The sequence below is a fragment of the Bidens hawaiensis genome, unplaced genomic scaffold (assembly GCF_021521415.1).
Source record: "Bidens hawaiensis isolate Kalapana, Puna unplaced genomic scaffold, B.hawaiensis_p1.1 tig00004357_1, whole genome shotgun sequence".
Lineage (NCBI taxonomy): Eukaryota > Viridiplantae > Streptophyta > Magnoliopsida > Asterales > Asteraceae > Bidens > Bidens hawaiensis.
The window spans coordinates 1-107500 of record NW_027491262.1 but is presented as its reverse complement, the minus strand read 5'-3'; the positions used below and the strand labels follow the sequence as shown (position 1 = coordinate 107500).

General features: G+C 40.5%; 4 protein-coding genes and 3 pseudogenes across 5 annotated transcripts; 1 reads left to right on the top strand and 6 right to left on the bottom strand.

The window, feature by feature from the left end:
- Window positions 1-3620: 3620 nt before the first annotated feature.
- LOC143626274 (cation/H(+) antiporter 2-like) lies at window positions 3621-7334 on the bottom strand. The gene is made up of 4 exons (XM_077096416.1): window positions 7179-7334; window positions 6017-7015; window positions 4022-4944; window positions 3621-3954 (listed from the first exon to the last, which is right to left on the bottom strand). Exons 1-4 carry the CDS (start codon window positions 7332-7334, stop codon window positions 3699-3701), a joined length of 2334 nt encoding a protein of 777 aa, XP_076952531.1. The 3' UTR covers window positions 3621-3698.
- A 774-nt stretch (window positions 7335-8108) lies between these two features.
- On the bottom strand, window positions 8109-15581 carry LOC143626349 (uncharacterized; annotated as a pseudogene). Its single transcript, XR_013152414.1, has 4 exons — window positions 15046-15581; window positions 9195-9287; window positions 8950-9121; window positions 8109-8868 (listed from the first exon to the last, which is right to left on the bottom strand). The product of XR_013152414.1 is annotated as an uncharacterized LOC143626349 (transcript).
- A 20999-nt stretch (window positions 15582-36580) lies between these two features.
- LOC143626273 (uncharacterized) lies at window positions 36581-37687 on the bottom strand. Its single transcript, XM_077096415.1, has one exon. The coding sequence runs from the start codon at window positions 37544-37546 to the stop codon at window positions 36599-36601; it is 948 nt and encodes a 315-aa protein (XP_076952530.1). The 5' UTR covers window positions 37547-37687; the 3' UTR covers window positions 36581-36598.
- Window positions 37688-46442: 8755 nt separating this feature from the next.
- LOC143626348 (protein STRICTOSIDINE SYNTHASE-LIKE 5-like) lies at window positions 46443-82921 on the top strand (annotated as a pseudogene).
- A 2606-nt stretch (window positions 82922-85527) lies between these two features.
- On the bottom strand, window positions 85528-86682 carry LOC143626347 (uncharacterized). The gene has a single exon (XM_077096474.1). It carries the CDS (start codon window positions 86680-86682, stop codon window positions 85528-85530), a length of 1155 nt encoding a protein of 384 aa, XP_076952589.1.
- Window positions 86683-90142: 3460 nt separating this feature from the next.
- Window positions 90143-91612, bottom strand: LOC143626346 (isocitrate dehydrogenase [NAD] regulatory subunit 3, mitochondrial-like). The gene is made up of 4 exons (XM_077096472.1): window positions 91073-91612; window positions 90640-90879; window positions 90488-90566; window positions 90143-90417 (listed from the first exon to the last, which is right to left on the bottom strand). Exons 1-4 carry the CDS (start codon window positions 91610-91612, stop codon window positions 90143-90145), a joined length of 1134 nt encoding a protein of 377 aa, XP_076952587.1.
- A 3370-nt stretch (window positions 91613-94982) lies between these two features.
- On the bottom strand, window positions 94983-100745 carry LOC143626345 (mitochondrial phosphate carrier protein 1, mitochondrial-like; annotated as a pseudogene).
- Window positions 100746-107500: the final 6755 nt, after the last annotated feature.

Here is a 107500-nt window from a genome sequence, read left to right as displayed (position 1 = left end):
ATTACCTGTTATCGCTGATCAGCCTAACCAAACCAAGAACAAGTTGAATCAGGATTCTATTTTTCTTTGAAGAATCGTTGTCAAGTCAGAAGAAGCATTAAAGAAACGGAGAACCAGTGCCAACCGCGTTTGTCAGGTTTATCGTTTCAGTTTAAAGTTTCGGTTTCTGATTTTCAGTTCGATATTCCGCTGCGTATAAATAGGTTGATTTTTTTAACAGAGTTCAGTAGAACAGTCGTTAAGTTCAGGCTCGTGCCATTGTTGTGTCTGTCTCTGTTTTTATCCAGTTTTTCGTTTTAGTCATTGTTATGGCAGAAGACGGAAAGGTTTCGATACAGAAGTTTAACGGACAGAAGTTCGGTTGGTGGAAGATGCAGATTGAGGCACTACTTTGCCAGAAAGACTTGGATGTAGTGTTTGAGGATGAAAAACCAGAAAAGATATCAGAAGCAGATTGGAAGAAGTTAGACAAGAAAGCTAGGGCTTGTATTACATTGTCGTTGTCGGAAGATGTGGCGTTTAACATCATGAAAGAAACCACAGCCCGTGGTATGATGGAGGCACTATCCAACATGTATGAGAAGCCTTCGGCAGCGAATAAAGTCTATCTTATCCGAGAGCTAGTGACAACAAGAATGAAAGAGGGTGGGTCAGTTACAACTCATATCAATAATCTTAATTCGATCTTGTCCCGCTTAGTGTCAGTTGACATTAAGTTTGATGATGAAGTTCAAGGCCTCTTGTTATTATCCTCTTTGCCCGACAGTTGGTCGCAAACAGTGACTGCAGTTTGTAGTTCGTCTACAAATATTACTTTCGATGGGATTCGAGATCTGATTCTGGGAGAAGATTCAAGACGCAGAAGTTCAGGTGAATCATCAGGCAATATGCTAGTCACATAAGGTAGAGGTAGGGGAAAACAGCGAGGCAGTGGGAGCAGGAAGAGGAGTCAGTCTAAGACTCGTAAGGATATTGAATGTTGGGGTTGTAAAGAGAAAGGACACTTCAGGAATCAGTGTCCGAATGGTAAGAAAGAGGTGAACGTTACAGAAGACGACACAGATGACGGGGTCAGTAGTGATGAGGCTTTGGTTTGTAGTGTTGAGAGTAGCGTTGATGCTTGGGTGATGGATTCTGGTGCATCGTTTCATGCCACTCACTGTAGTGAAACGATGAAGAATCTTAAATTTGGGGATTTTGGAAAGGTTCGACTAGCGAATGATGATATTTTAGAGGTTACGGGTATGGGAGACGTTGATTTGATAACTTCAGCCGGTACTTCTTGGACTTTGAAAGACGTGAGGGTTATTCCAAGTTTGAAGAAACGTTTGATTTCAGTTGGGCAGTTGGATGACCAGGGGCACGATGTTAAGTTCGGGAATGGGCAGTGGAAAGTAGTCAAAGGGAATCTCGTGGTTGCTCGTGGCAAGAAAATGGGTTCGTTGTATATGGTCGATATGTCATCGAAAGGAGTGGATCCAGTTTTGGTGAAAGACAAAGTCCGGTTCACAGAATCTCGTGGGCAGAAGAAGGTTCGTTTTGCAAGTAACAAACCCAGAGCCAAAGTGAAGATTCAGGATGAACGAGCTAGGAAGGTTAAATCAGTTGGGGGACATCGTGACAGTGGGAGCACAGGTCGTGTTTCAGTTACAGTTCCAGGTCGACAGTGGATTAAGAAAACCAGTATTCCAGCTGTAAAAGTCTCTCCAATGAATTACTTGCTGAATATGGAGAGTGTTTGTTCTCAGGTTATCTCAGGATCCGGTAGTTCGTTACAGTGGGAGCCGGTAGGGACAGAGAACGGGTCAGGGGCAGTTTCAGCCATGACTGACGTGTTGGAGCTCCGGGGAGCTTCAACGGGCCTTCAGGTTAATTGATGAGAAGGCGGTGGCAACTAGAAGAAGTTTAATGTTCAGATTACAGAAGTACAATCAGGAGTGCAGACGAGAGTACTCAAGGCCTCCGAGTGGGAGATTGTTGGGTTCGTAGGCCTTGTTGGCCCGGTTTATTATATGAAGTCAAAAGAGGAGACGGGTGTGGGCGGTCGGGCCCAAGCCCGGCCCGGTTTAGATTTCTTGCATAATAATTTACTAACCCTAGTTCAGTCTCTATATAAACAACATTATGTACTTGTAATATTTGTCACTCAATAAAGAAATACCTAGTTGCCACCCGTGGACGTAGGTCAGTTTAGACCGAACCACGTTAAATCCTCGTGTTCGTTTACTGCTTTCGTGTGTGTGTTCAGTTTCGTGTGTGCGTTTAATCCTAACAAAGTTTGCCTGTAAATACCCTACAAATTGCTATGCTATGATCGAGTGAGATTTTATTGTATACGCTTGTTTGTTTGTTATTTAGTTGTACTAGGTTGACCCGTTGGAGAAAAATTATTATGAAACAACTCGCTCCAGAGTTGAAATTGCATCCTCAACCTACCGATAGTGTCAGCAGTATTGAGCCCGTTGCTAAACCTCCCGGTTGCTTGGTGCCCGGGATAATCTATCCCGTAGTATGGGTGATCGGCCCTTGCGCTGCAGTTATCGACGAGGTTGTTTGTGCCGACATCCATTGTTGAGTCACCAAATATGAATATCGGGTAGTTGGTTCGACCCTTTGCGGATGCTGCAAACACACTGAAAATGGCTGCATAGATGATTAGGAGGAGCATGGGTTTTGGAGGTCTGAATTCCATTGTCATGTGTGTGGTGTGGTAAGTTTGAAGAGAGCAGTTACATATAGAAAGCTGGAGCCTGTTGGAATCAAGATAATACAAGAAGAAAAGTCTGAGAGTGTTTGCCTAGTTTACAATGATCATCCTAGTTTATGACCAACATGTCTGTCAAAACTTGTTTTTACATTATTAGAGTTTTTAGTTTCTTTTTTTTGTTTTTCCCTTAATTTTTGTGATACCTATTATTTTATGCAAGTGATTCAAACGCATATCCTCACAGAAACACCAAAATTGAGTATTTTGTTGTCATAATATTTTTGATATCAATAATAATAAACAGTTAAATAAAAGCAAACAAAATTTTTCATCCTGTTATCATTTCCTTTTTCTCTGTGTTTGTGGGTAGGACTGAAGGCCTATGGGTAAACAGTTTTTATAATTAAGTAATTAAAACATTACTTTGTTGAAAGTTTCATTAATTCTATGGTAGGGATCAACTTGGTACCGACTAGTACCAGTACCGGCAATGAAAATGCTCGGTTTGGTACCGGTACTCTAGGCAAAAATTTGGTAAATGCCGGTACCATTACCATACCAACCCTGAAAATCCAAATCCCGATTTTACCAAAAACTTGGTACTGGTATCCGGTACCATTTGCTCATGGTAAGGCATGTAACAAACTGATTTTAATCACTTTGACGCATACACCATATTTTCATTTCAAGAAAAAAGAGTCATGTCATGTCTACAACAAATGTTTAACAGCAAGCAATACAGGACTGCTCTGTCATTTCTCTATTTGAAACATTCAATTTTAAAGGCCTGCATCTATACATCACATACATATATACAAGTTTATATAACACAAAACCTATACATATAAACTGTCACATTCTGCCTGAAAACATTCTCCTTCCTAAACTGTACAATCTTTCAAAGGGCCTTGTGCTGGATACAATGCTATCATTAAAACTGTCTGTCTTAATAAAAACTGTATGTAGTGTCAGCTATTTGTACTGATTAAATTCATCTATGTTGTTGAACAACTAAAACCGAACCACTATCATCAAATTCACTAGAAGCCAAAAAATCACCCACTACACCAAGCTCCGGGCACTCTTCCCAGTCACTAATTCCAGTTGTTAAAAGCGAGTCGCTCCTGCCACCTTTCCCGACTACAAACATCGAGTATGTTTCCGCCATGTCTCTCAATATCGATCCTGTTTGGACCCCATCGTCCACATATTTTTCAACAAACCTCACCTTCCCTGATGTCACATACCTGCAAATACAACTAGTCAGTAGTTTTAAGCCATCAAGACCAAATTTAATTTATATCACAGTAGTACCTGTGATAAAAATTAGCCAATGCAGACCTATCAGCCTCTTCAACTTCGGTTTCCTGATCTTGTATTGTCACTAAAACATCCTCCTCCTTCTGCGCAACATCAACCCCACCATTAGGGCCCTTCGCAGACGTCGGTAAAAACCTAAACACCGTAACACTCGAATGATGATGCGTACTAAGCCGTTTGCTAAACCCCAACGCCTCCCGGTCATCCGGCCCACCAAAAAACAATGTAGCAATCTGCTGCAAAGATTCTGACCCTGCAGCTTGCGTCCCCGTGGTTGTATGACCACGGTCAACTAGAATCGCCACCGAACACTGAGAGTTTCTCAACACTTTTTGATTCGTTGTTCTAATACTTTCTTTACCGGTCTCAAACTTGCCATCAATTCTTTGATGTTTATGAAACGGAAGAACGATAAACGAAGTTCGTTTATCACCAGCAAAGTCACAGACATCTTGATCCATTGTTGAAAATGGTGATACTATTTTACCTTGTTGAATCATCATCTTTGTTTCTTCAATGAACATATCGACGGTTTCGTTTATTTGCACCGCGTCGTTGCTAACGTCGTTATCATCGTCGCTAGTGTCACCTTCTTCTTGTTCATAAATAGATGAGTTGCTCTTTTTGGTTTGTTCTGGAAGCTCGACTATGTGCACTAAATATGGGGAGATTGGGACGTTGTCGGACCCGCGAAGTGATACGATGAGGCGTACCATTGAGTTGACGGGATGGCTGCTGTGCACACACGCGACTAGTTTGAGTTCTTTATCGGGACTGTGATATTCCATTGGTATGTGTTTGATTCCGATTGTGTCTTTTTCTCTTCTTACCAAGAAACCGATTAGTGCAGCTGAGATTAGGGAGCTTAGTACTACAGCTGAAACCATTAAGTTGTAGAATACTGAACTGTTAATCACCTGCATTAACACAAACATCAAAACATGTCAAACGGGTTGGCGGATAATGATCAAGTTTTTGGGTTGCATAATTATGGGTTAAATGGGTTAGTGGCTGACATTTTAACTAAATGGGTCATATATTTATCTGTGCCAAAAACATCAACTGTTACCCGCCCTTAAAATCATGTAATCTGAACACGTTCTGTTTGTCCCCTTTATCTAAATGTGTCAAAGGGGTTGGCAGGTAATGATCAAGTTGTAAACGTGCTAATTGGGTAGTAAAAAACTAGGTTAATAAACGGGTTAGTGAAGTGACATGTTTAACTAAACAAGTTGGCGGGTTGACTTGTTTAACTAATCATGTTAACCCAAACACATCCCATTCAATTAAACAATTTGACCCAAGCACAGCCTGTTTTTTAAACAGGTTAGATATGCTAACCCAAAACCTGATTTTTTCATGTCAAAAGCATCAAGCCTAATCTGCACACACTTAAAAGTCATGTAACCCGAACACGACCAGTTTAACTCATTTATCTAAGCGTGTCAAAAGGGTTGGCGGGTTATAATCAAGTTCTAAACGTGTTAATCAGGTTTGTGGGTTGTAAAATGTGGGTTAAATGGGTCATAAACGGGTTAGTAGGTATGTTTAACTAAACACGTTAGCAGGTAGAACTATTAAACTAAACAGGTTAAACATGTCAACCCATTTAATTAAAAAGGAGTTGACTTGTACACGACCCCTTTAACCCATTTATCTAAACATGTCAAACTAGTTAGTCGGATAATAAAAATTGTAAACATGTTAATGGGCTTGTTGGGTTGTAAAAAAAGGGTCATAAACAGGTTGGCATGTTGACATTTTTAACTAGACAGCTTTGCGGGCCAACCTGTTTAATTAAACATGTAAAGCATGCCAACGACCCGTGCTTTAAACGTGTTAGATACACGAACCCAAAACCTAAATTTTTCATGTCATGTCAACCTCTAAATTAGTGTCACGCTAAGCTAAGAATGCAAAAAAGAAAAGAAAACCATAAAGAGAAGAAACCAGTCAACCCTTGAAACAAGACAAGAAAACACATAATACCTTATTCTGCATAGCTGTGGTCAAAGTCAAAATATCAACATGTCCCTTCATATTCATCAAAAAAGCAAGAAGAACACCTTCATTTAAAGGTGTCTTCAAATAATAACAAGCAGCAACTGTCCCAAATATCTTCCCACCAATACTCAATACAATCACCATCAAAACTATCCCAATCCTTTTCAACTCATTCAAATAACTCGTATCCGCTTTAAACCCCGTGTACCCAAAATAAATCGGGAAAATAAAATTATGGACCGTATATGTCAAAATCGCTAATAATGTCCGAGCCGATTTCCCACCTCGTGGGAACATAGACCCCATTAAGAAACAAGCTATAATACTGCTAAACCCCATAGTTTCCAAAGTCATTGCAGCAACAAGAATAACCGAACACAATAACATCACTTCAACCGCCTGAAGATTCTTTTTGTTTCGGTTTCTATGGTTAAGCCAGTTAACTAAATATGAGGTGAAAATAATAATCCCAACTAAAAGTAGAAGTGAAAAGAATGCCATAAGCGCCCACCCGCTAAACGTTCGTTTATTTTTCTCACCCGATATGATAACCAAAATAAAAACCGCGTACATATCCCCAATTAACGAGGAAGATATAGCCAATCTTCCAATATCAGAAGTTGCAAATTTCAAATCAGTAGCTAACCGAAACACAATGGGAGACGCTGTGTTGGCTAAGATTACTGTGATGACTAGTGCTAAGGTGAACCTGGACCCACGGGACCCGGTCTCTTCGTATACAAAGAAGGAAATGGTGGAAGCGAAGATTGTGCACATTAAACAACCGGCGCATGCGATGATGCTTGCGGGGCGTAGGTTTCGCATTAAGTAAGGGATGTCCATTTCAAGGCCTATGAGGAACATGATGCTTATTCTGCAGTATAATGCCATGCTTTCGTAGAAGTCGACTGCAAAGTTTTGGAAGAAGAAGACGTGTATGGATGGTGATCTTGATAAACCTGACGGGCCTAGCACAAATCCTGCCTGTGGTGTGGTGAAAGAAATGAGAATGCAATGGTTATATATGCTACGACGAGGATACTTAAGCAATTGTTAATGTAATAGAACATAACATAAAATATGAAAGACATGCAATTAAATGTAATGTAGCGTATTAGATAGAAGAGAAGATATGAGACATACTTACGAGCATCTGAGCGAGGGGCGCAGGTTGGCCCAAGGGCTTGAGGAAAATCTGGAAAACATGGGACAGAACCAGAATGGCGGAGACCTGCGTCGTCATGGTCAATGCCGGGTTCATCATGTCGTTGTCAGGGCATGATAACTCCGCCGTGTCATCCATTCTTCTCTTCTGCAATTAATGACGACGAGAAATGGGGTTGGAGGAGGAGAAAGGGGATTTTGTTTGGAGTTGGAATTGCATGCAAGGAGAACCAACATCCTACAAATTTCCCCTTTTTTTCGTTAATGGTCTCTTATCTATTTTTTTTTTTTTTATTTACACACAAAAATATTAATGGTTTTGCCGAAAATATAATTATTTCTTTGTGTGCTAAAATCTATTTGACCATCGTCTCTTAAAACTTTAACTAAAACCAACAAGTTGTACTTCTCCCACACACCAGTCTATTGAGCCAGATGATTTTGTGATCCGGCCTTAGCAAGGAGAACCATCATATATATTTTTCAGTGACCTATTTATTACTAATACCTTAGCAAGGACGTACAAGGGTATATAAAATGAAAACTTAACTATTTCAATTTCAATATAAAGTTTTCCATTACTATGAAACAATAATGGTCTTCTAAACTGAAAGGTGTGATAGCGTAGAAATGCATTTAAGAGCGTCTAATGGGGCATAAACAGGTGATGCGTAGTGTATGCCATGTGATTTCTTTCAACATACTCATAGGCTTAAAAACTTAAAATGGCTACTATAAAATAAAAAAAATGCAAGTGACATAAACATAGCAGCGAAATAATAAGAATTTGAAATTTTGAAATATAACAAATCTTTTTATACAAATATGTAACAAACATATACCGGCTATTGACCTATTACGAATAAACGGATTATCAAACTCAAAAGAAGCAACCAAAATAAGTTCCACCCTTTTGGCCTAGGATTTGTGATGCTTGAGAGCTTCAAAACGAGCAGCAAGTGTATCATAATCTGGCAGTTTAGGATGAACCCGCTGACCAGGTTTCACATCACCTGAAGTAGGTGCAGAACGGTTCGGTGGACCACGATTCCCATCAGGGGCATGGTCCGTCTCAATTTCTTCATCACAGTCAGACTCTGACTCATCAAACTTAACAGATGAAACTACAGGTGCATTGTAGGTGTGTCTTCTAGACATCTTATTATTATAATCTATTTCAACTTGTTCATCAGAATCTGAATCATCAAATTTCACACCAGATGCATTGTAACTGTGTCTCCTTTGACCGGATGAAACATAGGACCTCTCAGAATTCGGCCTTGATGTTTTGTTGAACTGAACAGGTGAGCTGTTAGAAAACGAGTCAAGATTGTTGGCATTTATAGAACCAGTTGACTGGCTTGACTCTTTGCTTGCTAAGTATGCAGCAGCTTCTGCAGCAGCAATTGCCAGTTTAGCTGACTCAGCAGCAGCTTCAGCAGCTGATTTTGTGTTGTCAAAATGCATCATGTTTTTTTGAACGGTTTCTGAGTACCCATTTGATGGTTGGTTTGGCTTATCGATAGGCATGGTTGAAGCACTCACAAAGGTTTGAGAAGTTCTGTTTCAGAGTCTGTCGTGTCCCAATCAATCTGGTATTCTTTAGCTATTTCTTTCAAGACTTTCAATTTCAATTCACCAGCAGGGGTTCTAACAGAGAGTTTATCAATAAGCTATAAACACATTACAAAACCATCAATAAATCAACCAACAAAAGAGGCATAATTCAATTATTATCAAAGCAACCTACTCACCATTCGATTGACACCACAATCAGGCCTTAGATCAGTAGCTGCCCCAACAAAATCTTGACCATATTTCTTCTCAAAAATATCTCTAAGTGCAGCTAATTCTGGAATTTCAGAACATCTTGGAGCTGCAAATATTAAACTTGATATCCCTTCTTTTAGATCTGCTGGACACGCCCTGTTGAAACAAATAACACTGAGTGGTTTATTCATTTTGTATACAAGCGAAGCTTAATATTCATAATATATACCTCTGTTTTGCAATAATGGTTAGTCGTTGCACAATAAGTTCACAGAAGAGCTCGATGAAGTCGTTTGCAGCCAGAATGTTTTGTTCTCTCAACCTTAACATAAAAGTGACATATTAGATTTTAGCTTATGTGCAAAAGAAAGACCTAATTCACAAAGTATAAGTCAATATGATGGGAAATTCAATCATGGTAATTTGAATTAAATGGTTTAAGTAGTTGAGGTCAAGACAATCATAATCATAAAAGTAAAGTTAAGTTAGAAGAATGAAAAATTTGATGTCCTGTAAGTATGAGAGGAATCAAATCTGTTGAAAGCCAAGCATCAAGAAGTAAGAAAGAAAACCCTAATTCTGGCAGTGGCATCTTGACCAGATTGAAGGAGCATTGCAATGTCACGCCTCATCTGCCTGACAACCACCTGTCTCTTGTTCCTCAGAAGCTTTATCCGCCGTCTTGCTGTAATGTACCGTTGTTATTGAATTGAAGTAACATCAATTAGGGCTGAAAAAGAAAGAAAGAAAGACGTACCATTTGGAGGTGTTGAAGGAGGTGAAGAAGAGTGACCGAGTGAGTCTGGCGACCTGAGATTTGCTCATGGTGGAAGGCGGGTTTGGGTTCAACGGGTACAACAACGGAAGGTGCAACGGGAGGAGGTTGGGTAGCTTGAAGTTGGGCTAGTAGTTCGGGAATCACAGCGGCCATTTGCTTGACGACGAAAGATGCCATATGCCGGTTGGAGTTCTTGCGTGGTTGACGTCGTAGTGGAGGCATTCTAAAACAAAAATTTCTAAAGAAAATAGAATGAGTTTGAAGTAATTGGAAATAAATATGAGAGTGTATAAAGATAAAATAAAATTTCGATTTTTGATTGTGAATTCCTAGAGTTAGTGAGGATGAGATGTTAGTAAGAAATTTATTTATTTATTTATTTATTTATTTTTTTAAGTTTGTACATAAACCAAATGATAAAATGTGTATAAGTATATGTTTCAAAGTTTTGGAGTTTAAAAATTGGGAGGTTTTGAAGTAAAGAAATTTATATATAGTCAGAGAAGTCGTACATGAACCACCATGATTTGATATCCCGACAATAAAATTTGTATATAAATGTAATATATATATGGAGTCGAACATATGCACGTATCACCGCGTCTTTTATGTCGTTGACTCAAATTGCGATAATAACATATAATAAAACGGAGATACAACGAGATGTCAAAAACACTAGTCCACGTATCACCGTGGCTTTCATGTTTTCAACACCAAAATATGGAGGCAACCGGAACGCTTGCATTCGACTACTTAAAGTTGTCGTCTCATATAACGTAAGTCGTTTGGCCTAGAGAAGAACACTTAAACTCGACCTTCCCAGGTAAGTATATCACCTTCGATTCTTGGAATCTTTTTGTCAAAAGGCCGTTTCCAAGTGTTCAGTCCCTACGGTCATCGCAACGAATATTATAGAGCCGATCTTTAAGGAGATTTTAAACAACGGAATCCAAGTTAAGCTTGTGATCCATAAAACATAATAAAAAAAAACTAATGTTTTGCGTTTTAAGGTAAGGATACCTTAGAATACTATGAAAGTGTGTGTATGTGTACATTTATGATTTAAAAATGAATTTTAATCAAGTTTATAAATAAATAAGTGCAATAAACAATCAAGTAGGGTAAACACGTATAAGCATCACGTATAAGGACCCTAAAGCCTAAACTATACTAGGTCGGTACGTCTAACCACCTATCTTATAGTCGATGGGCTTTGATACCAATCTGTCACACCCTGACCATGACGGAAACGTCGGGGCGCAACCGATTGTTCATCGCACACGACACTATTAAGTGACAATTTTAATCAACTCATTTAAATTCATAAAAACACAAAGAGTCACATAACTTGTTTATACAATAACCGAATTCAAATCATAGTAAATAATATAATGTTCGTTTTGCTAATATCCTAATAGCCTCGATAACGTTTTTTCTTCAAGTCCTCGAGTTAACCTAAAGTCAAACCTGTAACATTGCATAAATAGATTTTGTCAACACAAAGGTTGGTGAGCAATTTCATAGTTTTTGAACAATAGATATATAATATGAAATTCCACAACTTGTATACAAAACAATAAATAATAGCAATAATTTAGATAAATGAAATCGTTAATAAGAATACATTAACGACACCTTTCTATAAGGGGATGCCAAATATACTCGGATTTTGTATGAAATCGTTAATAAGAATACATTAACGACACCTTTCTATAAGAGGATGCCAGATATACTCGGATTTATGAATCAACCATCCAAAAGCGGTAAACACATTAGCACTCAAGCATATAAGCATATAATCACCAAATCGAGCATTTATTTAAGTAAAGTATACAATAAAGTTTGTGGTTTAAGACTCAAGTATAAATCATTTGGATTTGAATAAGTTTGCAATGTCACCCCCAAAATATAAAAGAGTGAAAACAGGGGATGAAAGTACTCACATTCAAGTAATAAACTTGAAAGATTTGATGATTTGGAGATTAACCGGAACGATGAGTTTAACGAACGAAGCCTAAAGTAGAAGAAGTCTTGTATTAGAAAAGTTGTCTTGGAAGTCTTTAAACAAAAATAAATGATAAGAAATGTAAACATTTAAAGTTTAAGGTTTAAAATGTAAATATTTAAGAAATTATAATAATAGTCCTTTAAAAATGTAAGTTTGCTCGAAACCGGGTTAAAGTATCTAGCCCTTAATTTTACTCAACCTATGTTAAGTAATAAGGTGGGTAAAAATGTAAGAAAGTAAGTCCCTTTATAATATAGATACTAAAACGGGTTTTAACGAGTGTTCGGGTGGTCGGTTCGAGTCTTGGTGACTTGACCAAACCCAAAGTCAACTTTCCCAAAATAATAAATGTACGAGATAACTCAATAAATCTTAAAGAGACTTAACCAAGTATGTAGTTCTATTGTTTTAGAACTAACAACGTCCGTTAAGCGAGTGTTCGGTTTAATCGGTCCAAACTTTGTTATAAGATCAAGTTGGATTCAACATTCCGAGTACTTTGTGAAAATAATTAAAATTAGTTTATAAAGTATTTTTAAAGAAATATATAAGCTTTAATGGTTAAAAACACACTTGTGTGTCTTAAGCGAGTAAACTTGGTTTAGTTCGGTTTGGTTCGGTTTTTATCTTGGAATAAGGCCAAGAATGGTTACTACATGTCCAAACATCATAGAACTTGTAAAATAATTTATAAATAATAATAACAAAGTTTTACATACAAAAAGTCAACAACAAAGTCTTTAAACGAAAGTTCGGTTTCCGGTTCGAATCTTGTTTCGGGATAAGACCGAGGTTAGATTCTACAAACCCATAACCATGGAACTAATTAAAATGATTTTAGAAACTCAAATCTTACATAAAACATGTTTATACAACTATTTAAACAAACGAGTAAACAAGAGTTCGACTTCCGGTTTGGAGCTATTTACGGAATAACCGAGGCTAGTCTCTACAAACCCATAACCATGGAGCTCAAAATGTAAAATAGAACAAAGATGAGCAGAAGTTAAACAAGTATAACAAGTTTGATAGTTAGATGCGGAAAATATATATATAATCAAGGACTACTACGAGTCCTCCATGTAGCTTTGTCTTATGGGCCGGATACTTAACCGACCGAGACCGGAGAAATGCCCACCGAAGGTACAAAGGGTGCTATTATATATATGTTGTATAACAATCTTCAAGTATAAATAAGTGTTAACAAGTTGATTATAATGTAAGACTATGGTCAGTTTGACTTTGGAAAGTCAAACTGCCAAAAAAATATGAAGAACACCTTTGAATGCTTGAGAATTGAAAGAAAAAAAGATGAATGAGTAAGGATTAATGAAGGGGATATGGGTGTATATATAGGGTCGGTTGAAAGAGTCAAGCATGGGGTGTGATATTAAGGTTTTCATGCAAGAGGGGTCAAGACAAGTCACAAAACAACAAAAAAAACAAAAATGGGGCTGCTGCTGGTCAGCACGTCGGTTCGCGTCCGGAAGTTCGTTTTTGATATATCTTGAGCGTTTTAAGTCCGTTTTCGAATCCGTAAAAGGGGTTTTTCAAATTAGACAAGCGGGAATGTTTTAGTAACATAAAATCCAATATTTTATATATTTGAAATGTTCGGAATATAAATCGGGTCAGTTTACAACATAAAAACAAATACAAAATAAATACAATTTGACTCGAAATCGAGAGATGTCACAGTTGGGCTTTGAAATCGGCAAGCAAAGATTTAAAAACAAAGTTAGCATCACTGCTGCAAGTCGGTGGTTATCTGAATCATCCAGCACAAGTGATCATGGTATCAACGTGTTTTAACTCTACAATCAATAGCTTAGCATCTTTGAATTGTGCCACCATTTCCCTTGTGCTGCCACAGATATCCAAGATTTTCAAGGATTGGTCGAGTAATTCCTCTAGAATCTCTTGTTTTGATTGCAAACAGGTTTAGAACATCATCATCACCCATGCGCTTGTGAGCTTAGATAAACAACTGCAGATGGTCACCCATGCACTGTTGTTGGATTGGAAGAGTGGTTAGATGTGATATGTAAAAACTTGTATTTGGAAGGGGAAATATATAAAAATCCCTAATAATATCGATCTGCCGGTCAATTTCTTTATTTACACCCCCTATAGGTTGCTTATGTGGGACCGGTCCACAAAATCATGATGCTCCCACTCTCATATTTTACATATGATTCTCAAGTGAGCTCCTTACACACAAAACGTTGTTGTTGTTGTTGATTAGCTTGTTAGGGACAATATATAATAAACGAAAAAAATTTCTGACTAAAAATGTTAGAACACGACAAAGGCGATGGATATTTGAAACTCATTTGAGCTGTGAATGAATTTCATTTTAACAATATTTTTTTAGATGTTTCTTTGTATATGTATCGTAAGTAAGTTACATTTACAAAAATACAAAAAAATAATACATGTATCCACTTCGAATATAGGTTTAATGAATATGTAAACGTTGTTACACTTACGCAAATTACACTATATATAAATATACTTAAACGTTTGTTACACCTATTTTAATAGTCTATCCATATTTTCTTTACAGATGTAACTTACTTATCATACATATGAAATTTTTTTTTATATAAAATTTTGCATAACTAATGGAGTTCTTTCGAATTCTCGCAATTCATTCACACACACATGTGTATGCGCGCGTGTTTTACAATGAATTGTTGCAATCCTTTGTTAAAGGCATGGCATGTTATAGTTATAACCGATAATCTGATTGCCCAGTTGCAACTACTCCAAGTTACCACTTTCTGGTGAGTTGATATTAATAATACTCGTGTTAGCTGCTATTGTTACGTACCCACCAAAGTTTAAGGGCCTGCCACAGCTTATTTGCTTCTTAAGCTCATTTGGTACTACTAAAATAAGTTGCTATCGAGCTTTAATTAATTTGCTACCGACCAGCAAAAACCAAATAACTACCATGTAAGCGCAACCTCAATCAGGAGTGTTGCCGGCCGTAGATGTTCCTTAGTACCGAAGCCATAATAAAGTTGAACAAGAGTACGCTCCACACGTCCTAAATCGCATCAACAATTAGTATGATCTCTCTGTTAGTTTACAAGTTAATCATGATTAACAAACTAGTCCGATGACACAGAAATTACCAATATAGATTTTCATGGCAATGCATAGCTACAAATCATGGAGAATGTACATGTCGTAATTTCTATTAAATAGACTAATTAATAAGTAAACAGATGTTTTGATTTTTACTAGGAGATGATGTTAAGAAGTGAAACTCTGGTCTGAACCAAGCACCTAAAAATGAACTCTAATCCACCCTCCACGCTTTCAATCTGAGCCCCTAGCCTCTCCAAACTGCATTGTGCGATCTGCACATTTCTTGTTTCCCTCGAAAATCCATATTTACGTAATACTCTCAATGCAGCATCAGTTCGTTCAAACTCATTCCCGATCCCATTTTCTTGCTTATATTCGCATGCCACAGTCCCTTTGTGCATCAACTTTGACGCCACAAGTGACCACCTATTTGGCTTAGAAACTGGTACACAAAAGAACATCAACAAAGACTCAAAAACCAAAATGGTCATTTCGGATACTCCTATTACCGCCCTGGCAAGCTGGTGGTGGTTATGTGAAACAACCACCATTGAGCCACCATTGATCATGTTATTAACTTGCTTCAAACTTCCAATCAACCTTTTAATATCTTTTTTCATTTTCCTTGTAAAGCAATTGTATTTCTCCATGCTGATTTCAAATGTCAGCTCCCCCTTTCTCCTCCTTAAAGCACACAGAAGCTCTCTATTATGTCCTTTGACTTCTGACAGCATATCACTTATTCGACCCAATTCTTGTTTTGTTCGCAAGACATCAAAGCTTTCGTAATTGATGAAGTTGGGAGTTCATCCATGCATTTGTACAATCTTGAAAGCTGAGATAAACCACTACAAATTGCGTCCGCAGATGCTGCTGTTGTTTTGATCTTGTTAAGCAGTTTTTCAATCTCGAAAGCGATTGGATGCGATCTGCAAGGTAAGCTAATGGATTTAGTTTGGAATCTGATGCTAAATTTTGAAGCACCAGCCACGAGTGTATATAGAAAAAGCTTTATTTGTTTTATTATTATGGTAAGCTTATCATCTATTGTTCACTATATATATGTTTATACTTGAGTACGACATAATTGTTTTCAATGGAATCACTGAGATTGGTTTTTATTTCTTGTATTGGGTTTTTTTACAATGAAAAGAGATTACATATAAATAGATGGATGTTTACATTTGTAACAATGGAATACAAACTAATAAAGGAAAGAAGGATCCCTTTGATTTGGCTCCAACGGTTCACACCTCCTAGCTGTCCTTTGCTGTTGATTTCTCACAAATGGGGAAAGAATGTCAAGTAACTTTTCTTATTATCTTTTATTGTTTTTCTAACACTCCCCCTTAAGTTGAGCAGTAGGGTTTACAACGCTCAACTTGTCAAGACATTGGCTAAATATTCTCCCATTAGCGGCCTTTGTTAATATATCTGCTAATTGGTCTTCTGATCGAACAAAAGGAAGCTCTATAATCTTGGCTTCAAGTTTTTCTTTGATGATGTTCCTATCAACTTCCACATGTTTTGTACGATCGTGTTGAACTGGATTTTCTGAAATTTGTATTGCAGCTTTGTTGTCACACATGATTTTACTAGCTTTGGTTTGGGGAAACCCGAGTTCTGTCAAAAGTTTACATATCCATAAAACCTCACCCACGCCCCGTGCAATTCCTCGGAATTCGGCTTCAGCACTAGACAATGCTACAACCTTCTGTTTTTTGCTTTTCCATGTAACCAGGTTTCCACCGACCAAAGTGAAGTATCCTGATGTTGATCTTCCATCATCTTTATCTCCTGCCCAGTCTGCGTCAGTATATAACTGGACCTTTAGGTGTTTATTTGGTTGAAAGATAACTCCATGGCCTACTGTTCCTTTGAGATATCTGATAATCCGTATTACTGCCTCCATGTGGGAAACTTGAGGTTGATGCATGAATTTGCTGACTACTCCAACCGCATAAGCAATATCTGGACGAGTATATGAGAGGTATATCAATTTACCAACCAAGGCTGGTATCTTTCTTTGTTTGTCAATTCTGTTTTCTCTTCCATGTGTAGCTTATGGTTAACTCTCATTGGGGTGTCGACTGGCTTGCAATCGATCATTCCAATCTCGGCTAAAAGGTCAAGAATGTATTTCTTCTGACATATGAAGACCCCTTGTTTAGACCTTAATATCTCAATTCCAAGAAAGTACTTAAGTCTTCCTAAGTCCTTCATTTCAAATTCGTTGAACAAGTTTATCTTTAACTTTCTCATTTCTTCTTTATCGTTTCCTGTAATGATCATATCATCAACATATATAATTAAACAAGTCACAAGTTTACCTCTTCGTTTAATAAATAATGTATGATCCGAGTTGCTTTGTTGGTATCCACATTCTTCATTGCTAGAGTGAATCTGCCAAACCAAGCTCGAGGAAATTGTTTGAGCCCGTAGAGAGATTTTTTTAATCGACATACTTCTTTTGGCTTAAAATTGCTTGTGAATCCAGGTGGAGCTTCTATATAAACTTCTTCTTCTAACTCTCCGTGTAGGAAGACATTCTTAACATCAAATTGATGAAGAGGCAATCCTTCATTTGTAGCAATCGAGAAAATAACTCTAATTGTGTTAAACTTTGCTACTGGGGAGAACATTTCTGAGTAGTCAACCCCGTATGTCTAGGTGTAGCCTTTGGCAACTAACCAGGCTTTATATCTTTCAATAGTTCCATCTGATTTGTGCTTGATTGTAAAGACCCAGCGATATCCCACTGGTTTTTTTCCCGGAGGAAGATCACATTTTTCCCATGTGTTGCTTTTCGTTAAAGCTTTCATTTCTGTATCCATTGCATCCTTCCACTTCTTTGATTTTAGGGCTTGTTCCATAGAATTTGGAATTTGTTCAGTGTAAAGGGAACATGTAAAGGACTTAGCTTCTTTGGATAGGTTCCATGCGGCTATGTTTGCAATTGGGTACCTAGAAGATTTGGATTGCTTATCTGGAGAGTACCGTTTTGCTGGAATTCCTCTATTAACTCTTGGTGGAAGAACATATCTCTCGGTCACTTCTTCTTGTCTTGCTTCCTTTTGTATTAGTTCTTCATGTTCTTCCTGCACTATTTATTCTACTTCTGTGTCATTGTTGTCAAATATATCAATATTTTCATGAGACCCTTTATCTTTTATATTTTTAGATTTTTGAGAATTACTTATATCGGATGTCAAGTTGGGATGATTTTGGTCTGGAACACTGATTGTTGGTCCACCAGGTTGTTGTGAAGTTGGTGACTCATTTTGGGTACTGTTATTGACTTCTTCGAATGATGGTAATGTTGGCGACTCATTTTGGGTACTGCGACTGACTTCTTCGGATGATGGTGAAGTTGGTGACTCATATTGGGTACCATGATTAACTTCTTCGGATGATGGGCCCATTTTGGAACCCATTTAACCCAACTCAGGGTGTCATACTCTTTCTCCCCCTCACCGCTGTGTTGGGAGGTATAAAAGAATTCGGTTTCAAGAAAGTCACAATTCATGGTGGTATGTACATGATGACTTCTTGGAATAGCAACGGTACCCTTTTTGGTTGACACCGTAGCCGACAAAAACACATTTTTCAGCACAAGGGTCGAGTTTAGTTCTATTGATTTTGGGTATGTGGACAAAGACGGAGCACCCAAATATTCGTGGTTGTAAAGTAAGGGCGGGTGGTAGTTTGGTAAATTCTGAAAAGGTTTGAAGAGGGGTTTTTAGGTCAACAGCTTTTGTTGGTAGCCTATTGATAAGATATGCGGCAGTAGCGAGAGCTTCGGGCCAGAAGGACTTCGGCACTTGGGATTCAATCAAGAGGGCTCGAGTTATTTCTAAGAGGATGCGATTTTTCCGTTCAACCGTGCCGTTTTGTTCAGAAGTGTGGGAACACGATGTTTGATGAATTATCCCTTTAGCTTGACAAAATTGTTTCATGGAATCGTTTATGAATTCCCCACCATTATCGGATCGAAGAATTTGGATGCTGGTTTTAAATTGTTTTTGTATCATGGCATGAAATTTAGAAAAGTTATCAAAAACTTCAGATTTATGTTTTAGAAAATAAATCCATGACATACGAGTGCAATCATCAACAAAAAGTACAAAAAAACGAAAGTTTTGTCCTCCAACAACTTTGCCGGTCCCCATACGTCCGAATGGATGAGGGAAAACGGTGAATTAACCCTTGTGTTATTTGGTTTAAAGGTATGTCTATGGCTTTTAGCCAAGACACAAGTTTCACAATTTAATGTTTTATTGGAAGGGAATAACTTCGGAAATAAAGTATGTAAATAACCGATAGAGTGGTGTCCTAATCTCCTATGCCACAACCATGCTTCACTATTTGAAGTTCCATGAGCCAGCATCACAGTGCCATGTCGAGTCACCTCGTCCACATAGCACAACCCTTGACGTTCAGTGCCACACCCAATGATCATTCCTGTCATAATATCTTGTAAGATACAGAAGGTTGGGTGCATTAAAATCGTGCAATTTAGTTCTCTTGTCACATGACTAATAGATAATAGTTTATGTGACAATGAAGGGACGCAGAGACAGTTTGAAAGTTTTAAAGTGGGTGATATTTCAATAGTTCCTCCTCCCTTAACAGGAACTCTTTCCCCATTAGCGGTTTTTATGTGGTTAATTTTGGGCGTAGTTGTTGAAATTATGTCGGATTTTTCGAAGGTCATGGTATCGGTAGCACCACAATCAAATATCCAATATTTATTTGAAAAATCTCGGCCATATTAATTTCTCCCATAATTTCATTTGGGCCTTTTTTGTAATTAAAACAATCTTGTAAACTTTTCTTTTTTGTTTTTTGCTCAGTGTCAAAAATAGCACTATCGTTTTTAACGAAGTCTTCAAGAACATTATTATTACAACAAGTAGGTTTTTCATGGGCTTTATATATAACACATTCTTCAAGATTTTTGTTGTAAGAATTAGAAGGGGTGCATTTAAAACCTTTTGAACTAAAGGGTGAATAAACACAGGATTGCAAATATTAGGTTGAAACGAATATGTGTTGTAAACATCAGGGTTTGAGATTAATCTCTCAACACTGTTACCTCTGTCATCAGATGACGCCTTGGGTGTTTCTGTGCCACCAAATCCGCGGTTGTCCTTTCCGAAGAGATTCTGTTTCTGGGTTTGATTTTGGGTGTTAAGGCTATTTTTGAGGAGGTTTGTGATTTGTGGATTGCTACTGTTCGTATCATCCATTGTCGGTGGACAAAAAAAAACTGGTTGAAACGAGGTAAGTGATGAGCGGGTATTTCGTATTTCGAGCATATTGATCCTAAGATCGTGAACAGTGCTCTGATACCATGTTTTCAATGAAATCACTGAGACTGGTTTTTATTTCTTGTATTGGGGTTTTTTTACAATGAAAAGAGATTACATATAAATAGATGGATGTTTACATTTGTAACAATGGAATACAAACTAATAAAGGAAAGAAGGATCCCTTTGATTTGGCTCTCACACCTCCTAGCTGTCCTTTGCTGTTGATTTCTCACAAATAGGGAAAGAATGTCAAGTAACTTTTCTTATTATCTTCTATTGTTTTTCTAACAATAATTATTGTATATTAGAAATAAAATATAACAAAGTTTTCTGGAAATGTGTTTGTGTTTGGCCAACACATCAATGATATATCCCACTTTCTTTTTGAATTGTTAAAAGGTTTGTGAGATGCATGTTACCGGTTACCACTTTTGTAATTTCCCTTACATGTGGCATATGAACATTGCATCTTTTGTAAATTGATATCTTTGCACTTTATTCAGGTATATATTGTGTTGAAGTTTTTGTCAGAGTAACAATGCTCTTTTTCTATAAAGGTGTAGTTGGTCCACGTATGATGCAGTGGTGGATTGAACTACATCAATGCTAGCTTCATGCGTACGTATTGAAGTGAAGACCTAATTGATCCACGTATGTGCTAGCTAGCTTTTGACCCACGTTGGCGTGCCCATGTTTATTGATCATACCTTTTTATGTTGGTTTGGATATATATATATAAAAATAATGCCCAAAAGTGGCGACGTTCACCCACCTATTAATTATCTTGGAACCTAACGGTTAGTTCTATTCTAGTTACTTGAATTTGGTCTATTTGATTTCTTGGATAGAATTTGATGGGATTTTAACAAAATATTTTTGGATTAGATATTGAGATAATAACTTTACATAAGAAGTTGGCGACAATGAATTATATTTTAGGCACTTCAAAATGTTATAGTTGTATGCACAATTTCTTTACAATGTTCAAAAGTTATGTTAATATTGTCATAGGGTGTAAATGAGAAGCATTAACTAATTAATAACCAAACGAACCATGTGTTAGCCACTAAATCATATTCCAATTAATGGTTGAAGTTTTTACGATCACGCCATCCACGATTAAGGTCTGACAACTGGGTCAAAGTACCGTCTGTGGCTGTTTGCCACAAAGTGCGGCTTATCGAGACCTTTCGATTGATTGTAATAGGCTCTGTAATTTCAATTGTAGTCTAAGCTATGCTTTTTTTTAAAAAAAAAAAATTGAGCTAAAAAGGCCATATGATATAAGAGTATGCTATCTCTTATATTAACTGCAATTACCTATACCTACTCTTTGGTGTGACAATCTTGGTGCCACATATTTATCAATAAATCCAGTGTTTCATCGGCACATGAAACACACATTGAAAGAGATACACTTTATTTGAGATATGGCTTCAGCATAGTCTTTCATTATCATATATGCCTCACACGTCCTTAGCTTGCTGTTCTGACCAAAGAGTTATCATTCACTCGTTTTGACATTCTTAGGTCCATGCTTCGCGTTGTTGCACTTGTTTCAAGTGAGTGTGCATGTTGATGGATTTTATATATATGTGCACGGGTATTATACCTAATTCTTTCTCATTCATGGTCTCCATTATATGTGGCTTCATTGCATTGTTTGTTAATCAAGTTATTGAATACAAGGTTTGACATACCGCTCCAACTTTCACTTGCCCTTTAGTTGCTTCCATGTTTCAACACTTATTAATTAGTTCAACTTAAACTTTAACTATTACCGAAAATATATAATAAATTATTTTGAGAAATTAAACGTGAAATTAAGGACCAATCAAGACAAATGTATATGTTTATATACTTTTATAACTACAAGTTCTGTTGAATGTACATGATCTATACTCGAAAGCATAAGCATATCAGCTGAAAGGTACGATACCTATGAGGGTTCATTAGAAGCTTTCAAAAGCTAGCTGGTGCATTTTTCTTTAGCAAAGATCATGTATTTGAATATTAATTGTTTCCTATCAAAATCTTTTCAAGGCTAACGCCTAGTAATGATGTAGTCCCGTGACTTACTTATGACATGATATATTGAGTTTTTACTGGGAAACGATATTAAGAAGTGAAACCCGGGTCCGAACCAAAAACCTAAATATGCACTCCATTCTTTCAATATGATCACCCACACTCTCCAACCTACATTGTGCAATATGCGCATTTCCATTATCACAAATACACCCATATTTACATAATATTCTCAATGCAGCATCAATGCTTTCAAAATCATTCACACTCCCATTTACTTTTTGATCTTCACAGCTGGCCACCATCTCTTTGTGCATTAACTTTGACACCACAGTGGACCATCTGTTCAGCTTTGAACCCGACGCAGAGAAGAACGCGAAAAGAGACTCAAAAACCAAAATGGTCATTGAAGAGGTAGGTCCCAGCAGAGCCCAGTTGGACCCGCAAGACTCACCTTGAAGAGAGACGTCTGCGCAGAAACCAACTGGATCCGCAGGACCCACCATGCTCAGAGACGTGACGTCCTTACGCGCAGTACGCAAGCTGTTCCCGCAGGAAATGCCTCCCAATGGTGAAGTACTCTGCCTGTTCCCGCAGTTGCGGATACAAGCCATCAGGGAAGGCCACCCGCGCAGCAAGGCTACACGCACAAGGCACTTAGCTCTCAATAATTCAGTTGTCACCTAAAGGAATGAGCAAAGCCGGGAACAATTCCGCACAAAGGCGGGAGGGGGAATACTCCCGCCCAAATAAGCCAGTCCGTACGATACGGGAAGATCTTTTGTACTGTACCTGACGAGGTATGGGCAAAAGATCTGACCAAAGGTACGACAGCTCATTGACAACAGTATGGCGAGCAGCATGCTCTTGTACTGTATGTCACTATTAGCCGCTGCCTACTCACCAACTCCTGTCATACCACGTGCGTAGCCGGCAGTTGGTGGAAAAGGAATAGTACACAGCAGGCCTGGTCACTGTCAGCCGCTGCCTACCCACCAACTACCAGCATGGCACGTGCGTAGGCCGCAGTTGGTAGAACAGGAATACTATTCAGCCGGCTACACCTTCTTGGAAACCTACCTTCGGCTATAAATACCCCAAATGGTATGATCATCTTATCATCATATACTATCTCATATTACATATTATACCTGATATCCGCTCTAGCAATCTCTTAATATACATTTATATTCAAGAGCAATCTAGTCTGATTCTCACGCCGGAGGGTGGTCACAAGGAGGAACCCCCCCCCCCTTCTCAGTGACGAGCTCACGGTGTCTGTTTTGCAGGTTATCAGAAGAACCATCTTTGCCGGGTCTAACCCCTCGTGGGAAACATCTATCTAACCCCCAGGTTATCCGTAATCTGCCCGGGGTCCGATTAGTGTTTCTTCATTGGCGCCATCCGTGCATAAAAGCTAGAACTTCATTTCTTTTCAGTTTTTTCAAACTTCTGGAAAGATGGTTAAAGAAACTCCTGTAACCACAACCCACCTACTGGGAGGGATACCGGCGACTACACAGTTTTTACGAACACTACCCCGGTTACCCAAGCCGGGGCAAGTGCAGTAAATTTTACGAACACTACCCCAGTTACCCAAGCTGGGGCAAGTGCAGTAAACAACCATCCCCTGGGATTCAATAATACCCAGGCGGAAAGACAACAGACGAGACTCCCCCGCCAAACACTTGAACAAGTTAAAGCATGGGCGGAGGCACGTCAGAAGGAATTCCAAGCTGAGTTGGACGAATGCTTGCGTTCCGTCCAACAGGCTGACGAATTCGGAGAGTACTGGGACAATGATTCGGAGGAATCCGATAGTGACGCAAACCCTCGTCATAGGGCGAAAGGGAAGCGTAAGGAAACGGACTCCCAACCGAGAAGGCATTTTGAAGAAACCTTCAAACCAAAAAACACAGGTGGGAATCCACGTGACTTCTCGAAAACATTTACACCAACTGCTGCAAAGGCGGGAACGTCCAAATTTGCAAAGGATATTGCGGAAGCAATCGTCCCGAAAAGTGCCAAACAGATGTCCAACATCGGCACTTACGATGGTATATCTGATCCAGACGATCATTTGAACAGGTTCATAGCGGGGGCAACCGTCAGTAGTTGGACGGAACCTACGTGGTGTTACATGTTCCAAATGACGCTTGTTGGGGCAGCTAGAGCGTGGTTCGATCGTCTACCGGTCCACCACATCTACGATTGGGAAGACTTCCAGCAGAAGTTTAGCCAACACTTCAGCCAACAAAGAAAGTATACCGAAGAGCAATGGACAATCCTCAAATGCATTCGAGAGGAAGATGAATCTTTGCCAGACTTCATCACTCGCTTCAACTCAAAGAAGCTAAGTTTGGGTAATATTAGCGAAGATCTTGTTCGCGCTGCTTTCATCCAGGGCGCGAACGACCCAGAGCTCATCCGCACCTTAACGGGTAAAGATGGCATGCCATCCACATGGGATGCCATCATGACAGCAGCTAAACGCTTTGCGGAAACGGAGAAGCAACTGGGTAGAGATCTCCCCCAGAGCACAAACCTCTACACCCAGAAAACAAGAGAAGACAACGTCCTTACCGCCCGACTAAACAAAAAGCGGAAGCTAGGCATTTGGCAGTCAAGGGTAAACTTTGACACCTCATCCGGCTTGCAACATCGGTTAGGCGGAAGGGATAACGTACAGTCGAAACAGAACTCCAGATGGACGCCACTCACCAAAAGCGTCACCGAGATATTCGCCACTGAGGAGCTCTCATGGCCAAAGGCTCCAATAATCCGACATCGTCCCAATGCTGATCGGAGCAAATACTGTGACTTTCACAGGACAAAAGGCCACAACACTGAAGAATGCACAGACGTTAAGGACATGGTCGAAGCATTTGTCAGAGATGGGACGCTCGCGCACCTCGTGGCGCAATGAACGCTGAGCAGGCTGATGCGTGTAGAACTCCAGTTGGGGAAAACACGAATAAAATTACAGCTTCAATGTTGGAGACTACATACTGCGTAAACAACGAGATCCCGAACCAGGTGCATATCGGCTCGATGGCACTCCCATCCCAACAACATGGAAGGGAGCTCAATTACACAGTTTGCATATAGATCAATTCCAAATTTGTAAAGAAAAGGCCCAGAGCCACTTCTAATGGAAATGATTCTCCTTAGAATATCGACGCTGATGATTTTACATTTATACTTTTATGAACTTCCAACACTGATGCCGGTTTTCACCGCATACATGTGTGAAAGTCGTTGCGTGGGGAAGGCGGCAAAACCCGCATAAACCCAAAAAATGGCAAACCTTCACGCAGGTCAGTTAAAGGTAAAGTTCAGTCATCCCACTAAATGAAAGTGCCGGTCTATCCGCATGAATCATGATAGAGGAAACTGAACACTAACCTATTAACAACCGCGCGTCGAATGGTTTAATTTATTCAACACTGATGCCGGTTTTCACCGCATACATAAGTGTGAAAGTCGTTGCGTGGGGAAGGCGGCAAAACCCGCATAAACCCAAAAAACGGCAAACCTTCACGCAGGTCAGTCATAGGTAAACTTTGGTCATCCAACTAAATGAAAGTGCCGGTCCTAACCGCACAAATCATGAGAGGAAACCGAACCTATTGACAACCGCGCGTCGAACGGTTAACTTATTCAAAATACTTATAAAAAATTTCTAACAGGATGTGGAAAACCTCCACGCAGGTCAGATGTAGGTAAAGTTTAGCCATCCTACTAAGTGCAAGTGACGGTCCTACCCGCACAATCACGAAAGAGGAAGCAAAACTTCAACCTATTATCTACCACGTTCAAAGGTTAACTTATCCTAAACACTTAGAAATTTCTAAAAAGATGAGGAAAACCTCCACGCAGGTCAGATGTAGGTAAAGTTTAGCCATCCTACTAAGTGCAAGTGACGGTCCTACCCGCACAATCACGAAAGAGGAAGCAAAACTTCAACCTATTATCTACCACGTTCAAAGGTTAACTTATTCTAAACACTTGGAAAATTGCTAATTTAAACTAAAGTATGCAAGTCATATAACGTTTATAAAGCAAGGAATCCAGTGAAAGTAGCGGTCTTACCCGCACAAAGATTTATATTTCATAATATTCAATACAAGAATGGCCGGGTAACTACCCGCCTACAAGAATATAAATCTATACAAGCTAAATCTATCCTAGCAGTGGGAAGGGAACTTCAGGATCAAGCTTCAGGGCCACTTCCACTTGGACCAGCACCATCAGTAGAGCGTGGCGGTTCAAGGAAAGCTTTAAGGATAGCTAACCCATCATCAGCAGCAGCAACTTCGTTCACCTTCTCCACCACCGGATGCGGGAAGGCGGCATACTGATTCACTGCTTGGTCGTATACAGCTTCAGTATCCACATCAAATAAAGGGAAGTTGGAAGGCGGGATGCCTTTCTCAACGAACCCTAGACCAAGCAGGAAGCCGGCCTTTTCCCCATCCTCATGAGAAGCGTTGAGGGCTGCGCTCATAGCATCGTCATAAGACGTATCCGCGAAGACCCGATGCACAACCTACAAGAGAATACAAGTATCAAAACCTTTTCTATTTACAAAGAAAAGCGTGAAGACATGAAGCTAAACATACCTGAGACAACGCTTCTCGAAGAAGCCATTCCTTGGCAACCAGAGCCTCCTGGAGGGCAGCTTGAGCTTCGTTACGGGCGCGTTCGGCTTCACTTTTGTTGAGGTTGGCAAGCAACACTTCTTTAGCCGCAGCCTCTTCGACGCCCTTTAGCTTCCGCTCAGTGTGGTCAAGCACCCCCCTCTGGTCCAAGATCTCTTGGAGCTTTTTGGCGTCTTCCATCGCCAAGGCATCATGAGCCTGATGGAGAGCCTCTAATTTGGCTTTAAGCTCCTCATTCTCCACGCGTAGAGGCTCAGCAACAGCTTCAGCCTTGGTGGCCCTTTCAGTTGCGTTCCTAGCAGTTTCCTTAGCCAGCCGAAGCTGTTCATTAACAGCTTGGGCAGCCTTGGAACGGGCCTCGAGACGGGCCTGAACCTCAACTTCAAGGGCCTTGAACGCCTTCTCCTTCTCCGCGGCCGCGGCGGAGAGCCTCCTATTCTCCTCCCGGACAGCCCGCGCCTGAGCTACTTCTTGAATGCGAGCTGCTTTTAACTTATCGTTTTCACGACAAAGCAGCTCGACGCGCGGCTGCATCCGGGCCAGGAGAACCCGAAGCTCATTGGTTAGCCTACCCTCCTGGTAGCTAGCCATGGCTTCCCCCAACGCACCACTGGGAGCTGCGTGGCGAGCCCACTCCACGCACTCCACAGGTGTGCGAAGGGTTGTTCCTCGGCGGATGTTCCATCGTGGAACATACACTTCATTGGAATCCGACACTGCAAAAAACAAAAAGCAGTTAGGAAAAGATGATATAAAAAAAAAAAAATTGGCCAAAAGAACCCTACGCACCTGTAGGGTCAATAACAGGCCGATAGCCGCCAAACCCATCACCTGAACCCTAGGGAAATCCGTCCAAGAGGTCAGGTAGATGGGAAGGAGGCAGAGGTTGGCGAGAAGCCCCATGCATACCTGAAGGATCGGCCGTCGTTGCCGATGACGGAGGAGGCATGGTGAAGGCCGCCGCGGCCGCCGCTGCGGAATCCGCAGCAAAAGTAACCGCCGGCTCAGTGAAAGATGCGGTAAATATGGCACTGACGGCCGGCGGTGATGTCATCACAGCTGGAACAGTTGGCTCAATGGAGTGAGCAACTGAACCAGCGGAAGCAGGCGCAGCCGCCTGGGTCGTCGCCTCAGGTAGGCTGACCAAGCCTACCGTCATGGGCGGGGGGGTACTCCTCCGCGCTCCACCCTGGAATGCGTCAACATCCACGCCTGCACAAAGAAGATAAGTGTTAATGATGGAAAGCTATGAAGTTAAAAATAAAGTTTGTACTTACGGGTTTTCTTGAGCCTAAAAGTGCGGACAGGCGGGGATGAACCCGATGGAGCCGGCCTCTTCACGCCGCTCACCGTTGTCATCCTGGGCTCTCCGGAGGTGACAGTCGTCGCAGCCTCCGGAGCGGTGGTCTTATCACCACCGGGGTTCCCCGCCACCTCCTCGCTCTCGGCCTCTGAGTCAGACCGAGGCACCGGATCGGCAGTGGAGGCCACCTTCTCCTTTCCCTTCCCGCCGGCAGCTTTCTTCTTCCGCACCAACGGAGGACCATCTGCGGATTCCTCATCAGAACATAAGATTAGAGGAATTCCAGCAGAGGTTTCAGCATTGAGGGGTCGAGGGTTGAATAACGCCTTACCTGGCCGCCTGGCGCTCAGGATCTCGTGGCCTAGCGGGTAGACCTCCACGAACCGATCCGCCGTTTGTTCTAGGATGGGCAACTCGTTCTCATCTAGAGCACGAGTACCCATCCGAGCGGGACTGTCAGCCTCCCGCGGATACAGGAGCGACTGCAAGTCGTTCCCCTCTGAAATAAAACAAAAGTAGTTAGAAGACAAACCTATATAAACAAAGTAAACAGAGCATACCGTAAGGAACAGAGTTCAAACCGTATTCGAGGACGATCGGGATCTTTTGCGCATCCGCATCCTTCCACACCCGGCTCATCCCGAGCATCACCATCCCGGACTCCGCAAACCGGTAAACCGGAGATTGGACTCGGGAAATCTTTGAAAACCATTCCGCCTCCTGGTAGTTGGAGGCGTGAAGGCTGGGGAGAGCTTGCCCATTCTTAAATTTCATGGCAAGGGGGATGGCGCGAGCGGAGATGTAGAAAAACTCCCGCTTCCACGAACGAAGACTGCGCTCGGTTGCGCAAATCTTCAAACCCTTGATCTGGGTTATCAGCGTATACCACCCCTGGATGCACCTCCAAGAGTAGAAGGTCATCAGGCGGTCGACAAAGGGCTCAATGCCCAAAATCCGGCACACCCACTCGAAGTGGCGAATCTTCGCGATCGCCATCGGGTGCACCTCGGTCAGGTGTACACCGTGCCTCTCTAGGACACGGTACACAAACTTTGTCAATGGGAACCTAAGATTCCCATAGACAAAGAATGCAGCATATACCCCGATCTTGCCTCTGAGGGCATCATACACCGTCTGATGGGGTTCAGGAAACTCAGGCTCGAGAGACTCGAGCATGAACTTCCTGACGATGTACTGATATAGATCGACAGGCAGAGCACACTGGCACTCGCCAGCAGTACTCTTGTCATCGACGTACACCCCAGCCTCCTGGGCTGTAGCCTCAAGATCGTGAGACGACATCTTGCAGATATGAAAGAAGAAAACGATTTCAAGAGAATGCTCGACTGAAAAGATGAGTATTCGCCGGAAATCGTTTTGAAGATGAAGAGAGAAGTGAAAGTGTGGATTACAAAGAACCCTCTCCCCCTTTATATACTAATCGCAATTAATGCGATGAATTTAATGCGGAAGAGAGAGAAATCGAAGGTGCAATGAAACTATGACACGTGGCAAAAAGCAAGCTGGCTACAGCTGTTGAAAGGACGCGTGCCATTAATTTCGCGGCCACGCGCCCGAAAAATCGCGCCCACGCGCCTGAAAAAGCGTCTGGAATGACCAGGTACTGTCACGTCACCATAACTTCCTGCACGTCCTGACACAGTCAGAAGAAACCGTCGCACGACGTTTCAGCAGTTTGGACTGTTCTTATCCTTTCACCAACTCTTCGAATTTCAAAAAATTCAAAAAGATTCAAAAGTAAGCGGGAAAATACCCCTTACCTCGGCAACCAAGTAACTGTAAGACGGGTGCGGGTACAGTGTTAAGGCAAAACCCTTCACATACTTAGCACCCGCAGGGAATTGACGCCAGGAATACCTTGGCGACCAAGTAACTATAAGACGGGTGCGGGTACAGTGTCAAGGCAAAACCCTTCACATACTTAGCACCCGCAGGAAATTGACGCCAGGAATACCTTGGAAGTAAAGTAACCGTAAGACGAGCGCGGGTACAGTGTTAAGGCAAAACCCTTCACATACCTAGCGCTCCGCAGGGAATTGAAACCAAGAAGGATCTTCTGGGCAATGCTTGCGGAAACGGGAATAACATCCCCGCATAGCGGGAACGTCGAGAACTACATTGTTTGAAGCTCCAGGATGGAATTGGTGGTTTTAACATAATTGATCACTATGTTCAAAACTACCAAAACCTCATGGAGAATCCACACAAGTAGGACTCAACGCTCCTGACTTGCGAGGAGGTTACAGACCTACCCGCATCATACCCAAAGATCAAGCAGGAAAGTCGGGAATTTCTGCAAGTGACAAGGACTTCCGCGGGAAGAATCCCCATGGAAAACCTTAAAAGTAAACCCTTTTCAAAACCCTTTGCTTAAGTCCAAAAGTTCACCTCACTTTATTAAACATTCATGAGAAGAACATTGGACTGGGGGGACTTGAAGAGGTAGGTCCCAGCAGAGCCCAGTTGGACCCGCAAGACTCACCTTGAAGAGAGACGTCTGCGCAGAAACCAACTGGATCCGCAGGACCCACCATGCTCAGAGACGTGACGTCCTTACGCGCAGTACGCAAGCTGTTCCCGCAGGAAATGCCTCCCAATGGTGAAGTACTCTGCCTGTTCCCGCAGTTGCGGATACAAGCCATCAGGGAAGGCCACCCGCGCAGCAAGGCTACACGCACAAGGCACTTAGCTCTCAATAATTCAGTTGTCACCTGAAGGAATGAGCAAAGCCGGGAACAATCCCGCACAAAGGCGGGAGGGGGAATACTCCCGCCCAAATAAGCCAGTCCGTACGATACGGGAAGATCTTTTGTACTGTACCTGACGAGGTATGGGCAAAAGATCTGACCAAAGGTACGACAGCTCATTGACAACAGTATGGCGAGCAGCATGCTCTTGTACTGTATGTCACTATTAGCCGCTGCCTACTCACCAACTCCTGTCATACCACGTGCGTAGCCGGCAGTTGGTGGAAAAGGAATAGTACACAGCAGGCCTGGTCACTGTCAGCCGCTGCCTACCCACCAACTACCAGCATGGCACGTGCGTAGGCCGCAGTTGGTAGAACAGGAATACTATTCAGCCGGCTACACCTTCTTGGAAACTTACCTTCGGCTATAAATACCCCAAATGGTATGATCATCTTATCATCATATACTATCTCATATTACATATTATACCTGATATCCGCTCTAGCAATCTCTTAATATACATTTATATTCAAGAGCAATCTAGTCTGATTCTCACGCCGGAGGGTGGTCATAAGGAGGAACCCCCCCTTCTCAGTGACGAGCTCACGGTGTCTGTTTTGCAGGTTATCAGAAGAACCATCTTTGCCGGGTCTAACCCCTCGTGGGAAACATCTATCTAACCCCCAGGTTATCCGTAATCTGCCCGGGGTCCGATTAGTGTTTCTTCAGTCATCTCAGAAACGCCTATTACTGCCCGACTCACCGCTGCAAGCTGGTGGTTTTCAGAAGCAACATCCACTGATCCACCACTGGAAAAGTTATCAACTTGCTTCAAACTTGAAGCCAACCCTTTAACATGTTTTCTCATTTTCTTTCTGAAACAATTGTATTTCATGATGCAGTTTTCAATGATAAGATGATCACAATTTCGCCTTTGTAGAGCACAAACAAGATCTCTAATATGATCTTTAACTTGTGACAGAATATCACTTACGCTACCACAAATATCCAAGAATCTGACAGATTCATCTACTAGCTCGTTGACCCATTTCTTGATTTGCCCATGAGACATCAAAACTTGGGTGGTTGATGAGTTTAGAAGATTGTTCATGTAGCTATACAATCCCGTCAGCTGGGATAAACTACTGCAGATGATGCTGTTGTCTTGATCTTGCTGAGCAGTTGTTCAACTTCCAAAGTGGTGGGATGTGATCTGCAAGGCAAACTAATGGATTTGGTTTGGAATTTGATGCTAAATTTTGAAACAAAAGCCACGGTAATTATATTATTATTATTATTATTATAATAATAATAATAATAATATAATTACCGTGGTGACATAATAATAATATTATTATGTCTGTGGTGTAGTACTGTAGTGTATATATACTTGCATTTGACATCATTTGTTGTGTTGGTTGTTTGGTGAACAGAATAATGCATGTCCAACTATATATATAGGCAATGTATGCTGTTTTATTATTGGAAGAGGATAGTGAGGTGTGCATATTACTAAGTGCCACGTTAGTACTGCTTTACATAAACGTGGCATCTCAAGATTGAATCTTTTATAAAAGGATATACTTTTCAATTTAGTAGTTGACGTGAAGATATTTAAGGGTGATGAAATGGTGTTCAATTCTTGTTGTTGGTCAATGTTGAGACCCAATTGGCCCACGTTATATGGGTTTGTCAATTGTCATCACATGACCAACAAAGTCATTTTGAGGCTCTTTCAAGATGAGGTGAGTGGTTTTGAATGAGATTTCTAGTTTTTAGAGCATATATGGTTGTGGAGAGTGGGTATACATTGGCCAAGAACAAGTAAAACTACAATAATAATAATAATAATAATAATAATAATAATAATAATAATGTACTAAATCAATTAATAAATATAAAATACTAATAACTTTCGTATTATTAATTAAAACTTCAAATATTTAATTTTCAAATTCTAACTGTATGGAATATTTCAATATTTTTATATATTTTTTAACAAATAAAAAAGTTTGTACGTAACTAATAAAAGCGTAAAAGATGGTGATGATATGGCAGTGGTTTTGTGTTTTTTTTTTTATTTTCTTATTGGATGAGCTTTAGGTGGTTTAATAATAAGCATTTTTATGATTTGGCTAGGTACGAGATTTTTTTTTCTATGTTTTCAGGTCTTTTCATTGCGGAAGGTATGAGGATGGAATGAAGATGATAAGTGGAATGGATGATCCAAACGGTGTTCAAAAACAACTCAGTTTAACCGGTTCTAAAGAATCCTTCTAAAAAGCCACAGAGATTTTGATCATATATATAAAATGCAAGCACGTGTGTAGTCAAATGGTGAAAATGGAGGCAAGGGTGAAATGCTGAAACTAGTGATCAGCTTAGAGCATTCTCAGTCTGTTCCTTAAAAATATGTGAGGATGATTTGTAAATTATACGGTATGGTTGTGAGTAGAGAAGAGAGAAAATGTTATAAGGGAAAGTTAAATTTGGGGTTTCACTGTTCAGACCGTATATTTTTTTTATATTTTCTAAAAGTGGTTGTGAGTGAAGGAAAGAGAAAATATAATGATAAGGTATAAAAAATATTATTTAATTAAACAAAAAAGAGAAAAACAGTGATTTTTAGTATAATTATATGATATATATGGATATAGGGTAGGGAATATGCTTGGAATGCTCTTATAATGGGAAGAGACAACGTATGGAATGAGGCAATGAGCACATGTACGTGAAAAAACATATGTATACAAGAATAATATACATATATGATATGGGTGACGTAGTTGACTGGGACTAAGATTATGTGAAAAGTATTTTTTTTAACCAAAAAGTGTATCAATTTCAATATAGTTTTTAAAAGATTGGGTTTTGCGATTCAAAAAGGGGTAGCGGCGCAGCTTGTTGCCCGCTTGCCTTCTGTTTCGATGTAATCCAATAAACAATCATATATTATGTCTAAAAAAAAAAGGTCTCGTTATTTCAATATGTTTAATTGTGTATTATTGATGTTGTATTAGCAACATTGAAAGAGAGAGCACTTACATTATCACAGTCATCAATAAATTATAGAGGCACGGAGTGAAGAAAAATGAAGCTTGAGGACTAGTAGCTTTTGCAGCCAAAACATGTTCCGCTAATAGCCTTAGCAACATCACCATACTCACTTTAGGCATTGCAGCGAAATATTTAGCTGGTACAATGCTTGGAAGTCTATTGTATTTAGTTACCTTCCAACAGAACACACAATAATATCCCAAAGGTGGACAAATAAGTTAAAACATGCACATCTCCTCAAATAGACTTCTAAATATGCTATGAGAAGAGAAGTGGATGATACTACATATGCATATCGCTGGTCACAAATTTTGCAACCATTTTGGTTGGTTGCAAACTTCGGTCGCTTTTGCTCATTTGTGTAGTAGTGACGTCTAAATATGCCATAAATATAACGAAGAATAGACTTATGATTATTAAAGTGTGATTCTTGTTGATCATGCATATAAATATATACATACTAGCTGCATACAAGATGTTTGGTCTAGAGAAGGTGAAGTATTATAAAGCACATTAAGGCATTTATACAATGAGGGTTCTTTGACTAGAGGTCCCGTGTTAAACATGTTTGAAATTCTTGAGTTTACTTAGTTTATCATAGAAACATACATTCATTCTTTGTTATGAGTAGCAACACAACACTCCTATAAAATAATAAAGACGCCTATGTATGGAAAAATCTTAACTAAAAAGAGTAATATTGCGACATATATGCTCATTGGAGGACTCATTAATAATAGTAATAGTAATAGTAATAATATCATCCACATAAGTTAATAGGTTATCTTGTGGCCATGTTGATATACAAACAGTAAAAGAGTACGTCATGTTGAGCATTTTGAAAGCTATTAGTACGTATTCATATTTATAGGCGGCTAACCATTACCATTACCATCCCAAGATTGCTAAAACCCATATAAAGACTAATTATGTGGGTGACAGACAGACATACATAATATGTGTGACATGAATCCGCAAACCCTTAAGAGTGGCTCAAATATACTTATTATTATTATTATTATTATTATTATTATTATTATTATTATTATTCATGAAGTGAGTCATAAAAAAGAGCATTTGTTAATAACGTACAAGTGATGATGATGAGTAGGCCATGGAAAAGACACTTCCAAGTTGAGATCGAGTAGTGCATATAGTGGTCAATGGGGCTAAAATTATGTCATTGTTGACTATTTCAAATAGCAAGCTAAGTTGATTGTACACATAAATTAATCCCATCAACCAACATGTATTATTATAATATGGCAAATTGAAGATGATGGGGATTTCATTAGATTAGATAAATGGGAAGTTATATAATCAAAGCCTTTGCCGGCAATCAAGAAACTCACTTTTTTAGGAGATCTCATCACATGCCCTAATCAACTTAGTAATCCGGTTTCCTTGTCTTGTTATATTCTTTCTATAAATACCAAATCAAATCTAAACCAACCCACTTTAAACCCAAATGGCTAAAGCCTACGTCAGACAAAATTCTCTTAACAGGTCTGTCAGCTTGCCATGCGGCCCCGAGTACAACAAGCTCATGGGTCAGGATGAACCCTCGAGCCCCACCTCCAAGACCATGGAAGGAGAAGAAGAAGAAGAAGAAGAAGATGGTATTATTGTTCAGGGTCCGCCATCCAGAAGAGGTCTTATCCTCATGCTTGCTTCAATGGTCTTTGTTTTCATAGTTATAGTGGCGAGTAACAATTCTAAGGATGGATTTTGGCTCACCACAAAGAACAAAGTGTTCATGTATCAGTAGTAAAGATATTAAAAGGCGGTTGTGGGTAAAAAGTCACGGTTAGATGTGTTTTATTGTGCTTGTGTAATTTGTGTTACGCTTAATTTTCTTTATTAAATTTCCGTGTCTTATGTAGTTGTGTTCTTCATCGTCTTCTTATAATGAAAAAATATCAAATAAATCACTGGGTCGATTTGAGTTGGGTTTCATCTCAAACTCTGCAAGTAAAAGTAGTAACTAAACAAGCAAATGTACCCAGCAAAATCCCATTTGTACTATAAGTTAAAGCCAAGTGTAGAATTGAAGCGAACTTTTCCTCTGTCCCCGAACATAGAAAGGCTGCTCCCAACACATAGCATACAGTGTAGCACAAAACGAAAGGCACCAACATGAATGCAATAAACTACAAATAACGGTAACAAAACTTTAGCATTATTAACAAATTAAAGAGCAGATAAAGCTAAAAACAGTCACGGAAAAAAAGGTCAAATTTTGAACAATTTGTAAGCGGTCAAAGGGTATTCTAAACAACTTCATATTATTATGGATATATCGTAGTTTTAGTGATCAATGATCATATTTAACTGCATTAATATTTATAACTTATTTTAAATAAAAATGCACAAAAGTGTCTGGGTCAGCACAACCTAACCCGCATCGAAGTATTCAATCTACCTCCCTTGCAATTTGAACGGCTGAACCGTTTGAAGTCACACAGTTTAATACACGTCCGTGACTATTACTATTTGACCAGAATCAGTTAAGCAACTTTACAATGTAACAAAGTAAACAACAATCCAAATAGAAGTTATAGATGACCAAAATTGCTTTCTTTTTATATAAATTAAGTAATTATAAGTAACAGATCAAAAATAACATAAAAAGCAACAAAAATAATCTTGATTAGCTAGAGAGAGACACTGACCTAAATATCAAACAGCAAGACCTTGCTCTTTAGCTTTCTTCAACCACTTAAGTGTACTCTCTAACGTCGTATAAGCAGCAACATCTGTCAAACTTTTACTCTCCACAGCATAATCAAACACCTCATACGCCTCTGCAACTTTCCCATTCCTACAAAGCGCCCTCACTAACGTCCCATACGCCCCCGACTCAAGTTTCATATTGTCTTCCTTCATCACACCATAAAACTCGACCGCTTTATCCAACTGTCTCGCCTTACACAGCCCGTGAAGCAAAGTGTTATACGTGCACTCGTTCGGGTTACACCCTTTATTCTCCATTTCCCCTAATAACTCCAACGCCCCAAGGGCATTTCCGTCTCTACACAACCCGTTCATCAACGAAGTGTAAGTGACCACATCGGGAAAATGGCCCGTTTTCGCCATCTCCTTAAGAAACTTCATAGCTTCTTTAGCCTTACCCGACTTGGACAGCCCGTAAATCAAAGTGTTGTAAGTAACCAAATCCGGTTTGATTTCTTCCTCAATCATTGTCTTGTAAACCTTTAAGACCTCACCCCCATAACTCAGCATACAATAACCTTTCATAATGGTATTATAAAGATAGCAATCAGGTTTAAACCCTTCTTCTTTCAACACATCCAGCAGGCGCATCGCCTCACGTAGATTCTTGCCATTACAAACATTATCAATCAATATAGTATAAGTCACCAAATCAGGCTTCACACCAAACCCGTTTTTCATTTCACTAATAAACGTGCTAGCACCGGTTAAAGTTCGAGTCTTTAGCAGTGTTTTAACCAAGAAATTAAAAGTATAGGTATCGGGTTTGGTGAAGTGGACCTGCGAGAGGTTCTTGATGAGATGAACGGCGTGATCTTGGTGGCCGGTGGAGCAGAGAGTCCGAATGGCAATGTCGGTGGTGACGCTATCGGGTTGGAAGCCTTTAGACTCCATTAAGGATAGGGTTTGGGTAATGTTGGAAAGATCCGAAGTGGGTTTAGTGCAGGAGTGGGATAAGAGTATGTGGTAGGATGATCGGTCAGGGGTGAAAGAAGGGTGGGTTTTGGTGACGTGGTTGAGGAAACTGATCGAGTCTTGAAGGCTTGAAGAGACAGAGGCGAAGGAGTTGAGGACGGAGTTGCAGAAGCGGGTGCTGAAGTTGAAGTGGTGTTTGGTGGTTAAAGAGGCGAATAGGGTTTTGGCGGCGGATAGGTCGGAGGAAGGGAAGGTAATTGGCGGTGGTGGTGGTTTCCGGGCATGGGATTCCGATTGTAAGACAGATCGAACTGATGATGGGGGTCGTCGCTTTCCCATTTTCAGTCGATATGATTTGGGGGTTTTGCTTTACAAGAACCACCCAATAACAACAAACTTAAAATACAACACGGAATAGAAATACAAGGTTGCACCCGATGTCCATGGGTGTATCCACGAAACCCATGCTATTATGAGATTCATGAATGGCAATGTCACCCTTCATATTTCAAACTTTTCTTATAAAAGAACACTTATTTTTTCTATAACATTACACATTTTTTTCAAACGACACATCTTCTAATCTATGAGTATTGATGTCTAGTATTATTGTGCACTCAGTCGGTTTAGGTTTATTTCTATCAGAACGATTATTGTGCCAGTTGCTATGATAATTGCTTATAGGATTGTTTTGACTAGTTGAATGTGATGAAGCATACGCTTTCCCTTAGTTGAGTCACACTGACAGGGACTGTTTGATAACCAGTGTCGTGTGTTAGTAAGCGTTGATGCCTAAGGTTTGTCTAGTTAGTCAATCGGTGTTAATCAGTGATTGTTAATTTGTTAAGTTGCATGAGTTTGCTGTTAGGTTAATTACCTGGATTCCCGGGTGTGATTTGTCTTTGTTAATTGATTGAACACGTGATTACTTGCTTGCTTGTTACAACATATAAACCAATTGCTAGTGTGATCAGCACTTTAATTGAATTACTTCATAAGTTTAGAAATTGATTTCACTTCACACTGACCACATACTCCTGGTGGATACGATACCTGACTTACCCTAGCTGCTTAGGTTAATTAGGTTTTTGCATGACTCAAACGACGGTCATCAAAATGGCGCCGTTGCCGGAGAGTTAGTGCGCTTAGTGTTTTGTGTTAATTGATTTCTTAGTTTAATTTAGTTTTTGTTTTTAATTTTACTTTAGTTTAATTTTTCCATTTTACTCGGGGTGTGTTATTTGTGCAGGTAACAGGTTTATGCGCACCCGCTATTAAGGAAGAAATTCTCCGCTGATTTACGAGCAAGAAATCGAACGGTTAGCTCGGCAGAACTGAGCTCAGGTCAGACAGCCAGATATGGAAGGTCAGAACCAAAACCAAAATCAAAACCAAGACCCACCACCCGAAATTAATGTTTTCCAACCCGAACCAAACCCACCAAATAATGACCTACCACCACCAATACACACCAATCAACAACCCCAAAATTCAGCCCGACACTCCAGAAACTAAGACCATGACAGACCCGGGCCATCAGCCCCGAACAATACCCCTCGTCACCAATAGCCGATTATTCAATAGTTTGACCATGTTAGTATTCACACTGAAGATGAAGAAGAGGGAGATGAGGAGGAATTTGGCCCGAGAAATGAAAATGCGGGTTTGCGTGTTGAAGAGGTTGATGAACCGGTTAGGGTGAGAGGTAACAGGTGGAGGAACATAAATCTTGATCGAGGTGGTATAGGCAGGTATCGGGAGGAACAAAGACAGCCGATTCAGGTTAATCGGGGAGGTTTTGAGGAACCGAGGGCTAGACAAAGGAATTACAGGCCTCCGGTTCAAGGTGTTAACAGTCGATTCAGACCGGCTATTTCAGATGGTGCATCACCGATTATCCCACAGGTGCGTGTTCAGGGACAACCGACATTTAAATCCCATCCGTCCTACATTAACATAGTTCCCCATTTTCACGGACTGGGATCAGAAGACCCGTATTCACACTTGTCAGATTTTTCAGCTATTTGCGGGTCTATTGGTGATGGTACTTATGATCAGGATGAGGTTCGGTTGCGGTTGTTCCAGTTTTCATTAAAAGACAAAGCAAAACACTGGTTCAACTCGCTACCGATGCACAGTATTGAGAGCTGGGCCGAGATGCAGCAGGTTTTCCTTAACGAGTATTATTCGCAGTCGAAGAATAACGGAGCCCGGATGGAGATTCGACATTTTGCACAGTCACCGGGTGAGTTATTTCATGAGGCATTTGTTCGTCATAAGGAGATGATCAGGAAATGCCCGCACCACCAGATTGAGTTGTGGGAGTTAGTGAAATGTTTCGTTGACGGGTTGACTTACGAGGACCGAAAGTATTTGAAATCGTCATGTAATGGGATGTTGTTGAACCAAACAGAAGAGGAAGATTGGGATTTCCTTGAGTTTATGTGTGAGGATTCCAAGTCAGAAGCAGCAGCTGAACGAAGACGAAAAGTCAGGGTTACCCGAACAGTTAAATCAGCTTCGAGCGAGTCAGTCAGAATTGCAGAATTGGAACGCGAACTCGCGAGTTATCGGAAAGAGAAGAAGAAAGAGGTTGGTAAAGTCGGGGTTAAATTCCCGGTTTGTTCAGATTGTGGCGAGTTGGGGCATAAGGTTGAAGATTGCCCCGGGGTTGATGATGACGAGTATACCGATGAGGAGGAAGTCAGTTACGCGTACGGGGAGTCCAAGGGCCAAGAGTTTAATTCGAATACTTATCACTCGGGCCTAAGGAATCACCCGAATTTCAAATACGGGAACGCGTCGAATCAGTCGAACCCGAACTTTCAGGGGTCCAGTCATAACCGACAACAGAACAGCTACCGTCAGGGTGGTTCGAACAGTCAGTATAACAGTCGGGGGTATAACAGAGATGGTTACCGGGGTAACAGTTGGTCGGGTAATCAGAATCAGGACCAACAGAAGGGTAGTTCAGGAAATTCAGATGAGTCAATTCATTCAAAACTCGATGCGTTGTTGAAGCTCGTGACTGATAATCAGAAGGAAACGCAGAGACAGTTCGAGTTGAGAGACAAGTCAGCAGAAGCGATGTCAAAACAGATTGGTCAGCTCGCAGCAGACGTGGCAAGATTTCAGAAGAACGCGGGTCAACTACCAAGAGATACCACAGTAAACCCGCAACATGCTAGCTCAAGCTCTAAGAAAGGAAATAATGTGCACATCAACGCGGTAAGTCTTTTACCTCATTTTGAAATTACTTGTGTTGAAGTTAAGTCGCCACCGCAGTTTGTTGAAGCAGTGGTGAATGATGTTAGTAATGAGAATGAATGTGTTGGTCAAAATGAAATGGTTTTCCAAAATGAAGTGAAATTAAAAACAGATGAATTAATTTTTTGTGAAAACTGCACTTGTGAAAAATGTTTAAATGTCAAATTGACTAATACGGGAAATGAGGAGGTGGAGGATAATACCACTTCAAGTAAACTCCAAGACCCGGGAGTGCCATTTTTATCAATTCAAATTGGTGATTTTAAAACTGATCGGGCACTTCTAGATCTTGGAACTTGTGTTAGTGTCATGCCCGGCAGTTTATATGATCAGTATGAGTTTGGCACGTTAGAAAGTGTAAACACTGTGGCAACTGCCCAAATCCGACCCGACCCAGGTACCCGTTTTCGGATCCGATTTTAAGATTTAAAATTTGTTTATAATCTTTATAAAATATATATAATAATAATAATAATAATTCCTTTCCGCCGTCCCGCCCCTTTTTCTCTCTTGTCGCCGTCCCGCCCTTCTGCTTAACCCTTAAGCCTTGAACCCCCTTTTTCTCTTAACTCTTTGCTTGTCATTTGGTTCTTCCCGCCTAAGGATGTCTGCGCAGCTCCACGCGCCAGACTCTTTACAAGGAAGCCTGCGTGAAGACCAGCTGTTCCTGCGATTCGCGAGGCGAACTGTTCCCGCGGCGCGCAAAGGATTGTAGTTCTTCCCGCGGCGCGCAAAGGATTGTAGTTCTTCCCGCGGTGCGCTAAGGATTGTTCTGTCTGCCTTCTCCCTCGCGCACTCAAGCCTTCTCGCGCTAGACACTTAAGTCTTTTCTCCAGTTTAAGCCAGCCTGTATGCTTTTGAAATATCTTATCTTCTGTGCTATACCTGCCAAGGTATGGGCACAGTAGGCCAGATCTGACATCTGTCCGAAAAGTCACTTTCGGCGCAGCTTGCTTACCAACCCTCTTGGTTGTTAGAAAAAGTAACTGGCATAATCTTTTAAAATCTTCTTTTCCATGTCTTGAACAGTACTTTGACTGACCCCTCCCATGCTATGAACAGTAACCTGTCAGCCTTCCCCATCCCCTGCAGCTGCCACCATATCTTTTGCTTTTGATATCTTTTGCTTTGATTTGATAAGATCTTTTTCCCCAATTCCAGGGATGTGTTCCCTAGGGTTTTCCTATAAATAAAACTAATTTCTTGAATAATTAAACACTACACTTAAACACTTAAAATCTTTCTCCCTTACTCTCAGCCGAAGATCCTCAGCGACGCCTCCAACTCCCCTCTTTGCAATCCGTCTTCTCTTCTTTTCTGCCCAGAAATCTCGGTAAATATATAATATATAATTTTTTTAATAATTTGTTTAAGTGACTTACATATATTCAAGACATAAAAACCAATCGTTAAACCAATAACCTCTTATTTATAGGTTAACTTTCGCTTGTTTAAAAGTTGGTTCTTGCATTATCTTTCAACGCACCTTTTACAAGTGAGTAATCTCGTACCTAATCCCCTTTTATTTTTAACGTTTTGGGATGTTCATGTGTTCGTACAACTTGAGTCTTAAACTTGTTTATGAAATTATGTGCGCAAAACCCATGTGTTATGGACGTTTACTAGTGTTGTATATTTGTATGTGTTGATCATTAACCGCTTTGATCGGCCTATTCCGAAGTTTTCATGGATCCATTAGATAAACACGGGAGACCTATCGTTACGATTTTCTTGATTTGTTTGCACATACACGAATGATTATTTGTTTTTGCTCGATTTGGAGCACGTTATGAACTATGAGCTATGATCTATTTAGGCTTGATCACAATCTGTTTACACACTATGTTGAACACCAGTTATACACATGTTGCGCGCAGTGCTTTGTTATTATCTATTTATATCTATTAAACTTGATTTCTCACCGACACGCAAGTGTTGACGTTTTATTTTAACACATGTTCAGGTTTGCTGTAGCTGCTTTTGGAAACTCGAGGACACGTAGGATGTTTTCTTTTACTTTGGAACTAGTTTAAAATATAACAAGACAAATTTATGTATTTGAATATTATGAGTTATGATATGTGATTTATGTTACTTTATGGTGTGTTATGCGCATGCGCAATGAAATGTATTTATTAAATATTGACACCCAAATAGTGTCACGAGTAATGAAACAATTCGTAGCGCCCCGATGTATAATCCGCCATCGGTCGGGGTGTTACAAACACCACCGTGGTGTTGGCGAATCAAACTCATACACAAGCCCGGGGCATGGTCACTAATGTAATGGTTCAAGTGGATGAATTTAGTTACCCAGTTGACTTCCTTGTACTTGATTATGCTAAGGGTAATATTAAACAATCTGAAGTCATACTAGGTAGGCCATTCCTTGCAACAGCACATGCGGTAATTGATTGTGCTGAGGGATTTTTGGGCATTAAGTGCGGGAACCGTGTTAAGCGGTTATTATTGTTTGAAAATGTTACTAACCCTCTTGTTGACAAGTGTGTACCATCATGCACAAATCATACAAGAGAGGGATGTTTTGTAACTGACAAGAACGAGCTGAAAAGTAGCATGAAGAGAAAAGGATGGAATGAGAGAGTCATTAAGATGAAAGATTGTGAGAAACCGACAGCAAGGATGGGAAGGAGAGAAAAGGAATTGTGAGTTCCATGGTGACCTCATCGGCTTATGAAAATACTTGAGGCATTCGAGGCATTGTTGAGCTGTAGATACACAATTCCGCGCTGACCGGGATGCAACCCGGGGTTTGTAAGTGTGTTCCATTTTATTTTCTTTTCGTTGTGTCGTTATTAGACTTTGGTCTCGAGTTCTGTGCAGCATATCTCAAGTGTGGGGAGGCTTTTGATGCAGTGTGCGTCTTGGAGGTTCGGTAAGTAATTGGTTAATTTCATGGCTTTCCAGATAAGTATTGCAAATTTCGACTTCGGAAGAGTGTTCAGGGTGATATCGGGATGTCGAAAAGTGACTGGGTCGTAAAATGCCAGACGCAAAATTTGATAAAACTTTCTGTTCCCAGGGGACCATCGCGTAGCGCGATGGCCCTTGAAGGTTAACCATCGCACTACGCGATGGTTACCTTGGCATCCTAGACATCTGACGTCATCGCGTAGCGCGATGACGCCAGATTAGAGACCATCGCGCTACGCGATGGACCCTAAACCCTAATTTGATTATTTTGGGTCGCGTAGCGTGATCCTTATCACCATGACTCATCGTGCTACGCGATGGGCCATGGATAATCCGAAAATAATAATAATATAATGTATTTATATATATATAAACCACCTCCACCACCGTCCCTTCACTTCCTCCGCCTTCCCTCTCTCTCACTCCAACCACCGCCGGCCACCATACCGCCATCACCGCTTCATCGCCACCTCCTCTCTCTCTCTCTCTCTCTCTCCTCGTCTCTCTCTCCGGACAACCACCACCACAATCACCATAATAGCTTCCACTACCACCATTCATCATCACCACCAATCACCTACCGCCACTGTGCGCCACCACCACCACTCTCACCGTCCATCACTGCTACCACTTAACATCTCCGTCACCGTCTATCGTCCGACATTCATCTCACTGTTTTCCGACATCGAGGTTTGCTAATTACTTTGTTATTATTTTGTGTTGTCGGAATTCTAGTTGTGTCGGTTTGTTACTTTGGCTATCGTGTACTCAACTTGTGTATTTGATTAAATCGTTAGCAATGTGTTAGTCATTTCCGTCGAGTGTGGTTTATTGATAATTTGTGGTTCTCTTGAACCGTATTTATGTTTAAATTGTTAGCGAGTATGGTTGAGTTTGATTTGTTAAGGGGTTTTGCTCGAGAAATTGGTTGTGATGTTTTTGGATTTGTGTTGCCGAGTTTTTGGTAATTTTGAGTGTTGGCGGGATTGGAGTTTGGCTCGGGTTATGTTTAAATGTTCGGGTACCGAGTCGAATTCCTTAATTCAAAAATTGATAATAATAATAATAAAAGTAAAATAAATAAAGAATAATAAAAATTTAAAAATTTTAATATTATTTTAATATACATTAATATTATAATATTACTTTAATATAAAGACTATAAAAACTCAAATCTAATATTTTAATATATATAATATCACATACTTTGTTTTAATTAATAATAATAATACTAAAATTTTAAAAAGTATAACAATTTTTAATATAATAATTTTTCTAATAACCAATTATAAAACTTTTAATTAATAAAATTTAATTAATACTACTAATAATATGTTAATTTACTATTATAATATTAATAATTTTATAAAATTTTATTACTAATAATAATATCATTAAACTTAATATTGTAATAATTTACATATATTTTATTATTAATATAATATTATAATACCATAAATGGATCTCGAGACCCGATTCAACCAATTCTGTGAATCCCGATTATGTTTGTCGTGTTGCACGTTTTTTGAGACATTAGTCAGTGTGTCTGTTTTCATGTCATTTGAGTCAGTTTTGTTCGAGTCGAGTCGTGTGTTGCGTGTTTCGGGATTTTTGAGTGTTAATCGTCTTTAGGTTATCCGCCTTTACTCAATCTCCATTCGGGCGGAGACACCTGGTTTAGCTTATCTGTATATAGGGCACCCCGATTTTTTTTGTTTTTCGTATCTTATATTGATTTTTATCTCTGTCATGCAGTATGTCAGATGTTCTAGGACCCTCTTCTGGCACCGCCGGGCGCAAGCGCTAGAGATCAGCAGGCGCGAGACGACGTGGTCCCATAGCCAGGCCGAGAGGTACACCAGAGCCCCCGCAGCCCGTGGTGCGCCCACCACGGGTCATCAGGTACGATGGGGACGAGATCCCGATCACTTCTGATACGGATCAGGAGGCGATCGTGGGGGACGGCCGCCTTTTCCCTCACATCATTCTGCGATTCGCTCCGTTGTCGGAGGAGCAGACCGCGTATTGTCGCTTCGCGGCGATGCAGCTCTTCCGACACCGGACGATCGACTGGCCCCTGCTTGCTGCAGTGGGCCGTGAGGAGGCCGTCCGGGCCATGTTAAGTGATCGGTGGGTCCAGGTCCTCACTTGTGACTCAGCACAGTACGTCGAGCTCACACGTGAGTTCTTTTCTACTTTCAGACACGTACCCGCCGATTTCTCCGAGTCACATGCGGTATCATTTGCCTTGGGATGGCAGACATTTAAGATGTCGGTTCCTCAGTTTGCCCTCGCCATTGGCTACTACACCGTAGAGGAGGTGCTGACCCTGGCGTTTCTTATGAGCGTCCGGGGTTATACTCTTCGGTTGCAGACTGACCGGGAGTTTTGACTGACCGAGGCCCAGTTGGGCCAGTTTTGGGCCACGATAACGGACGGGGCCCAATCGAGCACCGTGGTCGAGTCATCCATTCGGGACCCCATCCACCGTTACCTTCACTGCATAGTTGCTTGCTCTATCGTGGGTCGTCATTCGGGCCACGATAAGTGCAGCAACATTGATCTTTTTGCACTGCTATTGATGATCACGGGCCGGGAGGCCAATATAGCAACGCTGCTTCTCGCGTCGTTCTCCCGGAGCCGTAGTTGGTAGGGCCGGTCAGCCCAGCTGGCTATGGGGCCATATATTACTCGCCTAGCAGAGCGCCTCGGGGTATTTGACCGTTATTCGATTGATTATTTTACCCGAGGGCCTGCTACGGCCCCATATGATTTGGAGGACGCCCTCCGGGCGTGTGAGCTTCATGATCCACCTACGCTCGTACCGGTCCGACAAGGTCCTCAGGCACCACCACCTCCGGGGACAGACGCGGCTGTCGTGATTCAGATGGGTATTCCGACTCACCGACAGCCCATCCATGTCCCCCATATCATGAGACCTTAGCAGAAGCACCCTCTACGCCAGCCACCACAGCCGCCAGTCACACTAGAGAGTATACATCAGCAGCAGATGGAGATGCGGGCCCACATGGCCCGCCAGGACGAGTATTTCCGCATACTATTCACTCATCTGTAGGTACCGATCCCAGCATCTTTACAGACACATCAGCAGGCTGGAGATCAGGCGGAGGTGTCGAGGTCGGGTCAGGCAGCTGATCAGCCTAACCCCGCGGGAGGAGATTAGTTGGCAGCAGACGCCGGTTGCCGTTTTTGTTTGTTTTCTATGTTTTTTGTTTCCATCTATATGGTCTGTATATTTTATTAAATTATATTTGGGAAACATGTATGGGTAACCGGTTGGGTAACATTTGTATATATCTTGTGATGTTTGTCTGCTGTATGTGATTTGTATATTTGTATATCTTTGTATGTTTGTCTGTGTTGCTTTGGAACTTTGTGGGTGTGTTCACTATAAACCCTCACGAGACCTCACTCGTCCACCCGGGCTACCGGGGGGTTTAAAGGGCTTGTTGCATACGCTAAATGCAATCGTGATTCCTACGAAAGTGAGTTAGGTCTTTTATTATTTTTAAATAATTAACAAAATTTTTTATGAAAGTGACTAACTTGGCTCAATAATGATTTTATAATATAATAATAATTTTAACTCTCGTAAGACCTAAGTCTTATACTTGTGAGTGGTTGCTTATACATGTCTCGAGAGTTGTGCAGATTTGGTTAAATAGAATTGGTTAGTGATGGAGACATGTGTCACGAGTGTGTTGAGAGTTGTGGGCCGAGTTTCGCATTGCATTGTCTTTATTATCAAGTGATTTCGGTTTCATAAACTATTTTGTTATTTTTATTTTAGTTTTTAGAATTGTAATTGTATATTTGCTGTAGTTCATCACATTTATTCCCTAGGTTTTTAAGTAGTACAACTGTCAGTTCAACCCCTTCCCCCAAATGATTATTAATTGTTTTATGATTATTTTAACATTGAGGACAATGTCAACCTCAAGTATGGGGATGGGGGACAATTGAAAATTTTTAGCCCGATAGTATCTCGAACAGTATTCAGAAACTTAAGTTATTAACTGTCACTTATTGCTATTAATGCCAAGTTAGAGGGTTTTGGTCATGGTTGGTTTTTCAGCTTCTCGATAGTTTTCCCGACAAATGTTTTTAAAAATGAGAAGTTTGAAGATGGAATCGCTTAGGCCGGGATAATGAGTCAAGGGGACGGGTATACATGTTTCATATCGGCAGCCCATATTTCCAGACATATTGTGAGATTAGCCCCTATACTTAATACACATATTATATAATAGTTATAAAACATGTCTTGTCATTTATTGAGGGAAACCAGTATGTTTTACAGAATTAGAACTTGCTTGTCACATTCTTTTCGAGATCTTTATACCACCACCTGTATGGAGATTAGGACTTTAGAAAACCCATTCCGTACATATTTTCCTCACTAAATAAATTCCTTACCCGACATTCTCCCCTAGGAGCCCGTTTGGACCTTATTCCTTTTCGTTTGTTAAACTGAACATTACACACCATTTCAGCCTTGGCCTTTATGTTATTTTTACCCGTGTGATGAAATCCAGTTCGTTATCGAGTTGTATATATATCGAGTTGTACTTAGTCAGACGAGTTGTAAAATTGTTAAGTTCTGAGTTGTAATTATCAGTCATGTCAGTTAGTATTGATGCAAAAAAAAAAAAATTTGAAAAATCAGGAAAAAGACAAAAATAAGTTTCAGTTAGTATTTCAGTTGTAAATAGCAGTTGATTATGTAATTAGTTCGTTTGTATTCGTGAGTCTGTATATTGGTTTGTTTAACTGGGTTTCATCCATCTGAGTCACTAAATAAGCCTAATCCGCACCCAAACCTAAGCCTCAGCAAAACCCTAGTCTGAGTCTTTATGCAACCGGTGGTTAATGGGTGGAGATAAGACTGACCTGCAAGCATATTAAGTTGTAACTCATATTAGGTATATTAAGGGCAGAGACATATACTGGCACATCTTTTGTCAGTCCAGATATTAAACCGAGAGGAGTGTTGATAGTGTGAGGGGTGTGAACATGTATGCTTTAACCGGAAACAACGTACACTTGTCTGGGCGATTCAATAGTTTTATGGTAGCATTAACTTTATTTGTGGGTTGTCAATCCAGAAAGTGTCAGTCTGGGAAACTGGGTATGACCTTATTAATGGTGATAATTGGTTGACCAATGATGGCGGTTAATATTTACTTTAGAGTTTTGCTTGAGGGCAAGCAAAAGATAAGTGTGGGGATGTGATGTTCGGTTTATTTGTACATATTTATGTGTGTTAACTTACCCGTTTTACTCGTTTAGTTTAGGAACTATGGTACTTCATACATGTTTATTGTGTTTCAGGTCACAGGTACTTAACGCGCTTAATTTGGACCTGTACGAGCATGGAATGAAGACCCGGGATGTCCAGCACGCTTACCGAGGCACTCATGTGGACTTGCTGACTGAAGTGACCCATCGCGTAGCGCGATCGGTGTGGGAGGCAGGGCATCGCGCTACGCGATGCTCTTGATTTAATGATGCTTTGACTTTTGGTCCATCGCGTAGCGCGATGGTCCGCACAGACGGGAAAGTTAGGGTTTGCATGTTATATTCGTTTCGACGACCGTAGACGCCATTATTCACCTTCCAGGCGATTTCCAGAGCAGAAGAACAAGTCCCGATCATCCCCAATCATCTCTAAGTGTCCTACATGGCCTACCAGATCATAACCGTGGCCCGAGAGATGCCGATGCGCGGCTAGTTTCTTCGAGTCATACCCGGGATGTAGAGTATTGTATATTTCAGTTTTTCTCATGTATTTAGAATGAATTGATTGTAATGATCTTTGTTTAATCTATGAGTATTGATGTCTAGTATTATTGTGCACTCAGTCGGTTTAGGTTTATTTCTATCAGAGCGATTATTGTGCCAGTTGCTATGATAATTGCTTATAGGATTGTTTTGACTAGTTGAATGTGATGAAGCATACGCTTTCCCTTAGTTGAGTCACACTGGCAGGGACTGTTTGATAACCAGTGCCGTGTGTTAGTAAGCGTTGATGCCTAAGGTTTGTCTAGTTAGTCAATCGGTGTTAATCAGTGATTGTTAATCTGTTAAATTGCATGAGTTTGTTGTTAGGTTAATTACTTGGATTCCCGGGTGTGATTTGTCTTTGTTAATTGATTGAACACGTGATTACTTGCTTGCTTGTTACAACATATAAACCAATTGCTAGTGTGATCAGCACTTTAATTGAATTACTTCATAAGTTTAGAAATTGATTTCACTTCACACTAACCACATACTCCTGGTGGATACGATACCTGACTTACCCTAGCTGCTTAGGTTAATTAGGTTTTTGCATGACTCAAACGACGGTTATCATCAGTCTTGGGCGTTATGGTGGTGAGTCAACACAAATTCAGTAATACAAAAAATAAAACGTTTGCTACGAGTCTAGACAAAAAGGTGAGTCGGTAAAACCCGAGTATTGTCAGTCCCAGACGCTGTGACGGTGATACGACACAAATTCGGTAATACAAAAAACAAAACACTCGTTACGAATCTAGAAAAAAAAAACAAAAAGAAATAACATTTAACCTATAAAACAAAAAAAAATAAAATAAAAAGTTTGGATCGTTAAGGTGGTGCCACTTGGCCCAATCAGGACCTTGCGACACCAACCTTCTACTTTACTTCTCTATAGATAATTTGGATGAAAAAGAAAACCTACATAATTTATATATCTTCAAAACTTTTTCCCTCATATATTTAATGTTGGCGAGCATATTATCTAATTAGTATAAATGAGAACTTTGGTGCCATAAAAGTAGTTTTTTTTGTTTTGTTTTTGTATATGTATTAATGGTTTTGAAAAATAGCACATGTGTTGGTGTTGGTTGGGTGGTCGTGTTGGCAAGTGAAACTCCTTGTGTTAGTTTACAACCCAAGTTTGAATCCTAGTTGTAACAAGCCATTCTTTTATTTTTTTAATTGTGTTATTTATGTTTTTGTATATGATAGAATGGTTTGTCTTTCAACATTAACTTTAACGTGGACCGGATAGTTGTGTCGTTAATTAAAACCGACCGAGTTTGCGTGCAATCACCGCATTTTGTTTTAGCATCGGCACAGTAACGAAAATTGACAGGATACCAATTTTATTTTTGTTTTTTTAGTTCCAGTATCGTAACGAACATGACTGAGAGCGACCGAATTTGTGTACACTCATCGCCCGAGATCGACAACACTCGGGTTTTTACCAAAGCCCGAGCTTTAGTGACCGACGACACCCCGTTGGTCCACCTTAGTTTTTAAATTGTTTTCGTTTTAGTTATAATGCCATAACGCAGATAACCAAAACTAATCGAATTTGTGTAGACTTACCGTCTCAAAGCAGAGACCCCAATGCTTGGGTTTTACCAACACCCAAGTTTTACCAACATGCCCGGCGCAACGAGCTGAGTAAAATACTAGTTATTAGTTTATTAGCTACGGTAGTTTACTAGAGATAAAATTAAAGTTAAAATAGTGAATAAACTCTTGATCTCTTACGTTACTCAAATAAATAAATGTAGCTAGCTAGGTCTCTTGTACACAAGACAAGACAAGACAAGACAAGACAAGACAAGACAAGACAAGAGGTAAATGACACCATACCACACCTACTATTTCTATTAGTATTACAAAGCTTGTGACTTATCTCTATATTATGGCCTCCCATAAGTCAGCAGCACCAATGGTAATTAACCAAACGACCACCAGGCGTTGGGGTCTACTCCTCTCCTCCGTCGTTCTATCTCTATCTCTACTTGTTGTCCACTTCGATGAGTTAACCAAGAAACCCATGTTTGTACTACCTCGTACCAACCCACGTCTGCTCCATGGTTCTTGAAGAGGTATGTACCCGCCTCAACAACGAGCGAGGCGGGTCAACCCACAAGATATGGACAAGAGGCTTTAAATCAAGACATTATGAAGGCACAAAGCCAAAACCTACGCGCATGGCGCATATCACATATGCTCACGCATATCACATATGCTCATGCATCACATGCTCAGGCATCATATGCTCAGGCACCACAGATGCTCAGGCATCACATATGCTCATGCATCACATGCTCAGGCATCATATACTCAGGCATCATATGCTCAGGCATCACATATGCTCACGCATCACATATGCTCACGCATCACATATGCTCACGCATATCACATATGCGCGTGGCGCATCCGCGCGTGGCGCATATCACATGCTCGTGCATATTACATCTGCGCATGAAACATCTGCGCGTGAGAATAAAGAGAAGACCTCGCGCATCCTCAGGATAGGCGCGTATCACACATGCACGTAATCAACCTTGTCCTTATCCAAATCAGGATTAGGGCAACCTTGATTGTGCACGTCAGACAACATTCCAGAAGGTATCTTTTTAAGGAATAAGAATATGCTGATGTTGACAGCTGCCAATGAAAGGTGGACAACTCAGCAAAACCCATGTGCTACCACGTGATTATAACCAATGAAAAAGCACCAGGTGTCCCAGAGGACACGTGGCGCAAAGCAATTGGAGGAGGCCAACAAGGCCCTAATTGGGTCTGAGCCCAATCATGGGAAACCCTAGCACTATAAATACAGCATCAACTCCACAAGGAGAGACACACAATATCATCCAATTACACACAATTACAGAGTATTCAGCTATTAAGCAATACATTCCATTTCCTTACTCTCATATCATTATCTTCTCCTACAAATACTTATTCTCACACCGGAGGGTTACCCCAAAGAGGACCCCTCTGTCCCTTTCTGAGGGGTAAGTTTACGGTGCTGTTCATTTTGTAGGTGGAAGAGTCCAGATCCAAGAGAACCATCGGTGAAATAGCGTAATCACACCCGAGGAAAGTAGATCGTCTACCAGTGAGTCGATCCACGTCTCTTCATTGGCGCCATCCACTGTTACAACGGCAAAAAGATCTCTTCAGATCTCTACAAAAACAAATTTTCACCATGGTTTCTGGCGTTCGTAACGTTGATCAAGTTCTGGAGGATATTGAACGTGAGGATGTTAATGAGGGACAGCAGTTTCTGAGGGTGCCGCGTGATTCTACGCGCGCCACCAGTAACCGTCCCTTCATCACAACTCCTCATGGCCAGACTGAAACTTCTCCAGACGATCTCACGTTACAAAATCTTGCCGGCGCGAAACAAAAAGGACCTATGGGTCCAGAAGATGAAACCAGTGACCCAAAGAATGGCTCATAAACGAGCAACGACGTCTAATGGACAAGTACAATGAGATGGTCAAACACAAAAATTCAGCCGACTTAACACAACGGCTAGCGTTTGACAAGCAAAACGTTCATGGAACAAAAAGGGCGCGCGAGCCGGAAGATGGTCGCTCTGTTCACACTGCACACACTGAGTTCAGTGATGAAGAAGTGCACAGCATGAGGAAGACGCGAGATACTCATACAGGAGGCTCACAGCTCCGCGCGCACGTAAACATGGCGCCTGGAGCCAAAGCCGATCTGGATCTGCACATACCGTACAGCCCACCAGTTAGAGGGCAAGTGGACGTAACCACACCGTACAGACCAGCCATCTTGGTGAAACATTCAAAGTTCACCGAGCGCATCGCGAAGGCCCCTATTCAGCACAAAACGAAGATGCCAAGTGGTTTGGGCAAATATGACGGCACAACAGATCCAGACGATTTCTTACAAGGTTTTTACAACACTGGAAACCTAGAAAGCTGGACGATGCCAACATGGTGTCACATGTTTGCTCGCTGCCTCACGGGCGCGGCGCGTGTCTGGTTCAAGAGCTTGCCGACTGGGCAAATCGATGGGTTCGAGGAACTGTTGGAAAAATTCCAAGCCCACTTCGTACAGCAGCGCAGACACACGTGCGACCCTGACGACATCATGCACTGCGTGCGCAAGTATGATGAAATGATTGAAGACTACATAACTCGTTTCAATCAGGAGTCTCTGGCAATCGGAGGTATCACTGAGCAACTCTTTGTTGGTACATGTGTGTCAGTAGTTCATAGTCTAGCATTTGTAATCGAGTCTGTAATGTAATTATGTTTATGATTATGTTTATGTTTTTGTATGTGCGAAGTTGTCAACAAGTTCGCTTAGGCGAACTTGTCAAACAAGCGAAGTTGTCAACAAGTTCGCTCAGGCGAACTTGTTGAACAAGCGAAGTTATAGACAACTTCGCCTGAGGCGAAGTTGTCGTGCTTATTTAAACTGTTCACCGTAACAGTTTAGTGAGAGACTTAGGGTTAGCCGTTTCGAGTGAGTTTCAGGGTGAGATCATTTCACGTGTTTTAGAGTCTGTAATAGTGACCTCGAGTCACGGGTACGGTTATCAATATAACGTGTTCGTTCATTGCTCGTGTGTTTGATTTATACATATTCTGCACTCGTATCTACCTACGCAGGGATTCCGCACCTGCGCAGATAGCGACATCCCATGTACGATCCGTCCAGGAACCTACAATTGGTATCAGAGCCATCGGCTCGATTGTGAGGTTCGGGATTTCACGCGGGTGTAGAAAACGTCTCGTTTGACCTATTCGCGGGACGTGTTTTTATTGGGATTGTGTTTTACTCGTGTTTGACAGTCATTTGCAAGCCATAACATCGATCGGAAACTGCTAGATTGACGAAATCAGATCTGAACAGTTTCCTTGTTCATCGGGCGAAGTTACCGTTCTTCAGGCGAAGTTGCCGTCACTGGAAGTAGGGTTTCGGCGAAGATATAAGGATTAAGCGAAGTTAACCACAACTTCGCCTACCTCCTAAGTTCGCCTAAGCGAAGTTATCCTCAACTTCGCTTACCTCCCAAGTTCGCTTACCTCCTAAGTTCGCTCATCCTAAGCGAAGTTATTCTTAACTTCGCCCAGTCAAGCGAATTTAAGGCCCAGCGAAGTTACACTTTCCAGCGAAGTTAACTTTCAAGCGAAGTTATTCTTAACTTCGCCTACTGTACTGTTTGGAAGATTTTTTTTTTAATTTTCGGGTTTTCGGGTTTTCGCAAAGATGTCGTCAATTAACATCTCCGATTTAGTCAAAATGGAAGTAGAAGCGGGGTCAGCCACTAAGGCCCCGAGGTTGATGAAAGGAACTGACTTCGTGGCATGGAAGGACAGATTCATCCAATACATTAAATATCAGGATGCAAAAATGTGGGTGTGCATCCAGGATGGATATATCCCTCCAACTATGCAATACGAAGGTCGTGATGTGGTTAAGAAGTATAGCAAAATGGAGGACGAAGAAAAGAAAATGTATGAGGCCGAGAGCAAGGCCCATGCTGCTATAACAATGGCACTTCCTCAAGAGGTTCTCCATACGTTCCGAAAGTACACTTCTGCGAGAGAGCTTTGGGATGCTCTTGAAAATAGATTCGAGGGGAACGTGGGTATCCGTGCATCAAAGATCAAACTTTTAAAGACCCAGTTCTCCGTTTTCAAATATTTGAAGAACGAATCACTGGATGATATTATCACCAGATACTATCATCTAATGACAGAGCTTAACAATTATTCGATTGCTTACCGAGAAGAAGAGATCGTTGAAAAACTTCTCGATGCTCTCCCACCGAAGTGGGAAATGTACACCGTTCTTATGAGGGAAGACAGAGACTTTCCTAATTATGATTTGGAAACGGCAGTAAACAAGCTCAGAACTTATGAGCTTAATATGGTTCGAAAAGAAACACCAACAGATCAGATACAAGACCCTGGTATGTATGGTGCAAAAGTTAACTCAGGCTCAAGTTCGAGGCCTGAATCAGCTGCTTATTACTCAAAAGGGGAGTCAGGTTCTGACTCTTCTCATGAAGGAAACGTTTCTGTAAACTTGAACGGTGATGTCTGTTTCGTTGCTGGAGGATCAAGTACTTCAAAGCCTCAAGCATCCACAAGTGGTTTCTCTGCAAATGCCTCAAGCAATAATTATTCCAAGATGCCTATGAGTGTAAAATCTGCTGAAGAGCAGTTTGCAGTCTATGCATCATTTATTGCTTCCTACGAAAACTACATCCAGGGGAAGATTGTGGACCCTGCTGTTCTGGATGAGGATTATGACCAGATCGATGCTGATGATCTGGAGGAGATGGATTTGCAATGGCAAATGGCAATGATTGTGAGGCGAGTAAAACGGTTTATGAAGAAAACTGGGAGAAAGTTTGTTGGTGGTAGGCCTGGATTCGACAAATCTAAGGTAAGGTGCTATAATTGTCAGCAATACGGGCACTTTGCCAAAGAATGCAGAAATGAAAGAGTTGAACGTGGACAAGGTCGGCCTACACAACACTCTGGAGTTAATAGAGAGATTAATGCCATGTTGACCAGAGAGGCAGGTGAATACAACTGGAACCTGCATTCAAATGAATCTGGTGAGCAGGCGAACATGGCTGAGGCTGAGGTTGAAGAATGTGAGAAGGTTGATGGAAATGAGAAAGCTACTGAAGAAGAAACCGCTTTCATGGCAGATGACAAGGATAATCGCTCCGAGGTAAGTACTAAGAATATTTGTACTAGTTGTGAGAATTTGTCTGAGCAACTTACAACGATAACTGATCAGTACGTTCGTTTAGATGCTGATTTTAAAACAATTAAAGAAGATCACCATTTTACGAAAGCAAGAGAAAACAGTTATAAAATCAAAATAAAAGCGTGTGAAAAAGACATTCAAAGCTTAAAAACAAAACTTGCTGAGAAAATCGAAATAATTGATCTTAGTTATGTAGTTTTAGAGGAAAAGACTAAATTGATTGCTGATCGGGAAAAACAGATTGCTGACCACCAGGTAAAAGTGGTGGAACTGAATCGCAAACTTGAGCAGTTCAGGAATTCCTCGGCAATTCTTGATCACCTCGTTAGTGATCAAGGTACCTCTGCGAAGAGGGGAGGAATTGGTTATCACGAGGTTCCACCACCTTTTAACCACAACTATACTTATAATCCGAGTGTTCAGAAATCTGTTGATTTCGAAGTTCCAAAGACAACTCCAATCAAGATTACAAGTGTAGAACCAATTGTTAGCTGTGGCGAAACGAGTTCGCCTGTTTCTAGTATTTCTGTTTCGAGTCCAGTCTCATCGGATTCGGATAAGTTGTCCGAATCAGGTAAGACGAAAGAGAAGGTAGTAATACCCACTAGTGGAGATAAAAATAAAACCTCTGAAAAGAGTACTCCACTTAACCCGTACGTCCCACCTTATGTGAGACGAACGGCTGGTAACACTGCCTCTACATCCAAAACAACATTCGACAAGAAAATAGAGAGTAGGTGTTGCTTTAGATGTAACAAATTAGGACATCTAGTTGCAGATTGCCCTCTGAAGCCGAGATTCAGAGGCGTGAAGCCAAATAAAACTGAGCATAAGCATCATTTTGATACTGCAAAAAATGAAAACTTTTCAAAATGCCAAAATGTAACTACTTCAAGTTTTCATAAAAACAAACCTCAGCTTTTCAACCAAACCACAAGATATAACACTTTCAATTCACATAGGTTTGGAAGGCATTACACTCCATCTGCAAGGAGATTTCCTAACAGGACTTACAGGAATTATCCTGATGCTAACTTGAGAAAGCCAGGGTACGGGACGTATCGATCCAAGACCAATTGGTCTTGGGTCCCAAGATTCTAATTCTTTGTTTTATTGTTCAGGAACAGTTGAACAGGGCTGCCAACAATCTTTGGATTGTAGATAGCGGCTGTTCCCGGCACATGACGGGCAACAAACACTTGTTGCACGACTTAAAACCTGTTCAGGGAGCGAGAGTTAGTTTTGCTGGTGAAAGCGGAGGAAGGATTACTGGTAGAGGAACAGTGTCAAATGGAAGGATGACACTTGAGAATGTGAATTTTGTGGAGGAATTAAAGCACAATCTGCTGAGTGTGTCGCAGATTTGTGATAAAGATTACACTGTCCATTTCACGAAGAACGAAGCGATCGTATTAAAGCCTGGTTTTCAGATACCAGACGAATGGATAGTTATGAAAGCTCCACGTGAAACGAATACATATGTGATGGATATGAGGTCTACTGAAATGGCCACCGGAGAATCTTGTTTAATGACAAAAGCAAGCGAATCAGAATCAGAATTATGGCACAGGAGAATGGGACACATTCATCTTCGGAAGATGAACTTCATTGTCAAGAATGGGCTTGTGATGGGCGTTCCCTTAAAAAGTTTTAACTTTGAAGACAAATGCATAGCATGCAAGAAGGGAAAACAACACAAGAAATCCCATCTCACCAAGAAGATCAATTCAATTGCCGGTACTCTAGAACTACTTCATATGGATCTCTTCGGTCCCGTGAATGTAAAAAGTCTAGGAGGTACTTCTTACTGCTTGGTGATCACTGATGACTACTCGCGATATTCGTGGGTATATTTTCTGAAATCTAAAGATGAGACGGCTCAAATGGTGAAGAATCTAATTACTAAGGTTGAGAACGTCATGAGTAAATCAGTTAAATACATCAGAAGTGACAATGGGACAGAGTTCAAGAACTTTGAAATGGAAATCTTCTGTCTTCAGAAAGGAATTGAACATCAATACAGCGCTCCGTATACTCCGCAACAGAATGGAGTGGCTGAAAGGAAGAACCGAACGTTAATTGAAGGAGCCAGAACTATGCTGGCAGACTCGAAGCTTCCTGTGATGTTCTGGGCTGAAGCAGTTGCTACAGCCTGCTATGTTCTGAATAGGGTGTTAACCGTTAAGAGACTTGGAAAAACATGTTACGAGCTTATGCATGGAAGGAAGCCCAACTTGTGCGGTCTTGAACCATTCGGGTCTCCTTGTTCGATTCTGAAGACTAATTCGAAATTTGGTGAAGTAGCCGATGAGGGAATCCTAGTCGGTTATGTTGTTGGGACTCCCAACAGACGGGTCTTCAATACGTCGACTTGCAAGGTGGAGGTAGTTTGTAACACCGACATTACTAGTTACCAATCGCCAAAACCAAGCAATGGACCTGCTGAGCTTTTCGACTATGTTAAGCTTTTTAAGTCGTTTAACGTACCTGATTTGGAAATTTCTGAAGAAGACGAAAGAGCTGTGACGAAGATGATACTTGATGAGGAAGAGAATCTATTGCAACGACAGCTGATTGAGAAATCTCAACCTTCCACATCAAACACTATCGGTACCCCTACTGCCTCGACTGAAGATGAATTTATTACTCCTTTTCACTCTCAGCCAGAAACAACCATTGATGAGATCTCTTCAAATTTGGAAGATAATTTGCATGTCGGTTCTGTTCCGACCACGAGAATACACAGAGATCACCCTTTGGAGAATATTCTAGGTGATGTGTCCACCGGTGTACAAACCAGAAAAAGCTTGAATGAGCACACCTGTGTTTATACAAGCATTAAGGAAACGGGTATACTGAACGAATGTTTGTACTCCTGCTTTATAAGCCAGATTGAACCAAAGAATTATCAAATGGCTTTAAAGGACAGCTCGTGGGTCGAGGCCATGCAAGAAGAGTTGGTTCAATTCGAGAAGATGGAAGTTTGGACTTTGGTTGAAAAACCAAAGAATGTGCATGCTATAGGCACAAAATGGGTGTTCAAGTGCAAGAGAGATGATAAGGGGATTATCATAAGAAATAAGGCGAGGCTGGTTGTTAAAGGTTTTAATCAGCAAGAGGGTATTGATTACAATGAGGTGTTCGCTCCTGTCGCCCGGTTGGAGGCGATTAGATTGTTTTTGGCATTTGCTTCTTTTAAAAAGATGAAGGTATTTCAGTTGGACGTGAAGAGCGCGTTCCTAAATGGGAAAGTTGATGAGGTTGTGTATGTTGAGCAACCTCCGGGTTTTCCTGACCCAGACTTTCCTGATCACGTATACAAGTTGAGCAAGGCGCTGTATGGATTACATCAGGCACCTCGTGCCTGGTATTCAACGTTATCAGACTACTTGCTGGAAAATGGTTTTGAAAGAGGTTTGATCGACAGTACGTTGTTTGTGAAAAGAGAAGGAAGCGACTTCCTACTAGTTCAAGTCTACGTGGATGACATCATATTTGCTGCATCAAGAATATCCATGTGTCAGGATTTTGAGGCTGTCATGAAGAAGAGGTTCGAGATGAGTGCTATGGGTGAACTAACTTTCTTTCTAGGATTGCAGGTTGATCAGAAGAAGGACGGGATGTTCATTCATCAGACGAAGTACGTTCATGATGTGCTCAAGAGATTCAAGATGGAGGACAGTTCTCCATATGACACTCCAATCTGCGTCAATCACAAATTGGGCGCTGAATCAGATGGTGACGCAGATGTGGACCCAACTCTGTATCGGGCGATAATAGGTTCATTAATGTATTTAACTGCTTCTAGGCCTGATATAATGTTTGCTGTTTGTCTTTGTGCACGTTTTCAGGAAAATCCGAAAGAATCTCATTTGAAAGGTGCAAAGAGGATACTACGGTATCTCAAGGGCAAGCCGAAGCTGGGGTTGTGGTACCCGAAGGGAGGAGACGTGGAACTGGTTGCGTATACTGATTCTGATTATGGAGGGTGCAATCAGAGTCGGAAGTCGACAACAGGAGGATGTCAGTTTCTCGGTGGAAGATTAGTTTCCTGGCAGTGCAAGAAACAGACGTCAGTTGCAATCTCAACATGCGAAGCTGAATATATGGCAGCATCCAACTGCTGTTCACAGGTTTTGTGGATTCAGCAACAATTGCGCGACTATGGTCTGAATTTCTTACTCACTCCTATTTTAATTGATAACACTGCAGCCATCTCAGTAATTAACAATCCCGTGAAACATAGTAAAACTAAGCATATTGACATTCGTCATCACTTCATACGGGATTGTGCTGAGAAGAAACTGATCAAGATCGAAAAAGTTGATACACTGGAAAATTTTGCTGATTTGTTTACAAAAGCATTTGATAAATCCAGATTTCAAAACCTAATTGAGCTGAACGGGATGATCAATCCCGAGTAACCATGTCTTTGTGTTTATTTAAAAAAAAAAAAAAAAATCATTATTGCTTAAAATTAGTCGGTTACCTCATTTTGATGGACATATCCTCGGATATGTTTTGGTCCTCGTCTCTACTTAGAGAATGAGGATCGCCATTAACCAGAAGACTGAAAGTGACCGGGGCAGTTATGATGTGTGTTCTTTTAGTCGCTGAAAATTAGTCGGTCATTCTTAGTGAGAAGGACACATACTTGTATGTGGTCGGTCCAGTTGATCCATTGGATCTTCAGGATTGCCGTTTACCTGAATACTTTGACGTGATCGGGGCGATTGAAATCAAAATATTTTAAAGGGAAATGAAATTACTTTTCAAGTCTAATACTTCGTAAGAAGTTCTTTGCTATGTTTAACAGAAACTTGATCCAACCTTGGAAAATGATATATATACGGATTGTGTGTGCTTAGCTGGTGAAGTTATTAGGCTTAAAAGGCTTTAGGACAATCATTGTATGTCATGGTAACTTTATATGGTGCGTAAAAGTAGATGTGATACAAACTAATTTTACTTGATTTTACGTGGAAACTCCTTAAGAGTTTTGCGTGTCTTCATATATATCTTTTCGAATGATAGGCAGAAAAGCGATTACCCAGTCATACACGAGCCCATGTGTGTTCTGATTCCCGTGAAGAAAGCGTTTCAAGACACTGCAGTGATCCAGATTCGGGACTTGCAGTAAAATTCTACTTTGAAGTCTATGTTAAAAAAAAAAAAAAAAAAAAAAAAAAATTATTGTAACATATTAGTGATCATAAATTCAAGACTTCTCTATCTTAGAGCAAGATGAAGAACGGGAAACAGAAGAAGAATACATACAAGTTAATCAGACACTATGGGTCGAAGTCAATTCGGGGTGACTTGGGGAAAGCCAAATACGCGTTGAGGATAGATAGGAGGCATCAATATTTCTGAGTTGTTGCCCACTTAAATTTTAAGGATTAATTGAACATAACTCGTATCACAGAAACGATGAAAACCATCTTAAGTATATTACCTGCTTACAACCTGTCTCTATATGTCATAATACAGCTAAACACGGATCTATGTGACAGTCACGTAGTTAGTATGATTCCTGTTAGGATCTTTTCTAAAACGTAGTGGTCCCTGACTAGACTGAAATTTGATCCCTTATTTCGTTAAATTTTTATAAGTTTTTCTATTTTTGTAGTTATATTATTTTATAGCTGGTTACTGGGTCATGATCATATTTGTTTAACTCTTTTTAGAAGATTCTAATGTTAATTGAAAATTGTTCAAACTTAAAGGGTTGATTCTGAAATTACAGGCGAAGTTGTTGAATCAGGCGAACTTGTGCCTAACTTCGCCTAGGCGAAGTTAAGCGTAACTTCGCCTGATCAACTCTGGCCCTATATAAGAAGTCAAACAGTGTAAAAAAATTCATTATTTACAACCTACGGCGAACTTATAATCAGACCGTATTTTCCGGCGAACTTGATTTCCTTTCCGATTTCGATCTTTGATTCCAGTTTCTATTATTCATTGAGGGTATGTGTTGTCGATATCCTTCATAAACATACTCGTTCTTTATAGTTTTTACCCGGTTCGAGACCTCGGGTCATCGGACCTTCAAAACCTAGTTTTTCGACATTGTAATACGTGTTCATGGACGAGCTTTTCGTCTTAAAACCATTATTATGTGTTGTTCTTCACTCCTGGATAGTCAAATCGTTGCGAAATCATCGGATCTTGGCCTTTGAATCTGAACAGTCGCCGTTTCAGATTCAGGAGAAGTTAGGGTTTAGGCGAAGTTATCCGCAACTTCGCCTGGGGCTTAATTTCGCTTGAGGCGAAGTTTTCCACAACTTCGCCTGAAGCTTAATTTCGCCTAACACTTATCTTCGCCTGAGGCGATGTTGTGATAAGGCGAAGTTATCTTCAACTTCGCCTAAACCAATTTGTTTAACAGTTATTTAGACGAAGTTACAGATGAAGCGAAGTTGTTCCCAACTTCGCCTCACCTTTAAGTTCGCCTATACAGTTTTAATCACAACTTCGCTCATGGTATAACGCGAACTTGTGAGTTGATTAACAGTTATCTAACTTGGTTTGTTTAGTGCAGATATGGCTGCTGTTGGCGGTGCTGGTGGTGATGACGGTAATGATCAAAGACAGTTCTTTCCAGCGCATAACCAGTACATCATGTTAGATCTAGACGCAAGTGGCGTGGAGGACTACAGGGAGATAATCACATTTCTCCTGCGCTCAAGGATCTTCCATGCGATCACGAATACCCTGCCTATATCACTACCTAACATTGAAGACTTTTGGCAGTCGGTAGAGTATGATTGCCGGGTTGATCCACCGGTGATGCGAGCAACCGTAAATGGTCACGTTGTGCAGTTCTCTTCAGAAGATATACGGTTGGCTTTGCAGTTTGGAGAAGAAACTAGGGATGACCCAACGGAGTTGGTCGCTCCTTTTCGTGATGGGGCATATCTCAGGATGGGTTATTCAGGTCCGTTGGGGGACACGCAGAGGAGAAAATGATTTTTGCTAGATCAGTGGCGCTTCCTAATGCACGTCTTGATCGTGTGCATGTCTGGGAGGAAGGCAGGAACTGATGGAATGGGCGCGACGATGCAGTCTGCCATGACTGCCCTGACTTACAACAGAAGATATTCATTTAGTCAGCTGATATTTTACGAGATTGATCGTCAGAGGAGGGCTGTGGCGCGCGAGCGATTTATTATGTATCCTCGGTTCTTACAAATGATTCTCAATCATGTGGCTCCGTTGCTACCTCAGAGACGCCCTATTAGATACGTTGAATGTGTGACGAAGCGTATCTTTGCTCAGTGTCGCACTTCTAGCGCACGAAGCAAGCCTGAGCTGCGTCCCAGGCATACTCCACTGTTCGGGTATCTTGTCAACCCGGAGTATGTTCCTGCTGGTGGGGACGAGTTCAGAGACCCAAGACCACATCAGGCGGCAGCACCCCAGGCTGTATCGGCTGCTCCTGTTGTATCTACTGTTGCCTCTGCTGCTGTGCCAGCTGCTGCATCTCCTGCTGTGCCTACTACTGAAGAAGTAGATCTTGATGCTGCTTTTAGCGGCCATGGATTGTTTGATATGGATGCCTCAGGTTCTCAGGTCATGGAGGTTACTAGAGCAGTTACTTCGGTAGCTGACTCCGATCTTGACGAAACATTTGCTGAAGCGAGACGACTAATGGTGTCTCGGGAGAGAACGACTGGAAAGAGGCCGAGAACTGTTGACGATGATGATGAGGAAGTTGATGAAGAAGAAGCAGTTCAACTAGTGCTCAGGCGTTCAAGAAGAGAACGGACAGGTATGGGTTCGGGAGCTGGAGAATCTTCAAGGATGGTACGTTTTGCTCCACCTGCCTTGTCTGGTATGTCTCTTATTCCTTCTACAGCACAGGTTACTGCCGTCGAGACGTCGGCTCCAGCAGTTGTGTCTCTACCACCCCAATCGCTTACTCCACCGGTGGTAGTTGCACGATTTGTTGAGTCCACAGTTACTACTACTGCAGGGTTACCAAGTGTACCACCTGCGGTCACTTCTGCTGCTGATGTCCCGCCGACTCCAACGTCTACTTCAGACTCCGAAAGGATTGCTTCGCTAGAGCGGATTGTAGCTGAACAGTCAAAGACCATACAAAGCCTAGTGGAATCCAATCGCCTGCAAGCATCCCTCCTGGTTGCGCACGGGAAAGTAATAGATGCCTTCAAAGAGTTCTTGGCATCTTAGGGGGAGAAGACTTGTAGGGGAGATGAGTTGAGGACAAAACGGAGAGAAGATCAAGACGATGATCCCAATGCACCGGAAGGTGCAGGTGGTGAGCTGCCAAGAACCTCTCAAGCTCTTGGGGCTTCCACAGCTGAGGGGGAGTCTACAAGTGCAGCTGGTGACGACGTGGTAGCGGTTAATGATGATGATGATGTCGAAGACGTAATCGACGCATTAAAAGAGCTGGATGAGGATGATGATGATTTTATGCTGGAAGAAGATGTGCTGCCGGTTGATGAGATTGAGAAGATCGGTGAGCAAATTACTGTTGAGAATGTGATAGAGGAAGGGGAAATTGTAGATGACTCCGTGGAACACGAGATTCCGGAGGTTGAGATGCCAGAGATGGGTGATAAGACTGTTGAGGAAGATACTGAATGGGAGGAACAACCGAATTGGAAGGAAGGTTGTGCTCACTGGTTCATAAAGACGAAGAAGCCGGCGATCCCTAAAATGTTCAAAAAGAGTTACAATATTAAGGGATACGCAGAAGCAAAGAAAGGTATTATCTGCTGGATATATGATGAGCAGCTGCGGCTCTTCGTGATCAAAAGATACGATGGAATTCAGTACTTCAGGAGAACGTTGAGATCTTTAAACACACTGCCTGAATGTGAGGTAAAAGACTTAGCCAGATTGGGATTGATAAACCGAAGTGAAGACAACATGGCTAGAATCATCGGGAAGATCGTGTGGAAGGAGTGTATTAAGGAGAAGAAGTTTGAGCTGATGAGACCACAAAAGGGGAAACTTGTCGAAGACAAGGATAGAGGTCTGAGAGCTGATGGAAAGCCTTGGATGATAATGAAGTATAAACCGATCCGGTGCCTTAAAGAAGTACCGATGAAGCTCATGTCCAAGGACGTGCTCAAAGATCTAAAATGGTGGTTCGTGGACTGTGAGACAGCGGAGGCGGTAATGGAAGATGTGGATGAACAAGAAGTGCTTAGGGTTTACGACCCGATGCATCTTGTTAATCTATCGCAGGCTGATCTGAAGATGCTCAACGAGAAGAAGATCTTCTACATTCCTGCTTGGAAGGATCAAGCTAGGAAATATCAAGGGGTGGTGTCGGTGTGTGTTAGAGAGGGAGCGCACGCGTAGAGATGCAAGATTACAAGACTCAAGATTTGAAGATCAAGATATGAAGCTACTGCCAAGGGGGAGTCTGTTGGTACATGTGTGTCAGTAGTTCATAGTCTAGCATTTGTAATCGAGTCTGTAATGTAATTATGTTTATGATTATGTTTATGTTTTTGTATGTGCGAAGTTGTCAACAAGTTCGCTTAGGCGAACTTGTCAAACAAGCGAAGTTGTCAACAAGTTCGCTCAGGCGAACTTGTTGAACAAGCGAAGTTATAGACAACTTCGCCTGAGGCGAAGTTGTCGTGCTTATTTAAACTGTTCACCGTAACAGTTTAGTGAGAGACTTAGGGTTAGCCGTTTCGAGTGAGTTTCAGGGTGAGATCATTTCACGTGTTTTAGAGTCTGTAATAGTGACCTCGAGTCACGGGTACGGTTATCAATATAACGTGTTCGTTCATTGCTCGTGTGTTTGATTTATACATATTCTGCACTCGTATCTACCTACGCAGGGATTCCGCACCTGCGCAGATAGCGACATCCCGTGTACGATCCGTCCAGGAACCTACACTCTTGCGCGTGGCCTTTATACAAGGCGCGCGCAGTGATCAACTCCGCCGAGCTCTCGTAAGCAGAGATGGCATGCCAACCACTTGGGCCAAACTAATGGAAGCATCGCGAGTCTTCACGAGAAATGAAAAACAAATTGCCCAAGATAGGGCAAGAGAAAGAGCGCATCAAGCTGAGACACCGCGCAGCAACGAAAGAAGGGGCAAACAGAACTCTGTATGGTCCAGGTTGCAACCAACCAGTTTTTCTTCAGCAGAAAAGCAGGCGCAACCAAGCTCACCCCAGCCCCAAAAAGACGTTCGTAATCGCGGGGAGGGTGACAAGAGGGAGGGCGGCAGAGATCCTAACAGACCTTTGCCAAGAATATGGACTCCCCTCACTAAAACGCCTTCACAGGTGTTAAGCACTGAGAATGTCCAATTCAAAAGCCCCAAGCCACTACACTACAAGGGACCATCAGACAGTGGCAAATACTGTGAGTTTCACAAGTCCACAGGACACAATACTGATGCATGCCACCACTTGAAGGATGCAATTAAAAAAGATGTGAAATCAGGCAAGCTGGCTCACCTGGTAAAAAACTCAAGACCAGAAAATGAACAATCAGGAGCCTCAGCCAGCAAAAAGTACAAAAGAATCTGTGTAGCCGAGGGAGGAAGGCAAGGGCAAATATTAAGAAAGAGAAGCGCGCAAATCCAAGGAGATTGGCGCGAGCAACAAGTCATCTTCCCAAGAATCAGGGGAGGCCCTTCCATCAGCAGTCCTCTTGTCATCACTACTCACATTGCTCATTATGAAGTGTCAAAAGTCCTGGTGGACACTGGCAGCGAATCAGACATCATGTATGAGCAATGTTTCAGGAAACTGGATCCGGCAGACCAAGCAAGGCTTGAAATTGTGAATGCACCAATCTCTGGTGTTTCAAATGAAATCATTCATCCCCTAGGTCAAATACAATTTGAACTAACCATGGGGGATGAGAAACACAAGCGAGCCGAAGTTGTTAACTTCTTGGTCTTGCCCACCACTTCATGCCACAATATGATCTTGGGTAGGGAAACGATTGCCCAATTCAACGCCATACCGTCGCCAGCGCACGGCGCATTGGGGTTCCCAACACCAACAGGTGTAACTTTTGTATACCGAGATCATTTGTGTGCAGTGACAAGTACTCCGCGGGAAGGGAGAATGAAACTTCCAATGGTAGACAACGCGCCAGAGGAATGGATTCTCAACCCGAAATTCCCGGAGCAAAAAATCACAATTGGCGCTACGATATCAGACGACACGAGGTTGAGAATGAAAAGGTTGCTCACAGCATATATGTCGGTCTTCGCGTGGCAACACTCTGATATGACTGGGGTTCCGCGAGACCTGGCGCAACATTCTCTCAACACGTTCAAATCTGTAGAGCCAATTGCTCAAAAGAAGAGAGTCATCGGGGATGAGAAGGCGAGGGCCATGAATGAGCAAGTTGAGGATCTATTGCGCGCAAACATCATCCGCCCGATACGATACCAGACATGGGTAGCCAATCCTGTGATGGTAAAGAAAAGTAACAGGTCGTGGAGGATGTGCATTGACTTCAAAGACCTCAACAAAGCATGCCCAAAAGATTGTTACCCCCTCCCAAACATCGACGCAAAGGTGGACTCCGTGGCGCCATTCAAACTCAAATGTTTCCTGGATGCCTACAAGGGCTATCACCAGATTCAAATGGCACCACAAGACGAGGACAAGACCGCATTTAGAACCAACAAGGGTGTTTTTTGCTACACAAAAATGCCCTTTGGCTTGAAGAATGCGGGCGCCACCTACCAAAGACTTATGGATGCCGTTTTCAGCGAGCAAATTGGAAGAAACCTAGAAGTCTATGTGGATGATTTGGTGATCAAAAGTAGGGAGGAAAAGCAAATGCTCAAAGACATCGAAGAAACCCTTGGGCGCCTAAAGGAAGTTAACATGAAGCTCAATCCGAGCAAATGCACTTTCGGCGTACTAGAGGGAAAATTTCTAGGTGTAATGGTCACCAAGGATGGTTTCAAGGTGAACCCTGAGAAGGTGGAGGCCATCCTTGACATGCCCTCGCCATCCACCATGAAAGAGGTCCAGAAGCTGAATGGTAGATTGGTTTCAATCAACAGGTTCCTAGCGAACCATGCAAGCAAATCTACCCCATTTGTCAACACATTGAGGAATTGCTTAAAGAAAAGCCAATTCAAATGGACTCCTGAGGCCGAGCAAGCTTTCAGGGAGATAAAAGAATGTTTGATAAATCTGCCCGCGCTCACAGCTCCACTTCCTGGTGAAACTTTGACATTATACCTATCAGCAGGAGAGCGCGCCATCGGCGCAGTATTATTGGTGGATCGCAAGGGAATCCAAACGCCAATATACTATGTGAGTCGGGTGCTGACAGATCCTGAGACGCGCTACTCCATCATGGAAAAGTTAGTTTTATCACTAACACACGCGTCGCGCAAGCTTCATAGATATTTCAATGGTCATCCCATTGAAGTTCTGACTGGTTACAACATCCAGCAAGTCTTGCGGCGCCCCGCGCTCTCGGGAAGGCTAACAAAATGGGCGCTGGAATTAGGAGAGCACACGATCGCCTATAAGCCCCGTCCAGCAATCAAGGGACAAGTCTTGGCTGATTTCATTGCCGAAGTCCCCGAAGGAAAAATTGAAGAGGCTCAGCGCGAGGCAGACCCTCCGCGAGCCAATGATGAAGAAAATGGTTGGAGATTGTTCACTGACGGAGCTTCAAACAACGAAGGGTCCGGCGCAGGCCTAAAACTGGTGGATCCAGAGAATCATGAATATACTTACGCCATCAGGTTGGACTTCAAAAGCACCAACAATGAAGCTGAGTATGAAGCCCTGCTGGTTGGCCTGCGCATCGCGCACAAATTCGGAGTTAAAAAGCTGGAGGCCCATGTTGATTCATACTTGGTAGCAGCACAGGTCAATGGCCTTTATGATGCCAAGGAGAACACCATGCCTCTGTATCTAGAGCAGGCGAAAAAGCTCTTCGAGCAATTTGACTGCTTCAGAATCATTCATATTCCGCGCAGTGAAAACAAATCTGCTGACGCGCTGAGCAAGATGGCATCAACCAGCTTCGATCACTTTGGCAAAGATGTCAGAGTAGAAGTAATGAGCAACCCGTCGGTGGGAGCGAAGTCTGTCCTTGTAACTCATACAACCCCTTCATCATGGATAACTCCAATAATGGAATTCTTGAAGGAGGGAAGAGTACCAGACGATCGCGCACAGGCGAGGAAGATAAGACACAAGTCGCAGAATTATGAACTGCTTGATGGTACACTATATCGACGCTCTTATCTTGGACCGCTCATGAAATGCCTTGATGCTGAGGAAGCAAGCTATGTGATTAGAGAGATACACGAAGGAATCTGTGGAATACATGCTGGTCCGCGCATGGTTATTACCAAGGCAATGAGCGCAGGTTACTATTGGCCAGGCATGTACTTGGACGCTTTAAAGGAGATCCAAAAATGTAAAGCATGTCAGAGCTATGCGCCAAACACCATGCGGCCAAAGAACAACTTGATTCCGGTGACCTCCGCATGGCCTTTCCACAAATGGGCAATCGATATTGTGGGTCCCCTACCGCAAGCGCAAGGGCGAGTAAAATTTTTGGTAGTGGCAGTAGACTATTTTACAAAATGGGTTGAAGCCAAGCCACTAGCAAAAATCACAGCCGAAGCGATGAAGCAGTTTATCTGGAGCCACATCATATGCCGTTTTGGCTTGCCCATGGAAATTGTGAGCGATAATGGCAAACAATTCACTGACAAGAAGATATCAAGCTGGCTCAAGGAATTGCGCATCAACCAAATTTTCACTTCAGTATACCACCCTCAGGGGAATGGGCAAGTGGAACGCGCGAACCAAAGCTTGCTGAATGGGCTGAAGAAAAGGTTAGAGGGAGAATCCCATTCTTGGGTTGACGAGCTACCTAATGTCCTGTGGGCGCACAGGACATTAAGCAAAACTAGCAATGGCGAATCCCCGTTCAGCCTAACCTATGGAACGGAGGCAATGATTCCAGCAGAAATTGGATGCCCATCCCATAGAGTGCTCATGATGAGCAAGATTGATAACGAGCGAGAAAGAAGGTTGGATCTCAACTTACTTGAAGGGCGCAGAGAGGCGGCTATCATCAGTGAAGCCAAATACAAGAAAAAACTGGAAAAATATTACAACCAGCGTGTGAAAGAATGCCACTTCAAGAAAAATGATTTTGTCCTTCGAAACAATGAAGCTAGCCGCGCGATACCCCCGGGAAAAATGTCCCCCAATTGGGAGGGACCTTATCAAGTCTCGGAAGAATTGGGAAAAGGCGCATACGCTTTAAAAGATTTGAATGGAAAGAAGATCCCGCGCGCATGGAACGCGGCACAGCTTAGAAAATGTTTCGTGTAAAAAATGTCAAGTTTGTAATCAAGGCTTTTTAAGCCATTATGAATAATGATACGCGCTATCTTCTCTTAATGTGGATTCTATTACCTTTTGCATACATGTTTCACACTTCCCTTTATTAATTTTGAGCAATATGACAACATTGTATTGACATCAAAACGAAATAAAAACGAAGTAAAACATACATGCGCGAGCTTCAAGCTCAAACGAGTTAACGAGTCTTAACTCTAAAACGTCAGGGCCTTAGCCCAATTCTATTACCTTTTGCATACATGTTTCACACTTCCCTTTATTAATTTTGAGCAATATGACAAAATTGTATTGACATCAAAACGAAATAAAACGAAGTAAAACATACATGCGCGAGCTTCAAGCTCAAACGCGTTAACGAGTCTTAACTCTAAAACGTCAGGGCCTTAGCCCAATAATGTGAGCCTTAGCTCAAATCACTCACAACATCCATCCTACATACTGCGCAGCCTGACCATAAAAATACCTAAACACAACTAAGGCAAAACAAATGCCAAAACATAGTTGTTAAGGTCTCAGGTCGAGGTCGCGCATGCAATTGTAATGGATATCTGAGCAACACATATTGATACGTAAAGGCTAAAAACTCATAATTCCATATAATAAATGCGCGATAACGTCGCGCAAAAGAGGAATAATGAAAACGCCTAGGCACGTGTCAACATAATCAAGATATGGCAAAATCACTTACAATATGACAAGGATTAAGTATAATAATTTCCTTACAACCTTGTTCTTATTTCAACGTGCAAGCATATCTTATATTCAACAAGCAAACATGCAATATAAAGAGATGAATGGGGAATGCGCAAGATGCGAAGAAGGGAAAAACAAAATTTCATTCCAAAGCATTGAAATTTACAAGTTTACAAGATGATAAGATACAAACTACAAAATACAAATAAAAAACATGAAGGGCTTCTCAAGTCTCCACGTCGACGTCAGCCTCTTCATAATCCTCATCACCGCCCTCAGCATCTGACGCAGCCCGCTCCTCGTCATCTCCAAACTGACCATAGTCAAGTTCCTCGTCTTGAATGGAGTCTTCTATCACGACAGTGTCAGGAGCGGATCCTTTGGCCATGCCAGAGCCGCTAGCAGGGGCAGCATGCCCCGCGCCATCATCGCCGCCACCAGCCCCCTCGCACTCGTCAAGTAATTTCTTTAGCGCGCCGAGATCGGGCTGGTCAGCAAGCGCGGATATCTGCAAATCATAAGGAAAAATATGAGTACAAAAAGACTTGGAAAATAAGTCAAGGTAATCTCATTAAGGTTAAAATACCTGCGCAAGGATGGGAATGGGAGTATTCATATACTTCTCCCCCATCGCGGCCATGTCCGCGCAGGCAACGTCGCTCTGATAAGGGTACTCGGATGGGTTCTTCTTCAACATGCCATATTCATAGCCATCCGTAAACCCTTCAGCTCGACCCACCAAGCGCGCGGCAGCGTTGCAGTCCATCACAAGGGCCTGAAACTCGTCTGAGTATTTCATCGCGTAAGCGCAACGAGTCATGCCCTGTGAGATTAGCCATTGGCGATCCTGCGCGAGGGAAGTAACAGACGTCTCGAGGGCAGGAATCTGAGAGTTTAATAACTCAACAGTTTCCTTAGTCTGTTTCAGCTCCTCTTTGTCGGACGCTGCTGCCGCCAATGTTTCTTCTTTTTCCGCTCGCGCAAGGTCGAGTGCTTCCTGGCTAGACGCTGCCGTCGCCAAGGCTTCGTCTTTTTCGGCCTGCGCGGCCGCCAGCTCCCTCTTCAGGCGCGCAACCTCACTCTCCAGCGATGATTTGTCAGTTATAGACTGGACAAGAGCTTGGTCACGCGCCTCCGCGTCCAGCTCCAAGTCGCGCACTCTACGCGCGTACTTGGCCGCGTCCGCCTCGGCTGCCTGAAGCTTCTCCCGCGCAGCCTGGAGCTCATGCCCGCGCTTCACAAAGGCGGTGTTGGCACTTGCCCTGTTCTCACTGAGCTCTGCTTGGAGCTTCTCAGCTCTCTCTCGAGCATCAGAAAGATGCCAAGCAGATACTTTAGCCTCTTGCTTGGCTTCCGCAAGAGCATCACGTACCTTTACGTAATCATAGCAAAGCTCTTGGGAGGCAGCAAAGAAAGCCGACCCAGCAAACAGATGGTCTTTCAGCAAGTCATCGCGAGCGCGGGCCTCCTGAAACCTCCTTTCAGCTGGAGGCACAGAATGAGCCCAGAAGTCCTCACACACACCCATGGACTGAAATGAGCTGTCCTCAGTAATGTTCCATCTCGGGCGGTAGATGTGATCGGCTTCCTGCAAACACAAAGTAATGATCTAAGTCATCAAAACACTAATATGAAAGTCCGCGCAGCGGAGCAAAAACAAACTTATACCTGCGGGGACGAAGCAGAAAAGTCAGCGGCAGGCCCACGAGAAGACGGCGACGCGAAACCTCGTGGCGCTGCAGGGCTGGCGCGGCCGCCGTCGAAGTCTTCAGCATGAACCTCCTCATCCTCCTCTGAAATAGGCCTTTTCTCCTGCGACCTAGAATCAAAATAAGTCTCGCGAGGAGGGCTGTGCGCAGGAGGAGGTGAGGGAGGTCTCGACGCCGCCAGATCGGCGCGTAAAACGGCCTCCTGCTCCTTAGTAATCCCGATGAGGGGAGATTCATCGCTTGCAGGAGCAGGAGCAGAGCCAACGGCGCTGGCACCGGCGCCAGGAGTGCCGCCAGCAGCTTGTACGCCAGCTACGACTCCTATGAAAAAATCAACAAAAAGAAATGGTTCATGACTTGATCTAAAAGAAAAAAGTCAGAAAATAAAAGCACAATACGTACCTTGGCGCAACTCCGTTCGCGAGGCAAACATTGCCATGAAGTCCATTCTACCCTTTTTCGAGGGTAAAACAGGGGACATAGAAGCGACCTCCGGCGCAGCCTCGGCATCTTGTTGCGCTTGGGGTTGATCCACCAAGGGCGCCGGCTCTACAAACATTTGAGTGAGCAAAGATTCATCAGTAATTCTATCAGAATCGCGCTCAAAGAACAGTAAAAGATAAGCAAAGGATAATCAAAGTATACCTGTCGAAGGCGCAACGCCGCTTCCCTTTTCCACCGCGCGAAGGGAGGAGGTAGTAGCACCATACCTCGTGTGGACAGGAGGTCTGCCCACTTTTTGAGGCAGGGAAGACAAGGAAAACTTGGGGGGAAATTCCTGGGTTTTCTCAAATCCCCTCGCCTGAGTAGGAGGATCCTGAGCAACAGGGGCAACATCTTTCTTCTGTTTCTTACTGGCCCCTGCGCCAGTTTTCCCCTTAGCTTTACGCTTTAGTTGGGGCGCCTCCTCCTCCTCATCCTCTTCCGCGAGCTCCAGCTCGTAGTTTTCGAGCGCATCTACAATACACGCAACAGAAGTGTTAGCAAAATTTGGTATTATAAAGGCAAATGCATAAGTACAAAGGCTTACCAGGCGCATCGCTGTCAAAGAGAAATCCCAGATCAACAGGGATGAACATGTCATCGAAGCGATCGGGGAAGCCAACCTCCCCAGCGCCCAGCGCGACGGAGCCACCCTCCATATGCTCATCATAGGCGGCGTGGACATAATCCTTGCTGACTGCACAAAACAAGTCAAATGATATCAGCAAAAAGAATTATATTCGCGCAGAAGTAATGCAATGAGATTAACTTACACAAGCCGTCAACTTGGATAACGGGCTCAGTCGCGCTGTCAGCCCACCTCCTGCTCATACCGACCCCCACCAGCGCCTCCTCACAAATTTTCTTGGCGGGGATGGTTCGGCGGTCAACTTTTTAACCCAGGCGCCAGTTGGGTTCTTGAAGACACCCACATCCGCAGGCGCAGAAGAGATCGCGCGCATGGTCATGCGGATGGGGGTCACACCAGCCCTGATGTAAAAAAACCTCTCAGACCAGTCATGAAGGCTCTTGAATGAAACAGTGGAGCACTTGACCTTCTGACTGCGAGGAATAAATGAGAACAAAGAATCTTGGATCTTGGGCTTATAAAAAAATTGAAAGCGACGAGGGGTGGGCTCCTCGCCCTGAGATTTGCACATGAACTCAAAGTGAGTCATGCGCACGAGTCCAAACGGATGGACTTGGGATATATGAATCCCATAAAACCTAAGCACCGCACCCACAAACCTTGTCATCGGGAGACGAAGGTTGCAGTGGGTGAAAAAATGGCAGTAAAGGGATATATAGCCGGTAGGCGGGTCCGCCGCCGTTTGCCCGGCCCCAGGCAACATGCAGCCAAACTCAGGGAGAAATCCCTGAGAGGCGATAAGGCTGTCAATATCGGACTGCCTAAGTTTGCAGGGGATCTCATCCCACTTCTTCACGGCCTTGGTCCTCCCTACCTCCTCCGATGAGGCCTCAGCAGCCTTCTTCCCCTTGCCGGTCTTCTTCAATGTAGACATTACTAACGATTTTCTACGGCAATGGATGGGGGAGATTGTGTTGTCTGAGCTATCAGACATACAACTGTGACAACGAACAAAGGATGCTTCTGAAGAACAGATATCTGGAAGCAGAACAAAGGTAATCGGAATACAAAGAAAGAAAAGAGCTCTGAATAATAAACAAGAAGATGAAGGATAAAAAACTCTAAGGGCTGGCTTTTATAGGCCCAGGAGAGAGAAATATTGGTGCTGATCGGACTTCACGCGCCCCCACTCGCAGGTGTAAGCCAACGCGAGCGCGACACGTGTCCCAGACACTGTGTGAGGGGACACGAAAAGAAACTCTACAACTGCTGCCAGAATTCACGCGCCACCACTCGCACGAACAAACCAACGCGAGCGCGACACGTGTCCCTGACACTATGTGAGGAAACACGAAAGGCAACTGTAGCACCTCGATCACACGAAAGGTCTGACACGTCTCCATCACTGACGCATGTCAGCAACAACCAACCATGTACAGGGACGATTCGTTTTCAACCAAAAGGATAGAATTTCGCGCAACGATGAATAATAAGAAGAAAAAGACAAACCCCTACTAAAAGAGCTAACTATTTAGTCTAACATCTATCTTACCTCGCTCGCGCGAGACAAGACACACATTAGACTGGGGGGGCTTGAAGAGGTATGTACCCGCCTCAACAACGAGCGAGGCGGGTCAACCCACAAGATATGGACAAGAGGCTTGAAATCAAGACATTATGAAGGCACAAAGCCAAAACCTACGAGCATGGCGCATATCACATATGCTCATGCATCACATGCTCAGGCATCATATGCTCAGGCACCACAGATGCTCAGGCATCACATATGCTCATGCATCACATGCTCAGGCATCATATGCTCAGGCATCACATATGCTCACGCATCACATATGCTCACGCATCACATATGCTCACGCATATCACATATGCGCGTGGCGCATCCGCGCGTGGCGCATATCACATGCTCGTGCATATCACATCTGCGCATGAAACATCTGCGCGTGAGAATAAAGAGAAGACCTCGCGCATCCTCAGGATAGGCGCGTATCACACATGCACGTAATCAACCTTGTCCTTATCCAAATCAGGATTAGGGCAACCTTGATTGTGCACGTCAGACAACCTTCCAGAAGGTATCTTTTTAAGGAATAAGAATATGCTGATGTTGACAGCTGCCAATGAAAGGTGGACAACTCATCAAAACCCATGTGCTACCACGTGATTATAACCAATGAAAAAGCACCATGTGTCCCAGAGGACACGTGGCGCAAAGCAATTGGAGGAGGCCAACAAGGCCCTAATTGGGTCTGAGCCCAATCATGGGAAACCCTAGCACTATAAATACAGCATCAACTCCACAAGGAGAGACACACAATATCATCCAATATCATCCAATTACACACAATTACAGAGTATTCAGCTATTAAGCAATACATTCCATTTCCTTACTCTCATATCATTATCTTCTCCTACAAATACTTATTCTCACACCGGAGGGTTACCCCAAAGAGGACCCCTCTGTCCCTTTCTGAGGGGTAAGTTTACGGTGCTGTTCATTTTGTAGGTGGAAGAGTCCAGATCCAAGAGAACCATCGGTGAAATAGCGTAATCACACCCGAGGAAAGTAGATCGTCTACCAGTGAGTCGATCCACGTCTCTTCAGTTCTGAAAACATCGGAGACGGTCAGTTGTTGGGGCCCGAAGACATCGTGCATGACCGCAAGTCAGGCGTTATTTACACCAGCTGTCTTGATGGGTGGATTAAACGAGTCAACGGCTTGGTGGTGTAGGACTGGGTTAACACTGGTGGTCGCCCTCTTGGCCTCGCTCTTGGTTACTCCGGCGAGCTTTACGTCGCGGATGCTTACAAGGTTAGTCGGCAGCATATACACTGTTATTTTTTTAATTTCTTTTAATTTAATATAATATAATATAATATAATATAGATGGTCAAAAGAGATTGATTAACATATCTTTTTTGTTTTAATTGTCACGTATCCATTCCACACCTTTTATTTATATTTTAGAAATAACCGGCCTAGCTAGTACATCAAACCATTTGATAATAAAATATATTTGATTTTTGTTTATGATATAATTTCAATTACTTGTAATTAATAAATATGAAGAATGAGTTTATACATAAAATTCTAGATTTATTTTCATGGTTAATTAAGCATTTTACAATAAACCAGACATATATTTATTTAATAACATAGTATATAACTAATTCTGTCCATATTTATTGTTGTCAATGGAAAATAAACCTGCACGTTGTTATTGAAAGTTTGTGTAGGGACAAACACATGAGAGAAGTTAAGTAAATTAATCGATTTTTATGTGCTACATACATGGGTCATGTTTACAGGGTGGTAGGTCCTTATTATTTCACATATTAATGCTTTAAAATTTCAACTTTACAGCAAAAGAAAAATGCAAACATGTATAACCAACTTACTTTATAGCATAAAACACATTTTAAAAATAAAACAAAAAAACAAATAGGCCTGTGAACCCATTAGCTTGACATAAACACGATTCATTTAGCTAAACGTGTTTGGCTGTCTTAACCCGAAACTGACCCAACCCCTTTTATACTAAAGTCCTAAACCGTGAATTTCATATTAAGTATATGTTTTAATGCATGTGGTGTAAAAATTTGCACCCCTACTGTATTGAATGCATGTTGGTTTAATTATTAAGCCGTGTTTAAGCACAGATTGTAGAAAATGTCAAAAATTAGGATGTTAAATGTCCATGAAGCTTTATAGAAGGGATGTTCCAAATTCAAACATGGGCAAAAAAAAAAAATAAACTCATTGATGTAAAGTATAATATGAGTAAAATTTACCGTTAAAAAAATGTCCACGAATAAGAAAAATGTGCAAGAATATTATCCTTGACAACATTCATGATTCATTAAACACGTACTGAAATATCAATACCTTTAAATAAAGTCGGCTTTGAATTGATAACAAAAATAAATTGTTGTACTATGATAGTAATGAGCAGTATACAAGTAAAATGAAATTATATTTTATGATATAACCAAATTTAAGACATGTTTTAAGTTTAACATTTAATCTATAACATATTAAAAATATGCTATAAAATAAAATATAAATCAAAGAAAAGGACTAGTCGAAAAAGGGACAAAGCGACTTGCTTACAAGTCAAAATAACTCATACTACATTAAAAATAAAACTGTTAGGTTGAAGAAGGTACTTCATACAACTTTTAACTAATTTAACATGTTTCTTGGTTTAATTTATCTATTGCAATATAAAAACATAAGTACAACGTTTTATCGTGTTAAACAGGTTAGAGATGATGCATTTAACACAAGTATCAAAAATGAATACAACTCTGTTTAACTACTTTATATCTTATGTCTATAATATAATTTTAAGCTTTATCTACCAATAAGAAGAAATGATATAGCCTAGCATACTGATTTCAAATATTTAAAAAAATAAATTAAAATAATCATGTTATGTACTTTATTTATTAACAGGTTTGATCGGGTGTTAAATAGGTGCTATATAACGAAAATTGATCTATTTAACTTAATAATTACTTTAACAACTTATAAAGTTTATGCTTGATATTTTCCTACTATTTTATTAAAAGTAAACGCATAAATTGAAAAAGACGATCAAAGAAAATAAATTACATTAATGAAAGCACATGAGATGCTATTAATCCAAGCGAATAATGAAAATATATCTATACGAATTAACTGAATAGTTTTTTTTAAATTCGCATATGGTTTTTTTCCTAGGTACTTATTTTGTATGGGCTTTTAGTTTAATTTTTTAATTTAGTGGACGTTGTTATTGGCAAGAACTTATTGAATTCATTGTTAATTTGGGCTCATAATAAATTAAAAGTTGCTCCTGCTACTTAACTGGGAGCCTTAAGCTTTGTACAAGAACGTGCTATAGAAGAAACCCATTACTTTCGGGATGGAATTGCCACAACATGGGCGCTCTTCTTAGCTAAGATATATGAAAAATGTAGCTGTCTATGAGTAGTAAATGATAGAATAATTGAGGGAATTTTCTAAAGGACCTTGTGAAAAAAGGATGGCAAAAAAAAGACATAAATTGGCTAGTTATCATTATAAGAAATCCAACTTTTTAGTCATTAAGGAGCACAAAAAAAAGCATCGGAAAAATAGCAAGATATGATTTATCTGAATAAAAAGCCTCAATTTCAACATATAAAAATGGAGGATATTTCTTTATTTCGAAATAATTGATTATAAGATATTAATTATTTGTTGTATACATACTTGGTCCTTGATTTCTTACAAGCCCTTTGTATCATATATTATGTAACTTTTATTCCTGTTGATTTTTTTTGTTCATAGGGAATTCTTAAAATAACCAAAGAGGTTGAGATTGAAGTATTGACAGATGAGGCAGAAGGCGTAAAATTTAGAACAACAGACGGTGTAGCAGTTGCAAAAAGCGGTGTATTGTACTTCACGGACGCCTCTTGGAAATATGACTTGCACAATTTCATATTAGACATATTAGAAGGTCGTCCTTATGGTAGATTCATGAGTTATGATCCCTCAACGAAGGAGACCAAACTTATTGCTCGAGATCTTTACTATGCTAATGGTGTTGAAATGTCCCCAAATCAAGACTTTGTTATCTTCTGTGAAACTGTGATATAAGTTTACTAACTTATTTCAGATGTGGTAATTTCAATCCAATGGACCATGTGTTGTAGAGGAGCTTTAATAACAAAAAACACCGTCACGTAGACGAATGAGCATTCACCAAGTAAACAACCAAATGTGTGTAATAGTTTAATCAAGTTATTTGATCTATTTTTTTATTAAAATATATGTATATGAATAGGGGGTATGATTGGTTGAGAAAAGTTATAGCCTCCACCCATTAGCATCTTCTCCCCTTCTAACGCCTACCGTTGAAGTAGCGCTCAACCCCAACCCCGCCTACCACACACACATTCTCCTCTTTGTAATGGTATGCAGCGCTTGATTTGGTGGCATCGCATTAGGCTAACGCCCACTACATATGGTGTTACATGATTGCGGGTTTTGTTTAGATTTTATTTTAAATGGTCAAATTTTAAAAGATCTCTAACAAAGAAAGAACATCAAATGAGCTGAAAATCGCTTAAGGTGTCTTTTAAATGTTTTCAATATATATTATAAATTGGTTTGTTTAAACAACTCAGATATTATATATTTTGATAATGTACTATTTTTGAAAGGTTGACACAAAATGTTGATGGGACCGATCCGTTTTGACATGCATTACTTGAAAAATAACTCATTCTGACAATACCCGTCTATTTTTTTCTTTACTCATTTCTTCTTCTTCTTCTTCTTCTTCTTATTATTATTATTATTATTATTATTATTATTATTATGTCTCGTGGGATTTAGGATATGATGTTTAATTTGGTCATTGAAATTGTAGGTTGAGATGCAAGAGGTACTACATACAAGGGGAAAAAGCCGGTTCCATAGATGTATTTATTGATGGATTGCCTGGCATGCCCGATAATATTCGTTACGATGGTGAGGGCCACTATTGGATTGCTATTCCCACGGTCAGTTGGCTATTTATAATTATATATGCTTTGTGTAGACTAGAATAAGTTTTAGTTGTCTTGTATTAGCTAGGTGAAGAAACACTAAGTGACCTCGGCAGATTACGGATAATCTTAGGGTCAAGTAGATGTTTCCCACGAGGGTTAGGTCCGGCAAAGATGGTTATTCTTCTGATGACCTGCAAAACAGACACCGTGAGCTCGTCACTGAGAAGGGGGGGTACCTCCTTGTGACCACCCTCCGGCGTGAGAATCAGACTAGATTGCTCTGAATATAAGTGTATTAGCTAGGATTGTTAATTCTTAGATACTAATTTAACCGGAGATGCTAATACAACACGTAACTTCACTTAGGTAAAGGTTAAAACTGTACATCTAGGTAAACACCATTTATCCATTTCCAGACTATATAAACGTACGAATGAACATAACCCTTAAAAATTATGACTTGTTTATATGCATGTTTTAGTTATTTAATTTTTGGTAGGAGCTTACATTCGAGTGGGATTGTGCACGTAAATATCCATACATCCGGAAGTTCCTTGCATTTTTGGATAAGTATTTTCGAAGACCTTCTATGGAGAGAAATGCAGGGGCGATTGTTGTGGATTTGGATGGCAAGCCCATCGAAAGATACTATGACCCAGAATTAAAATTTGTTACGACTGGGACAAAGATCGGGGAACATCTGTATCTTGGAAGTCTGATAAAGTCCTCCATTATCCGCCTAAACCTTACCCGGTATCCTGCTACCGCAAAATGATAATTTTTAACTTTATTGTATTATAAGGTGCTTGTTTGTTATATATGATTGTTGATTGTGACATGGGGTGTAGTATATGTTGAAGTGATGACGTAGGATGCATGGTAAAGTAGAAAAATTTGTTTTCACAAGTCTAGGTATCATTTAATGTTATTTGATATATATATACTTAATTGGTGTTTATTAGTTACTACTATCCTACTCATTAAAGATTGCACGACCGTCAATATCCTCTAACCAACGAAATAAATAAGATAAATCACAATTGTCTTATTTACCATTGCACCACTCTTGAATAAGGTTTGTCACAAGCCAAACCAAACCGAGCTAGCCCAACTCAAAATTGGCTCGTTTACAAATAAAGCCTGGCTAGCTAACTTGTTTGCATCATAAATCGGTTTTGAGGAAACCAGTTGTAAGGTTTTTTCGTGTGAGCTTCCAGCAATTTGAACATCCCAAAACAAAATAAGCACTGAATTCCAAGCGCTCAATTAAGACGAGCAATAGTTAATAGTATCACTACAAGAAAGTAGATATATGGGGGCAAAACCTTTTAGGCCTTTAGGGACGGCATGTCCTTTCTGTAGCTCTAAAACCCCTGTAGAGACAACTTTTTGCTTACACAGGTTTGGTCACTACAGGCTTGTACCGATAGGTCCTTAGGTCGTCTCAATAGGTGCTGTCTCCATAGATATACTTTTAGGAAAGACATGTGGTGTCAACAGACTTAAATAGAAAATACTTGCTTTTACTCTGTAGAGAGAACAAGTCGTCTCAATAGAATTAAAATAAAAAAATTAAATTCAATTTATAGGAACGACATGTCATCTCAATAGACTAACAACAAAAAAAGATATTCGAAATTTGTAGAAACGATATGCTGTCCCTACAAAATAAAACATCTTAGACATCTGGTAAACCAATAGGGACGATATGTCGCCTCTATAGGTATTATATATATATATATATATATATATATATATATATATATATATATATATATATATATAATTTGCATTTTTAACCTGAATTCAAACAATATAAAAAAAATTAAAACGACACATAATATTCAACGAAAATACAAGATCTTTAAAGTTCAAAATACAAGATAGTTAAAGTTCAAAACACAAGATATTCAAACTTCTAAATAAAGGCAAAGCATTCGGTTCCTAGTTATCATCTTCATCAAGTTGAGGCAATTTTCTTCTCAGTGCATTTATTTCCTGTTGGAATTGCTGGGTCATTTGTTGCATTAGAAACTGATGTTGTTGGTTTTGTTGTTGCATTATTTCCAGTAATGCTCAGTTTGAGAATGGTGACACTTGTTGCTGCTGGGCTGCTTGTTGCTGCTGCATTTCTTGCATTTGTTGTTGCATTTTTTGCATTTCTTCTTGCATTTCTTGCAATTGTTGTTGTTGTTGTGGCGGGGGTATGACCTTGATATTTCGGGGGTTACATTTCTCACAACACGTCCAACGCCGCGTATGTAACCACGCCTAGGACCTAAAGCACGCTGGAGTACCCCAATTGAACTGTTGCTGGATCAGCCGAATCTTTCAACGTTTTTGCTAACTCGTCTTGAATTTTACCCTACATTAAACGATACATTATATTTTTTTTACTAAAACTTGACAGCAAAATTGCTTTAAAAGGAGCAGAACCAACCTGTTCAAATAGGGTTGTTCACGGTCCGGTTTGGCCGGTTTTTGAGTCAAACCACAAGCCAAACCGTTACTAATGGTTTTTTATTGTTGGAAACCGAAACTTAACCGTTGAAATTCAAAACCGAACCAAACCGAATTGTTACTAATGGTTTGGTTCCGGTTCGGTTTCAAGGTTTTAGCTCATTGCACTTATGCATAAGCGCTCAAATAACATAAAACAATCAAACAACTTAAAACAAAAAAAAAATCCTAATGCAATACCAAAAACTACAAATTCACTAGTATATAATAAGCCCTCAAATTGTAACAAATTAAGCAAAAGGAAAAAACCCTAACACAATACACAAAACTATAAATTTACTAATATATAAGCACCCCAGTAGCTGACAACAAGGAAAATTGCAACAAATCACCAAAAAAGCCCTAACTCATTACACAAAACTACATATTCACTGATATTTAAGCCCTCAAATAACATAAAACAACCAAATCGCAACATTAAGTCAAAAAAAAAACGTAATAGGATTTCTTTATAGGATCAAACCAAACCGTGAACACCCCTATATTCAATTAATAATAGACAATAACATTTCATTTATCTCAACAAATGCAACTATACTAAGAATAATATCTATAACGAAAACCGGTCATATAAGACCAAACCGAACAGCTAGATTATGACAATTTTTATATTGTATATATAAATAAATATATGTATATATATAATAATAAGATACTAAATCATACATCAAATAGTTGTTTACAAAAATTTAAGCTCTATTGAATGTCTACTGAAGCTATAATGAAGACTTTTACAACTACTTAATAAAAGACTTTTAATACCTCATTTAAGCTCTATTGAATACCCACACATAAATAATAAGATACTAAATCATACAAAAAAAAGTTTTTACTTACCCAATCTCCTTCACAATCCTTGTTTGCCCATCCTTCCCCTTCCTTGAAATGCGTCTTCTTGAAAATACCAATACGACTAGAACTTCTAGTTTTTTGCTCCTTCCTAAACACCAAAAATACTAATTTTTAAGCTTCAATATGAAAATTAATAGATCCTTGTGTAATATTGACAATTTTCTTACGTCCATGTGTTGAATTTGGGCAAAAGATTGACTGCCTTGAAAACTCGGGTATTTTTGTTTTTTTCGGTTATTTTTATTTGCTTCACATCTCAACCTATAGCCGGGATCCATGAACAAATCATCAATAAGCTCAATCCACTTGACTACATCATAATTCTTTGGGGGACACTTCTTTGCTGTTTCAACGTCGACATAACCTCCATTTTTTTCAAAATGTTTCTTAAATTTAGACTTTCGAGATGCATAGCGTCTTTGACAATCAGCAGTAATTCCAAGCTGAATACTTGACCATCGGATGGGATCGGCATTTTTAAACTTGTTGAGATCAAAGTAATCCTGTAAAAAGAAATAATTGGAGATGTAAAAGTTACAAAATTGAAATACAAATATATAATTAATTACACATGGAGGCCTTACGAAAAGTTGCGGATAAACAACATTTTTATCCTCATCTGGAACATCCTTCCAACTTTCATAATGCAAAGGAACTAGCGCTAGAATAGTGTTGGAGATCAATCTTACAAAATCCGAGGCATTCGCTGCAACGAATTTATATTGACGTGCCCATTCAACAACTTCAAGGGGTAGTGGCTCACCCTCATTTTGTTGACATTTATTATGTAACTTTATATTTCTCCCTGGTCCACGCTTTCTTTTGGCTTGGGCTACATATTTATACATGAAATTGAAAAGTTAGCAAATTAAAAAGATATTCAATATAAAAGGACATATAATTAAATGGAACAGGTTACAAGACTCGCAAATGCTAGGGGTTGTATTTGGATTCCTATTGGGATCCTGACTCCCACCATCCCCCTCGTGTCCATGTGCAACATCTGCCATCCTTACAAAAAAAAAACAAAACATGTAATAAAGATATAACAATAAGCGTTCTTAATAAATATTCACAATTTAACATGAATAAATTATATACATGCATTCAATCAGAATCATCACTAGAATAACATGCATTCTAATATTTTTGCATTAGTCAACCGTCTAGGAGGATTTCTTATCTCTGTTTTTCCATCAAACGACAGATCTTACCTCCATTTATGTTTCTTGCTCAAGAATCGTCTGTGACCAACAAAAGCAATCTTACTTTTTACAGAGCACGAGGGTGTGTCTTCGTTACAAGTAGAGCATGCTTTATACCCTTGACCACTCCATCCAGACAAGCTGCTACGAGCAGGGTAATCGTTGATAGTCCACAATAGTGTAGCACGCATCTTGAATACAGTGTTGGTTAATGAATCTCTCATTTGAACTCCTTCGCCTCACAACATTTTCAACTCATCCACTAAAGGCCTTAGGAAAACATCAATGTCTTTTCCAGGTGATTTAGGGCCGGGAATTAGCAAAGTTAGCATGAAAGAAGACTCTTTCATACATAACCACGGTGGTGTATTATAAGTTGTCAACACAACTGGCCACATGCTATAAGTCTGACTCATGTTACCAAACGGATTAAAGCCATCAGCAGCCAAACCTAGACGAACGTTCCTAGGTTCTTGGGCAAATTCAGGATATCTCTTGTCAAATTCTTGCCATGCCTTCCCATCAACTGGATGACGCATCATACCATCCGTTGAACGTCCAGTACTATGCCAGATCATGTCTTTTGCTATGAATCTAGAACTATACATCCTTCGAAGTCTGGAAGTTAAAGGAAAGTAGCACAACACCTTTTGTGCTATTTTCTTCCCCTTTGTGTTTTTGTCAACCCATCTACTCGCGTTACAAACAGGACAACTTTCCATCTTGGCGTTCTCCTTCCAAAACAGAGTGCAATCATTAATGCAAGCATGAATTTTTTCATACCCTAACCCAATCTTACTCAGCTTCTTCTTAGCTTCATAGTGTGAGGTTGGAACCTTATTTTCTTTTGGGAAAGCAACTCTTAAAAACTCTAAAAGTTGGTCAAACGTACTATCTGTCCATTTGTTGATGACTTTAATATGCATTAATATTGCTAGAGAGTTTAGAGAAGACATCCAACTACAACCAGGGTATAACTCGGTATTCAGCTCCTTGAACAATTCATCAAATTCTGGGTCTAACCCAGCTCCATTATTTGTTGGTGGACTGCATGTATGTTGCTCCTCCATGATATCATCAACTAAATTAAACATCTCGTTGTTTGTTATTGGAGTACGGGTTGTTTGAGAAAAAAGGGATGATGTCTCTGCAGCCCGGGGATGTATCTCACCGTGATAATGCCATGTCTGGTATGATGGTAGAAACCCTATCTCGTGTATGTGGTTTCTTATTGTTTTCAAATCGTGTCGTATCCCATTGCAACATCGTCTGCAGGGGCAAAATGCTTTGCCTTGACTATCAACATGGTTCTGGGCAATTTCTATAAAGTTGCGAATACCGTTTAAGAAATCCGGAGAATTGCGATTCCTCAATTTTATCCAGCTCTTATCCATTGTCATAACTGGTTCAATATTCTAAATTTTTTATATATATTTGGGCAAAGTGAATAGGACGCTATTAGTAGACCTATTATTGAATAACAATTACAATATATAATATTGTTGAATAACAATTCACTAGGGGTGTTCACGTTTTTAAACCGAACCATGAACACCCCTACAATTCATAACATACAAAATTAAAAGAAAAAATAGTCCGTATAAGTAATTGTTTACGAAAAGAGTTGGTATCTGAGTGGTTGAGTATGTGTGTAAAGAAGCTCCAGACGTCTCAAAGATTTTAGATTAGAGAGGCCAAAATATTATCTCCAAGTTGTTACTGACATTTAATAAAGTTGCAGAAAACTAGTTACAAAGCATAAATAAGGTCTGAAATCAACTAATTTTTTAACACTACAACTGAAATAAGGGCTGAAATTAGCTACTTTTTTAACACTACAACTGAAAACACCATAAACCCTAATTTGTTGGCCAAATCAAGGAATAATAATGTATGCTTCTCACTTATAAAATTGAACAAGGAATAATATATTTCTTACTCTCAAGCTTCAGATTTGAGGTTAGAATAGTGAGAAAACGAGGTCGCTGAGATGTGTAGCTTCAATTTGAGGGGAAACACCAGTAGCTTCATGGCAGTGAGAAAATGGGGAAACTGGTTTTTGTTTAAGTGGAAATTCTAAATTGGCACTATGTTATATCGTTCCCTTCATTCAGCCCAAAATAGTTGCTTCATTCTTTTTTTCTAAATATCTATTTATTAAAAAATCTATAAAATAATTATATTTAGTTATAGACACCACATTTCGTCTTTATACGTAAACTAATCTTCCACCCGTCGCGCTGCGGCAATCTATTAACACGCGCTCGGTTGTTATGGATAAGTTCGTTATGATACTAACAATAATTTAGAAAACGAAATAAGGCATAAAACATTAGTGGCACACTTAGCTTCGTTACGGTACTAAAAAAATTAAATTAATAAACGCCCAGAATTTGGTTACGGCACCAGAACTAAATCAAAAGAAACTCATATAACTTATGAGAAAAATATAATGCACTTAAAATGACGTTTATTCGGTCAATAACACTCGAGTATTACGGTGGCAAGTTGATGCAAATTCGGTCATTTTTTGTTATCTCTGTTATGGTATATGATACAAAAAAAAGTAACATGTGTAAAATGACGTTTATTCGGTCAATAAAACCTGGGCATTGCAGCGGCAAATCGATGCAAATTTGATCGGTTTTGGTTATGTTCACTATGGTATATGATCCAAAAAAAACATATTTAAAATGACGTTTATTCATTAGTTTGATTACATTCGTTACGGTAACAGAACTACACAAATTACATATTTAAAGGTAAAATATAACACTAAAACAATCAAAAATTCCCGACTTGGTCTGAAGGTCTGCAATCTGAAAATATAATACTGTTTGTTTTATAAACTGGATATCGTCTGCATAAGCTGAAAATTAGTTACCAATAAACTGAATACCGTCTATATAAGTTGAACGGTGGTGGTGGACGGTGGGGTGGTGGTGATGGACGGTTGTGGTGGGTGTGGATGGTGGTGGCGGCCGACGGTGGTTGGTGGTGGTTGTGGTGGTGGGCGACGGTGGTTGGTGGTGGTGGTGGGTGGTGGTAGTGGATGATGGTTGTGGCCGACGGTGGGTGGTGGTGGAGATGGACGGTGGTGATGGCGAGGACGGTGGTGGTGGGTGGTGGTTGTGGCCAACGGTGGGGTGGTGGTTGTGGACCGTGGTGGTGGCAGACAGTGGTGGTGGCGGCGGACGGTAGTGGTGGGTGGTGGCGACGGCAGACGGTGGGTGGTGGTGGTGATGGACGATGGTGGTAGGTGGTGGACCGTAGTGGTGGCGGAAGTGGTGGTGGTGGGTGGTGGACGGTGGTGGTGGCGGCGGACGGTGGGTGGTGGTGGTGGCGGCGGACGGTAGTGGTGGGTGGTGGCGGAGGCGGACGGTGGGTGGTGGTGGTGATGGACGGTGGTGGTAGGTGGTGGACTGTAGTGGTAGCGGAAGTGGTGGTGGTGGGTGGTGGACGGGTGGTGGTGGCGGCGGACGGTGGGTGGTGACGGCGGCGGATGGTGGGTGGTGGTGGTGATGGACGGCGGTGGTGGTAGGTGGTGGACCGTAGTGGTGGCGGAAGTGGTGGTGGTGGGTTGTGGACGGTGGGTGCTGGTAGCGGAATGATTGGTGGGTTGGTGGGAAATATTTAGACGGCATGTCGTCTTTATATTTTATATGTTAAATATTTTTTTATTAGGATTGAACATATTTGGTGGATTGGTGGGAAATTTTGGCCCCTAATTTTTTACTAGTCAAACATTTTAAAAACAACATGTTATCTCTGTAAGTTTAAGTACATATTTTTAGTACTTTTCTTAATAAAGATCATGATTAAAATAAATTTATAAAAAATTAATTTTCCCTAAATACTTTTTAGGGACAACATGTTGTCTCAATGGGTTATCTTATTTTTTTTATACAGTTTTTTTTCCGAAATGAATAAATTTTCCTTTTATTAAAAGTAAATTCTTTTCACTCAAATTTTTTAGAGACAACTAGTCGTCTCTATAAGTTATAATATTTTGAAATTTTCATTTTTTTTATTTTTATCATTAATTAAACAAAACCGAAAAATGTATATATGCATATTAAATGTTGCAGAGACGACATATTGTCTCTACAAGTTAAAACATTTTTTTTATTCTTGTTTTCCATCAAACACGAATTAAAGAAAATTAAAAGAAAGTCGTTTTCAATCTACAGGGACGACATGTGGTGTCTATAGGTTATCAAACTTTAAAAGAAGGAAAATCCTATAGCGACAATATGTTGTCCATATATGATAAACTATAGAAACAACTTTTGTGTTGTTTCTAAAGGTTTCGTCCCTGTATGGTCTTTTTCTTGTAGTGTATGTTACCAATCTTTACATAAAAAGTTAAAAAACAAATGAACAAGTAGTAGTCGGTTGAATACTATATGTCACCGGGGTCGCGTTCATTTCAACCCGGCTAGCTCACAAGTTAGTCCGTTTAACCCATTTATTTATATTTTTATTTTTGAAAATATATAAAATAATACAAATTTAGATAAATTTGTTAGCACATGTCGTGTTCAGGCTTATATATATGTGACATTATATATATTCGTGTTCTTGTCATATTCAACCTGTCAACTCATATAACATCCGTAGATAAAAGTGGTATTTAAAACCTTGCGTATAACCCGCCTTTAGGACATAACAAGATATGCTACGACTTCAAGCCATTGATTTGCATAACCATCAATACCAAACACAAAGACCGAGCACATTTCTTTACATGCTAGAAGATTGACTTATTTGAACAAATGCAAACAAAGAACAATAGCATGATCATCTAGCTGGCAAAAACGTGTCTAAACTTATGTTTATCATGATTCAAGTCGATCATTTGAGTGCAGATATGACTGCATCAGTCACCTCTTGTGTTGTGCTACTTCCACCAAGATCTTTCGTGCGATATTTGCCCTCTTCAATAACACGTTTTACCGCAGTTTCCAAACGGTCTGCATAATCAGGAAGCTCGAGGTGTCTTAGCATCATGGCTGATGAAAGAAGTAAAGCCACTGGGTTCGCTTTCTTCTTCTCCACCATTTTCGGTTTCCCAACATTGCCGGCTGATGCGCCTTGCTCAAATATCGCATATTCAAGCCCAACATTTCCTGTAATAACAACATGTTAAATACAATTAAAATGATAATGGTGAAGCAATATATATAGTAATAGAAGTACCTCCTGGCATGACACCTGTGCCGCCAGCAATACCAGCAGCAGTGTTTGCAACTAGGTTTCCATACAGGTTTGGTGTCACCTGCGATATTTAAGGTCCAAATAAACAAATTAAAAACAAATAGACGTAGATAAATAAATAACATGATGGATACCATGACATCAAATTGCTCAGGTTTTGAAACAAGTTGCATGCAGCAGTTGTCCACAATAATCTCATTGTAGTTGATCTGAGGATAATCTTTGGCAATCTCCCTGCAAGATTCCAAGAAAAGACCATCTGCAAGCTTCATAATGTTTGCTTTATGAACAGCCGTCACCGTCTTTCTGTTGTTCAAGTGAGCATACTCAAAAGCATACCGTGCGATACGTTCTGAGCAGAACTTTGTAATCACCTATGATGGCAATTAGAAATTAAGATAGTTATTATATATCCGGATAACCAACAAGAGTAGTGAGTACAATTTCACATGAACAACAAGCATGCAATTTCACATGAGCATTTCATACAATTTCACACGAGCATTAATTCATACAAGGACAAATAAATAATTATTATTAGTAAACAAATTAATCGTAGGTACGGACCTTAAGACTCTCAACAACACCGGGAACAATCTCATGCTCCAGCCCGGAATACTCCCCCTCCGTATTCTCCCGAATCACCACAAGATCCACCTTATCATACCTCGAAAACAACCCGGGCAAATTAAAACAATTCACAAGTGAAACAAACAGATCCAATTCTTTCCTCAACGAGAGACTCAACGAGCTAACCCCTCCGCCCAACGGCGTAATCAATCCGCCCTTCAAACAAACCTTAGTCCTCCTGATCGAATCCATAACGTCATCAGGTATCCCTTGCATGTTGCCATGCACCTCGTCGAATTTTTCGAACGTAACGGGGGCTTGCATGGCGTGCATGACTTGCTCAACGGCGCCGGTTACCAAAGGGCCGATACCGTCGCCTGGGATCAGACTCACGGGCCTCGGAACGCCGTCGCTGGTGATCGGGGTGATGGGTTTTGCGGCGTGGTGTCCGCCGGGACGTGGCATGTATGTCACGGAGCGAATGCATGATCGGAGATGTGACGGTGTACAGGAGGAAATTAGTTTTTTTAGACCCATTTTTCAAGAATATTATAGGATGAGTATCGATCTGGACCAAAAAAATTAATAATTAGAGTAGTGTTGCTGTGAAAACTAACATTTAGGTTCATTCATAAAAGTTTGTTTTTATTTAAGGGTGTGTACGGTTTGGTTTGGCTTAGTTCGGTTATTAGTCTCAATTGAAACTAAAATTATCGGTTAATATCTATTTTTATTAATCTCAACCAGTTTTTAGTTAATTGGTTTGGTTTATTTGGTTAATTTATCATTTTTCGATTCGGTCTAATTAATTTCGTTAATGACTGGAAGTCAAATTACTTGGAGATTCATAAAATGGATGTATAGGTACAAGAAATGGAGAAGAGATATAAGTAATGAAATAGAGGGTATAAAAGCTAGAAGTGTAGCAAAATATGTATGATGCGGTTCGGTTAATTTCGGTTAACCGAGGTTATAAAAAATAACTGATTTTTTGGGTTAATTTTGGTTCAGTTTCGTTAGTTTTTGGTTCAATTATAGTTAAAGGTTCGGTTATCGCTTATCCTTAGTATCTTGCTTTTTATTTAATATTTTAGATACAAAGGTTTAAGTTAAAATTGATATGATTGTGAAGTTTTGATTCTATATATTAAATTTCAGAAAAAGAAAAGGTATTAAATGAAAAGTAAATGACTTAAAAAGTTAAATAAATAGAACAATTATGACATCTTAATGTTATTTAAATGCTAGCTAAATCCAGATTGGAACTTTTCATGGACTAGACGTTTAGGAAGACGTAACGTAGATTTATCCAAAGCCAAAGGTCCAAAAATTTTAAATCTTTTACGGAGCAAGACTTTCTTTTAAGAAAAATAAAGCCGTACCATCTCCGTTAACACCTAAAATGGAATACCTCTTTCTTTGTTAAGGACTTTCTTAAGTACTTGTCGAGAAACGTCAATAACAAGTTTGACCACCCGAAGTTGATCATCCTCCTTAAAACTTGATATAAATTTTGGTGATATTAAAATTTAGTGTAATTTGGCAACATTATTTTTAATTTAATTTAATTTATTTTATTATTTAAATGCTTTAATTGAAAAGGAGAGGGGTACACAACTTGTATATTCGCACTCGGGTTCGTTTCTTTGATCAAATCATCTATGTATATGTTAATTGTCACAACACAAACTTGCATATTTATTCCAAATCTCTTGCAGAAATTTACCGAGCTAGAGAAGCTAAAGGCACCTTATGAAGTCAACCATGTTGAGCTACATTTGGACACCCATATTGAAGATCACGCAGCTTTTGTGGATGCATTACTTTGGTGTTGCCGTCCTCGATCTCTAACTTTTCTTTCATCGACTTTGAAGATGTTGCCAAGGTAACTGGTATATTATCTGATGAAATATTCATTATCCTTAATTGGATATTTGACTTCATTTGGTTATTTTTCTTCAGTTTACACACGAGAAGCTACTTCAACAGGAAGATCAAGGGCATACCAATATTCAGCTTGTGTCGCCAAAGCCCAAAAGCGCTTTAGGGGCTTGATGTCATTGTCTAGGAAAAGCAGTTAGCTTCATAAAGGAGGAAGGTACTTTTTTTATTTTATCAGCTAGTTTTATGACACATTCTTCACCTTAATTGTCTCTACACGAACAGTCCTCCAAGAAGATCGAAGCAGGATAATGGAACAGTCAAGAGGAGCTAGGCGTGTAGATTTGGAGGTTTTCTGACACGTTGGATTTAGAAGTCTTATTGTTTATGTTAAAGATTAGAGTTTGATAAATAATCGGCCTTTTGATATTTGGATATGTGATGTTTTGAATCAGAATGTTGTATTGACTATATTTACTACTGTTCAATTATGTATCATGACAATGTTGTTAGCTTTTTGATCATATTATAGAAAACCTAACTAAAGATATTTAAATAATACAAAAAAAGGTGCAAGGATATTACTACTACAATTTATTACTTTTAATTTTACAGTGAATATATAGTTTTTTTTCTTATATATTTATATAACATGTTATTAAACTGTTAAACTAGTCAAGTCAATTTACTTCTGGAAATTTATTTAAAAAAAAAAAAAGATATCAAACAGGAGAAACAAATCCAGTAAAATGGAGCCTAACGCACTCTTATCTGTTTTCTATGTTAGTCTTTGGCCATTCGTGGCTGTGAGTTGCCTTCTTCCTTGATGCTGTCAAATTTAAGTCTCTGATTGAGTTGAAACTTGAAAATGTCCATATAGATGATGAAGTGATCAAGCATTTCACCACAATAGAAGAATTTCATATCGTCAGTTGTAATGGTTTCAAAAGATTTTGTGTTTATGGTCACCAAAATCTTCAGGTTGTTTGGATTGACTATAAAACTCCAGTTGAGTTGCTGCCCCAAATATAACAGGCACATGCATGTAATGTAAAAAAGCAATAGCAGTGACTTACATCCCTTAAAATACTCGCGTGGTTTTACCCAAATTTATCCAACTTCCCTTTCACTGAAAGTATGTTTTTGGCTACTAGATCTGAATTCAACAATCTCCGGCTGCCCAGATAAGTTTGATTTCATTTGGTTACCCTATGGTATTGCATTATCACTAAGGGGTTTTTCCCGCCCTTTTGAAAGTAAAGTATGTATGCAATGTTATCTTGATGCTAATATAAATACTCGGTGGCAACATGGTCAGGCTTCTAGCCGCTGCATCACCCTCCCTTTTCGTGCTACCTGTGCAAGCACCACCACCCTGTAATGGCTGTCTTGGTTTTTTGTGGGTGATTGCTGGTAGTTTAATTTGTTCCAAAAAGCCGAAAACAGTCCAAAGAAAGAGGTAGCAGCAATGAAGCAGAAGTTGTGAAACCTGGTGTCTGGTAGCCTTAGCGAATCTTCAGGCGGGGTCCTTGGGAGCCCTGTTGGCGATGGCAATAACAGTGATCGAACCGGGTGATGATCCAGTTTCATTTTCACAATATAGAATGACATTAGGGTGATAGAACCAGGTTATAATCAAGTTTAGGGTACGTAGACCAATTTCAGAAGCTTGGCAATCTGATTCCTTTGACAGAACAGTTATTATTTACGCCATGAGATGAACATAAAAATGATAACGGTTATTATTTACGCCAGATAATTAGATTAAAAGTTTAAAACTAGACATCCTTAAGAAATGAAACATTTCAAGAAAAACAAGCAAAAAAACGAGCAAAACACATGGTTAACTTGAAGAAGCACGGTGTCATGTTGCCAGACGATCGTTAACAAGTGTTCGGTTGAGCGGGTTGTATCTTGCCCTGGGTAGCTTCTACTTCAGATGTGTACAATCAAAATCCAGTTGGCCCATATAGTTTCATAATCTGATCTTGAATCTAGATTAAATTACTATATCCAAATACTTGACTTACAAGCCACTTAACACCTTAACGGTGTCATAGAGCAGCCACTGTAACGTCACCACCGGCCCCACAAGCATAATCCTGATTGGAAGACTTCGAGTGAACAAATTCCGCAACCCAATTTTCTTCACAACCTACTTATATTTCAAGAAATAACTGACCGAATTATGAAACTGACTAATTAGACAAAGAAATAATAAGTACCGTCTTCAGGCTGCTAGTCATATTATTATTAAGAGAGGCAACGACATTGTCAGCAGGATTTGAAATAATACTCCCAGTAGCTCCAGCTGCATATCCGGCTAAACAAGTAACCCCGAGTTGTTGTGCGATTGAGCAATCTTCCTTTTTTCTTTTAATTGCATTACGGTAAAGAAAATCAACCGAGTGCTCGAAAGTAGAAAACATGATCATGGAAACTGTCCAGAAAAACAGGAAGAGGAATTAGGCACACGAGATCGTATTTAATATTATTTAGTCGATGATAGGGACAGATTACATGGCAAGTTTTGGCCCCAAAGGGGAACGAGCCCTTTGTAAAATCTGCAAAAAAATAAGTATAATCAATCGAAATCAATTTCCTTTGAGTGAATTTCCATGACAATGAGAGGTACATAAATATACAAAAAAGAAAGAAATATGTGGAGAGAAATCTTCCACATTTACAACAATAGGAGTTACATAATAATTACATTTGAATGAGGAATATTGACCAGAGAGATTTTAGGCTAAGGATTTGTGATTAATTGATACCCCCCCCCCCCCCCCGACAATGCAAGGATGGGGGTGGTCTGAGACGAAGCATTGAACGAAACTTGTCGAACAATAGTTGTGGGAGACTTTTTGTGAAAATATCCGCAACTTGTTGATCGGTGGAGATGAATTTAGTGTCGAGCTGCCCGGAAGTAACCAATTCACGAAAAAAGTGATAATCGATATCAATGTGTTTTGCTCGTTTGTGTGAGATAGGATTTTGGCTTATGAACAAGGCACTCTTGTTATCACATAATAAGGTTGGGCGCATTTGAGGCTAAGCATGAAGCTCACGTAGTAGATGTGTCAACCAAATTATTTCTGCAGCGGTGTTAGCCATCGCCCTATATTCGGATTCACAGCTTGAGCGAGAAACGGTGGGTTGTTTCTTTGCACTCCAAGAGACTAAGTTTCCTCCCAAGTAAATGCAGTAGCCATAAGTGGATCTTCTAGTGTCTAGACATCGTGCCCAATCTGCATCAGAAAAACCTAGCGAAACAATGTTAGGCGGTCGATCAAAAGTTAAACCATAAGATAATGTGCCTTTGGCATATCGAAGAATTCTTTTGATTAATTGAAAGCGAGTGGTGGTGGGTTGTTGAAGAAATTGACTAGCCTGATTAACGGCGTATGAGAGGTCGGGACGAGTGATTGTGAGATATTGGAGAGCACCTACGAGAGATCGGTAGAGGGTAGGATCATGAAATGGTTGTCCTTGGGTGGTGAAAACATCTTTTGATGTTAGAGGAGTGGAAACGGGTTTTGAGTCAAGAAGACCCGCACGAGATAAAATGTCGTAAGCATATTTGGATTGGTTTAGAAAGAGACCGGAAGAATTATGAGTAACTTCCAAACCAAGGAAAAAATTTAGTAGGCCGAGATCTTTTATTTTGAACTCCTTGTGTAGACGAGATGTAAACATGTTAATAAATTTTTCGTTGTTTCCCATACAACGATGTCGTCTACATAAACAAGGAGATAAGTTAAAATTCCGTGATTATTGTAAATAAACAATGATGGATCGGCTCTACTATTTTGAAAACCAAGAGCAATGAGAAAAGTGCTTAGACGTTGAAACTAAGCCTTTGGTGCTTGCTTTAGACCGTATAAAGCACGATTTAGTTTGCACACATGGGTTGGTTGTTTGGGGTCTTCAAAACCCGGAGGTTGTTCTATGAAAACGGTTTCATTGAGATGACCATTTAAGAAAGCATTGTTGACGTCAAGTTGTCTTAATTTCCACTGATTAATGGTTGCGATACTTAGAACAACTCGAATGGTGGAGGATTTTACAACCGGACTAAATGTGTGTGAGAAATCGAGACCTGGTATTTGAGAGAATCCTTGGGCTACAAGTCTCGCTTTGTAGCGATCGATGGATCCATCGGATTTGTATTTGATTCGATAAATCCATTTTGAACCAATGATGTTGGTGTTGGTTGGACATGGAACGAGAGTCCAAGTTTGGCTATCATGTAAGGCATCAATTTCATTGTGCATGGCTTTGACCCATTTAGGGTCGAGAGCGGTTTTGATTCCTTTTGGAACATGGCTAGAGAAAAGAGCATAATGAGAATGATTAGCAAGATTTACAGAATGCTTGGGTTTAAAGATGCCACTTTTGGACCGAGTTTGCATGGAGTGTGTGTTTGTGGGTTGAGTTTCGGATTGAGAAAATGATGAGGATTGGGTTTCGGTTTGGGCCGAAGGTGGTGACGGTGATGTTTAGGTGGATGGGGATTGTTGGGCCGTTGGGGAGAATTGGGCTGAAGTTGATGGTGTTTGGTTTGTGGGTGGAGGGGTCGGAGGGTGTGTTTGGTTTTCGAAAGGATTTGGGGTTGGAACAAGTAATGGTGTGGGTACTAGAGGGCTGTTGGGTTGTATGGGGTTGTTAATTTGGGGTGTAGTTTGGGTTGTAGATGGGTGAGAATGGGAGGGTGTCGTGGGTGTGGGTCATTGGTCTTCAAAATTTGTAATAGGTAGAGATGAGATATTTGTAGATGTAGAGGATGTTTGGAAAGGTAAAATGTCTTCGTCAAATTTGGCGTGTCGAGTAGTATAGATACGACCCGTGGTTGGATCTAGACATCTAAAACCCTTGTAGCGAGGACTATAGCCAATGAAGATATATGGGGTATTTCGAGGAAGAAGTTTGTTTTTGACATAGTCTCTAAGGTATGGATAAACTCGACATCCAAAAATACGAAGATTGGAGTACGTGGGAGGTTGTTTAAACAATATTTCAAAAGGTGAAAAATTGTTTAACAGTTTTGTTGGAAGTCTATTAATTATATATGTGGCCGTTGTAAAAGCATCAAACCAAAAAATTGGTGGTGCGTGTGCATTAAACATTATGGCCAAACCGGTTTCGGTGATGTGACGATGTTTTCGTTCCGTCCTTCCGTTTTGTTTCGGAGTGTGAGGGCATGAGACTCGATGATGAATGCCATTTTGTTGGAAACACATTTAAACTTGGTGATTTGTGAATTCGGTTCCTCCATCGCTTTGAAAAACCTTAACATTTGAAGAAAATTGATTTTGAACAAATGTTAAGAAAGTTTTAAAAATGTTAGGAAATTCCGATTTTGCTTTTAAAGGATAAAGCCAAGTAAAACGTGAATAATAATAATCTATGAAAATGATATAATATCGGTATCCATCGGTGGATGTGACCGGTGCGGGTCCCCAAAGATCACAATGAATGAGGTCCAAAACATTGTTTGCACGGTTATGGTTTTCAAGAAAGGGTAAATGTTTAGCTTTTGCCATTTCACACGAATTACATAATCCCTGTTTGGGTAACAAAGATGTAACAAAGATGTAACAAAAACATGACCGCTTTTATTTAAAGTTGAAATAGTGTCAAAGGAAACATGTCCAAAACGACTATGCCATTTATTGAAAGAAGCACGAAGATGCGAAGCGGAGAGAGCGGCAATGAGAGACTTGTGACTTTGAGTGAGAATATAAAAGCCATTTTCACACGTGCCTTTAGCTAGAACTTCCGCTGTTTTTCGGTCCTGAATTTGAAAATAATTGTTAGAAAACAGTACATCAACTGGAGAATCATTAGTTAATCTACTAATAGACAGTAGATTTTTGGTGAGGTTTGGCACGACCAAAACATTTTGTAAAGGAAGATTGTTTTGAATATTATTGTTGCCAATATGGGTAATGGGTAACGATTCCCCGTTCCCGAAAGTAACTCGTGTGTTACCGTTTTGAGGTTTAGAATTAATTAAACCAAGATTTGTAGGAATCATGTGGGTGGTAACACCTGAGTCTGCCGTCCAATCCGGGGTATCGGTAGCAACATTGCATTGGGCAAGGAAAGCTTCGGCTAGATTGGCATCAAGAGATGTCACCTTTTTTGCATAAGGGGCGAGTTGTGGGCAAGTTGTCGCATAGTGACCATCATGGCGACACAGTTGGCAATGGGGTGTTCTTTTTGTGTGTGTGGTACCACGACCACGGTTTGAGGTTGTGTTACGACCTCGGCCCCGTGACGTGGTAGGCCGATTTGTAAACGGTTTGGGTTAATTAGCAAAGAATGCAGCTTTGGGTGTTGAGGTGCCATGAATTTTTTAATAAACATTTCTTGATTTTCAGCATTTGCGAGAAGATCCCGAAATGCCGGAGCAGGGCGGATAGTTCTTTGGGATGTAGAAAAATTTTCGAAGGTTGCACCGAGCCCACAAAGAAAGTAGTGTCGTTTGTCTTCGTCGCTTACCGGGTGTCCGATAGCGGCGAGTTGGTCGGTTAACGCCTTGAACTTGCGACCAGATTCAGAAACGGAGGAGGTGCCTTTTTGAATGTTGTGAAGAGAGTCTTGAAGGTTGTGAACACGTTCAATTGAAGAGTGACTGTAGGCATCGGCAAGTGCCTTCCAAACTTGAAGTGTCGTGGTGTGACCGATAGTTTCGGCCATGGCTTCTTCAGAAAGGGTAGAATTGAGCAGCAAGAGAACCTTTTGGTCCGCTGATTTCCAGGCTGTATAGTCTGGATTTGGAGTTGTTTGGTCATTTGTGGTGATGGTTTGGGAAGGTGGTATGCTAGAACCGTCGATGTGGTTTAGGAGATCGAGATAAGCGAGCACCGGGGTAACTTGCTTCTCCCATGGTAGGTAGTTAGTGGAATTAGTTTTATGTTTATAAGGTGGCTGAGAGAGTGGAGGGGAATGGCACTGAGATCGTTAGTGGTGGACATGGTGAAGGAATTTGAACAGGGGATTGAAGGGAGCTGCCGATGGAAAAAAAAGGAAGGATCGATTTATATGATGGCTGATACCATATAATCAATCTAAATCAATTTCCTTGAGTGAATTTCCATGACAATGAGAGGTACATAAATATACAAAAAAGAGAGAAATATGTGGAGAGAAATCTTCCACATTTACAACAACAGGAGTTACATAATAATTACATCGAATGAGGAATATTGACTAGAGAGATTTTAGGCTAAGGATTTGTGATTGATTGATAATAAGAATCGGTATGGTTAGAGCAGCAGTGGCTCATGAAATGGAAGTTAAACTAAAAGGTTGTACCGACCCACCCACCCACGGATGCATATAACTTTGGAAAGCCGTCTGCTAGACCCCTTGCAAAGTGGGGTTGAGCTTGAACCCGAACCTTGATGGCCTCAAAAGGACAAAGTTGCAATGCTGAGAAAAAAGATGAGAGTCTTGTTTTGATGCTTGAAATCGTAAACGTCATTCAACAAGTACTCATAAAGGCCAAATCTGCAAGCTCCTTGAACACCATACCCGACCAGCCCCTCCGGAAAGCGGAACTCTCAATAGAGTTGCAAACCTAGTGGAAATGCTGTCATACTTAACAGGATTCACCTAAATTTTCAATTACAATATATTATTATCTATCTAGCATTTTTAATAAAAGAAAAAAAAGAAATAGAAATAGGACAACCTGCATGTTGACTTTGAGGACATCAAGGGGAGTAACGGCGAGATGTGTTGTTCCGGCGCTGAACATTCCTCCGACGGCGCAGATGCCATAATAATAATAATAATAATAATAATTAATTAATTATTTCTTCTTTCATTCTACTCTATTCTATTCTTCAACAATTAATCCATCATTCTCTTCTTCTCGATCTCATACAAAACAAATGACTTTAATTATTCTATTCTATTCTATTCTATTCTTCCTTGATTTTGAATGTTGGAAAGCTGGATGATCACCCTTTTCTAAAACCCTTTCATATTAATTAAAGAAATATATATATTTCAAAAATAGCACTTGCAAGTGGGCTCGCCTGATTCGTCCTTTATTTTTAGAATTAGATTCTCATTATATATTATGTATGTCTTCGGTTTTAAAATAAATATTAACTTGGTGTTTTTGTATAGCTTGCCAAAAGAAACATATATACTGATTATTTGTGGAAGTTCATTCACTCAAGCAACGTGGCAAATAATATCCCGATGGTGTAAGGTACTGGGATATCTATATATGTCGAAAAGGTCGGATATAACATGGGAGAATTGGAGATCGATTAGTTTATTGTTTATAACATCAATGGGTGTTATTAATTAAGTTTTTTTTTTGGTTACAAAATAAAAAAAGGATTCTCAATAATATAAGGCATTGTGAATTTAGTTCGCACAATTGCCTTGATCTTCACAAGAATTTGGAAGGAATATAAATGTGATGTTGGTAAAGATAACCAAGATTCGCACATGATAGATAATCTTGTACTTGATTAAGTTGTCATCTTGATTCACGCAATCATGTTATAATTTATAATAGATGTTATAATTCATAATTAGTTCAACAAATTCGCAATTCATTTTCTTGATTTTTAATGTATTTATATAATGTACTAGTTTTAGAGTTCGTGTCACACACAGGATAATTCAAATTATAAAATTATAAGTAAAACAAATAATTACATAGCGTATATGAAAAAAAAATGTATTACATCTATGCTTGTATCTATACAATGTGTACATAAATTTATTTTATTTATATCACAAAATGATTTTTTTTAAATGAACTTAATAAAAAAATGTCCGTGCAAATACGTACCCGAGAATGCTTCTTTCTATTGAAAAATTCATTCTCGGTGTCATATATGTATAATTGAAAAAATTTTGGTTATGAACTTAATAAAAAAATTTTGATCCGTGTAATGGCCATCCCACGACGTGCACAGATAATGGCTGCACCATAAACGGGTTCAGGCTGTCACATCCAATAAACGCCCGACACGTGTCCGTTCAGGTAGAGAGGGAATAACTTGATAGTGACAACTCCACCAATCACCTTCCCTCCCCCTTCGGCTATAAATACGAAGACCATTTCTTCAAGGTATTCATTCACATTCTCAAGCCTTAAGCTGTGACATTCGTCAATTTTCGATTCGTGTTCGTATTGTAAACCCGACCCGTTGGGTCGTTTCGATGTATTAAATATATTTTAATAAAGTGATTCCTGACATTTAATGTTCTTTATTCATTGTTCGTTGTTATGTTTATAAATTCCCAAATCTTAACGTTAATCAAGCCACGCGAGTAAAACGCGTAAATAATCCAAAACCGAAGACTTTATAATATAAAGTTTGGGCAAAAAGTGTAAACTCTAAAAACTTATTATAGCTTAAAATATATTAAACCTAATTTAAAATGTTTATGAAACTGCAGGGTCCAAAGTGTAAATAATATTTAAATTATATTATTAAATTAACCCAAACCCTACCGCCCCCCTCCTTCCTGCCCCGTTTTTCCGGCCGGCCACCGGTGGCGGCGCCGGCAAATCCCAAACAGCCTCTAAACTCTAAAAATTGACCCGAAAAAGTTGTTTAACGCGTTTTATCATCAATATTACACGGTAATCAGCATATTAATTACCTCATAACAAACTTATTCGCGAATCAAATCCCAAGACACTCGCCGGATTTTACGGGAATCAAAATTAATACAATTAACGCGTATACGCTCCTATGACTAGTATAAATACACCACTAACCTGTAACTAAACTCACGCACACCTCTCAATCACTCTCAATTCTCTTTATTCTGGTCGCGTTCTTAAACCCAAGTTCGGCTCCGGCGAGTCCTTGTGCTTCGTCAATTCAACACGTATTAAGGTATTTGTTATATGCATTTGATTAGTTTTGATCCAATAAACAAAAACCCTGTACTAATTTAAACACACATGAAACAGAAACTGAGATTGAATTATTAGGGTTTTGAGATGAAGAAGATGAAGTTAACAAGTTTTTATATATAACTTTTCTTATGTCAAAACTGAAATGTTCTCATGGTTCAACCGGTTAAGCTTGTTACATCATAACCATGAGACCCGGGTTCGAAACCCGGGTCATGCTTTTTTGTTATTAAGGAACCTGTGTACTATTGTTATTCTTATTAACAAAATCCATATGAAACAGTTATTATATTTAAATGTCAAGAACCAAAACATAAACGAATATGCAGTCTAGCTCAGCTGGTTAACACATGATATTACATCACCAAGACCCGGGTTCGAAACCCGGGCCAGACATTTTTTATATATTATTTAATTTCATATTATTAATATTAATTAACCTTTTAATCAAGTAAAAATCAAAATAAATTTATAAAAACCTTTTTAAAATAAATAAAAATTATGTAAACTAACTATAAAATATACCTCACCATTTCACACTTAAAAACCGAGTTTTTCGTTTTCGTAAACCGTAACTAAAAATCGTTTAATAAACGTAAGGTAAACTTTAAATTCCTAGAAATCATTCCGTTAACGCAATAATTATAATTATGACTTATAAACAATAGTTCAAATATATCGAACGTTAAACTTCATTTTTCCGCTGTTAGAATACTTAAATTATGTTAATAACCGATGTCCCGTTAAGACATAAATAATAATAATACTATAATCAAAGAATAGAAAATAATATAAAATGTTCATTACAAGTTTTACAATAAATACAATCTCGTAAGGTTATCGATTGAGTCTTGTTTCTATCTATTTTAGTTGGTATTGATCACACGCTTCGACTTTCGTGACATATTCGGTTGTTGCATTCTTCAACGCTTTCAAGATTCTTTTATTACCTTAGTCATAAGGTGAGTTTCTCACAACCCCCTTTTAAACGTTTTTATATTTTGGGGTAGCATATGTATCTTATTACAAATTCAATGTATTACGATTTCACTTACAAACTACAATTCACTATATGGACTTGTGTGTTACTTGATTACTTGCTCGAATATTACTTGCACGATTGGGAAGCCTCATTAAGTATGATCATACGCCCCCCTTTGCACTTCGGTCCATTTGTATCGAGTGGAAAAGGGCCTCATTATCCAAGTACGTTGGTTGTTACCAATTGGAAAGGACCTTACTTGCGCGATTATCCAAGTACGTTGGTTGTACCAACTGGAAAGGACTTACTTGCTCGTTTATCACATGTCTATGAATTGTATTGTTTTTATGTACGTATTTAAACTGTGGAAACTCACCAGCTATATTTATAGCTGACCATATTTTATACATATGTTACAGGTACCGTGGTTAGAGGTTGAAGTATTGAAGACACTTAGATTACTTAGGGTATTTCAATAAAAGAACTATTGTTATGGTTATGTTTTGGTTGAACTTGTGTTGTTACTTTCGAACTTGTGTTACTTGACTTATTAAATGAATTAATGTTATTATGGTCACTTAATAGTGCCACGTGTGTTTGAGCAATATGTACGTCACACTCGGGCGTTTCCGCTTAAGCCGGGGCGTTACATAAGCGATTACATACTGTGTCCTACTTTATTCCATTAAAAGTACGATACTTATTCTCACGTCGGAGGGTGGTTACGGAAAGACCCCCCACTCTTTCTTTCCCGTAACGAGACTCAACGGTGTTCTGTTTTGCAGGCATCAGCTTGGATCTGTTCTCAGTACTTCAGTATACTCATACAGATACGTGGTGTATGCTCGTGCAATCTCTTCATAATCACGAAAAAGATGCACTTAGTGATTTTATAAGTTGTAATTATATTTTTTAATGAAATAATGAATTCTAAAAAAGAAAGACAAGCATGGGATACAATGGCTTTTCCCAGTTCAATACCGAGTGGCTTACCCTGGAATTCAAACATAGTTAGACAACCTCAGCTATGAGAGGTCTCTCTCGCTGGGAGTAGAAACATCAACTGGGACAGGCATAGAATCATGAAACAATCTAATCTTATTAGACATTTGAAAAGAAAGAAGATATTGTAGCAGCTCCGGCCCCTTTTAGTTTTGCACCTTCTAACATCTCGAGTTGATCATTCTCCTCACGCATTTTCTTTTTCATTCACGATTTGATGTTCTAGATTACTCTCTAGTCTAGATTCCTCGTCAATCATTCTCCTCACGCCTTTTCTTTTTCATTCACGATTTGATGTTCTAGATTACTCTCTAGTCTAGTCTAGATTCCTCATTTATGCCTAAAAGGCATAAACGGTGCCTAAAAGGCATAAACGGAGCCCAAAAGGCATAAATGGTGCCCAAAAGGCATAAACGGAGCCTAAAAGGCATAAACGGTGGCCAAAAGACATAAACGGAGCCTAAAAGGCGTAAACGGAGCATAAAAGGCATTTATGGTGCCCAAGAGGCATAAACGAAGCCCAAAAGGCGTAAACGGAGCATAAAAGGCATAAATGGTGCCCAAAAGGGTAAACGGAGCCTAAAAGGAATAAACGGTGGCCAAAAGGCATAAACGGGGCCTAAAAGGCATAAATGAAGCCGAAGTCACAGATGGAACCGAAAAGGCATAAATGAAGCCCAAAAGGCGTCAACGGAACCCAAAAGACATTAACGGAGCCCAAAAGGCATAAATGGTGGCCAAAAGGCATAAACGGATCAGAAAAGGCATAAAGGGTACCCAAAAGGCATAAACGGAGCCTAAAAGGCATAAACGGTGGCCAAAAGGCATAAACGGAGCATAAAAGGCATAAATGGTACCCAAAAGGCATAAACGGAGCATAAAAGGTATAAACAGTGGCCAAAAGGCATAAACGGGGCGTAAAAGGCATAAATGAAGCCGAAGTCACAAATGTAACCCAAAAGGCATAAAGAAACCCAAAAGGCATAAAACGGACCCTAAAAGGCATAAACGGTGACCAAAAGGCATAAACGGAGCTTAAAAAGCATAAACGGTGCCCAAAAGGCATAAACGAATCCTAAAAGGAATAAATGGTACCCAAAAGGCATAATCGGAGCCTAAAAGGCATAAATGGTGCCCAAAAGGCATTAACGGAGTATAAAAGGCATAAACGGTGGCCAAAAGACATAAACGGAACCTAAAAGGCATAAACGGTGGCCAAAAGACATAAATGAAGCCGAAGTCAGAAACGGTGCCCAAAAGGCATAAATGAAGCCCAAAAGGCATAAACGGTGGCCAAAAGACATAAATGAAGCAGAAGTCACAAACGGTGCCCAAAAGGCATAAACGGAGCCCAAAAGGCATAAACGGTGGCCAAAAAAATAATGAAGCCGAAGTCATAAACGGTGCCCAAAAAGGCATAAATGAAGCCCAAAAGGGATAAACGGTGCCCAAAAGGCATAAATGGTGGCCAAAAGACATAAATGAAGCCGAAGTCACATATGGTGCCCAAAAGGCATAAACGGAGCCGAAAAGGCATAAATAAAGCCGAAGTCACAAACGGAACCGAAAAGGCATAAATGAAGCCCAAAAGGCATAAATGATGCCCAAAAGTCATAAACGGGGCCTAAAAGGCATAAACAGTACCCAAAAGGCATAAACGAAGCATAAAAGGCATAAATGAAGCCGAAGTCACAAACGGTGCCCAAAAGGCATAAATGAGCTCAAAAGGCATAAACGGTGCCCAAAAGGCATAAACGGAGCCTAAAAGGCATAAACGGTGGCCAAAAGACATAAAGGAAGCCCAAAAGGCATAAACGGAGCCTAAAAGGCATAAATGAAGCCCAAAAGGCATAAATGGAGCCTAAAAGGCATAAACGGTGGCCAAAAGGCATAAATGGATCATAAAAGGCATAAAGGGTACCCAAATGGCATAAACGGAGCCAAAAAGGCATAAACGGTGGCCAAAAGGCTTAAACGAAGCATAAAAGGCATAATGGTACCAAAAGGCATAAACGGAGCCTAAAAGGCATAAACGGTGCCCAAAAGGCATAAATGGTGCCCAAAGGCATAAACGGAGCCTAAAAGGCATAAACGAAGCCCAAAAGGCATAAACGGAGCCTAAAAGGCATAAACGGTGACCAAAAGGCACAAACGGAGCCTAAAAGGTATAAATGAAGCCGAAGTCACAAATGAAACCCAAAAGGCATAAATGAAGCCCAAAAGGCATAAACGGAGCCCAAAAGGCATAAACGGTGCCTAAAAGGCAAAAACGGAGCCTAAAAGGCATTAAGATTGCCCAAAAGGCATAAAAAGTGCCCAAAAGGCAAAAACGGAGCCTAAAAGGCATAAACGGAGCCCAAAAGGTATGAATGAAGCCGAAGTCACAAAAGGAACCGAAAAGGCATAAATAAAGCCCAAAAGGCATAAATGATGCCCAAAAGTCATAAACGGGGCCTAAAAGGCATAAACGGTGCCCAAAAGGCATAAACGAAGCCTAAAAGGAATAAAAGGTACCCAAAAGGCATAAACGGAGCCTAAAAGGCATAAATGAAGCCGAAGTCACAAACGGTGCCCAAAAGGCATAAATGAAGCTCAAAAGACATAAACGGTGCCCAAAAGGCATAAACAGAGCCTAAAAGGCATAAACGGTGGCCAAAAG

Excerpts from the sequence above, each read along its gene's own strand:
- LOC143626274 (XM_077096416.1), bottom strand. The coding sequence starts at position 7,334 with ATGGATGACACGGCGGAGTTATCATGCCCTGACAACGACATGATGAAC. Across the intron at positions 7,016-7,178 it reads CGCCCCTCGCTCAGATGCTC|GCAGGATTTGTGCTAGGCCC; the intron begins GTAAGTATGTCT and ends ACCACACCACAG. Across the intron at positions 4,945-6,016 it reads CCACAGCTATGCAGAATAAG|GTGATTAACAGTTCAGTATT; the intron begins GTATTATGTGTT and ends GTGTTAATGCAG.
- LOC143626273 (XM_077096415.1), bottom strand. The coding sequence starts at position 37,546 with ATGGAGTCTAAAGGCTTCCAACCCGATAGCGTCACCACCGACATTGCC.
- LOC143626347 (XM_077096474.1), bottom strand. The coding sequence starts at position 86,682 with ATGGATAAGAGCTGGATAAAATTGAGGAATCGCAATTCTCCGGATTTC.
- LOC143626346 (XM_077096472.1), bottom strand. The coding sequence starts at position 91,612 with ATGGGTCTAAAAAAACTAATTTCCTCCTGTACACCGTCACATCTCCGA. Across the intron at positions 90,880-91,072 it reads GTGTTGTTGAGAGTCTTAAG|GTGATTACAAAGTTCTGCTC; the intron begins GTCCGTACCTAC and ends TTGCCATCATAG. Across the intron at positions 90,567-90,639 it reads CTGAGCAATTTGATGTCATG|GTGACACCAAACCTGTATGG; the intron begins GTATCCATCATG and ends TAAATATCGCAG.